The 144,179-nt window shown below is 42.7% G+C and overlaps 1 protein-coding gene across 2 annotated transcripts; it reads right to left on the bottom strand.

The window, feature by feature from the left end:
- Window positions 1–66,655: 66,655 nt before the first annotated feature.
- LOC143785844 (melanin-concentrating hormone receptor 1-like) lies at window positions 66,656–128,122 on the bottom strand. Of its 2 annotated transcripts, none has more exons than XM_077274983.1 (2): window positions 127,983–128,122; window positions 66,656–73,183 (listed from the first exon to the last, which is right to left on the bottom strand). In XM_077274983.1, exon 2 carries the CDS (start codon window positions 73,146–73,148, stop codon window positions 72,183–72,185), a length of 966 nt encoding a protein of 321 aa, XP_077131098.1. In that variant the 5' UTR covers window positions 73,149–73,183; window positions 127,983–128,122; the 3' UTR covers window positions 66,656–72,182. The 2 variants fall into 2 exon arrangements, with proteins under 2 accessions (XP_077131098.1, XP_077131097.1); XM_077274982.1 differs by lacking the exon at window positions 127,983–128,122 and adding an exon at window positions 83,629–84,271.
- Between the last annotated feature and the right edge of the window lie 16,057 nt (window positions 128,123–144,179).

Raw genomic sequence — 144,179 nt, 5'->3', positions numbered from 1 at the left:
AATTACGAGTTGCTGTGAGCACAACAGACATAAGTGTGATTACTGACATCTTTTAGATCAACCACAAATAGGTAGTGTGGGTGGAGGGGCAAACTGCATAGGTGACAGTGTGTGAGAGGAGGAGAGCTGATAGAATGATATGCCATGTGACTCAACTGAACTCAACTATCCGGTCCCTCGCCCAGACTGACTGATGGGTTCTTATCTCAATGGTGTTAGTTATCTCTGCTATACGTCCAGCATTTTCTAATCATGCAGGAGGTAAAACCAGGAGATGAGGCCTGCCCATGATACACCTCACACACTGACAAACCTGCTCTAAAAGATGGTGGAGGCGTGTCCTTCTCTCCTCAGTGTGTTGCTGTCTACTTATAATTGGCCAGCCTCATACAGGGAGAAGAAATACACGCCCCCAGCGATAGTTACCTGATAACACTCACTTGGACTTAACAAAAATTAAGGGGGGTTAGAACTTAAATGTCTCAGGAAATGCTGGCAATTATGGTGTAAGAAAATGGGTCTGTTTGATTTTTTTGCTGCCCTTTCTGCTAAAAATCTCCTGTCTGTGTCAAATTCATATTTGACCCTTTCTTATGCCAGATGATGTTTCTAGGGTCTGAAGAGCATGGAAGGGAGGAATATTTAATCCAACTTTTTATCATCAGTAAAATTCTTTTACTGTCACTGCCCTGTTAGTGTAAGTACTCATTAAGCTATAGTTTTACTGCCTTAGCTGGCTTCAAACATCAATTACTCATTGCTGAGTATGTACAATGATGTGCAGACTGGCCTTGGGTCTCCTTGCCCAAACCCAACAGACTCATAGGAATATACAGTATAAGGTTGTTGAGTTCCAGTCACAAGACCGGCATCCAGTCAGCACATCACAGTCCATACTCGCACCAAAAATATCACATGTGGGAAGTCGGCTTTAGGGCAATCACATAAACACAAGCACTGAAAACATGATCATGTCTACGTAGCAAAGGGGTCAAGTAAAGGTACAATACGCTTTTCTAAATGAGTTCCAAAAGGTTTTTACTTTGTCATCGGGGTTCCGTTTCTGTCTTTCTTTGTAGACAGAATAGCCAGACTCTACTTCTTCTCATTAATTGACAGATTCGGATCTCTTATAAGTGATTTCTTTCATGAGCATTTTAAATCACATGAAAAATATATGAATGAAGGTTTTGTAGCTTGGACACTGAGACGTACATGAAACCATTTAACAAGAGTGTCACTTTAAGGTAATCACACAATCAGTATTTGGTCAGTATTTTACCTCAGCATTTGTAAGTTAAAACCAGGAGTGGAACAAATAGAGGAAAAGTATAATCGGAACATATGCACCACTTCTGCATTTATCACCCACTCCTGATTTTGGCTTGCTGATATAAAATACGGACCAAATACTGCTAGTGTGACGCCGGCCTAAGACTTCAAAAGTGTTGCACAAAGGTTATTAATTAGGTCTTCATTTACTTTAGTGGTGATATAGTACTACTTCCCTGGTTCACAGATGGAAATAAGGCTCTTTTATATGTTTATGGAAGAGAAATTCATCTACAAGTAACAATAAATTAGGGCTAGAATGGCGCTATAGGATTGGCCCTATTGATCTGAATAATTGTACATTATAGACTGGTCAGTAAGGTTATCTCAATAATGGAAATGCATGCAAATTGACACTGATGAAGGTGTTTCCCATCCATTTCTTTTGATTATTGCATGCTATAAAATAAAATAACACTTGCTTACCCATGGATCTCTCACGTGTCCTCTAGCCTTTTTTTTCAAGCTGAATGCTGAAGCCAATCAGTAATTGCAATGGTGACACTTTGGTTTCTGCTGTCAAGAATGATTGTCAGCCAATCGGGCTGGAAGACAAATAGAGGGGACAGGCAGGGGACCACACTAGCGGGATAGATAATTGGTAAGGGGTCCATGGGTGAGCAACCTGCCATACATTACACTCTTACCTTTGCTGACATTCACAAATGAGCAACACGCAAAGGGTTGTGCCCCCTTGGCCACCACAATGAAGGACCCCACACACATTAAGCTAATGTCTTCTGAACCTGTATATGGAGATGATGGACAACTGATTGCTGAGGAAAATGTTGATCGCATTATTCTCCTCCAACAGCAAAGATGTCTATCACTGGCCTTCTCATAGAAAACACAGGAGCGAACACTCAAGTGTATGGTTGAGATGGTTAAGATGGTTGTCGGCCGAATGACTGGCCAAAACATTGTTTGGTCTGAAGTCATCTAATGTCTTTAGCTGGCTTAACAGTGTGTGACTTTTACTTGTGGGGTTTCCTGAATGGTAACACTGAACCATCGTGCTGCCCAATGAAACATCTGGTCTTTAGAAGGTCTTAAAATTAGGTAACCTCAGATGAACAACAGATGACAAATTACACTTTGACATTATTTATTCATTTATCAGACACTAGGCCAAAATACAGAAGCAATCTCTGAAAAATTAAGTACACCCCAGTAACTTGAAGTAATTGTTTTCTCTATGTCTTTACCAGTCTCTCACATTGTTCTGGAAGAATTTTAGCCTAGTTTTCTTGGGGCAATGCAGATCTGCGGTCTTTTTCTCATCCGATTCGACATGAGAAAATAATTGCAGCATGCTGCGAGTGACTCCGATATTCATATCACAAGCACCCATACAAGTCTATGGGTGTATGGGTGTATGGGTGTGTGTGTGTGTGTGTGTGTGTGTGTGTGTGTGTGTGTGTGTGTGTGTGTGTGTGTGTGTGTGTGTGTGTGTGTGTGTGTGTGAAACATCGGACTGCACTCGGATGTCATGTAGAGAATGGAGAAGATGGTAAAATTAAGATCTTCATCTTCAACACACCTGTCAGAGTTTGAGCCGAGTGACATTTACAGAATAGGCCCAATTCTCTCACATGAGAGAACCGACTGCTGTGTGACCACAGCCTTAAGATGTAAAACTGAGACCTTTAGGGTCTGAGCTGTAGATCTTGTTTTTTTTTTATTTTCTCTGAGCACTCCATAGTCTGACTTTTGGACTTTTGAGAAAATTTTCAGCTGTCTTGAATTGACCGCAAATTGTTTAAAAGTGACCATATAACCCTACCCAGATTGATGGTCAGTAAAAAATCCTTTTCTAAAATTATTGCTGAGGTCTTTCCTCCATTATGCATTTTGTTACATACCCGATTACTCCAGGTCAGCAAACATACCGAACTTCTGCTTTAATAGTGGGAGGGGTCACACTTACTGAAAAACAATCAATGGTATCATTTGATTACCAACACCTAGATTTTGCTTACATTCTTAATTCATATAGAAATAGGAAGGGTATAGTTTTTTGTTAAAATTAGGTAAATACAACTTCACACAAATAATATACATGACATTGCAAATTGCACCGTGTCATTATTTAAGACTTTCTAAGGAGTAGATTTTTTTGTTTGTTTATTTTATGTCCTGATATGCAAAATGGTATAATTCAATGAGGGTGTACTTAGTTTTTCTCACGACTGTATATGGTATGTACATTCTTAATTAGGACATAGCAAAATTAAAGAAATAAAGTCAGGCTGCTACGCAGTGTCTGTTGCTGCAGTAAATGGTTTGACTCACAGAATAGTTTAGAGACAATGAAACAGCTGTAAGTTAATGTAAACTCTCCCACTGCTTTAATCTACTGGGAAATTTAGTTTTGGAAATGCAGCAAACGCAGCGGTTTCCACAGAATAATACATTAAGCTTCCTCTCTATTTTTACTGAGGTAGACACTGTTGTTCGCTCTTATAGTTTGTTGTTAAAAATACGCCCTTCTATAGAAATGGAGAATAGAATGTACTGACCCATCCTAAAGACTGACAGTTCCCCAAAATAAGGAGCCTACAGTATGCCAAAGTATGGCTACTAAAACAATGGTAAAATCCATAAAACCATCTCTTAAGAATGGATGTGTCAATCTTATATTGATAATTGAAGACTGGCTTAATTACAATTTGGCAAAGGAACAAGAGCAAGTGTGGCGCCCCAGGGTCCTGGTCGTCGCAGTGGTATTGCTTTCCTCTCGGGGAGAGTGATATTACGTTTGGAGGCAAAGAAGGATAACGGCATCCAGATATCACAAACATGCAACACATTTCACACTCCAGGTCACCAGGGGGAGCTCTTGCTCCTATTTATTAGGTCACTCCCCACATAGGTAAAACTGGTCGCCTGTAGGGAAAGTTAGTTAGTTGCTGGCTGAGCTTTGCTCAGTTCGTTGGTCCCTGACAGGGGTGGGATCCTGTCAGAGAACAAAGGAGAAGGACACGGAGCTGTGCATGCCCTCAGAGCTGTAGCTCCCAGAAAGAGACATTCAGAAGGAGAACTGTATTGCAGCGAGCGTGAAGGAAGTCGTAGCAAAGGAGAGGATACCAGAAGGGGACCAGCCCTGCACAGGCTGCCTCCTTCTGAGGCGCAGAATCTCGGTAGCCGGAACACCGAGGGCGTAACGACCTTTATGCCTTGCTCCAGCAATTTCACGTTACTTGTCCACCCTACACCAAGGAGGCATGGTGGCACCCATTAGAGGCTGGGGCATGATAGAGTCCCTATAAACCGCCTCAAGCCACCAGTCAGACGAGTTTGTCATATCCTATATGGAGGACAGAGAGAGAGACATTACATCTGTGAGGACCTTATGTGAAGCCTTAGGCTGTAAGGAACTACAACACTGCAGCGCAAGGGAAAGCTACTGATTTCCACCTGGATAAGGGAGCTCTGGACTTGCCTCCAAACTGGCCGGACTCTGCCTGCACTGTGATCTGGTGCCCTGGACTGTGGATGCTGAAGTCTTCAGTAAAGGTAAAGAGACTGCAAACCTGTGTCCTCGTTCTTCACTGCGCCATTCATCATTCACCATCTACACACCGGGAAGCTCCGGGGATACACTTCACCTGTGGGAAGGTATACCATCTAGCTGCCATAACATCACCCCAGCGGACCCCTTAAAGCAGCGTCGGCCACCCTGACCGAATACCACAGGTGACGTCACGAACATTTGCCCTTTAAAGACCTTTCCCTTTTCATATGGACGTCCCAGGGCCACGGACCGGGTCAGCCACCGTGACATCCCCCTGTGAACCGAAGGACCCGGCACCGAGTACCCCACGGCCCCATGGGGGCGCTCCACAAGCACTTCATCTGCTTTATGACCTCTTGCTGTGAACAGTTAAGTAAAGTGGGTGCAACTTTTTGCTTGCTTGGGGAAATACCATTTCCTCTATTCAAAGAGATATTTGGCCAAGAATATCTGACATTTAAGGCACTGATGTCCAGTTGTAAATATTTTTTTTGTGAATAGCGTAGGTCCTCTAGTTATGGGAGACATATTTTCAGCATCATGATAATGTGGTGAACATAACACGTTTATTTACATCACTGGACAATCACCGATTCGGCTCCAAATTAGATGGATAAAGAAAAATATGCCTTGTTTCCTATCTATGGAAAGCAGAAATCTTGATAGGAAATATGGCATTAATATCTCCCACCTGGGACCTCCAGGTGGGGAGAAATCCTGAAAATCAGGGATCCCATAGTTTTTTTAGACTTAGCCGCATCACATTGACCAGTCCCAATCTGAGGTCATCCAGGGGAGGTATGTGGCCATGACTTTTATCTGATAAATACAGATTTTGACTTATCATTGTTAGCCCTGGAAGGTACAGTCTGCTGTAGATCTGTACCATCTCCCTAAAAGAAGAGTTTCCCACTATTTGCACCACTTCCATGACACAGGTTTAATAGTTGGCTTTTGTTATCCCTTTTTATTTTGTGTAGTTGTATATACTGTTTCGTCACATTTTGTAATATATTTTGTATATTTTTATAAACAATGAATAATTTTCAAATTAAATATATCAAATGAAATAGCTTAATTCCTCTTGCTCTTTAAACCGCACCCCTGAAGCCACATGCTACATGTAATGGGTGTCCAAAAGACCTGTATAAATGATTGGTGTTAGCAGCTAGTTTTCTTGGTTTATTGCGGAGTTTGGCAGTGACCATACTGGAGTGTATGTGTATATATATATATATATATATATATATATATATATATATACATATATATATATACATACAGTATATACTGTATATATATATATATATATATATATATATATATATATATATATATAATGTGTTCCAGGTGTTGGAATCGGAGGTGTATATACTATGTGTTCACTGTTAGCTGCCCAATATCTGGCCTAATTGCAAAAGCAGCCATGGCTTCGTCCATCAATTGACAGTCAAATGTGTAATTGTCCAGACGATTGGAGGCAACGGACTGCTGTTCATGACAACTTGGTAAGAGCATGGGAGGATATATGCCGGATCTCCCGGCTGGTTTCCTCACAATTGGTGGCAGCATTGGGACCATCGCTGTTGTCCTGACATACACCATTTAACATCATGTTTATGATCAACATTTTTACTGATACATTATTTTATATATCTTTACAAGCAGGGCCGTATTTAGAGTTTCTGCTGCCCTAGGCACTTTTAGTGCTGCCTCCCTCTTTGGTGAGTATGACACTATCGGCAGTGACTTTGGCAAGAATCGCTGATGTGAAAGTCGCCTTTTGCAGCAGATCTGGCAGTTTTTCTGCATCTGCCGCATAACGGATCACTTACGGCAACACTGCGTTTGGCCTCATTCATTCCCTATGGGATTTGCGGCACTTGCCATGATCTGGCAAATGCGGTACCATACCTCCCAACTTTTGAAGAAGGGAAGGAGGTATAAAGTTTGCGGCGCGCGTAGTGCGCCGTGGAAAATTTTAGGCCACGCCTCTGACCACACCCATTTCACAACTAGTCACACCCATATCCACGTCCCAACCACAGCCATTTAGCACTGCTGATCACACTGTTTTAAATACAATAATTATAAACAAACAAAAATATGGCCACAGTGCTCCATACTGTATAATGGCCACACATGATGCTCAATACTGTATAATGGCCACACATGATGCTCCATACTGTATAATGGCCCCACATGATGCTCAATACTGTATAATGGCCACCACACATGATGCTCCATACTGTATAATGGCCACACACAGTTCTCCATACTGTATAATGGCCACACATGATGCTCAATACTGTATAATGGCCACACATGATGCTCCATAATGTATATTTGGCCACACAGTGCTCCATACTGTATAATGGCCCCACATAGTGCTCCATACTGTATAATGGCAACACATAGTGCTCCATACTGTATAACGGCCACACACAGTTCTCCATACTGTATAATGATCCCACATGATGCTCAATACTGTATAATGGCCACACATGATGCTCGGGGGGGCGGGGGGATGGGCGGAGTCAGTCGGGAGGTGACCCAGCTTTTATAAAAAAAACAAAATAAAACAACAAACCTTGCTCAGGTGCCGCCCCCTGCATTGTCCCTGCCCTAGGCATGTGCCCTCACGTGCCTAGTGGCAATTACGGCCCTGTTTACAAGCTTACCTTTTTAGATACATAGATCCAAATCCCCTTCAAAAACATAGTTAAATGATCTAATTTTCACTTTCTGGCATAACCACTAAGGGAACCTTAGAAAGTTACTGTCTGTGTATTTAACTTTATAATAAAGTCGTCAATACCCTGTAAACACACAGATCTCACATCCCAGCCTATATTACTGGGAGAGACAATCCCACAAGAGAAAAACCTGACTCTCAGATCAGGCTGCAAACTGCATATCAGTGGGTATGAAAATGAATGAAGGAATGAAGCCTGAAACTTGGTGCAAATTTGTTGACTAAGGCTACGTTCTCACGATAAGTATTTGGTGAGTTTTTGATGTTACAGATTTTCTGCAGTATTTCAGCACGCATTAGATAAATTGATTGTGACACTGTATTTTTTGTCTCTTATTGTTATGTCATGTTTTAGATAAAATTATTTTGTGTTTGATACATTATGATATTAGGCTTTGATAAAGCTTAATTGATGTAGTTTTGTATTAATTGCATGTGTTTTTAGTGCATTTCTGCAGTGGAAATGTTCGAAAACGCAAGTGCAATTTTTACATGCAGTTTTTTCAAATCTAATGCAAATCTTTTGGGATAATCTGCACAAAAAACTCAACGTAACCACAAGAGAATTTGGCATGTTGTGGATTTGAAACATGGACAACAGACCAGTTTACGCAATATAAAGAAAAGGGGCATGAGCTTTCTATAAATCCCATCCACTTTGCTGGAACATTTGACGCAGTGTTTTTTTTGCTCAGCAAAAATATTCAGCATCAAAAACTCACCAAAAATTCATTTTGGGAACTTAACCTACAAGTAATCACTCACATATATAAAAATGATTTTTTCCATATTGAAACATATTGAAGGTATCCATAGGTCTGTGTAAACACCCATGGAGCATGGGATTATATGCTAATGCTAACCTCATTTTTTCATGACTCACAGTTTAAAACATCAAGGTTAGAATAATAATTCATTGTGCACTTTAGACTTCACAACTGCTAATCAGTGTCAGCCTGTCTAGTCATATTTAATTCAAGAGTGTTTTTCCAATATAATACAATGGATCACATATCAGTGTTGGACATTCATCACAGCATACAGATACAGAACATGATATGACTAGAGATTGGCGAACCCGAACAGTAAAGTTTGGCTTTGGTACCAAACACCTACCATTCGGACATGGACACCGAACACGGACTTCACCAGGAAGTCCGTGTTACTGTTCAGGTTTGGCCCCCCAAACACCGGGTGTTTGTCGCGCTGTCATGTGCATGATATCACGGCAACATTGCTTCTGATCACCAGTAAAATCCTTACTGCAGGTGAGACAGCTGCGGTTCCCACGCTGTCAAATGACAGTATGAGCCCACAGGTGTGACCAGAGGTAAAAAATTTACCTCCCGTCACTGGCTTTGGCTCATGGGACTACTGCTCCCATGAGCCAATGCCTGCTGCCACTAATAACAGCAAGAACAGGTGGCGGCTGATGGGAGTATTCATCAGCCTGCGCATGTGTTGTAAATAAATAATAAAAATCCCTGCGTGGGTTCCCATGTATTTTTAATAACCGGCCAGGCAAAACTCACAGCTGGGGCTCCAACCCTCAGCAAGGCTGTTCTCAAGAATGGAGGGGGTCCCCACTCTGATTTTTTTTAATATTTAAACAAATAATTTAAAAAAGAAATGGCATGGGGTCCCCCCATTTTTGACAACCATCCAAGTTAAAGCAGACAGCTGGGGTCTGGAATTCTCGGGCTGGCAAGGGGCCATGGATATTTGTCCACTAGCCTAAAAATAGCAGCCCGCAACCACCCAGAAAAGGAGCGTCTATAACAATTATTTTGTTAACAAATTCCACCATGTCATTATTTAAGACTTGACTCCTTGAGAAAGTCAAGGGGAAAACTATACAAAACAATTTAATTTTCTTTTTCACAATTTTACCACACTTAGAATTTTTTTTCCCATTTTCCAATATATTATGTGGTGAAATGAATTGTGTCATTCAAAAGTACAACTCATCCTGTGAAAACGAAGCCAGCCCTCATATGTCTATGTGGACAGAAAGTGAAAAAAAAAGTTATGGCTCTTGGAGAAAGGGAGGAAAAAACAAAAACTCAAAATGGAAATTGTCCGTGGCGGGAAGCGTTTAAGGACTACTGCTTTCCCAAGAGGTATGGGGTCCAATTAAATAGTGACTGTCAAGAATATAATTATAAAAATGCTGGGAGATGGTAGAAAGATCTTATAGGTCAAGAAATAAGCTGTATGTCTCTTGCATCCTCATCATAATATGATTTTGCATATATGGTGTACTTTACATTTATTATATGTCTTTGACACTAGTGTCAAGAAATCTAGGCACAAAACAAAATTACATTCTTTGCACCATGACACCGTGGTGTTGCCCTTCAGAAAGTGTGGATTTGGTTTGATAGGAAAGCGGTGTTATAGCAAATTGTGCCAAAATTGCTAAGTAATTTTCGCTTGTTTAGTGTGTAATTAGTGTAATTTCTTACCACCAATTCTCTTTTGTTTAGTTCAAAACCGCAGCACCAAATGGGGATTCTGTATTCCAGAATTGTTAGGACAGGTGATAACAATTCATCAGATGAATTGTCAGCCTATATAGACCAACTACTGAGCAGCCTTGTTGTGTACTCATAACAACTAAGCAGAAAATATCACTCAAGGTCTGCTGAAAACAGACAATATAGTTTTCAGACGGGAAAACTGTGCTGCTGCTTTGGACTAAATCAAAGAAAATTTACAGTAAGAAATTACACCTTCCTTGTCGTCCTTCTGCAGCAACACAAATGGGGATTTAGCAACTACACATTTAGGGTGAGGTATACTAAATCTAGAACATTGTCACCAACCAGGCTGATTCTGCAGAGATTCCGATATCCAGCCTGTAAAGTTTCACAAATATCCAAGATGACCTTCAAGAGTATGTTCTACAGATCTACTCTATTGGTATTCCATTCCACTCTGCTCATGAAACAGTCATGGCTTTGGTCGTATAAGCTCTAATGACCTGTGGTACCTGGAGACCCACTTGCTCCCAGCATATGGGTATAGTATCTGTTACCCATTTGGATAAAAAACCTTTGACACTTTCTGACCCTCATTTCTCCCGAATGAAGAAGATGACACTCTGACTTCCTTGACTCAATGGTTCGAACTACATCGATATTTAAGGCTCTGCCCATATAAAAGGAGTGTGGTCTCCTCTCTTCTTTTGAAGAAGGATCTGGAAAAAAAGACTGGTATTTCAATTTGCTGGTTTAAGTTGAAGAACAAGAAGCGATGGTAATGTTCACAGTAGAACACAATCCTGTAGGAAAATCAGATATGTCTACATTTACAAATTAGCGCAACTTCTACCATCCACAAGAAATGGACAATTTTGTTTTCTATGATGTTCAATAAAGCCTCAAATAAGCCTTTTTCCATGAGGGTATAACAATTTTGGATTATAAGATAAACCTGCATTTGTCCATAAGGGCCAAAGACAAATCTAACTATATCTTAGATAAATATAATAATGAGTGATTCTGATGATCACCCATTTAATAGGCTCCCGAAAGGTAGACGATGTTTCAATACCAGAGAACGAGCCGTACACTCATCACCATATACAAGATGCGGTACGATCATAGGTTATTCCGTATACCGGATGTGACGCAAGTGGTCCAGTGTACACCGAGTGCGTTCCAACAACCGGAAGTCATGTACCGTTCCACAACATAGTCTGTGCGTTCCAATAGCTGGAAGTGTCGCTCCCGGCATTCGGAAACATGCAGTATTGAATACCCACGATCAGCTTATATAAGGCAAGTAAAATGAAGGAGAATTATAGCAATTATATCTTATCCAGAGAAAATAGTAGACAGCACCGCCAGTTAGTCTGAGTTACATCTCGAATACACCTGTTTACGAATACTGGCTTGCCATCGGATCCCGGGTGTTAAAGCCGAACATCACAACAATGCAGTCCATATTCCAAGAAAAAAGTTTCAGCACTCACCGATCCTTTAAAACGAGTTGATTCTTTATTCAGACATTGTTAAAATCTTCACAGCTCGGGGGTGTGCAAGGAAAAGAGTGTGTAGGTTCCGACGACAGCCATTTCGCGCCTGGTATGACCCGTAGAAGCGCCGTACCAGGCGCGAAACGGCCGTTGTTTGAATAAAGAATCAACTCATTTTACATAGTTACATAGAGACTATGGAACTCTCTGCCGTATGATGTTGTAATGAGTGATTCATTACTTAAATTTAAGAGGGGACTGGATGCCTTTCTTGAAAAGTATAATGTTACAGGGTATATACACTAGATTCCTTGATAAGGCGTTGATCCAGGGAACTAGTCTGACTGCTGTATGTGGAGTCGGGAAGGAATTTTTTTCCCCAATGTGGAGCTTACTCTTTGCCACATGGTTTTGGGCATGTTGGGTTAGGCTATGGGTTGAACTAGATGGACTTAAAGTCTTCCTTCAACCTTAATAACTATGTAACAACTCATTTTAAAGGATCCGTGAGTGCTGAAACTTTTTTTCTTGGAATATAGAATTATAGCAATGCTCACGTTTTACAGGACAGATGTCACGATTCCCCTGATGATTCTATACATGATGAAACGCATTGGGAGACATTATGCATGAAAAGGACCACATGGCAAGAATACAGGAATTATCTATTGACGCAGATGGGTCTCTGTGAACTCAGCTGATATAACCGGCGGTACATCCCGAGTTACAGATGAGTATAAATTGGAAAAATGACTAATTAAACCCATTATGATGGCAAACAGAACGTGTGCCCTTAAATGAGTCTCTTTGGAAGAGTGGCATAGATGTATTCAGGTAGTCATTTGGGTTAAATGGTATCATATAGGAATTGAACTTCGTTTTATTTCCTTGCATACTTTTGGGCTTGCCGCTAATTTTGTGCACCGCCACTTTCTTGTATGCAATGACAGCGCATCATGATGGCTATTCAATGACAAGGGAGGTTTGAAAAAGCATCTCCCTGAGCCTATCTAGGTTTTGCTGTTTTCCAGTCGAATGCCATAATATGATAAAATAATAAGAGATATGATGGCTACATAAATACTGGGGGAGAGTGTTACAATTACCTCCATATGACATCATACATATTTTCTTAATAATAGGACATGACAAAATGCTATGAGTCCAACAGTGAAATAAGTGCGGTGACCCACCAGATGGATGGGGGCCACTTGTTACATGTAATAAATTTGAGAATATTTAAGTTTGAAGGCTAAATAACCACAGATGAGAATATATATTGTGGTAATGCTCACACTTTAATACTATTGTGGCGGTACTAAGTTATTTTATTTGCACTTTTTTGTTTTCGCACCAGCACTTTTATGCACAGTTTTTTGAACCTTAGTAAGTGATTTTAAAGGGATAATAAAGGCTAAGTTTTACATTATTCCCTAACCTGCTAATACAAATAGAAATTTGGTTTTGGTTGACATACAGCCCCCGATAATATCAGTTAAAACATGACAGCAAATGACAGTCCACCTGTTAGAGAGGCAACCTCCATCAGTATAGACGTGAGGGAGGTACGTAGGGAAGTATGGTATTACCAGACGTGTTTCAAATGCAACTGCGCTCTTAAACTTGGCTTGAGTGGTCATCCTTGTTGCATTGCATTTTTTTTTTTTAATCTGTTGTTTTCACTTAAGGAGTGTCTTTGTTTCCAAGCCAATAAAAAAAACGCTGGAGGGTCACCTTTTTAATCAAATTTATCGCTAAGCATCAAATCTCAGATGAAAAATGGAAGCAAATCAAAAACCTTCTGCACCCATGTTTCTCAGATTTCCATAAACTTAAGTAGCCAATTCTGAAATGCAAACTGGGATCAGATTAGGACTTGCTCTAAGCATCACACTTAGATTCTTGTTTTATGATGTATATATCTGTAGATACTGTACATGAAACTCTATGGGTCTGCGTGCTGTCCGAGGATAAAAGTAAGGGCTCATTCAGACATCATATTTTTTTTTTCTCATAAGCCAAAAAAGAGGCCCATTTTCATCAGTGTTTTCAATCAGATTGTCATTAGACTTTGGTCAGTTTTATCAGTAAAGTTTCATCAGTTTTTCATTGACCTATAGACTCGCATTGGTGAGTCCATAGCTTGAATCAAAATCGGACATGTCTCTGTATTTTGGTGTGGACCTCTTGGTGTGCAAAAATAAATGGATATTTGAACAGCCCAAAGGATTATGGATATGAGTTCTGTCCATCAAAAACTTAGATGCAATTTGTACTCAAGAAACTGGCTTCTAAATGAGCCTTTAGACAGAAAATATAACTCTTTACAGTACACCTGGTCCACTGGAAGTACAGAAAAGAAAACATTGTGATTCTGTTTTTCATGCCGATCCTGATGAGGAGTCAGCCACTCCTGATTCATTAACAGGTTCACCCCTTGTAATGAATCGGGAGCATCTGAGAAGTAGTGCAAGTTTTCGCCTAAAATCTAACTTCAGTCAGGGGCTGGTGTTAACCTTCTGACATAAGGAATGCCACCACGCATCATTAATTTGTCCAAGCTGGGCAAAAATGACATGAGAATGATATAACGAGCAAAATTGTAGGACGGCATCAACATTTTGCCACTTATCAATGCCTTTTTGGCAAAAAAGCTTTGAATGTTGAGTAAAAGCTTTCATGAATCAAGCCCAATGAAGCTGCCCAGCAGTAGGGCTATATTTCATTTGATTAATGACCTTTCTCTTTCATTTTACGAGGATAGTATCCCCATTGGTGGTACTGCTGAAGGACAACAAAGAACTTGTCCATCATGAACACTTCCCATACTCAGGTAGGTGGAATTAGTACCAACTGGGAAATTGGGATTTGTAAAGCAGTTGCGTTAGCTATGGTACAATTTAAGAATATGCTAATAACTCCCTGGTCGTAGCCTGCTAACATTTGTGAACTCTGTAAAAAATAAATGATGTACCTGGGTTAAATTTTCAGATTTTGCACAAGTGGATTTGAATGACAGAATCCCATATATCGTCAGAGGCAGGAGTTGGGAATTATTCCATCGCAACATAATGAGCAATGCAGCAGGCACTAAACTTGCATACTAAATAGTACCAAACATATATTTAAGATAAGCAAATACAAATGGATTTCTGTACAGCCTCATAAATATTTCCACCCACACCATCTGGGGAAATAAAAATACGTTATCTTCCCAACTGGAAGCCTTCGAGTTTGTAAGTAGTCTGAATCTTAAAAAGTGCTTACAGATAACACATTGATAGGATATAGGGCTCCTCAAAAGAGGAGCGCGTGAGACAAAGGATATCTCTCTATGGAATCAACATCTGAGGCAGGATATGATATTACAAACTAAGGCTACCGTCTCACAAAACGATTTACCAACGATCACGACCAGCGATACGACCTGGCCGTGATCGTTGGTAAGTCGTTGTGTCGTCGCTGGGGAGCTGTCACACAGACAGCTCTCCAGCGACCAACGATGCCGAAGTCCCCGGGTAACCAGGGTAAACATCGGGTTACTAAGCGCAGGGCCGCGCTTAGTAACCCGATGTTTACCCTGGTTACCAAAAAAACAAACAGTACATACTCACATTCCGGTGTCCGTCAGGTCCCTTGCCGTCTGCTTCCCGCACTGACTGACTGCCGGCCATAAAGTGAAAGCAGAGCACAGCGGTGATGTCACCGCTGTGCTGTGCTTTCACTTTACGGCCGGCAGTCAGTCAGTGCGGGAAGCAGACGGCAAGGGACCTGACGGACACCGGAATGTGAGTATGTACTGTTTTTTGTTTTTTTTTTACATTTACGATGGTAACCAGGGTAAACATTGGGTTACTAAGCGCGGCCCTGCGCTTAGTAACCCGATATTTACCCTGGTTACAAGCGAACACATCATTGGATCGGTGTCACACACACCGATCCAACGATGACAGCGGGAGATCCAGCGACGAAAGAAAGTTCCAAACAATCTGCTACGACGTACGATTCACAGCGGGGTCCCTGATCGCTGCTGCGTGTCAGACACAGCGATATCGTATGGATATCGCTGGAACGTCACGAATCGTACCGTCGTAGCGACAAAAGTGCCACTGTGAGACGGTACCCTTACAGTTCAGCTGAAAATATAGAAAGTTGACAAAAGCTTTTGTTAACTTTGACAGATAGCTCACAATCTAAGACTTTTGCGAAACGAGGTAGAAAGATTTTGCTACTCTGAAATTAGTAGTAGCTTTAGATAGGTGTCAGTTAAGTATAAGAGACTTTATTTTCATTCCTTAAGCTACAGTTGAGGCACTTGGACATATTGCTGAAGATTTTCCGGTAAACAAGTCATCCATCCAACGAATCCGAACAGAAAAATTAAAAGGAAAGTTCTGTCAGGCCAACTAAAAGAAAATCTAGCAAGAGATGACTGTTGAGAGTTAATGAACTCTCCATCATAGGTGGAAATGTTGAGTGGCGTGACCTGAAAATCAGACCTCCAGGTGCCATGCTGGATGGTGAGAGCACCTTACTTTCTGAAGATATCGCTACTCATCTCTCAGGAAGACGAGGCAGTACTGCTAGACGTGAGCTTGTTTATTGTCACGTGCTATGTTAAGCCATGGCTTCAATGCGTTTCAGCAGTAAAAGAACCATACCAAGATTTATGCTTCCTAAAGTTGATGAAGTTTTATGAAAATGTGGACAAAAACATCTCAAAAGCAGATTTACAGAAGTTTTTCCAGCATTTATAGTATTTAACTGATGAAGACTTGTCACTGTTTGACGATGAAGTTGACCAAGTTACAAAAGCAAGAATGTTGACAAAGCTAAACAATGAAAATATATCGGCCCCTGGAAAATGATACAAGTCATAGAGTGAAGAATTTTGCTGTTCATGGCATAGTAAGCTTATTGATACATTTCTTTATTCTCTTCCCACTTTCGTGCTAACCATGTTCTTTTATTTCAGAGAAACATATTGATGAGCAAGGATTTGTTCTCTCGTCTCAAGATTGATGATAGTTTTCTCCAAGAGGCTCCTTCTTCATGGGAGACTAATACCTAATTTTTGGAAGCTACAAATAGTGTACTGTCCCTTGAAGCTGTGAACAATACAACTGAAAGAGCTCTAATTACTGCAGAAGAGGAACAAAACTAATTTTTGTCACGTTATGTACAAGAACGCAGAAGGTTGTTTCCTGACTGTAAGAAAGAAACGTTAAAAATCAAATATCCCAATTAGTTACTACGAGTATATTAAAATATTATCTTTTTAAAATATTTATTACTTTATTTAATTTAAAATAAAAAATAATGGATGATTTCAAGAAACTATTGCTTTCTTTAGCCTAACTACATGAAATGTGAAATCATAGACTATTTTCCATATGGTAACTTTGATGTCAAGCCGGCACAAGTTAACGTTTTCCTAGGGGGATAATATTTTTTTTTTTCCAAACTGTTTTTATTAAACATTTTCAATTAAACATTTTCAACATTAGTATATTAACATGCAAACATAGGTACACGGAATTACCTCCCTCTTTCCGGTATTACAGAAGCCCATTATTAAAGACGGTAACTATTTTAGCGTTCCAATTTGCAAATTAAGGCAAAGTACCTCTCAATCAAGATAAACATAAGGCTAAAAACATAGAATTCAACATGGAAATACAATACGAGTGGACTACCACTCTGTAACTAGATAACCCCAAATGATGAGAGAGGGGAAATTATAGCTAAAGAAAAAATGAAGAACAAAGAAGAGGGGGGAGGGGTCAACAAACAGACTAGGGAAAGTCGAAGGGAGGGAAGGGGGGGGGGACACACACGGCTCCGCACTTCGCCCAATGTGTTATTTAGGAGACAACTCCGCTCACAAGGGTGTTCGGCCCGCTACCGCCTGTTCCAGAAACCATGTAGTTGTACAGAAGCATTGTTTGAGCCTCTGTTGTATATGCGTTGGAAGGATGGGTATAAGTGGCTGCCATAGTTCAAAAAAATTTTGGGTTTTTAGTTCCTTCTGAAGGGATGCTTCCACCCAATCCATCCTAAATAGGAAGGAGAGTTTGTCCAGGAAGATCCTCAGGGTGGGCACATTAGGTGCCAGCCAGGTTTGTAAAATCGTTTTCCGGGCTGAGGCCGAAATCATGTACAGGAATTTTCTACCATGAGTGGGGATCACAGCCCCTTCATTAGTAATGTACCCGAAAAGAGCCCAGGCTGGGGTGAGAGCCACTCTATATGGTGTATGCGTATGAGTAAATACAAGTATGCGTTGCCAAAATTGTTGGATTTGTGAGCAAGCCCACAAACAGTGGAACATGTCTGCCTCAGCCTCTCCACACCTGGAACAGATCGGACTCGGTATATTACCCATAAGAAAGTTGCGCCTTGGCGAGATATAGGATTTATGCATAATCTTCAACGCCATTTCCCAATAAGATGTAAACGGTGTAAATTTAAGCGTGTTCCTCAACATTTGTAAAATCAGAGTAGGTGTCAATGACGGGTCACAGAGCTGCCACTTCATTATTCCTGTGGAATGTTCTTCCCTCTCGGTCTCAGTTCTTAGGAATGTATAGTAGTCTGACACAAGCCGTTTCGTCAGCTTGCATGTGGTAAGTTTGGTTATCAGCTTATCCTGCCAGTCATTATCACTGAAGCCACAAGTAGCACTCGTCACATAGCTCTGTAGTTGCATGAAGTGGAAAGGGTGTGTATTGATGAAATCAAATAAAAGTGTCGCCTGGTTGAAGGTAAGGACCTTTTTGGAATGTACATCCACTATGTCTCCCACCCTGCCCAGGCCTAGTGTTTGCCAACCATGAAAAATGTGGTGTGCCTTCCCTGCCTGAAACCTAGAGTTAGTACAAAACGTCTGTGCCAGTGACACCCGTGGCGATAGCCCCAACCGACGGCGTATGACAGCCCAAGACCGCCAAATTGTTGTAAACAGAGGATTGGCTCTCAGCTCCTGGGGCAACAATGTATAAGGCTCATGTAGTACGTTTACCAATGACCTACCTCCCATTAGTGATGTTTCAACCGCTAGAGCTGAGTATATAGAGGTACCCTTCAACCAGTCTCGGAGAATTCGCATATTTGCTGCCAGGTTATACAGCTTAATGTCTGGGAAATTCACTCCGCCACTGGTTCGGGTTTGTGTGAGGGTGTGGAATCCTATTCTGGGCCTCTTCCCTTGCCAAATAAATCTGCGAAACAGACGGTTAATATTATGTTCATCCACTGGTCTCAGATAAAATGGCAGGACATTAAATAGGTATAATAATCGGGGAAATGAGATCATTTTTATCAAATTTGCCCGGCCTATGAAGGACAAGGTAAACTTTTCCCATGCTGTCAACTCGTCCTGTAATGAGGTGATGTATGTTTGCAGGTTAGTTTTGTAAAGTTTTGCCGGGTCTCTCGTGATCTGAACCCCCAGGTAAGTCAAGGAGTGAGTCTTCCAGCGTAAAGAGTGTTCCTGTGTCCAACGTGGTTCAGAAGGCCCAGAGAGCATCATTGCCTCAGATTTATCAACATTTATGGTGAAACCCACCAACGCCCCCTTCTGTTCTATTGTTCTAAGGAGCGGGCCCAGAGACTCCCGCGGATTTGACAGGAAGATCAATAAGTCATCAGCAAAGGCCACAATCTTAATTTCTGTCGCCCCATATCGTATGCCCTCAAGACCTGTCCAGCCATGGAGATACTGTAAGAAAGGGTCCAAAGCCAGGTTGAACGATAAGGGCGATATCGGGCATCCCTGTCTCGCCCCTCTTTCCAAATTAATCCGGGGAGACATCAAGTTGTTCATCCAAAGTCTAGTAGTCGCGCCACGTTGAATATTCTGCAGAAATCCCAGAAAAGTCTCTCCAAAACCCCTGTAGCGCAATACTGTATTTAAAAATTTCCATGAGATCGAATCAAACGCTTTCTCCGCGTCAAGGCTGAGAAGCATTGTCCGGGGGTAGTTTTGTTGTTTGGCCATAACCGTAGCCGCCACCGCCAATCGGACCCCTAAGGTCGAGTGTCGCCCCCTCGTAAACCCCAACTGTGAGGGTGTCAATACCTGTGGCAGAAATACCTGCACTCTATTCGCCAATATTTTAGCTAAAAGTTTGTAGTCAACATTCATTAGTGAAATAGGGCGAAAGGAGCTCACATCAAGGGGATCTTTATTTGGTTTGGGTATAAGAATTGTGTGGGCCTCATGAAAGCCCTCCACCACCTCCCCTTTAAGATAAATATCATTGAGTATATCCACTAGAATAGGGGTATTATACGGTTGCAAAAGCTTATAATATTCTATGGTCAGTCCATCAGGTCCCGGAGATTTATTATTATGGAAAGATTTAATCGTCGATTGCACCTCCTCAATGGTTATCGGGGCAGACAAGAAATCTCTCTGCTCTGCTGTTAGCTTTGTGGGCTCCACCGAGGAAATTAAGTCCCATGCACCCTGGGCGTCATACGGTCTCTCTTTATAAAGTGTGGTATAATATGTTATAAACGCCTGTTGTATCTCAAGTGGCGAGGTGACTAGTCGGTTACTTTTGGGTTGTTGAATCTGCAGGATTGTGCGCTTGGAGGTATGCGGTTTAGTCAGGCGGGCCAGTAAACTACCCGTCTTCCCCCCCCATCTATGGTAATGATTTTTCGTAAACTCTATATTCCTGGTTGCTTGGGCGATAGTAAAAGCATCTAGCAGTTGTTTGGCGGAGAAGTAATTTTGTTTATTAATGTCTGTAGGGTCTCTCAAGTACGCCTGGTGCGTGGCTAGCAGGTCAGTGTGAAGAAGATTATACCTAGATCTCCTTTCCTTTTTTTGGTGTATCATGTATGAAATGACATGGCCTCTCATGATGGCCTTAGATGTGCGCCACATCAGTGAGGTATCCGAAGATGAGGACATGTTATCGTCCAAGAAGTTGTTCCAATGGACCTGGAGGAACTGTTTGAAATCCTCTGAGTTAACCAAATAGGATGGAAACCTCCAGGGCGCCGAAGAGCCCCTCGAAGGCTCCATCCCCAGTTGCAGTTTAATTGGTGCGTGATCAGATATCATGATAGTCTCTATTGTGGTTTCTGATATCCTTTCGAATAGAGCCTCTGCTACTAAGAAGTAATCTATCCTAGAATGGGTATCATGGACCCTCGAGTAGAATGTGTAATCCCTTTCCGTGGTATGAAGCACCCGCCACGGATCGCACAATCCAGCGCGCTGCATAATCTTTAAAATGATTAAAGTAGCTCGTTTGTCATGGGAAGCCGCGGAAGACCTGTCCAGGTGTGGAGCAAGGACAGCATTAAAGTCGCCGCCCACAATTAAATTATCTGTGCGCTTTGTCAGAATAAATTGATATAACTCTGAAAAGAAAGTAGTATTGGGATAATTTGGGGCGTAGATATTCAATAGTGTGTATACTGTGTTTCCAATTTGGATCGCAAGATACAAAAACCGTCCCTCCGTGTCTGAGTATTCATCAAGCAAGGTATAAGGCAGAGAATTCCCCAGCAAGATCGCCACTCCGCGCGACTTGGAAACAAACGGCGCTGAATAGCAATGCTGAATCCAAGGTGCTCTCAAAGTGTTATCATCCCCTTGCCTCCAGTGAGTCTCCTGCAAGAAGACCACATCAGGCTTCAGCCTCTTTAGGTGCGTAAGGACCCGTTTACGTTTAATCGGGGAATTCAGGCCCGCCACATTCCAGGATACAAAAGCGTATGGTTGTGTGTTAAGCGGTGTGTTACTCATCCTACCCCAGTCCTGGGCGTCTCAAAATGCTGAAAATCCTGCATCTGGATCCTGTGGTCCCTGTCCCAGCGAGCAGGAGCCTCCAGGAAGTCGGTAAGGCGTACGGAGTCGTGTGCTGGTGGGGAGGGGAAGGGGAGTCCACACAAGGGTAAAAACAGCATAAGAACAAACCTATGATAGAAAAACATCAATTATAACATATAAAAACATTAATTTGAAGTCGTGAGCATACAGGGTAGAACATTGCAATAATCTCAAGCTAGGTGTTGAACACCCAAAAACTTCTCCTAGCCAGTGTCCTCTTGGCGAATGAGCCTAGCCCCAGCCTCATCAGGATCTGTGTACACCGTAAAACGCCCATTTTCCAGCACTCTGAGTTTAGCAGGATATTGCAACTGGAATCTAATGTTGTGTTCCGCCAGATAGGAGCACACAGGCGTAAATAATTTTCTCTTGTCTGAGACCTGTTTTGAAAAGTCCTGAAAAATTAAGATCTTGAGACCTCGGACTGAGACATTGCGCTTTTGTCGATATGCTCTAAGGATTGCTTCCTTAGACACGTAGTGCAGGAATTTGGCTATTGCAGGTCTCGGTCTCTTGTTGTCTGCTGGCATGGTGTCCCCTATACGGTGAGCCCTTTCAAGCAGTGGGGGGTATTGTGGGAAGGAGAGTTCCAGAGCTGCGGGCAAGTCCTTGGTCAGGAAAAGAGTAAGGTCCTCTCCTCTGATGGTTTCTGGGATACCCACAAATCGTAGATTATTTCTTCGGCTGCGATTTTCCAGATCATCATTGTGCTCCCTCAGTTGCTTAATTTCCTCCTGTTGCTGTGCAAGCATCCGATGGAGCTCTGCGGTTGATGTTTCACATGTCTATGTGCGAGCCTCCAGGTTCCCCACTGTGTGCGATAGAGTCGTGACCTGCACCAGCACTGCTGTGATTGAGTCCCGTAATTCATCGAATTTCTTGTCAAACATGGGCATTAGGATACGTGAAACATCCAGAGCCAGAGTGTCGGCTTTGGTTTGCCCTGAGTTGTTCTGGGGGTGTACTTTAGCAGATTGCCCACTTGAGGGCGAGCCTGTACCTGAATGTTTAGGAGGTGATGGAGCAGGCTCAGTCATTGCTTTTGTCTTGTCCTTACTGATAAGGTCTGTGGTCTTTTTTAGTGATTTGGGTGCCATGTTATACACAGGTACTGTAAGAAACCTTTCCATTAGATTAGCAATATCAAAAAGATGAGGCTTATGTGGCGGCTTCGGAGAACTGTACGACCTTCTACCCCATGTCTCTACTCACGGAACTTCAAATCATTTAACAAAGGGTTACAAAATCTTCCATTGCGTGGATTATTACTGAGCTCGCAAGCACTTTCAGCTCCTTCTGGTGAGTCACATGCAGCCCTGTAACAGTCTCTGATCAGTGCAAGAAAGGTTGTGCAGCAACCAGTACCACAGGAGTTAACAGTTAGGGTACTGTCACACAGTACCATTTTGATCGCTACGACGGTACGATTCGTGACGTTCTAGCGATATCGTTACGATATCGCAGTGTCTGACACGCAGCAGCGATCAGGGATCCTGCTGAGAATCGTACGTCGTAGCAGATCGTATGGAACTTTCTTTCGTCGCTTGATCACCCGCTGACATCGCTGGATCGTTGTGTGTGACAGCGATCCAGCGATGTGTTCGCTTGTAACCAGGGTAAACATCGGGTAACTAAGCGCAGGGCCGCGCTTAGTAACCCGATGTTTACCGTGGTTACCAGCGTAAACGTAAAAAAAACAAACAGTACATACTTACATTCCGGTGTCTGTCCTCCGGCGTCTCAGCTTCTCTGCAGTGTGAGCGCCGGCCAGCCAGAAAGCGAGCACAGCGGTGACGTCTGACGTCACCGCTGTGCTTTCCGGCTATGGCGCTTACACAGTGGAGAGAAGCAGAACGCCGGGGACAGACACCGGAATGTAAGTATGTACTGTTTGTTTTTTTTACGTTTACGCTGGTAACCAGGGTAAACATCGGGTTACTAAGCGCGGCCCTGCGCTTAGTTACCCGATGTTTACCCTGGTTACCGGGGACTTCGGCATCGCTCCAGCGCCGTGATTGCAACGTGTGACCGCAGTCTACAACGCTGGAGCGATAATCATACGATCGCTGCGACGTCACGGATCGTGCCGTCGTAGCGATTAAAATGGTACTGTGTGACAGTACCCTAACTCTGTCAGACAGTGATCAAACAGCAGCCATGTAAACAGCACCAGTAACTCCTGCAGGGATGAAGCTTATAATCACTCCTCTACACACAGCCCCCACCCCAGAGAATCTGCTCCATAGTGAGTCCTGTGCGTGTGATAATCTTCTCACCCCAGCCACAGACTGATAGCTGATGCGTTAAGTGACTTTCAGGCAGAGGGGGTTAACACAGTCTTCACTGCTCTGCACCGAGTAGCTCTCCTGTGAGAGGAGGGGGGGAAGGGCCCCGTCTGTCCGTACACACTGCCCCTGCACAAACCTCCAAGTGATTCTCTCCTTTGTGCCTCCTTTAAGATTAAGTCCTTGCTGGGGGGAGGAGGTGTTGCTGTCTCTCCGCGTGAGTCTGGGATCCCCGTAGAACAGACTCTCCCTCACTACAGTGATGGACGATGTAGGAGGGGGAGAGGGACAATGTGCTCACAGTTGCTGCAGCCCGTACAGTCCTCGGCAGGCACACAGCTCCAGGGAGAGGGCACTATCAGGCTCCACTCCTACCTGCTTCCAGCTGCCAGGTAGTGCAGCAGTTCATTCCGATGGTCGGGTCTTCCAGGCCCCTAAGATGGCGGCCGTCTGCACCCACGATGTCTGCTATCTGCTTTCAGGCTCTTCCAGCCCTGTCTTCCGGGACAAGCACACTGCTCCTGCTGCCTGATGGTGACCACAGCTCCTCAGCGTCTTCTCTCCCCTTTCTGTGGAGATGTGAAGCCAGATGGACATGGATTCTGGCACTGCATGCAGGAGCTCTGTTAAGATGCGGCCATTCAGATGCCCCGCCTCCCGGAAGTCCCCCGGGGGATAATATTTAATAAATGAGTGTTTAGGACTAAAAAGAAATTTAGAGGATATGCGTACTGGATTTGTTTAAAAAAAAATTTCTTAATATAAGGGATACCATAAATTATACATATTTATAATGCATTAAATAGTGATGAGCGAGTATACTCGTTGCTCAAGTTTTCCCGAGCATGTTTTGGTGATCTCCAAGTATTTTTGACTGCTCGGAGAATTAGTTTTTGTTGACGCAGCTGCATGATTTACGGCTCCTGGCCAGCCTGAGTACATGTGGGGGTTTGCCTGGTTGCTAGGGAATCCCCACATGTAATCAAGCTGTCTAACAGTCGCAAATCATGCAGCTGTGGCAAGGAAAGCGAAATCTCCAAGCAGTCACAAATACTCGGAGATCACCAAAGCATGCTCGGGAAAACCCAAGCAACGAGTATACTCGCTCATGACTAGCATTAAATTAAAAAGTATAAACAGACCACCCTTTTATGATTAGTACATATAAAATTGATCTGGAGGAAAGACAGAAATAGATATACCCCTATATAGAGGAGGTGAAATGATAATATATACCCCTATTAAGGTCCTAATGTAAATCTGCTTCCTGTCTGACAGCAGAGGTTGGCTCCCTAATTAGCAATATGGCGACCCCGTTCACCAGAGGCTAGCCCTAATCACTTTCCCTATAAATACCCCTTGCTAGACATTTGCCAATAAATAGATAATAAAAGGATCATAATCATAATATATTTAAAGCTACGAAGTTATATTAACTTAGCTTAGATTCCTGCTGCTTTTCCGCCCATGTAGTGATATGGGGGGCGAATAACCCCTTATCCAACTGGAACTGATTCCTGCAGGTACGAGGTCACGGTCCCGTTCCAATGCATTACCCCTCCTAAAGGTGTGAGAGTTCCTCAGGATGGCAAAAAAATAAGCGGTGGCACATTCGCTCATCAGGCTGGCTTAGAAATGAAGACAGCCAGTGTATAGTCATATTTGATATAGCATGTGTTTATTCCAGCAGTATACACTGATATAGCCTTTAGACCTATTCAGTGATTGTAATAGATATCATCATTATTATTATTATTTATTTATATAGCACCATTGATTCCATGGTGCTGTACACGAGAAGGGGTTACATACAAATTACAGCTATCACTTACAGTAAGCAAACTAACAATTACAGACTGATACAGAGGGGCGAGGACCCTGCCCTTGCGGGCTTACATTCTACAGGATGGTGGGGAAGGAGACAATAGGTTGAGGGTTGCAGGAGCTCCGGTGTTGGTGAGGCGGTAGCTTCAGTAGTTGTGAGGAGGCAGCGGGCTCAGTGTAGGCTGTAGGCTTTCCTGAAGAGGTGAGTTTTCAGGTTCCGTCTTAAGGATCTGAATGTGGTTAATAGTCAGACATGTTGTGGCAAAGAGTTCCAGAGGATGGGGGATATTCGGGAGAAGTCTTGGAGGTGGTTGGGTGAGGATTGAATAAGTATGGAGTAGAGAAGGAGGTCTTGGGAGGACCGGAGATTACGTGAGGGAAGATATCGGGAGTTTAGTTCAGAGATATATGAAGGAGACAGGTTATTGATGGCTTTGTAGGTTAGTGTTAGTAATTTGAACTGGATATGCTGAGGGAATGAAAGCCAGTGAAGAGATTTGCAGAGGGGGGAAGCGGAGGAGTAGTGAGGAGAGAGGTGAATTAGTCAGGCAGCAGAGTTAAGGAAGGACTGGAGAGGTGCAAGGGTGTTAGCAGGGAGGCCACAGAAAATGTTATTGCAGTAGTCAAGGTGGGAGATGATGAGGGCATGCACAAGCATTTTAGTAGATTGACGGTTGAGGAAAGGATGGATTCTGGAGATATTTTTGAGCTGGAGGTGACAGGAGGTGGAAAGAGTTTGGATGTGCTGTTTGAAGGACAGGGCAGAGTCAAGGGTTACTCCGAGGCAGTGGACTTCCGGTACAGGGGAAAGCGTGATGTCGTTAATTGTGATAGATAGGTAAGGCAAGGAAGATCTATGAGATGGAGGAAAGATGATGAGTTCAGATTTGTCCACATTGAGTTTGAGGAAGAGAGAGGAGAAGAAGGAGGATATGGCTGATAGATACTCCGGGATTCTGGACAGCAGAGAGGTGATGTCTGGGCCAGAAAGGTAGATCTGAGTGTCATCAGCATAAAGGTGGTGCTGGAATCCATGGGACTTTATGAGTTGTCCCAGGCCAAGTGTATAGAATGAGAAGTGTAAGGGTTCTAGAACAGAGCTTTGAGGGACTCCAACAGAGAGAGGGTGGGATGAGGAGGTAGTGTGGGAGTGGGAGAGGCTGAATGTGCGGTTGGAAAGGTATGAGTAGATCAAGGATAGGGTGTGCTCTTTGATGCCAAAGGAGGAGAGTATCTGTAGTAGGAGGCAGTGGTCAACTGTGTCGAAAGCAGAGGACAGGTCTAGAAGGAGGAATACAGAGTATTGTCCGTTAGCTTTGACTGTAAGTAGGTTGTTAGTAATCTTTGTCACGGCTGTCTCAGTTGAGTGATGGTGGTGGAAACCAGATTGTAGATTGTCAAAGATCAAGTTAGATGAGAGGTGGAAGGAAAGTTCAGCGTGGACGTGCTGCTCCGGGAGTTTGGAAGCGAATGGGAGCAGCGATATTGGGCAATAGCTGGACATAGCAGTTGGATCGAGGGTTGGCTTTTTAAGGATAGGTTGGATTGTGGCATGTTTGAAAGCAGAAGGGAAGGTGCCAGAAGTTAGTGATAGGTTTTAGAGGTGGGTTAGCGATGGGATAAGAGTGGTGGTGAGGTTGGGGAGGATGTAGGATGGGATGGGGCCGAGCGCACAGGTGGTGAGGTGCAATTTGGGGAGGAAACAGTTAAGCCCCCCTTCATTGATGTTGGATAGGGAGGTTATGGGGTTTGGGCATTGGTCTGGTATACAAAGGGGTTGTGGTGGTTGAACAATGAATGCTTGCCTTGTTTGGTCGATCTTATTTTTAAAGTGTGTGGCAAAGTCTTCAGCAGAGATGAGGGAGGTTGGAGGGGGCAGTGTGGGGCGGAGGAGGGAGTTAAAGGTTTTGAATAGCTGTTTGGGGTTGTAGGATTATGGCCACAGTATACTTGCGTGGATAGTATAGAGTAAAGGTTTGTGTTCAATGTCCCTCCACTCTGACGTGCGTTATGTCCTTCTTCTTCAGGGATAAAGCATATTGATGCTATAAACACATGCTATATCAAATATGACTATTCACTTATATTATGATTAATATGCCCTAGTCATGGCAGATACTTTTCTGAATTGGGTCCAGTGTCTGTGTCCGTCTTTTCTGAGGCACCTATGTTTTTAGATTTTTAGACTATTTAACTTTTACAAATAAAATTTGTTTTTAAGGATCTATGATTCACTTATGTTACCCTATACATTATTATATATATTTCTAAATATATGTAACAAGTACTGATATATCATAGTTGTAGTGATGTGTAGATTACCGCCAGTCTTGCCAACAGTATATTGTTGTATGAACTGTTTCAATGTGTATTTTGTTTTGCTTTTTTTGCTAAATTGGGAATTTCTCCTTTTGTTGCAGGTGTTAGGTGACAAGACGCCAATAATAATAGGCCCTGACTTCTTGGTATTGGAGGCTTTGTTTACTGAGTCTTCTCTTAAGGTACCTTCACACTAAACGATTTACCAACGATCATGACCAGCGATACGACCTGGCCGTGATCGTTGGTAAGTCGTTGTGTGGTCGCTGGGGAGCTGTCACACAGACAGCTCTCCAGCGACCAACAATGCCGAGGTCCCCGGGTAACCAGGGTAAACATAGGGTTACTAAGCGCAGGGCCACGCTTAGTAACCCAATGTTTACCCTGGTTACCATTGTAAATGTAAAAAAAAAAACAACAGTACATACTCACATTCCGGTGTCTGTCACACGTCCCTCGCCGTCCACTTCCCGCACTGACTGTGAGTGACAGGGTTATGGCTTGTTCACTATCATAGTTAGGAAAGACCAGGTGATGAAAATTTCCCAGCTTTATAAAAACCCAGCATCGTCTCACCTTGTGTCAAAAACTGCAGCCATAGGTTCTTCTAAGCAGCTGCCTAGCATGCTGAAAATGAAAATGGTGGATGCCCACAAAGCTGGACAAGGCTATAAGAAGATAAAAAAGCATTTCCAAGTTGCTCTTTCCTCAGTTTGAAATGTAATTAGGAAAAGGTAGTGAACAGGAACAGTGGAGGTCAAGATAAGGTCAGAAAGACCAAGCTAAAGGCCCCGTCACACTTAGCGACGCTAAAGCGATCCCGACAACGATACGACCTGTCAGGGATCGTTGCTGCGTCGTTATGTGGTCGCTGGTGAGATGTCAAACAGTGAGATCTTCCCAACGACGCAGCAGCGATGCGGCGACGTGTAGCGACCTGTACAACGATGTCGTTGGTCGTTGTGACCCTGTCACATGGCAGCTATTATGATGATTCATCCCTCGATGAGGGACGTCCTGTGTGACGTTGTAGTCACACAGGCGTGCATTTGCGTTGCCTTTTCCGCGCCCATTCAGTTCCGATTGGTGGTCGCTACTGCGTTCTGATTGGTGGCGGCCTTGCCTTATGAGGCGACACAATAGCCCTTCCGTCCTTTGTTCCTGACTACGCGGTCAGGAACAAAGGATGGAAGCGCTACTATGTCACCTTCTGTTGAAGGCATGACCGCCAATCAGAACGCAGTAGCGACCACCAATCGGAGCGGAGGGGTGCGGAAAAGGCAACGCAAATGCACGCCTATGTGTCGGTGTCTGAGTCGTCAACGAGGTCGTTGGTAAGGTGTCAAACACAGCGATGTGTGCTACCCAGCGGGACCTCAACGATCAAAAAAAGGTCCAGGCCATTCCGACACGACCAGCGATCTCACAGCAGGGGCCTGGTTGCTGCTACATGTCAAACATAGCGAGATCGCTACTGAGGTCGCTGTTGCGTCACAAAACTTGTGACTCAGCAGCGATCTCGCTAGCGACCTCGCTTAGTGTGAAAGGGGCTTTAATTTCAATGAGATCTGCTCATAGGATTTCTAGAGAGGCAAATCAGAACCCCCACTTGTCTGCAAAAGACCTTCAGAAAGATTTGGCAGACCTGGAGTTGTGTACATTGTTCTATTGTCCATAGACACCTGCACAAATATGGCCTTCATGGAAGAGTCATCACAAGAAAACCTATCCCTCATTGTCACCATAAAATTCAGAGTCAGAAGTATGCAAAAGAACATATAAACAAGACTGATGCATTTTGGAAACAAGTCCTCTGGACTGATGAAATAGAACTCTTTGGTGACAATGATCCAAGGTATGTGTGGAAAAAAAGGGCACAGAATTTCAGGAAAACAACATCTTGCCAATCATTAAGCATGAGGGTGGATCAATCATGCTTCAGGGTTGTGTTTCAGCTAATGGTATCGGGAACATTTCACGGGTAGAGGGGAAAATAGATTAAATGAAATTTCAACAGATTCGTAAAAAAGCTGAAGTTGAAAAGAGGATGGCTTCTACAAATGGATGATGATCATACCACAAAATCCATAAAAGACTGCCAGAAAAGGCGCACACTGAAGGTTTTACAATGACCCTCACGGTCCCCGATCTGAACATCATTGAAAATCTGTGGCAAGACCTCAAACTAGCAGTAAATGCAAGACGACCCAGGAATCTACACAACTGGGAAAATTTTCCCAAAATTTTGCATAGACGCATTTTCCTTTTTTTTTTGTAATTTTTAAAATATAAAAGATTAAAATTATATTTACTTTTTCTATTTTTTGCCTAAAATACAAAGGAAATGTGTCATCTTTAACTTTAGGCCTTTTAAAGATCATTCCATCTTCAACTTGCTTAACTAATCACAATAACAGTAATTTTGACCAGGGGTGCCCAAACATTTATATGCCACTGTGTGCCATAATTACTGTTTGGGGCACTTTGGATAGAGATGGCACTCTAGTTTTTGTTCAGGTGCTGTTAAACCGATGAGTTGAAGATATATATGTGCTGCAAATTCTGTAGCGATGAGATGTGGATGACAGAAGTTATTATATCAGTTTACGTTGGATACAGAAGAAAAGGGAAATTGAATAACTACAGAGAGAACGCTAGTACGCTACCTGTGAGCCACTGGGCTTATCTGTACAGTGTGCACATATACGGTCTCGAGAGCTCTTCATACCTATCACTATGTGATCATTGTATGATGGAAATATTAATGTTACATAGGGTTGTAGGTAGCTACTACTACATTATCTCTATTCAGTGACCTCTCAGAATTTTATCTGTGCTATTTCCTAGAATGCAAGTAACATCTACTGTATTACCTTTATTCAGATAGTTATCATTATGTAATTTGTAGTATTACATAGGATTGCAAGTGAACATACATAAAATATAAAGGGGTATTCTCAAGTTATTAAATTGATCTACTTAGACAGCCTAAAAATAAGCAAGTTTACAATTGACTTGCTATTTCTATCTGCTGTCATTTTCCTGCATTGAGAGCCCTTAATTTTCATACTGTATAGCTAAATTCCATCTAACTCGGTCCCTAGTGCCTGCCCAAACCCTGACAGAGTGTGCACAGTAGTTACATTCTAGGAGAGGGGTTAACTCTTAACATACCAGCGAGCTCTTTCCACTCTATTGATTTACATACAGTAGTTAGCTACTCACCTCCCTTCCCTTCCTTCTCAGTTCCTGACAAGCTGCTGTTATAAATCTTGCAAAACCACCATCTCCACCATTAACTGTTCTCCTCCTCACAACACTCGCTGTCTGGAGGTATGTGCTTGTTCAAATGCTGTGTTATCTCTATATGCAAACAAACCATTGATAGCTGAATGTGTCACAGTAGAACTTGTGCTGAGTTTTATAATTCTACTAATATTACTGCCATACTATTCACCAGAACTGTCACTCAAGGAGGAGAGCCCTGCCTTTCAGAAACCAGGAAGTAAGGAGACTGCATAGCTCTGAGTTACTCAAGAGACAACTCGTGATTAGCCCTTTAATGGTTCCAGAGGTCCAAAGAAAAGATCATATTATGGCATTGGGTTTTTGCCACCAATTACAGAAGGGTTCAGTGTTTTTTGTCCTTGTCCACCATTTTAAGACCCTTGGGCTAATACCAAGCTAGTAATGGAGTTCTTCTTTAGAGGAGAGTTCTGCACAGGCCATTGCAATCTAGTAGCAAAGGGAATATAACCAGCCAAAGTTCTGATAGAAGTTGCATGTTTTGCCGCATTGCTTCCCCTACTCGTCATCAGAAGACGTCAATTGGTAGAGTATGAATAACATGGTGTAAATTTGGATTTGGAATCTCATTTCTCAGACTGATACTTATGAACAGCAGAAGACTGGGTCAGTGTGCTAATTACCATTATAGCAGGCGGTGCTTGCTTTCCCTTTGTCTTTTTTCTCTGTCGCCCATGACGGCACCACGGAGAGAGGGGATCCGCCCACCAAGGACAGGAAACCTACAGATAAAAAGGCGGTACCACTCTCCCGCATCAGTTGGTTTCCTGTCCTTGATGGGAGACCTACAGACTTACCAGAAAGAAGATCGACTCGGTGGTGCCTCGGCTGGTGTGGTTACCCGAGGCACCACCGCTGGGGCTAGTAGGCCTTTAGGGTGTGTGGGGGAGGTGACATGGAGTTCGCGGTCACCTCCCCAGGTAAGATGCAGCAGCTGCAACATCCAGGGGGGTCCCTCTGTGGTTGCGGGAGGTGTAGCGTGGCCCTCCCTGTAAAAGCGTCAGCCTGCACACTGCACCGCCACCCGGCGTGCAGAGCCGTGCGTTAAGGCCGCATGGAGCCGGGGCCTCTCCATATGTGCTTCTAGGGCGACATCTTGGTCCGACGGCGCATGGCCGAGACTTACCAGTCTCTCGATAGCGCAGGAGCACGGGAGCTGCGCAGGCCCCAGTGGGGCGCTTCTGCGCAGGCGCCGACGGCGGGAGCTTCTGCGCAGACGCCGGCGGGGGCGCATCTTTCTTCACTGTACAGTGTAATCAAATTGGTCAGAAGCAGACATCTTACCCAACTACTAATCAGGATCAGTTTGCAAGCACAGGCTTCTTTTCTAGGAAACCAGCCACTTTTGATAAACTCTAGCAATGGCCAGTAATCTAGACATTGAGCAATAAACTATAAAACTAAAAATCCATGCAGAGAGGAGTTTTAATAAGAGGGAAATTGCTAAATTGCTTGTTTTTACAATCACTTTGTAATTGTTTCATCCATTTATGAAGTTGAGACAACCCGTTTAAGATCACGCTGAATGAATTCTGTCACTTCCTTTAAGGACGTTATCACTTTAGGTATCTTCTTCTCATGAATTGTGTATGCAAAGAACAGCAATTGTGGGGGAAAAAATTCAGAAATTGCATTCATAATAATCCTTGCCGGCCTGTTAAATAGCTGAATGCGGCTCACAATATAATGAAGACTCTGTGCGACAGACTAGTGATAATTTGGAGAAACTTTGAAAATAATGAGAACATGCAGAGTATTAAGGAAGGATTGCTGCGCTGCCGATGTCATTAATTGCTGCCAAGTACATGGCATATAGGAGGGACCCCCGCTTTTGTTTGTACCTTCTGATAGCATGTATGCTCAAACTGGTGGAAGTAATTCCATATCACCTGACAAATTGTACTTGCTTTCTGCTAAAAGAAAGAACAAAACAGCAGTTATCAACCTCGAGACAAGCAAGACACATGAAGGATCGCAATGAATACACAACAAATACCAGTTATGTGAGGAGACCTTGATGGCCATTCAACTGGCCCACAATGACCAGTCCACTTTCCAGGCCACTAAGGTCTCCCGATCTGACCCCCTTAGACTTTTATCTTTGGGGTCATCTGAAGGCAATTGTCTATGCTGTGAAGATACGAGATGTGCAGCATCTGAAACAACGGATACCGGAAGCCTGTGCTAGGATTTATTCTGCAGTGTTGCTATCAGTGTGTCAAGAGTGGGAGAAGAGGGCTGCATGGACAATCCAACACAATGGGCAGCAGTTTGAGCACATTTTATAAGTGGTCATAAACTTGTACATAACTCATGTAAGAATAAAGTTACATTAAAACCAAGCACATAATTGTTTTTCTTGTGAAATTCTCAATAAGTTTGATGTGTTACATGAACTTCTTCCCATTGAAAAAAATAAAGTTGGATCCAAAGTGGCCTCCACGGTCACCACCCACCTTGAAAAGCTTTCCCCCTCCCATATACTAATGTGCCACAAACAGGAAGTTGATATCACCAACCATTCCCATTTTGTTTAGGTGCATCCATATAAATGGCCCACCCTATACTAAACTGCATGGAGAAGCCACATGGCCCTAAGGCCCCATACACACGTTCAGGAATTGATGCAGAAAATTCCTGTGAAAATCCGGACATTTCTGCCGGATTTCCGCATGAAAACCGCATGCGTTTTTTAGCGCGTTTTTTGCGCGGTTTTGACGCGTTTTTGACGCGGTTTTTCCCAAACGTTTCCCAATGCATTAGACAGTGGGAAAACCGCGAAAAAACCGCAAAATTAATGAGCATGTCCGGTTTTTTACCGCAATGCGTTTTTCATGCGGAAAAACGCACATCATATGCACAGAAATTGCGGATTTCATTAAAAATGATAGGATGCTTAATGTATGCAGATTATTTGCATAAAACCGCAAATAATCTGCACTGTGTGAACATAGCCTAACAGTATTAATAATTACTATTTTCGGCAACTTATTTCCACTCCATCCTATAATCTGCAGCAATTTTAAACAGCATAACATAAACTAAGGTATGTAATTTATGTACAGACAGAAACAGACTCAATCAGTCCATTTAAAATAAGAGGAAAACATTTAAAGGATACATCATCCATGTGTAGTGAATGGAGGATGCACAGCCCTCGGAATAACAATGCTCATTAATGATGAGACGTTACTAGTATGCGTGTTTTGGAGGAAACAGCGTAAGATAAGTGGCCTATATACATTCACTGCATACCAAATTATGTCCTTGAAGAATATGAAATAGTAGATAATTAAAATGTGCTTATTCCAGACCATTAAGATTTAGAGATTTAGGCCAACAATGAACATTAATTAAGCAGTTCTGTAGTATGAAGTCAGCTTCAAATGTAAATGTGCGAGGATATTCTGAAGCCGTGTTTTCTACGATTGTAATTGGCTGCTTGAAATTCAGAACGTGCTTTACTGTACAAGACGACAGAAAATCTTGTCAATTAAGTCTTGTATCTAATGATATTGTATGGTGCAGAAATATTACTGATGACTGTATATTTGGATGGATTGTTCCTTAAAGGGAATCTGTCAGCAGGTTTTTGCTACCCCATCTGAGAACAGCATAATATAGAGGCAGAGAGCCTGATTCCAGTTATGTGTCACTTAATTTACTGGGTGCAGCAGTTGTGATAAAATCACAGTTTTCTCTGCTGTAGATTTAGCAGTGCTCTGAATGCTGAAGTGTGTATAACCCCGCCCACACAACTGATTCTCAGCTTTCTGTGTATACCGTTCAATGGCAGAAAGCTGCCAATCAGTGGTGGAGGCGGAGCTACACAAAGGAGGTTGACTAGGAGGCAGGAGGCACCTAGTCTTGTAGTGATAATATCCTGCTGATAAAATGCTGATTTTTTTTTTTTAAACACCACACAGACCAATAAATGACACATCCCTGGAATCTGTGCCTCAGCGCCTTCATCGTGCTGCTCTCAGATTACATAACAAACCTGCTGACAGTTTCCTTCCGGCTGCTGGAGTTTGGATTGAAAACATAGCCGGACTCCTGATGAAACTGTGGGGATCGGTGAGATCACCAATTCCGCAGTGTCTGCCTATTTCCCAGATTGTAGGGGGCGGATTTGATGTAATCTTACGCACCTCGTTAGACCCAGCCAGCAGCCAGGGGTTGCGTCAAACAGGGTGTTGAGGTGACAGGTAAAATACAGTTTGATACAAAAGTATGAGCAAAAAATAGCTAAAAAAGGGTAAAAAATGTCATGATGCCCAAATCTGTCCTCTGTTCTGGTCTCCTGCTGCAGCCAATATCCTCAGCCCAGTATTGTCCTGGGCACCTCTGCTGCTTCGTGACATCATGACTGCAATGGAGGACTCTAATTTCAGTGTTTATATGAACTAAACTCTGTAAAGTTTAAGTTCCCAAATGTGTCTACAATAAAAAGTAAATTAAAAAAGTAAAAAGTGAATTAAAAAAGTTCAAAAACATATTATTTAACCCATATAGTTAATGCCTTTAAAATGGAAAAAAAAAAACAATAGCGGATTTGCTGTTTTTGTTGAAAATGGAATAAAAAGTAGTTTAAAAAAAAATCACGTGTACCATAAATGGTAAAAAGGAAAACGAAAAACAAAAATCCAGTCCTTATAAAGTTGCGTTGATGAAAAAATAACTAACGGCAACACAAAATCAAATGATCTTTGCTTTTAATGGATTTCATCTCACAATTATGCAGAATTGCTGTTTTTGGTTCATTCGTCTCCTGAAAAATGGAATAAAAAAATCGCATGTTCCCTAAATGGCAACAAGGAAAATGCCTACTCACGAAGCAAAAATAAATCCACCCCTCATAAGGCTCCATTGATGGAAAGATAACAAACTAACTGCACAAAATCAAATGATTTTTTAATGGATTCTATTTTGCAAAGCTAGAGAGAAAATAATGCAAAATTGCTGTTATTTTTTCATACAAACCCCCCCACACATTTTTCATAACATTATATATACCTCATTAAAAATACAACTCATCTGGTAAAAATCAAAAACGCTTAGCTATAGTGACTGAAAATGTAAACAGCTTTGACTCTTACACTGTAATAATAATAATAATAATAAAAAAATAAATAAATTTGCTGTGACCTCATGGTACAGGACAGTTGCAAGGTTACGGAATTCTGAATTAAAGTATTTTTTTCACTTTGAAATGTTTTTAGCCAAACTACCACAACCTTAATGGGGTTGTCTGTTTCCTGGACAACCCCCTTTTAAACAAAGTACTCTTCCTTGTAAATTAAAAATAACATATACTTACTTACCTCCCAAGCGACGTCAGCGCCCAGGGCTTACATGACATTATGCCATGTGAGATCCGCAGCCACAGTGGCCAATACTGGGCTGCAGCGCACTTAATTCCCCCCAGGATTAACCTCAAGTAAGTGGAAATAGTGAGAGCACAACATCTCAATAGCTGCCACTGAGTGGCTGCAGGGCTCCCGTAGCATAAGAATGTCATGCGAGCCCTGGGACTTGGGAGACCGAGCAACAGTGCAGGAGTTGAGAATTTGCAATGTTTATTTTACAAAGGGATGTAAAAGAAGTGGATAACCCCTTTAATACAGAGTTGGAATAATGTATTCATATTTGGTCATTGTTTTCTACCACTGACTCCTATGATTCTGCATTGCGCGCCATGAGACCCCTATTGCCATTTGAAGAACTATATATTACCCATGGTCTTTCTGTGCTCTGTTGTGTGGTTCATATCTCTCCTAGTTACTCTTGGTATGACCTCGGATTACCATGCCACGACTTTCCCGATCATATATTTCTATGAGGCTGTCACGTTGTTGCACTCACAGAGCCGCAGTCAGTCCATGCATTAGTGATCTGTGCTCGGACGTCTCCATGAGCCCTTACTGCCAGGGTTTTTCCGCATATGGCAGATAATCACAGGGAGTTGACTCAAGGTCAAGGGACACTTGACAAGTTTCTCAAGCAAGCAGTTGAAGAAAAACTCCAATGTGGCTCTTTTTTACATTTTTATGGTCAATTTTCTACATTTTTTTTAAACCATTAATTAATAAGATGCTAGGGGAATAAAACCACATTTATGGCGTTTTTCTTGTCTTTCCATTGACTTCCATTGCAAAGCTTGTGGAGCGTCTTCATAGCAGAAAACTTCTGAAGAATGGTCAGGTCAGTTCTTTTAAACGCTTGGCGTTTTTGGAAAGCGGAAGCTAATAAAAAAAACTATCAAAAGCTCGAACATATGAACATCAAGTTGCTTTTCAATAGAGATGATTAGGAGGAGTCTTTCAAGCATTTTCTGAGTGGATCACTTTTTCAGGCGTCTTTTGGAGCGGTCACCCTCTGTGTGCACATACCTTTACAAGTAGGCATTGTTCAAAGCGGACTTATTGGTGGCAATAAACACACTATGTATGTCCCTATTTCAGACCCATATGCACCACACATGCCATTATATGGTATACTATTCTTGCTTATCTTTAGTCCTTTTTTAAAATTTTCACTTTACAGTTTTTTTGGTGTTTTTTTTTAGAAAAATAAAACAATGAAAGGTGTTTTGCCCTGAGCATGGAACATCTCAGACAGTGCTGTCATATAAAAATTGCTGGGAACAGTTGCAATCTAGTAGTTCCCGCTACTAATGACAAATATTAAATATTTTACTATTATTCAAATTAGGGCAGATTCTCTGTTGGAAACAGCTGCCTCATTTTGCATAATTACCGGCAGCCCCTTGAGGCCTGGTATATCTGGCCTAATCCCCTGTTAGAATAAATATAAATGCGAGCCTCACACAGACAACATCATATCATATCAAAAATTGCAAATTGGACCATTGAGATCCCACTCTGGCAATTTTGGAAAGTCTGTAATAGGCAAACCATTCTGTTACTTTATGACCATGTAGAAGACTGTACATCATTCCATAATATTTATAGAGATCTCCGTGATCTTCAGAAGATTCCGCCATCACAATTCTTCCATATAGCGAGTATCAGGAAGCCATTATCACTGTGAGATTTCTTCAGATGAATTATGGATGACATGACAGCTTCATCTTCCAGGAATTTCAGCACTGTCTTTCAGTACTTTATGTAATAAAACTTCAGCATTCAAGAAAACACTGCGGTATAATCTCTCCCTATATACACAATCATGACCGAAAGTATTGTCACCCTTGAAATTGTCCCAGAAAATGAAGTATTTCTTTCAGAAAATTATTGGAATTACACATTTTGTTATACACACATGTATTTCCTTTGTGTGTATCGGAACAAAACAAAAAAAAAACAGAAAAAAAGCAAATTGAACAGAATTTAAAACAAAACCCCAAAAATAGTTAGGACAAAAGTGGTCACCTTTGTTTCAAGCATGTGATGCTTTTTCAAACTCAACATACCTACAGTCCGATATGGTGGAGGTTCAAAGATGTTTTGGGATTGCTTTGCTTCCTCTGGAACTGGGTGCTTTGACTGTGTGCAAGGCATCATGAAATCTGAAGATTCCCGAATGATTTTGGGTCGCAATGTAGTGCCCAGTGTCAGAAAGCTGGGTTTGCGTCCTAGGTCATGGGTCTTCTAGCAGGACAATGTCCCCAAACATACTTTAAGAAGCACCCAGAAATGGACAAAGCTCTGGAGCATTCTGAAGTGGCCAGCAATGAGTCCGGATCTAAATCCCACTGAACATCTGTGGAGAGATCTTAAAATTGATGTTGGGAGAAGGCGCCCTCACATATGAGAGACCTGGAGCACTTTGCAAACAAGAGTGGTCCAAAACTCCAGTTGAGAGGTGTAAGAAACTTGTTGATGGTTATTGGAAGCGATTGATTGCAGTTATTCATTCCAAAGGGTGTGCGACCAAATATCAAGTTGAGGGTGCCAACAATTTTGTCCGTCACATTTTTGGAATTTTGTGTGAAATGATGTCCAATTTGTCTTTTTTTTCTCTGTTTTTTTTTGGGGGGGTTGTTCCAATACACACAAAGGAAATAAACATGTGTATAACAAAACTTGTGTAGTAATAATTTTCTGGGAGAAATAACTCCTTTTCTGGAACAATTTAAAGGATGCCAACACTTGCTGCCATGACTGAATGATAGAATCTAGTTGTCCAAGAGTTTACAGCTGGCTTTATTGACTTCCATGAAATTTCCCTAGTGAGTTCCTCTAAAAAAAAACTATACGGCCCCGATTCATTAAGACCGGTGTTTTTCACAGCAGTCTTGATGAGGTGGCTGGGTGATCTGGAGTAAGATTTGTGGAATAAGGAACGGTACCACTTATCATGAATTTGGCAAACGAGGGTCGCACACCTCCATTCCAACCCATCTTCACCCATTTTGTCAGAGATGCGCAAAATTAGCATGAAAATGCTAAAAGTTAGAAAATTTTTGAGACTTTTCAAAACTTTTTACGGGTTTTTTCTAGCATAACAACTTTGATGAATCGGTGCCCATTGTCTATACTTTTAATTGATAGTATTGAGGGTCAACACTCCATCAAAACTGACTAGCGATTGTGACATTGTGGGATTGGTGCTTATTTGTTTAGACCCTAAAAGCTGTTGTATCTATCTTATCCTAGACAATATCTTTAGAGTGTGTTACGCATGCTTTATATTACATGCTACAAAAGCACAACGCTCGATGTAATTACTTTTATGTCTTTTTATACTTTTGGGCATAAGAGAATTGACATCGATTTTTCTGGCTAATATGGTGCCACAATAAAAAATTTTATTCTACAGCATAAAAGCATAATGCAAGATAAAATATATAGGATGATGAATTTTTGATGTTAGCAAATGTCCATAGGGGTATGATGTACATTTATTTCATAATTTTTCATTCTAGCATTGTTATTTTTTATTCTGGTATAAACGTGTAATCTAAAAAAAATGTTATTACCAACTAATTTTATATGTTTTATATGTTTTTTTATATATTTTTTTAAGTTTCCTTTTTTTTAAGTTTCAGTGACATTTATAAGGTCGGAATCAACTCTCCTTAAGTCATTTGTGCTAGGGGATACCATTAGTATACCGTAGTTTACTATGACCCAAATGTAAACTGGCAGCGCGGCACAAAACACCGGTGTCTATTAATAAGCAACTTTTCTTGGAGAAATCGCATTAGCAGTTTTGTGCACGGTGGAGATTGGTCTCCGGCGTGTGCTTCCCTCCAATGTTTTAACCATCGCAGTCATCAAAACTAATTGCTGCAGGCTGTAAGTGAGAACAATGCGTCGACGGTCTCGGTCCTCGGAGCGATGTGTCAATTTGTCAGCATAATTTGAAGGTTGGACGCTTTTTGCTTTGGCAGAAGTAAAATGAGGTTACCAGTGACATCAAGGTCTGACTCATAGTAAACACGTTTGCGACAGACGCTAACATAGATGTTGCTTGTATAAATAACCGTCATCTGATCCATCATCTTTTCTGTAGGACATGGGCAAGGTTTGTCCCGCAGGAGCATGCTAACATTTCAGTTTAGGAGAGCGCCAATGCAATCTGTGACAACGCAGGTGGTGACCAAATGATTTGGAAAGTGACTTTATACCAAGTGGAAGCCAGTTATTCATTGCATCTTCATGGTATCACCTTGCTGCCTGCCAAATTGAGTGCAATAAAATCTGTGTACTGCAACGCGGCTGACAAATAACAACAAGCGTCACCATATAAATGTATTTTCAGAGGGATCTATACACAAACAGTGATGGCAATGGGGGAATGTCCTGATTTGACTGTTGCCGCTCTATTTTTTGACTTATCTGATCTCAGTTAGCATAATTCCAGTCTCAAGACCCTCCTTACACATGACATGACTAGCTTATGGTAGAGTTTTCACTTCTTAATCAGCCGATATATCCATCATCCACTTTAGGACACATTCAGTGGCGTAACTAGAGTCCGATGAGCCCTGGTGCAATACAACCTATAGTGAAAATGTCTAACAATCCCATCAAATCCTCCTATAGCATAATGCCGGCAGATCAGATACTATTTTCAACGTGACAGTTAACCTTTATAGCGGTTCTCCACTACTCATACCACCCTATTTCAATTATTATGCTTCTCCCTTGTAAAATAATAATACCTATACTCACCTCTGGTGCTGGCATTGTTCTAGTGATGTCTACACTGGCTCGCCCAGGGATTGCTTGACATTCTTATGTCATGCAATCCCAGAGGTCAATCAGTGCTGGTTTCATTCTACCTGCCTTCATACATATCACATACATCTGGAGGTAATGAGAGAGCTGAATTACAAACAATGAAAGAACTATAAAAATATACTCCACTTATTTTTATACTAAAGTCACTCCATTATTTGATATTCTAAAGTATCTGAACTGGAAACATCATTATGTAACCTGTAAAGCCAACTTATGTTATTCCCTCCTAGATTCAACTCTTTGAATTTCATATCCCGTCTTGTGTCACTTTGATCTTTTTTATCTGCAGCAAAGAAAATGTGAACAATATATTAAATTAACAGAAAGCATGCTGGGAAATCGAGTGATCACTGATGAACTCCGAGACATACACAAGCTGGAAGAATTTTTTCCTTGATAAATGCCATCCTCCAGTTAATTGCTAAGAACAAAACTGCATTTTTTTATCATCCACTTATAATGACTCCATCAATGCTGTTCATTCATGCTGCTTTAGTAATTGCATTAAAAAAAAAAAAATTTTGGTAGTGTATGCTCTCGATGGAAATTCTCATACTGATATAATTGTTCTCTTTGTAAAATTCTCATCATAAAAAGGTAATATAATCATCTTCTAATAACACATTTGTGTTAGCCCACCTGTTGCTAAGCATTTTAGTTAAAAAAAAATAAAATAAAATAAAATTTTAATTAAAAAAAAGTAGTAAATGACCGCAGCACTCCATTTTCCTTCCAGTTAAAATAAAAAAATGTATTTTATTCAACCACATAGAGATACGTTTTGGTTCTCTCTCTTAAATATATTTGATAATGATCTTTCAATTCAATTTCTTCAAGCCTGCAGCAACCACAAGGTGGAGCAAACTGCATAAAGATTTACCAGCTCCCATTAAAAGGAACCTGTTGTGGGGGGGTTTCTGCAGGCCAGGTGGACTGGCCATCTGGCAATTCTGGCAAATGCCAGAAGGGCCTGTCTGGTCATGGTCCGCCTTGTCTGCTACATTGTTAACAGAATCAGTGTTCTCAAGACACCCATATCGTTAAGAATTTTGATGGAGCACAAAGTCGCTGACTCTCTCACTTACCCCAGCGGGCCACGGGTATCATTAGAAATATTGGTCTTGTAGTAAATCTTCCTTTCCTCCATCCAAGGTAATGTTAGTAATATATCCCCATCTGGTTCTTAAGGATGGGGACAACATGGGCCTGTGTGATTTCAAATGCCAGGGCTGAATTTCAACCCCAATCCATACCTGTCTGCAGGGTAATAGAGCTGAAGCTGCCTGGCCGCCATACTGAGAGCCCAGCTGCCAGGAGGAAATTAACTTTATTCCTTCCGGAAGCCTCTGCCTTTCAGTTAATGGAGGTGCGGCTTCAGTCACTGTTCAGTACATAGTAAGTGGCAACTGTAACCGTGCCCCGGCACTGACAGCCAGCCGGCTCAGCATTAGAGCTATGACTGAAAACCCAAGGCTGTCGATAGGAATAAAGTTCATTTTCTCCCGACAGCGGTGCTCTCAGTGTGGCAGCCATTCAGATTCAGAACACTATTAACCTGCAGGTTAACCCCATATCTGCAAGTTAATAGCGTTTTTTTTTTTTTGCATGACAGGTTCCCTGTAAGGGGAACCTGTCAGCACATTTTTACTTATGGATGTAGTGGCTGTTCAGGCATTTTACCTCCAATATAATATTTTTTTGTAAGGATTCAATGCTTCAGTCACAAAAAATCTAGTTTAGTAATCATATGCAAATCAGGTGATAGGAGGTTCATTGGGGACATGTGCATGCACTTGAACTACTTTTAAAAGGGGCATTGACACCCCCAATACATGTCAAGTCTGATTTTTACTATGGTTTCTACACTAGATTTTTCATGACTGAACCTATGGATCTCTACAGAACAAAAAATTATTGGGGGGCAAGCATCTGCATAGCCATACCACTACTTCCATATGTAAAAACATGCTGACAGGTTCCTTTTAAGTTCCATATTAGCTATAGATAAGAAATTAATGAGCACAACATTTGTTCAGATATAAAAGGTCATTTTAATGTTATGCAAATAATAATTGAAGTTACTCATATCAAACAAGCTGTAATTATAAAATTGGCACCAAAGGATTTTTTCGATACCCCTTCTCGCTGTTGCCTTCATATTTGCTCTAATACAGTCCACAATTAGGACATTCATAATTAATAAGTTAATTGATAAGTTTAATTAATTTCTATCGGCAAAAGATTCAAATCATGTTTTATTTCCACTGGACAACCCCTTTAACAAAGGCATAGTACAGATTATGGAGTGATGCCATTGTTAAAGAGGATTTTTCAATCGTCAAATATATATCATATCATTTTTCTACCTTGTGAAAATAACATTTTTTTCCCTAAATCCGGCATTATTTTTCTTTTATTCCTGCATAGCTCTATTCCTGAGATATGGAACCCTCTTCCCTGCACATAAATCCAATATTTTAACCAATTGTGGATGGTCCTCAAGAAGTCTACCGTAAATAAGAGTTGAGGACTACGCCTACTTGGCTAAAAATACTAGTCGGTCTTCCTATGTGTTCATTTGAGTTACCCGCTGCCAAAGGACTGACCACCTCCGATTTTTAGTAGTGGTCAAACATGTACATTCCAGTTTAGACTGACACTGACGAGAATCACGGAAGCGTACATGCGCACTAGCTTCTAATTCTGCCACCTCTCTACTGTCTTCTACAATTCTATTAAATGACTCCTGGTCGTGCTTAGTAGCCTAGGTGACAATCTTCAGTATTGTTCACCTCCCTCAATCAGCAGAAAGAGAGCATGTTCATGCCAACAGCACTACCTTATTGCTTTCCCGAACTATCAGTCAACCGAGAGCACCCACTCTCCGTAACCTAGAGGTTGAGAGGTTGGAAAGCAGTGTTCTCCTGAAGATAGCTGTTGGAAAAAAAAGCCTTGGAGAATCATGTGGCCAAACCTATCCTTTAGCTTCCTCCAATCGATAAGCAGCTTTCCCAGGAGTAGTGTTATTTGATTGGTAGAAGCTGATAGACAATCCTGGTCACATACTCCTCCATTGACTACCATTGACAATAGAAAAGCTATAGAGTCAGTGAGGGAGGCAGCACTACCAAGTGTAGGAGAACCTGTAATACTTGTTTATTAGTGCCACAAAATTATGTCCTCACCCCATTTGTTAAAATAAAGATAAAGTGGACATCCCCTTTAAGGTCACTTAACATTTTTAAGGACCACTTTATGTGATGTGACTAAAGGTAAGATCAGTGTCATATATCCATGTTTTATGGTCCAAGTACAGAACACAGTCAATAGACTGACCACAGGTCTCCAAATTTCATCATAAAGCACCACTCAGTTATTTTCTATTGCAATGCTGGAGTGGTGCTACTAATCTATGTTCCTTGTCCCTAGTCGTCTACATAGCAGCCACCATCTTCAGCCAAATCCGGCACCATTCCAGTCCCATGTTGCCATCTTACAACTGCAACTCCTGACTGACCGAAAGTCAGACGTAATGGTTGCAAGCTCGCATTGCAAGTCTATAAGATCCTCATTCTTGTCTTGCTCAGGCTCACATAGATTTACACTGAAAAGTTACCCTCGATTTGCTCCAGCAAACACTGGAGCAATCTGGCAGGTCGCAAACTGCTGGAGACCAACAGTAGTGGTGCCGGGAACAGCTGAAGACGGCGACTGTTAAGTATAAGGCTAGAGCCAAGGAACGTAGATTACTAGCACCACTCCATCAATGAAATAAAACGAATCACTGGTGTGGTGCCGGGAACAGCTGAAGACGGCGACTGTTAAGTATAAGGCTAGAGCCAAGGAACGTAGATTACTAGCACCACTCCATCAATGAAATAAAACGAATCACTGGCGTGATGTTGGGAACAGCTGAAGACGGTGGCTGATAAGTGTAATACTAGAAGCAAGGAACTCAGAATACTAGCACCACTCCAGCAATTAGATTAAAAAAAATCACTGTAGTGGTGCTTTGACAGCTTCATATGCTTATGTAGTTGCTGAGATCAGCAAGGAGGTCTGGCGGCTCGGCCGAATATTTCGTTTCGACCCATGATTATACGGTTGTGTGAAACCAGCCTAACTCTAAAATAAAAGCCTAAATACAATTGGATGGAGCTGCATTTTAGATTTTATCTTTTCGATCCCATCACTGAGTGATCATCATCTGGATCTGTCTATAAATATCTATAAATATCTATGTATTTATTTGATCATTAATCGAATAGTAAAATAGAGTCAGGCTACACATTTATTAGAAAAATACTCATTTTATATGTTCGAATTAGAAACATTATTGACGTTCACTGTACTCTCTAGCTTCTTGAATATACATGACAAAATTACTAAAGAGTGTCTTTTCTCCTTATGCCATATTATATATTTTATATTCATTTTATAATTCTCTAGCTGAAATTGTTGATGAAGGCAAATGAACAGAATCAGTGAAAATTAGGAGCTTTTACAAGCTGCAAATCAGACCACATGGGGCCTCGGATTCAGCAGAACTGTCGGAGCCCCGGCGGTAAGACTTTGAATTAAACATACCAAATAAATAATGTTTCCTTCCTACAATAACCTATGACTTTATGTTGTATAGTAATTAAACAAGCGAATGAGAAAAATCCCACATTATATTGTATAAAATATTGGATTATGAAGGCAGAAATATGACAACACTGTAAATGTGCAACCAACAAGGTAAAACGTGTGCTGTAAGAAGGGGTTGAGATTAAAAATGAAAAAAAAAAGACCCTCTAGATGTAGGAGTGGAAAAGGTTAGAACTTAACTCAGCTCCATCCAAAGAGTAATCGTCGCTAGCAGAATAGGAGGTGATCTGCAGTACACGGCAGCGGCCTCTACACAACGATGCAGTTCAGTGACGGAGCAAATAACAGCTACTTGGTGTAAGTGCCAGGTATCGGACCCCCACCAATCTGATACCTGCCAATATCAGATGCCTGGACGACCTCTGCTTAATCAAGGCACCTTTGAAAATAAAACAATGTACACTCATCTTCTCCATCAGCGCTATTCCAGCGGTGTTGGTGTTCCCAATGAGTGACATTTTTGTGTCAAGTGGCTGGTCCATCAACTTTCAGCCACTGATCGGATGCAGCCATTAAAATTTTGTCAGAGGGAACATCAGTTCTGATGGAATATTGATGAGCTGCAGGCGATCAACGAATGTTGATTGTTGTCGCGATATTGGTGAAGCCAATAAGGCGTCTCCTGCCGGGCACAGTAGGGCCAACATCACTGGAACGGTGGCGCTGTAGAAGGTGAGTTTACATTGTTTATATTTTAAATGGGGCCTTGAACTGATTACTAGTAGCAGACAACCACTCTATGGGCTGATTTTCTCATATGAGTGCTATTCGTGGATTCACGGGCACCCCTCGTACCTAGGACAATCTATGGGGCTGTGCACATGATCCATTTTTTCCTCTGACCTAGTGGTTCGTGGAAAAAAATCGGAGACATTTCCAATTTTGATCCAAGTGTCGGTTCAAAAACGGCAATGCAAGTCTATGGGTCCTTGAAAAAAAATCTGATGTCATCCGAGTGCGTTCCGAATGTGGTCCGATTTTCAAGAACCGACAGCATGGAGATGGTGGAGAAGCTTATTTTTTCTCTACATGTCCGAGAAAAACTGATGCCACTGTGATCAAACTCTGATCAGGATATTTCTCGGATGTGTAGTAAACGATTGCGTGAACCTACCCTAAGGGCTATATGAGAAGATTCTGGTTGCCTACAACCCCCAATAGGTGGAGTTTGCTTTAAGGCTCATGCAGATGTCCGTGCAACATGGTCTAAGCACAGACTGCAGTGCATGGATTGGTCATGGGTCTCCTGACCTGAGCGTGACAGCCTCATAATAAAATTATATGAAGATGTCACGCTCAGGATGGGAGTCCTGCGGCCAATCCGTGCATTGCGATACGTGCTCGGACTGTGTTGGATGACAGAACGTTAGGAAAATAACCCAATAGCATTTGGGCAATCCATCCATATGGTAGGTATGGCAGAGACTATATGAATGTGCGTATATAAGCACAGCACTATCATATCCATATACAGTTAGGTCCATATATATTTGGACAGAGACAACATTTTTCTAATTTTGGTTATAGACATTACCACAATGAATTCTAAACAAAACAATTTAGATGCAGTTGAAGTTCAGACTTTCAGCTTTCATTTGAGGGTATCCACATTAAAATTGGATGAAGGGTTTAGGAGTTTCAGCTCCTTAACATGCGCCACCCTGTTTTTAAAGGGACCAAAAGTAATTGGACAATTGACTCCAAGGCTATTTCATGGACAGGTGTGGGCAGGCCCTTCGTTATGTCATTCTCAATTAAGCAGATAAAAGGCCTGGAGTTGATTTGAGGTGTGGTGCTTGCATTTGGAAGGTTTTGCTGTGAAGTAAACATGCGGTCCAAGGAGCTCTCCATTCAGGTGAAACAAGCCATCCTTAAGCTGTGAAAACAGAAAAAACCCATCCGAGAAATTGCTACAATATTAGGAGTGGCAAAATCTACAGTTTGGTACATCCTGAGAAAGAAAGAAAGCACTGGTGAACTCATCAATGCAAAAGACAACAGTAGTGGATGATCGCAGAATAATCTCCATGGTGAAGAGAAACCCCTTCACAACAGCCAACCAAGTGACCAACACTCTCCAGGAGGTCGGCGTATCAATATCCAAATCTACCATAGAGAGAAGACTGCATGAAAGTAAATACAGAGGGTTCACTGCACGGTGCAAGCCACTCATAAGCATCAAGAATAAAAAGGCTAGACTGAACTTTGCTAAAAAACGTCTAAAAAAGCCAGCACAGTTCTGGAAGAACATTCTTTGGACAGATGAAACCAAGATCAACCTCTACCAGAATGATGGAAAGAGAAAAGTATGGCGAAGGCGTGGTACAGCTCATGACCCAAAGCATACCACATCATCTGTAAAACACGGCGGAGGCAGTGTGATGGCTTGGGCATGCATGGCTGCCAGAGGCACTGGGTCACTAGTGTTTATTGATGATGTGACACAGGACAGAAGCAGCCGAATGAATTCTGAGGTATTCAGAGCCATACTGTGTGCTCAGATCCAGCCAAATGCAGCCAAACTGATTGGTCGTCGTTTCATACTACAGATGGACAATGACCCAAAACATAAAGCCAAAGCAACCCAGGAGTTTATTAAAGCAAAGAAGTGGAATATTCTTGAATGGCCAAGTCAGTCACCTGATCTCAACCCAATTGAGCATGCATTTCACTTGTTAAAGACTAAACTTCAGACAGAAAGGCCCACAAACAAACAGCAACTGAAAACCACCGCAGTGAAGGCCTGGCAGAGCATCAAAAAGGGGGAAACACAGCGTCTGGTGATGTCAACGAGTTCAAGACTTCAGGCAGTCCTTGCCAACAAAGGGTTTTCAACCAAGTACTAGAAATGAACATTTTATTCAAAATTATTGAATCTGTCCAATTACTTTTGGTCCCTTTAAAAACAGGGTGGCACATGTTAAGGAGCTGAAACTCCTAAACCCTTCATCCAATTTTAATGTGGAAACCCTCAAATGAAAGCTGAAAGTCTGAACTTCAACTGCATCTGAATTGTTTTGTTTAAAATTCATTGTGGTAATGTCTATAACCAAAATTAGAAAAATATTGTCTCTGTCCAAATATATATGGGCCTAACTGTATATACTACATCTAGCATATACTTGACATGTCTATTTTTTTAACACACCTTTACAGGATATATTACATGTATAATGGTAATGTAAAAAAAAAAAAAAACCTTTTTTTTTTATTTAGGTCAATGAACACTTGCATTCTTCTTACAGATATTTGCATCTTGTACATGCATGCTTTACATTTAGTACTTAAGCAATGTATCCAGATGTCAAACAATATGCATTACATACAGTATATTACATACAATAACAAATTTGAATTGATCTCGATGCATCATTGCTGATCTCTTGTATGGTCAATAGTCTTTAATAATGTTTAAATCATTTACAAAATCAAATATTGTTACAGGCATTGAAATAGAAAAAAAAAAAATTCATAGCCGCTATGCATCAACTTTTTTTACAATGGAAACATTTAGAGATTGTGAAAGAGCTCGTGGAACCACCTAGAGGCAAACACCAGGTAATGCACTTCTGTAAATTTGTAGAAAAAAATAATATTATATATATATATATATATATATATATATATATATATATATACATACAGTGGGGCAAAAAAGTATTTAGTCAGTCAGCAATAGTGCAAGTTCCACCACTTAAAAAGATGAGAGGCGTCTGTAATTTACATCATAGGTAGACCTCAACTATGGGAGTCAAACTGAGAAAAAAAAATACAGAAAATCACATTGTCTGTTTTTTTATCATTTTATTTGCATATTATGGTGGAAAATAAGTATTTGGTCAGAAACAAACAATCAAGATTTCTGGCTCTCACAGACCTGTAACTTCTTCTTTAAGAGTCTCCTCTTTCCTCCACTCATTACCTGTAGTAATGGCACCTGTTTAAACTTGTTATCAGTATAAAAAGACACCTGTGCACACCCTCAAACAGTCTGACTCCAAACTCCACTATGGTGAAGACCAAAGAGCTGTCAAAGGACACCAGAAACAAAATTGTATCCCTGCACCAGGCTGGGAAGACTGAATCTGCAATAGCCAACCAGCTTGGAGTGAAGAAATCAACAGTGGGAGCAATAATTAGAAAATGGAAGACATTCAAGACCACTGATAATCTCCCTCGATCTGGGGCTCCACGCAAAATCCCACCCCGTGGGGTCAGAATGATCACAAGAACGGTGAGCAAAAATCCCAGAACCACGCGGGGGGACCTAGTGAATGAACTGCAGAGAGCTGGGACCAATGTAACAAGGCCTACGATAAGTAACACACTACGCCACCATGGACTCAGATCCTGCAGTGCCAGACGTGTCCCACTGCTTAAGCCAGTACATGTCCGGGCCCGTCTGAAGTTTGCTAGAGAGCATTTGGATGATCCAGAGGAGTTTTGGGAGAATGTCCTATGGTCTGATGAAACCAAACTGGAACTGTTTGGTAGAAACACAACTTGTCGTGTTTGGAGGAAAAAGAATACTGAGTTGCATCCATCAAACACCATACCTACTGTAAAGCATGGTGGTGGAAACATAATGCTTTGGGGCTGTTTCTCTGCAAAGGGGCCAGGACGACTGATCTGGGTACATGAAAGAATGAATGGGGCCATGTATCGTGAGATTTTGCGTGCAAACCTCCTTCCATCAGCAAGGGCATTGAAGATGAAACGTGGCTGGGTCTTTCAACATGACAATGATCCAAAGCACACCACCAGGGCAACGAAGGAGTGGCTTCGTAAGAAGCATTTCAAGGTCCTGGAGTGGCCTAGCCAGTCTCCAGATCTCAACCCTATAGAAAACCTTTGGAGGGAGTTGAAAGTCCGTGTTGCCAAGAGAAAAGCCAAAAACATCACTGCTCTAGAGGAGATCTGCATGGAGGAATGGGCCAACATACCAACAACAGTGTGTGGCAACCTTGTGAAGACTTACATAAAACGTTTGACCTCTGTCATTGCCAACAAAGGATATATTACAAAGTATTGAGATGAAATTTTGTTTCTGACCAAATACTTATTTTCCACCATAATATGCAAATAAAATGATAAAAAAACAGACAATGTGATTTTCTGTATTTTTTTTCTCAGTTTGTCTCCCATAGTTGAGGTCTACCTATGATGTAAATTACAGACGCCTCTCATCTTTCTAAGTGGTGGAACTTGCACTATTGCTGACTGACTAAATACTTTTTTGCCCCACTGTATATATAATACTTGATTGGATTTACTTAATTACAAAAACATATTGATAAGAGCCAATTCTATTCCCTCCACAGTTCCCACATCACTAGTGAAGGAAGAAATGCTTTAAAAAAATCACTTTTTTATTTGATTTACAAATGCTTTCCAATACCTATACAACTTTGGACAGCACCATTACATGAGAGACCAACCTGTCCTATTCTCTTCACGTATAAAGGGCAGATGTCATCAGAAAATAACCTATAGTTTAAATAATTTATTTTTGTGTGTTATATGTTTTTTTTAAAATGTGTATTAAAAATAAAGAAATAATATGCATTTTTAATATGTCTTAAAAATAAGAAATCTTGCAATTTCCACACTGGCCAATGGGGTTATTTTAAACTCTAACTTCACGCTCTTTTAGGAAAAATCTACATGCACATTAGCAGCAATAGACCAACTCCAACTCGTGTTGAGCATCTAATGAGCGTGTGCAAAGGACATTGTGTAAGAAAGGGGAGCTGTGAAATAACCTATTGAGATTAGTGTTATCAGCTGTGTATAGAAGGATGGTCTGTCATTGAAATCCACCCAGTAATTATTTTCCAAAACCCAACCTTTCCATAGGAAGACCTATTCTACTCTATCAAACACTTTTTGTTGGAGTCCAATGCTAAGCTTTCTCCCTTATTTGCACTGTACCCCCATGTTTGCATAGAATCTCTGTCGTTTTATTGGCTATCAATCCACATTAGTCCTCATTTACTAAAACCTGGAATACCAAAGTTTCCCTGACAAAATCTTCATTAATATTTTAATATCAATATTGGGCAAGGAGATTGGTCTATGTGAATCTGGTTCCAACAGATATTTGTCTGCTTTACCTATTAAAATCATATCTGCTCTTACTGATAAAACATTGATTGTATTGAAACTCCAGCAAGCTGCTGAGCAAGTGACACATCCCCGGAATCAGGTTCTCTGCCCCTGCACTATGCTGCTTTGAGATTAAATAGCAAAATCTGCTGACGGATTCCCTTTAGCATAAATTCCTCTTCAATACACCTGGAAGGCATCCAAGTCCACCCGCTAAATGCTAATCCTCTATTGTTGAGGAAATAAAGGATGTCTATATCCCTTTCTACTTCTTTTTCTGCTTAGATTATATTAACCCAGAAAAAAAATTGATTTTTCCATCTACCTGAAGTGAATATTTTCTTGTTTTCTAATTCTTCTAAGGCAGGGGCGTGATCACTGAGGAGTCTTGTACCATGAGAGGCCTTAGTTGTTTGATCTAACATCTGTCTATTCCCAAAATCTATGCTAGAAAAAAATACCATGTATTTTGGAGTTACTGATTCGCTTTATCAATCCAAGCCTATTCTGTACAACTCTTGGAAAGATTAGAAACATTTATTTAATTTCTTGGTCTGGTTAGACACAATCTTTCTCTTTTTTCATTTAGTGCCCAATTAAAATGATGTAAAACCATTAAATTAAGTTTTAAGAGTTGGTTCTTATAGATAAAATTTACAATAACATTCCATACGTCTGTTTTGAAGGGTATATATTGTGAGACAGTGACCGGCGTGGTTGTGAATGGTCGACTCGGTATGTGTCACAGAGGAGGAGGTCCTCTGCACTGTAAGCCTGAAATGTTGCTCTGGGACCTGCAATTCCAAGAGCTTTGTTTCTAAGGGGCTGGGCAGGGCTGGTTAACCACCTACCTCCCATCAAGGTGTGTGTCTGAGACAATATAGTGAGACTGTGGTGTGATCACAAGGTCTCTGTGTTGGAAGATCCAGCGAGTGGACCGGATTCCTGAAGAGCACATGGTGAGGCCATGTACCTGCAAAGCCTGTGACGGCTAACTGTGTTGGGGAAGCTACTGTCCTTCTAAGGGTCTGGAACTGTCGGGTGAGATTTTGCTGAGCAATTCATCGGACGGGACAGTGATCCTAGTAAGGCAGCTTCCCTGGAAGCCAGGACTGACAAGGAGTCAGTGCGTGGAGTGGAGCCCCTGGAAGGTAACCACAGACAAGGGGGTTGTAAAAAATGGCAGAGAGGTTTATCTGCAACATGAACAGACTGGTGGTCATGATATGTTCATGAATGTAATGAAATGGACTTTACGTTATGCGGTTATGCGGTATGCTGAGTAAATAAACCAAATAGACTGTTTTTGTGAGAAACCATTCCTGTGTGCCTTAATCTCGTTGCCAAGCGAGTGTCCCCCAACACACTCAGGGAGCGCTATCTCACAATATATATATATATATATATATATATATATATATATATATATACGATCATGCAGTCCCAATTTTAAATGGTGCAATATAGTACCACAAATCTTCCATTCTTAGCTAGATAGTTGTGTACAACACGCAAATTTACTGTCGCTTTTCATTAAAATGCTTACCCCTTAGTGTATGAGGAATAGCAAGAGTTATGTTGTTATAAAGCCTCTCTTTCTAACCCAATTAGATTGACCCTAGTCAAGTACATCTCTTGAAGACAGATTACATCCGGACTGTGTAATTGTAGAAGGTTAAACTTCGCCAACCTCTTCAATTTATCCCTAAAGCCTGTAACATTTCATAAAATAAGTTCAACCATTTAAAGGTGTTGAACTGTCGATGTGACGTCAAGGCAAGGCCATGAATCACCGGCAGGAACGGTCCGTGACTGCTCTGTGTTGGCAGAGATCTACGACAGGCACAACAGATTGTATTCCCACAGTAAAAAAGAATAAAATAGTCCGAGACAATCTCTTAATCCCCTCAAAATAGAAACAAAAAAACCTCTCCTCAACCTTCCTCCTTCCCATTAGTTGACCCAATACTTACCAAGGCCTACTCTTTACCCAACATGGTGCCCGCCAGCCCCCATGTTATTGAAAAGGCCCACTAATTTTCTATCTAATGTACAAATTGCTCTTTACTTAGACCATTGCTTTGGAAAATAAATTAAATTTATCCTTATAGACCCCCTGTAGTTTTGCAGGAAATTGATTCGAGAATTAGATATTTTGTCCCCACAGGTGACTTTTACATTCCCTGTCCTAGCTTTCTGTGTTTGGGATGCATATCTGTAACGAGTCTTATAGCATTTCCAACCCAACTCGACTCCTGAACTTTAGTATTTGGTCTTCAAACTTTATCTCTGCTTTCTTACATCAACATCTTTACCGAAACAGGTATAGGCAGAGAACGCTGTGTAGGGGGATTCAAAGAGATACTAAGTGTTCTCTCCATAAAGTTTGAAAATGCGAAAAAGCCTCTCCATAGTTCTGTTTAAACTATTCTTGCTGAAACTGTACCTTATTATTTTCCGCTGATTCCTCCAGGAACTACAGCTATTTCACAGTCAATCTGTAAAACCAATTTTCATGACCTGTTAGTTTTTCATTCAGTTGCTTGCTAGCTTGTTTTAGATCTCTGCGCTCTTGAGATACTTTTTCGATTGAAATTTCAAGACTTCCTAATTTTTCCTCTGTTGCCTCTACTCTCTCTTATTTTTGTATGTCTACATGTATACATGAAACCTCCTTTTTTAGATCTCCTATGGTTAAAAATGTCTTTAATTTTTGGCGCCTGGTTATTTGCATTAATTCTTCACAGTTTTCTCCACTTGTTATCCTTGATTTTCTAATTGTTAACTTTGCAAAATAAATAAAGAAGTATATTAAAGGGGTTTTCCAACAATCTTAGAAGCCCTCAGTATGAGCAACATATCATTAAAAATAAGAGATTTTTCACATAGTGAAACCTTAAACTGCTAGTGCACTGATGGTCCTGTAGTCTCAGTCTTTGTTTATTCAGTGTAGTGCAGCGGGGTTGGTACAGTGAGACAGACAGGCAGTGACCCAGGAAAGTTCAAAAACAAAGTCTCTTTTAATGGTCAGCGTACTCACAAACAGAAAGCAAATAGGATCCTCTGGATTACAGCCGGGAAGAAAGATAGTCTGTAACTGGGACTGTTTCCGTGGGCGACTGCGCCATCGTGTACGCTGTGCTGAGGGGTGCCAGGCCTTTTGGCTCTGCTTGGCTCCATGTTGCTTCACACAGGCTGAAGCTTTGGCAGAGCCTTCTGCTCTGCACACTTGCAAAAACCAAACTGACACACCCAACCCTCTGCTGCAGGGTTCTTACCAGCAACCTGTGGCCGTAGACCATATGGAAGACCCGGCCGGGAGGAATCGGACTGCCCCACTACCGTCCTGTAGTCTGCTTCAACAATACAGTAAAAGCCCATGGCAGGTTTTCCTTAAATCTGCCTTGAGCAAATAGCTTGCCCAAGTCCAATTCTTACTTTTATTTTGCACTGCAATCACAGCTATGCCTGTGACTGCATTACACTTCCATGGCCTCAATACGCTTCTGTGAGCATGATGTGGAATACATAGCGACCCTCGCATATGACACCGGTCACTGCCTCACATTAGTAAACTAAGGTACAGGTCACTTTAAAGGTGCATTTACATCTGTGACAGGTAGTTGTTAAACAACTGCCGATCGACTACATACAAGCCAATGAGCGTTCGATAAATGGCCTGTTTAGACAGTCTAACCAGAATTCTACATTCACAAATCACTGTCAGGGCTGTCCCACACGTCCAGATAATTCCGGTACCGGAAAAAATCGGTACCGGAGTTATCCGTGTCCGTGTGCCCGTGAGCTCACGTAGGCCATACGTGCGGCACACGTGTGCCACCCGTGTGGCGAGTGGGTACCACACGGAGCGTGCAGGAGACAGCGCTAAAGTTTAGCGCTGTCCCCTGCATCGTGCTGAAGCCGCGATTCATATCTTCTGTGCAGCAACGTTTGCTGCATAGAAGATAGGAATAATAGTGTTTAAAAGAAAGATCTATCTGTCTGCCGCCCCCCCACCCCCTGTGCACCCCCCGCTGTTCTGAAAATACTCACCCGCTTCCCTTGTTGGCTGTCGCTGCTTCCTGGTCTGGCCCCATCTTCTCCTGTATGCGGTCACGTGGGGCCGCTCATTTACAGTCATGAATAGGCGGCTCCACCCCTATGGGAGGTGGAGCCACATATTCATGACTCTAATCTGCGGCCCCACGTGACCGCATACAGCAGAAGGGGCGGCCAGACCAGGAAGCAGCGACAGCCAACGAGGGAAGTGGGTGAGTATTTTCAGAACAGCGGGGGGGCGCACAGGGGGTGGGAGGGCGGCGGACAGATAGATCTTTCTTTTAAACACTATTATTCATATCTTCTATGCAGCAAATGCTGCTGCAGGGAAGATATGAATTCCGGCTTCAGCACCATGTGGGGGGGACAGCGCTTACTGTAGCGCTGTCTCCTGCACGCCACACGGACTGCACACGGAGAAGGTCCGTGTGTGGTCCATGTTTTACACGGACCCATTGACTTTAATGGGTCCGTGTAATACGTGCGCTCCCACGAACACTGACATGTCTCCGTGTTTGGCACACGGAGACACGGTCTGCAAAAAATCAATGACATCTGCACAGATGCATTGATTTTTATGGGTCTACGTGTGTCAGTGTCTCCGGTACGTGAGGAAACTGTCACCTCACGTACCGGAGCCACTGACGTGTGAAACCGGCCTCAGTATGATACTACTATGAGCATAGAATATCATCGCTCTCGGCAGCACATCTGCTGTTCACACAGAATGTGAGGTGCTGCCCACAATGATTTTAATGCCAGAGTGAACAATCCAATAGCTTGATGCACCAGTGTTTTGTTTGTTTGTCGGATGATTGCCAGCATATTTAGGGCTCGTGCAGGCGTCCATACAAATTGGTCTGAGCAAGGACTGCAGTATACTGTATGTCTAGGAGACTGTGATGCTCGGGTCGGGATAGAAGCGGCCAGTTCATGCATTGCGGTCTGTGCTTTGATCGATTTGCACAGACAACTAACGAGCCCTTCCACAATCCTATAATTGGACAACGAGTGTTCTAATGAATGCTCATTCCCAATTATTGGCTTGTTGAACTGAGTCATTACATGCCCAGGGAAGCATTTGTAGAGTTTACTTCTAAATTGGTGATTGCACATTAGTCCATGATTTGTTGCAGTAGCGTAATTTTTCGAGTGCAGAGCTAGCTGATGCACTTGGGCCCTGAGTTTGAGTTCAACCATAGTGCCCTTTGCTACAATAAAAGGTACCAGAATTAAAGGGAACCTGTCTTACAAAACCAGTATTTACCTGCAAATATAGTGGTAATCTTCAAGTATCACATAATCATCTTTGGCAGTATATCTGAAAGTGCGGCTACAGGGGGAAAATAAAGTTATATTCTTCCATCAGCTGCTCACTTTTAGTCATCGGGGAAGTGCAGTATGCTGTAATAATCACTGCTCACTACACAGCCAGTACGCTGATCTACCTGCCCCTGCACATTGTCCGCCAGCCTGCCCTGCAGCATGTGCAGAGGGAGAATATATCTTCCCATTCTTCCTGAAGCTACTCTTTAGGCTCTATTCACATGTCCAGTTACTATCTATTTGTAAACTATTTACTATTATTAAAAACGCTGAATCCATTACAGAGCACTATTTTCTGTAAGGCTATGTCTCCACGATCAGGATGGCCGGCGGGATCGCCGCAGCGGCGAAGCCGCTCGGCGCTAAGCCCCGCCCCCTTTCTGGGACGCGATCATGCCGGATGTGTTAACTCTTCACATCCGGGATGATCGCTCTCTCCCATAGGGCCCTGTGATATGCCTTGCGGGGACGCTGCGTCCCCGCAAGGTGTACGGACATGCTGCGATCTGAAAAGACGCGCAGCATGTCCGGAGTCGCAGGGCCGCCGCGTGCGGGTTTCCACGCATAGTGGAGACAGGATTTCATCAAATCCCCTCCACTATGCTGGAACATCTGGACGCTGCTTGTTTGACGCTGCAGCGCTGCGCAGCGTCAAACAAGCAGCGTTTACTGAACGTGGAAACATAGCCTAATGCATCGGTCTTTTCTCCATTTGTAATGGATCATTTTAAACAAGAAGCATCACAGAATGCCTCTAGCGTTCTGTGCTTAAAAACCTGATCCACTGACGCACGACATAACAGATGACCATTCCTTATTATCCATTTTGCAAAGACTTCAATATTAGCAACCAGATCTGTTTGTTTTTTTCAGCTGCACAAAAAACATCCATAACGTCTTTGTTAGGTAAGAAAACAGTTGAAAGACGTCTTTAATATTAATTAATTAATTCAGTAAATGTCAGAATTTTTTTTCCCTGAAGTGTCTTTTTAGTGGATTTTTATAGCTTCTTGAGCAAATTTTTTACATTTTCTTGCATGTTTCCAACATTTTTGTGGCTTTTTTTACTGGTATTTTCGGAAAAATGTTTAACTTTATTTAAGAATAAAGAAACCGTGGTTTTTCAAGCGAAAACGCTCAAACCCAGGCGTTTTCTGGGAGCCTTGTGAGAATTTCCATTGACTTGTATTGTAAAGTAAAAGTATATATAGAGTAGAAAATGGCTGAAGATTGAGCAGCTCACTTCTTTCAACTGTTTGGCATTTTTGGAAGCGTTAGGGTGAGTTTCCACGGTCAGTAAACGCTGCGTGTTTGACGCTGCAGCGTCAAACACGCAGCGTCCAGATGTTCCAGCATAGTGGAGGGGATTTTTGGAAATCCCGTGTCCACTATGCGTGGAAACCCGCATCCGTCTTCCCTGCGACTCCGGACATGCTGCGCGTCTTTTCAGATCGCAGCATGTCCGTACACCTTGCGGGGACGCAGCGTCCCCGCAAGGCATATCACAGGGCCCTATGGGAGAGAGCGATGATCCCGGATGTGTACAGTTAACACATCCGGCATCATCGCGTCCCAGAAAGGGGGGGGGGCTTAGCGCCGAGCGGCGATACCGCCGGCCATCCTGACCATGGACACATACCCTTAGGGTATGTTTCCACATTCAGGAAACGCTGCGTGTTTGACGCTGCGTTGAGCCGCAGCGTCAAACATGCAGCATCCAGATGTTACAGCATAGTGGAGGGGATTTCATGAAATCCTGTCTCCACTATGCATTAAAAGATGCATGCGGCAGACCCGCGGAAACGGACATGTGGAGCGTCTTTTCAGAACGCAGCATGTCCTTACAATGCTGAAACAACGCAAGAACAACGCAGGTGACCTGCCAGTGACCTCAGGTGCAGATTTGGTCAGGATTTTACGTGCGTAAAATCCTGACCAAATCCTGATGCAATCCTGAACGTGGAAACATACCTTCAGGGTATGTTTCCACGTTCAGGAAACGCTGCGTTTTTGACGCAGCGCTGAGCCGCAGCGTCAAAAACGCAGCGTCCAGATGTTACAGCATAGTGGAGGGGATTTCATGAAATCCCGTCTACACTGTTCATTAAAAAACGCATGCGTTTTTCCCGCAAAAACGCACATGCGATGCGTTTTTCCAGAACGCAGCATGTTGCTACAATGAGCAAAACACGCAGGAACACCGCAGGTGACCTGCCAGTGACCTCAGGTGCATTTTTGGTCAGGATTTTACCTGCATAAAATCCTGACCAAAGCCTGAAGCAAACCTGAACGTAGACACATACCCTATGGGTATGTGTCCACGTTCAGGATTGCATCAGGATTTGGTCAGGATTTTACATCAGTATTTGTAAGCCAAAACCAGGGTTGGAACAATTAGAGGAAAAGTATAACAGAAACATGTGCACCACTTCTGTATTTATCACCCACTCCTGGTTTTGGCTTACAAATACTGATGGAAAATCCTGACCAAATCCTGATGCAATCCTGAACGTGGACACATACCCTATGTGTCCACGGTCAGGTTTGCTTCAGGCTTTGGTCAGGATTTTATGCAGGTAAAATCCTGACCAAAAATGCACCTGAGGTCACTGGCAGGTCACCTGCGGTGTTCCTGCGTGTTTTGCTCATTGTAGCAACATGCTGCGCTCTGAAAAAACGCAACGCATGTGCGCTTTTGCGGGAAAAACGCATGCGTTTTTTAATGCACAGTGGAGACAGGATTTCATTAAATCCCCTCCACTATGCTGTAACATCTGGACGCTGCATTTTTGACGCTGCGGCTCAACACTGCGTCAAAAACGCAGCGTTTCCTGAACGTGGACACATACCCTTAGGTTACGTGCCCATGATCAGGAATTGCTGTAGGTTTGCAGCTTCAAGTCTACGGCAGCCAGATGTTACAGCATAGTTGATGGGATTTCTAGAAATCCCATGTCCATTATGCATGCATGTGTGCCTTCGGATCAACCGCGGACACTGATATGCGGCACGTCTTTCCAGACCGCAGCATGGCAATTTCTCTTTGGAGACGCTAGTCTCCACAACGGTAATGGAGTCAACAGAATGTACGTGGTAAATCAGCAGGGTTCAGTTAACACAAGCGGATTTACCTGCGTTCAATAGCGAACATATGCTGGGTCCAAAGTGCTAAAGCAAAATAGATCAATGGCTGCACTCAAAATATACTGTGCTAAGTCAAGGAAGTGTGCAATATATGAAATGTGAATAGCATAATGGATTGTGAAATTTATGAAAAAACACATGAGATTCTTAGCACAATATTTGGCCAAAAATTGTGAGCCCATCCACCAAACGTCAAGGTAATCTCAAAACGGATGGGTACCTGAGCTGACTGCCTAGTGTGAACACTTACCTATGGCTAGTAACATGATAAAGCCTGCTTATATAGGAAGCTCAGAAACAACTGTGTTTGGATGTAATTAAAATCACAGCATGGTGAAGGGCGGGACGTTCAAGTCAGAACAAATGGTACATAGTAAATATAAGAAACTGACTGAACAATAATATAGTCTGAACTGGTGCATAACCAGAAAAGTCATATAGCAAAATAGATCAATGGCTGCACTCAAAATATTCTGTGCTAAGTCAAGGAAATGTGCAATATATGAAACGTGAATAGCATAATGGCTTGTGCGTTTTGAGATTACCTTGACGTTTGGTGGATGGGCTCACAATTTTTGGCCAAATATTGTGCTAAGAATCTCATGTGTTTTTTCATAAATTTCACAAGCCATTTTGCAGGTGGAAATCTGTGCCTTCCTTCTAGCGCTTATGTGTTGTGGTCCTACCCTGCTGTGCTTACGGGATAGTCCCCACAACTGTTGTGTCTGTTTCTCGTGTTCCCTCACAACAACTCGATTCTGATGTTCTTCTTAATCTCGTCCCCCAGATCTTATGGTAGGACGCACCCGTATGACGGGAAGGCTCGGAGCTCTTCCGGGACCCTAGAGTCGCCCCTCTCCACAAGTTGCCCCCTATGTCTGCGTAGGTGATGTAGGTGAGACAGCCAGCCTATAGCTCTCTGTCCTGCCGTTGGTTTGAAGTAATGCTTAGAGCTCTGTACTTCCTCGGCGTTCCGGCCACCGGTTAGTTACGCCTCAGTAGGATGTTGCCTCGGTCTAACAGCACGACTCCTACTGGTATTTCTCCCTGTTGCGTTGATCTCGTTTCTCACTCAGCACAATAAATCTCGCTTCTTGTCCTTTCTTAGGGCACCGCCGCTATGAAGTGCAGGCGCGGTCCCGTAGCTTTCTCTCTGTTTGCCAGGCCTCTGTCAGGATCCCACCCCTGACAGGGACCCTACCGAATCTTCCCCTACAACACCCTCTGCCACAAGGTGTTGTCTGGTTCCAACCCAGTCAGCGTTCTCCCTCACTTCCTGCCTAACCCCCAGTTTTACCAGACTGTGAGGAGTGGCCTAATGAATAGTACCCTTAGCTCCCCCTGGAGGCCAGACTGTGAAATGTATTGGTGTCTGTGATACCTGGTCAGATGAACTCCTTCAGTGCCATCAGACGTACCATAGCCCCCCTTAGCGGCGGAGCCACAGTACTGCAACGACCAGGACTCTGGGGCGCTGCATAAAGAATGCAGAATATGATAGCGCTATATAAGTAATGCTTAATAAATAAATTAGGAGCAAATATAAAAATGGTAATTCACTGAATTTGCTTTGTGAAGTCCTGACCTACTTCCATTTCCATATATTTTATCACTATTTTTGTGCTGCTTGTTTGTGAATGCTCAGAAAAACTGAAGGAAATCATCCTGAAAACCATTCACAGAGATTCGATGAAAAGCTCCAGCATGCCCTCAGGCATTTCATTCACGCCACTGCTGTCATTCATGCCAAAAAAAAGCAGGTACAGATGACAGCAGAGCAAAAGATAAAAACTGAGCCAAACTGCTTTGTAATGTTTTTTTTTTTTACTTCATTTTACACAGAATAATAAAGAAGCTGAATGAACTGCGGTATTATTTATTATTCCACAATATCAGCCATTGAAAAATAGGCCTCACTCAGGTCTCAAAAAATCTGAGAAAAAAAAACAGGCCTCGTTGTCCATGGCAACCAATCAGAGCTCAGCTTACATTTCTAATACAGGTTTAAAAAAATGAAAGCTCCACTCTAATTGGTTGCTAAGGAAAACGGGGCCAGTTTTCTGGTTGATACATGAATTTTTAAGGCGCCGACATTATTCATACTCATTTTTATCTTAAGTGTGGGGTAATACAATGTCCGTTGATAAAAACATTACCATAACTTCACATTTATTTTTCACATATAACTTTATCAAAAACAGAAACACTGACAACATCGAAACACAGAACAGTAGTTATCTGGGCACATGGAGACCAAGCCACGAATACAGCCAATTCATTTTTTGTGGATTTGCATATTTTTATACAATTAATTTAGATTGAACCTTTAGGCGACGTTTACACCTGGGTACGGGAATTCTTTTTCTTTGTTCAGTTTTAGGGAAAAGACAGACCAAATTAATTTCCAAAACATATCTATTGAATAACAGAAGTAAATGGAAGTAGAGTAGCTCCATTGATTATTATGGGGTCTGTAGATTTCACTAAGCGTCAATTTAATAGAACATAAAATGCAGCAGGTAGAACTTTTTAATGATTTTTCTCCTGCAACTACGGAACGTGTGCATATACACATAAACGAACATATAGCAGACGACATAGTAATTAATGGGGTCCCTCTGTTTACTTGTGCCAGGTATGCAACTGATCTATTTTGCCCATGAATTCCATTTGTCGGTTCCTAAAACAGATAGATAAAAAGAATTGCCAAATGTAAGTGTGAACCCAGTCATTTTGTGTAATAGATTTGGTACAGTAAGGCCACCATCAGCAAACACTATAAAAATAAACAGTCTGAAAAACGACAACACAAGTTACAAAAGAAATTTATATTTTTTGCAGTGTTTATATTAAAATTTAGGTTTACAATGAGAAATCGGCCTTAGGGATCGCTCACAGGAGCAAATAAATCGGACGAGTGCAATCCGATAAAAAAAATTTTGGATTGCACTGGGCCAAGTGTTATTCTATGGGGCAGTGCACATTTGCAATTATTTTCTCATACCTATTCAGCATGCAAAAACAATTGCAGCATGCTGCTAATGGCTGTGAAAATCGGATCGCGCGCACCCATGTAAGTCTATGGGACTTGGGAACTGGGAAAAACTTGAAAAACAAAAAAGTACATAAGAAAAACACAAGAAGGGGGAGATTTAAAAGGACTCAAAGAGATATTAATATGGAGTAAGGGCTCATACCCATCACTGTAACAAAACGGTCCAATATTGTTCCTGAAAAGTGGGACGAGTCATGCAAGTGGCATGCGATTTTCATACGAGCACAATCTGATTTTTATAACCTAGCATCCGAATGACATGCAAATGCAATCTGTATGCAATGCAATTTTAACATGAGATTTTACTTAGAGTAATTCTATAGATAGACAGATATATGAGTGATATATATAATAAGTGCTTTGCATGTGTAGCTTACTGTATATGTCTTTTATTACTAAATAAATTATTTTATGAAAAAAATGACATGGGATCACACAAAATTTTATTAACCAGCAGAGGGAAAGCGGACAGCTGTGGTCTGATGTTTATAGCCAGGGAAGAGGGTAACTAACATGAAGCTTCCCAGGCTGTTAATATCAGCTCATAGGTGTCTACTAAGTCATTACTGGTTATTAAAATGAGGGACCCCCAAAAAAATGATGCAGGGTCCCCCTATAATTATTAACCAGCAAAGGTTAGGCAGACAACTGCAGGCAGATATTAATAGGCTTGGAAGGGGCCATGTATATTGGCCTCCTCACAGACTAAAAATGGTGGACTGAACGTAAAGGAGAGTATAAGTGTTTTTTATTTTTAATTCAATAAAGGAGTCTGTGCCATTATTTCAAATAAAGGACTTTATTTAGGGTGTTGTTATTTACTATATGACTATGGGGTTAGTAATGGGGGTGTCTTATAGATGCCTCTCCATTACTAAACCCTGTGCTTCATGTCACCTGACAATACAAAAGGTGACATCAACCCCAACCATATCACCCCACTTGCCGCTGCCACAGGGCAAGTGGGAAGAGCAAGGCCTAAGTGCCAGATTTGGCACATCTTATGAATGTGCCATTTCTGGGGTGGTTAACAGCTGATGTTTTAGTCAGGGACGGTGCCAATATCCATAGCCCTTTCCTAGCCTATTAAAATCAGCCCGCAGCTGTCTGTCTAGCCTTAGCTGGTTATTAATTATAGAGGGGCCCAAGTCATTTTTTGGCAGTCCCCATTTTAATAACCAGTAAAGGCTAGGTATACAGCCGTGAGCTGATAATAGCCTAGGAAGCTACATGGGTACTACCCCCTTCTCAGGCTATAAGCCCCCAGCTGTTTGCTTTCCCTCTACTGGTTAATAAAATGTCGGGGATCCCTCACTGTTTTCTCAGAAAATTATTCACTTATTAATTAAATCATGTACATTAAGCTACATACGAACTGTTATAATTATATATGTCACTGACAGCTTTATATCTATCTATTCTATGTATACAGTAGGGAAAATAAGTATTTGATACACTGCCGATTTTGCAAGTTTTCCCACCTACAAATAATGGAGAAGTCTCGTAGTTATCGTAGGTAACTTCAACTTTGAGAGACAGAATAAAATTAAAAATATGTATTTCATCACCTACCAACCAGCAAAAATTCTGTCTCTCACAGACCTGTTAGTTTCTCTTTTAGAAACCCTCCTACTCTGCACTCATTACCTGTATTAATTGTACCTGTTTGAGCTCAATACCTGTATGAAAGACACCTGTCCGCACACTCAATCAATCACACACACCACCATGGAAAAGACTAAAGAGCTGTGTAAAGACACCAGGGACAAAATTGTAGACCTGCACAAGGCTGGGATGGGCTACAGGACAATAGGCAAGCAGCTTTGTGAAAAGGTAACAACCGTGGGTGTAATTATTAGAAAATGGAAGAAACAGAAGATGACTGTCAATCTTCCTCTGTCTGGGGCTCAATGCAAGATCTCACCTCATGGGGTAAGGATGATTCTGAGAATGGTCAGGAATCAGCCCAGAACTACAGTGGAGGACTTGGTCAATGAAATGAAGAGAGCGGAGACCACAGTCTCAAACATTACCGTTAGTAACACACTACGCTGACATGGATTAAAATCCTGCAGGGCAAGGCCCGTTTGAAGTTTACCAATGACTATCTGGATGATCCAGAGAATGCGGTTAAAAAGACTGGGACACTGAAGAGTGTATTAGGGGCTTATATGATGATAACAGGATAAAGGAATAAGGAATGCACTCACCAGGTAAGGTTGCACTGAGGCAATATTTATCACGTAATATCATCTGCTGCAATACACCAGTCGCCAAGAGACAAAGAGGGATATGGAACGTGATGGAGGTGTCATTCAATGGGCTGCTGATGAAGACTCAATGTATAATAAAACTATGATGATCCAGAGAAGGCATGGGAGAAGGTCATGTGGTCAGATGAGACCACATAGGACGAAAATAGGACTTTTTTGGTAATAAACTGCACTCACCATGTTTGGAGGAAAAAGAAGGATGAGTACAACCCGAAGAACACCGTCCCAAACGTGAAGCATGGTGGCGGAAACATCATACTTTGGTGATGCTTTTCTGCAAAGAGGACAGGACGACTGCACTATATTGAAGAGAGGATGGATGGTGTCATGTATCGCATGATTTTGGCCAATAACCTCCTTCCATCAATAAGAGCATTGAAGATGGGTCGTGGCTGGGTCTTCCAGCATGACAATAACACGAAACACACAGCCAGGGCAACTAAGGAGTGACTCCGTAATAAGCATTTCAAGGTCTTGGAGTGGCCTAGTCAATCTGCAGGCATGAACCCAATAGAAAATCTTTGGAGGGAGCTGAAACTTAATGTTGCCCAGCGACAGCCCCAAAACCTGAAAGATCTGGAGGAGATCTGTATAGAGGAGTGGGCCAAAATCTCTCCTGCAATGTGTGCAAACTTGGTCAAGAACTACAGGAAACCTCTGACCGTCTGACCTCTGTAATTGCAAACAAAGGTTTCTGTACCAAATATTACGTTCTGTTTTTCTATTTTAGCAAATACTTATTTTATGCAATAAAATGCTAATTAATTATGTAAAAATCATACAATTTGTTTTTCTGGTCTTTATTTTTAGATTCTGTCTCTCACAGTTGAAGTGTACCTACGATAAAAATTACAGACCTCTCCATTCTTTGTAGGTGGGAAAACTTGCAAAATCGGCAGTGTATGAAATACTTATTTTCCCTACTGTATGTGATTTTACTGTACGCAGCAGATGAAATGTCGGGCTTTCAAGGACATGGGTGTCTAATAATCGGATGGCACTCGCATGTTCCGAGCGCCGTGCAATTTTTTTTATCACACCCATTGACTTGCATTGGCGAGTCTTGTCTGAGATACAAGGATAACCGCAGCATGCTGAGATTGTTTTTCTCAGTCCGATCTGTGGACTCATACATTAGCATTGGTATAAGAGTGAAATTTGATTGAGTATGAGCCCTAAGATGCGGGCTTGGACTGTCCTTAAGACAGAAACTGAAATCTATGGCTGCTAGAGTATGTTGATGAATATGGCCTTTCATGACACATCAAAATTGGCGAGAAAAATCACAGATTATTTTTATGGCATACATCATCATTTTCAAAAATTGGCGCAAATTGCTTGATAAATTTTCCTTGCAGTACGTAGAGAAGTAGTTCATTTTTGGATAAGCTCCAAGAAAAAATCTGTGTTAAAAAAACTTTTTTAATTTACCTCAGTAGAAAATTCTGAATTAATAGATGATTACACATTCAGGACTCTCATTAGTAAGATAGAGAGGGGTTCATTTGTTATATGGACATCCCATTGATTTAAATAAGAACTGTGTAATATTTCACTCCTCACAAATTACAGCTGTTCATTGGAAGCAGTCTTTGATCAGTTTACTACTAAGGAGCTGGATTAATCAATCCAGACAACTCCTTTGGTCATGTTTCAGTCCTTAAATTAGTATTATCTAGTAATAAATGAACGTATTTGAATATCACTTGAGTATCTAGGTGCTCGGATGTGCTCGGCACTCGACAAGCATTGTCTGGTGCTTGGATTTAATGCTCGAATCCCCACCCGCATGTCCGGCACCTGTAAAACAGCCAATAAACAAGCGGAGATTGCCTGCCAGACACTGTAATGTTATAGCCATCTTGGTAGTGGCATTTTGTGATTGGTTGGCTGCATTACCTCTTCAGAGGTTATAAAAGGACCAGCGCCGCAACGCTCGGCATACTGACGCCATTACACTGCTTAGGGACAGTTCTGATTAGATGGAGAGAGTCTAGGCCTGAGTGCACAGTTTCAGGAATCAGAGTCCTCTAGTGGTGATACCACCATACTAAAAGTTCTTTCAAGGGCTAACTTTGTGCTCTACCATTTCTATGCAATACATCCTGCATTTAGCCTAGGGCCAGCTGCTGGTGCAGGGAGAGTGGTTGAATGCAGCCTCTAGGCAGGGCTTAGGGCTTTGCAGTTCATTTTTAAATATATAGCTGCTGCAGGTGAACATACTTTTTTTTTGGTGTGACAAAATTGACTGTATTGTCATCCATACAGCTTAACCTTCTTTGTGATAAATTACAGTGGTTTTAAACTAAAAAAAAAATGCTTTGTCTGCTGCAGGTGACCAAATATTTATTTTTTTGTGAAAAAATTTACTGTATCGTCATCCATACAGTTAACCTACTTTGTTTTAAATTCCAGTGCTGCTGGAGCACAAGAAACATAGCCATCCATGACATATAGCTTCCTGTCCCACTTTGCAGGGAGGCATGGGACACCACTTCTGAAGCCAGACCAGTGCGAACAGATAATGCTTCCAGCATGTTTGCCAGCACCACCCAGTCTTCCACACGGTCCAGTCTCACCAGCTAAGAGTCTGTATAACTTAATCCACACCCTGATCCTCCTTCCTCCCACCATGTCGAGTCCCAGGAGACCAGTAATCCCATACTAAGATACTCCGAGAAGCTCTTTACATCATGATTTCTTGATTGTGGCCTCTCTCCCTTCATTTTACAAGATCAACAGGAGAACTTGCTGTTTAGTGATGCACAAAACTTAGAGCAGCCACGGTCACAAGAAGATGATGGTGGGGAATAGAAAATGTTGTCTAAGGAAGTAGATAATGATGAGACAGTTGCCGATAAGTCATGTTGTTGTAAAGTCAACAAGTCAGGAGGACCAGGGTGCGGCAGTACAAAAAGAGGTGGTGGATGAGGAAGTCACTGACACGTGGACAAGTGCTTGTGGCCAGGGATGCTAAATTTCCCTGATGACACACTGGGTTAACTTTGTGGAGGCTGAGGCTACTTTTTTCAGGGTTTCCTCCACCACCTACACCAGTTCCTGCATGCTTTCCTGCTTCTCCTTTTCCTCCATCTCCGATTTGTCATCTCAGAGCACATCATCCACATCAGTCGGAAGCTGGAAGGTCTATAGCACTGCCTCAGCGAAGCAGTAGCAACAGGCTCTGCTGAAGCTAATTTGTCTAGGAGACACACATCACACCACCGCAGAGTTGTTGAAAGGAATAACACACCAGACAGATCTGTGTCTCTCACCGCTGAACCTACAACCAGACATGGTCATGTGTGATAATGGCCGGTGGTGGCTAAAAAGTTGGCAAGCTCAAACACGTACTATGCTTGGCCCACGTGTTCAACTCAGTAGTTCAGCTCACCGACTGGTGTGCAACATGCGCTGGAACTCCACATTGCACGTGCTGGCAAGGCTTTTTGAGCAGCAGAGGCCTGTTGTTGAACACCAGCTCTAACACACCCGTCGGTATTCTTGTCAGACACTGCACATAACAACTGAAGAGTGGGCATGGATGTCTGACCTTTGTGCAGCTCCTCAAGACTTTGAGGACTCAATAAAGATGGTGAGCGGCGATGATGCTATAATCAAAGCAACAATACCACTTTTACTTTAACAGTCACTACTCACAATTAAAGATGAAGCTTTGTATGCGGCCCAGGTGGAGATGGAGGAAGACATGAGACAGGGAGACACTACCCTGCCCAGCCTCATCTCATCTGCTCAGCGCGGATTGGGTAGCAATGAGTAGGAGGAGGCTGAGAAGGAATAGGAGCTGGCCGCTAGCGCAACAGAGACTAGTACCCAAATATGCTTCACCCTGTCTCTCCTACCTGCATGGGCTGAGGAAGCAGAGAGGGAGGAGGAGGACGAGATGGAGAGTCATCATCATAGTGGAGACAGGGAAGTGTTTTATGTGACTTTATGTACCGCTGCATTTCCCATGACCCTTGTGTTATATTCATCTTGGCCAAAAAAGAGCACTGGTTGTTCACCCTGCTAGAACCACGCTACAAGGAGAACCTTACATCTCTTCATCCTGAGTCGGAGAAGCATACAAAATGGTGCTATACCAAAAGTCCATTGTGGAAAATATGTTGCAAAAATACCTGCCAGACAATGCTAGCGGCAGGGGGCAACAAAGGAAGAGAGGTGAAAGAGGCTCACACCAGGTACAGCAGAGGCAAGGGTACACTGTCAAAAGCCTGGTCCAATTTCATGACATCCTCCCAGCTTCCAAGCCCTGGTGACTGGGAATTTTTGACAAGGAGGGAAAAAAATTTAAAGATGGTCAAGCAATACATGACCGACCAAACCAGTGCACTCCCTAATTCCTCTGCGACCTTCAACTTTTGGGTTTCAAAGCAGGACAACTGCCATGAGCTGTCCTTCTATGCCTTGGAGGTATTGTGCTGCCCTGCCGCTAATGTCTTATCTGAGAGGGTTTTTGGTGCTGCAGGGGGAGTCATAACAGACAGGTGCTTTCATCTGTCAACAGACAATGCTGACAGGCTCACTCCTGAGCCTAAATATAAGCATAAAAATGAACTAAGCCTGGATTAGCCTTGACTTTCCCACACCACCAGATGACAGCAGCACATAAAGTGTTTTTAATCTTCAATATTTCAATGAGGCCCCCCACTAATTGTCTTCAAGGGTCTATGTATGACACTGCTTGTAATTTTTATCTGACTTTGCACTGTGTGCAGAGCCTTCATGAGTATAAGAGTAACACAACTACACTTTGTTCACAATATTTGAATGAGACACTACATTTGGTGCCTTCAATGGTGTATGGATGACCCTGTTTGTAATTTTTGGTAGGCTTTGCACTGTGTGCAGAGCTTTTATGTGTGTACGAGTGACATAACTACACTTTGTTTATAATATTTGAATGAGGCACTACAGTTGGTGCCTTCAAGGGTATATGGATGACCCTACTTGTAATTTTTGGCAGGTTTTTGGCATAGCCTTTATAAGTCTAGGAGTACCACATGACAATTTGAACAGAATGTGTATGTGGCCCTCCTTTATCTCTAATACATGGTATATCTGAGTCGCTCTTGCATTTAATTTTTGGCCGTTCATGCTTCCTTCTTAAATCAATTCCACTGAAATTTCCAATGTTTTAATAAAAATTAAAATTTTGGTTTACTTAAATAATTTTTTTAAAATCCTTTTTAAATGTCGCCTTTTATACAAGTTTTATACAGTAAGGAATGTTTAACATTTTTTTCATGTAGACTCCAATTTCTCTTCGATTTTGAGTGTTTCATTGTCAGTCCTTAAAGTGGAGCAACAGTGTGACACTATTGTTCTCAGCAGCGATTTGAGAGTCAGAGATGCTTCCAGGGGTCTTCCCTATGCTGTTTGTTTGCCTTCTATTCAGCACTTTTTTATCCATTTCAACACTATCACTGCCCCTCAGACCTCCTTGTAGGGTCTGCCAAAAAAATGCTTGGGTTTCCCATTGACTCCCATTATAGTCATTACTCAAAACATGCATCAGAGCATTAGGCATAGCTCGGTTCGAGTAACGAGCATCCAAGCATTTTAGTGCACACTCATCACTAGAATTGTCTTTCAGTGAAATAGGGAGCTTTAATACCTTTGCACACGCCTAATGCCTTCAGATAACCATCCATACATGTTTAATAGCTTCCAGTACATTACATACACTTGCTTTTTCTCCTATTTCAAATATGACAGATTGCTGTAGCTCAGCTACCGTGAAATAAACAGAATAAACAACTTCAAAAGTACATTTTGACCAACTGTGAAAAAAAAATCAATAGTCATTTTCATTTGTTATGCTGTAGCCATGTCAAGTGCACAGATAAGAAGCCTCAGGGTGAGAGTTGCAAAATCCAAATGGACTCTTCATGAGTAAAGACATTTTACATTCATAGTGTGCAGAAAGTGCAAGCTGCAAAATCTTGCCAAGATATGCTAATAAACACAATAAACGTCGCTTGCCTATAAATTAACTTTACATGAAATGTAAAGCAATCTAAACAGAGGATGAGCCAAAGGATATTACCCAATTACTTGGCAAGGGGATTTACAGTAGAGTTTATCACAACTGCATAATCGTCATATTCACCACGATGCATCTGGATGTTCCTGTAGTAATGTTCATTGGAGTCACTTTATAAATCCTTTTTCTTAGCTACCAGAAGAAACTGGGACAAGGTGAAGCAATGGTTGACCACTACCTGATGGAGGATCTGTGCCAAACTTCATCCTGATCCTGCCTGGTGGAAGATCTTCTGCTGGTCGGACAGAAACAATAAACCTACGTCTAAAGGTTTCACACAAGATAATATAGATGAAAGGGTTAATACAACTATTAGCATAGCCCATACTAATGGCCACACAATATGCATAATGAAACGCTAGTGTAGGCTGGTCCATGACTAGTTGAATTATTTGTAGAACATAAAATGGAGCCCAACAAATGAAAAACACCAAGCAGATGGCTATAGCTGTCCTTGTCACTTTTTTGGTCCTTATCCTGGAGCTTCTCTGAGCCGTGAGCGCTTCCGAGGAAGCCATTTTGAGCAGAATTCTCCTATAAGCTAATGAAATGACAGCAAATGGGATGGCAAAGGCCAAAAAGAACTGATACAAGGTGTACCAATAAATATCACTTTCTGGATTGGGTAGGGTGATGCCACAGCCCAGGACTCCACCAGGAAGGGAAATAAGTCTAGCATACATCCAAACCGGAGTGATACTTAGAAGAGACAGCACCCACAGGATGCAAATGACCATGATGGCTACAGGTGGCTTCCTGTACTTTGCCGAGGTAAATGGGTAAACCGTTGCAAGGTATCGGTCAATAGACATGGCTGTGAGTATATATGTGCTGGTAAACTGACTATTGGTATCCAATGCTGTGATAAGTGTACACATGGTTTCTCCAAAATGCCAAACACCATTACCAAGAAGTTGATGAATCAAGAAAGGCATCCCAAGAAGAAAGAGTAAGTCTACCACTGAAAGGTTAATAATAAATATGTCAGGAACACTGCTGGTACACCGGAATTTGGATTTCTTGAAGACGGTATAGATGACGACACTGTTACCAATAATTCCCAGCAAGCAAATAATTCCAAAAACAGTTGGCATTATTACGTTGGCATAGGCGACATTGCCACTAGGATCTGTAATGAGAAAAATAATGGGTTAGAAAAATATACTTTGCCTACAATGCACTGCACTATGGCTCTTTTTTATATATTATCTTGACCAAGCATACATATGTCAAGATATTTAGTGAATAAAGGCAAGAACTGATGTACTGTAGCTTCTTAAGATAGTAACACAAGTAGGACATCAGAAGAAGTGTATGTAGGGTCATAGAGCTGCTTGGCTGGTCAGCGATCTACATGTTTTGGAATATATCATATATGGTGATACATGGCCTCAGGATTCAGAATTATCAAAATTGTTCCTTCACAGGTAAAATCTGTATTCAGTGAAGACAAATTTTTACATTACTGAGATAAGAGATAACAGTTGCTACTGATGAGATTCCTAGTAGACTGGAGGGCGAGGAGGAGTGAAGATGCCCTACCTCTAGCTCCTCTCTACGCCTCCCTCGTTCCCTCCACATAGAATCTTATTAGTCCCAACTGTCATCTCCTATCTCAGTAATGTAAAAATCTGTCTTCACTGAATACACATTTTACCCGTGAAAGTACAATTTTCAAAATGAATTATCAGTCTTGGTCGACAGAGAAGCAGATTTTTCTCATAAGATATATTACATAAGTTTATTATTTTCATGTATGCCATTGATTTATAAAATTTATAATTAATAATACTTAACAATTAGTGATGAGTGAGTGTGCTCGTTACTCAAGATTTCCGAGCATGCTCGGGTGTTCTCCGAGTATCTTGGGCGTGCTCGGAGATTATGTTTGTGTCCCCGCAGCTGCATGATTTGTGGCTGTTAGACAGCCTGAACACATGCAGGGGTTGCCTGTTTGTTAGGGAATCCCCACATGTATTCAGGCGGTCTAGCAGCCGCAAATCATGCAGCTACGGCTACTCAAACATAATCTCCGAGCACGCCCAAGATACTCGGAGAACACCCGAGCATGCTCGGAAATCTCGAGTAACGAGCACACTCGCTCATCACTATTAATAATTTATCATTAAAATGATGGTTACTCTTTAAGGTTTTGCTTTGTTTTTTTTATATAATCAGAAACAAAGAACGTCAGTACTAATCTAAATAATTGCACATAATGTTCTGTTTATTAATAGGATAGATATTAACTGGGCTCTGCGGTTTAATTCTCCAGGGCCGGGAGTCCCTATTCACAACAGCTTTTCATACGCCTTTAATACAGTGAGTACATAAATGGCTCACAGATTGCAGAAGATGCCCTTTGTCAAAATCATAAAGGCACTTGAAGTTTAAAAAAAGTTGAATATACACTTGTGTGCCTTTTATGAAAGGCGTAATACAAGGATGAGAGCTCACTCTATGGGTTCTGCTCCTTCCTACCTCCATGGCACTTTTACTTTCCAAGGTGAGTAAATGCTTTTTCAGTCTCTAATGTCTACATTATCAAATATTTAACTGCTTATATATCTATATATATATATTCAAAAAAGAAGGGGGCAGCACTCCATTTTCTTAATAAATGTGCAAGGTTTAATTCAGACCCACCTGTCTGGGGAACGTTTCGGCTCCAAATGAGCCTTTCTCAAGGCGAGAAAGGCTTATTTGGAGCCGAAACGTTGCCCAGACAGGTGGGTCTGAATTAAACCTTGCACATTTATTAAGAAAATGGAGTGCTGCCCCCTTCTTTTTTTAATTTGTGGACTTTGGATAACCAGTGGACAGGTTGCCTGGAGACTTTGCACCCAAGGATAAGTAGAGACTTGTGCTGTTCATCTTCTTTGAATATATATATATATATATATATATATATATATATATATATATATATATATATATATATATATATATATATAATTGTTTAATGTAGATATACATTTTTTCTTGGTCTGTCCCTGAAGTTTCATATTATTCCAACAGAATATCTACTCTCCTTTCTCTGTCAGATTAGTATGCCAATTTAGAAAAGATTTGGTACACTGAAGATTCTTACGACGTCACTGGGCTCCGGTGGGTGGGGTGGATGCAGATACAATTGAATGTGCTGGATCTAACATTGATAAAGTGATTATTAAAATGTTTTCACATATAGAAAAAAAATCAGTTTATTGTCCTAATCTTATATCTAGTTACATGGGTAATTCAGTTGAAGAAAAGCATGTCCATCAAATTCAACAAAATTTGCCTGATATCTTTCCAGATTACGCCCCTGAGCAACCCAACTTACATCGGCCACATAAACAAGCATACAACTAAATGAAGTGAGTACTGACAGAAAATCTTGTATGCATATTTTTTTTTCTCTCTGTTTTTGGTTTCTGATTTAAAGTGTTCAAAGCTATCTTTTTTTTTTCCTTTTTCCCACTGTTTTATGGCCTTGCTCAGCATTGGTTGCTTACCCTGCATAGTAATGCCTGCTCTGGCCTTATGCTAATTGGTTAATTGCTGATTGTGGCCATTTGGTTCCTGATGCTAGCAGTCATTTCATTTCATATATATTTAGTCTGGCTGGGATAGCACGCGCGCGGGGTCGCGTGCGCAACAGATATTAAGTGTAACAGTATAAAGTGCTTGTCAGTTAGACAATGGCAGTTGGACAGGGCAGGAGACAGGTAAGGTGCTTAAGTTTTTCAAACAATCATGCTTCTTGGTCAGTCATACTACATTATGCATTGATCATACCAATCTGCTTCTTATTTGTTTTTACTTCTGCTTTCTCACAACTCGCCCGCCCTTTAACACATTCTGGGCACTCTCTCTATATCCACCCCTCCCTTCTCCCCTCTCCCATGTATAACTCTGAGGCTCTACTGACATTTCTTACCCACTCCAAACCAGCCACTACCTCCAAGCAGCACTCAAAACGTTCATACAAATCATCCCACCTGCTCTTTCTGTTTTTTTCTCCTTTTACTAGTTGCAGGCGACATCTCCCCCAACCCTGGGCCTCCCTCCACCAGCATACATTACTCTCCTCCAGCTGCATATAGAAACCCTGCTAATCTTATTAACATTCAGTGCATGCCTTCTCCTATCGCTTTCCACTGTGCTCTCTGGAATGCATGGTCTGTGTGTAACAAACTAACTTACATTCACGATCTTTTCCTCTCTAATTCCCTTAACCTTCTGGCTATTACAGAAACCTGGATCCAGCACTCAGACACCACCGCCGCTGCCGCTCTCTCGTTTGGTGGGCTGAAATTTTCACATACCACCAGACCTGAAAACAGACAGGGTGGGGGTGTTGGTTTGCTCCTTTCATCACAATGTGCTTTCCAGGTCAAATCCCCCCGGTTCCCTCACTTACATTTCCTTCCTTTGAAATCCACGCCATCAGACTCTTTAAGCCCTTCTCCTTGCGGGTGGCAGTTGTTTATCGCCCTCCAGGCTCCTCCCACCTGTTTCTAGACCACTTTGCCACCTGGCTTACTCAATTTCTATCCTGTGACATCCCCACCCTCATCATAGGAGACTTTAACATCCCCATCAATGATCCCCTCTCCCAATCTGCCTCTCATCTTCTTTCTCTAACTTCTTCATTCGGCCTCTCACAGTTTACTAATTCTCCTACGCATGAGGACGGGAATCATGAGGACGGGAATACTCTGGACCTGGTTTTCTCCCGTCCCGGATCGCTGCACGACTTTACTAACTCCCCTCTCCCGCTTTCGGACCACAACCTTCTTTCCTTCTCAGTCAAGAATTGTCTCCTCACTTGGGACACCCCCACTTACCACACTTATCGGAATACACGTTCCATTAATACCCAGCAGCTTATGGACAATCTCCAAACATCTTTAGCCCCCATCTCCTCCCTCTCCTGTCCAAACTTAGCATTGTCACACTTCAATAATACACTGAAGAATGCCCTAGATGAAGCAGCACCTTCTACACGCAGAAAGACCCGACACAGACAACGGCAGCCCTGGCACACTATGCAAACACGCTTTCTTCAACGTTGCTCAAGGTGTGCAGAGCGGCAGTGGAGAAAATCTCTCTTAGCAGAAGACTTCATCCACTATAAGTTCATGCTCAAAACCTATAACCCTGCCCTTTATCTGGCCAAACAATCCTACTTCACCACCCTCATCACCTCACTATCCAACAACCCAAAATGACTTTTTGAAACCTTAAACTCCCTCCTAAAACCTAAAGTACAGGCCCCCATCACCAATCTCAGTGGTGAGGATCTGGCCACTTATTTCCTAGAAAAAATCAACCACATCCATCAGCATATCTCAGCTCAATCTCCTCAGTGCCTGGATCCCCTTCCCTGCCGCACCTCAAGCTCACTAGACATCTTTGAGCCTGTTTCAGAAGAAGAAGTTTCCAACCTCCTCGCTTCTGCTTGGCCTACAACCTGCAACAGTGACCCCATTCCTTCACATGTCCTGCAGTCTCTCTCACCAGTGGTCACCACTCACCTGAGTAAAATATTTAACCTCTCTCTTTCTTTGGGTATCTTTCCCTCCTCATTTAAACATGCCATCATAACCCCTTTACTTAAAAAGCCATCCCTGGACCAGAACTGAACTGCTAACTACAGATCTGTCTCTAACCATTCCTTCATCTCTAAACTCCTGGAACGCTTGGTCCACTCCCATCTAATCCGCTATCTCTCGGATAACTCTCTTCTCAACCCCTTACAATCTGGTTTCCGCTCTTTACACTCCACTGAAACTGCCCTCACTAAAGTCTCTAATGATCTAATAACAGCTAAATCCAAAGGCCATTGCTCTCTGCTGATTCTCCTGGATCTCTCTGCCACATTTGACACTGTGGATCACCAGCTTCTTCTCACTATGCTCCACTCCATAGGCCTCAAGGACACAGCCCTCTCCTGGTTCTCCTTCTACCTCTCTGACCGCTCCTTCACTGTATCCTTTGCCGGCTCCTCTTCCTCTCCTCGTCCCCTTACTATCGGGGTTCCGCAGGGCTCAGTCCTAGGCCGCCTCCTCTTCTCTCTATACACGGCCCCTATTGGACAAACAATCAGCAGATTTGGGTTCCAGTAGCATCTCTATGCTGATGACACCCAATTATACACTTCTTCCCCTGACATTACCCCTACCCTCATTAAAAATGCCAAGGATTGTCTGTCTGCTGTCTCTAACATCATGTCCTCCCTCTATCTGAAACTAAATCTCTCCAAAACTGAACTTCTTGTGTTTCTCCCTTCTACTAACCTCACTCTACCCAACATCGAAATTACCCTGGAGGGTTCAACCATAATTCCCAAGCAGCATGCCCGCTGTCTTGGGGTCATATTCGACACCGAACTTTACTTTACTCCCTGTATCCGATCACTCACTCACTCTTGTCACCTGCATCTTAAAAACATCTCCAGAATCCGACCTTTTCTCACCTTTGAAACTGCTGACTCTTACTGTCGCTCTTATTCATTCTCGTCTGGACTACTGCAACTCTCTTCTGATCGGTCTCCCTCTTACCAAACTTTCTCCTCTCCAATCCATCTTGAATGCGGCAGCCAGGGTCATATTTCTGACCAGCCGCTTCACCGATGCCTCCATCTTGTGCCAGTCATTACACTGGCTACCCATTCGCTACAGAGTCCAGTATAAACTCACCTCGCTCGCCCACAAAGCCCTCCACAGTTCAGCACCGCCTTATATCTCCTCTCTCATCTCTGTCTATCGCCCTACACATGCCCTCCGTTCTACAAATGACCTAAGACTAGCATCCCCCGTAATCCAAACCTCACACCTCCGTCACCAAGACTTCTCTCGTGCTGCACCAGCTCTCTGGAATGCACTTCCCCAGACGACCAGACTGATACCTAGCCCTGACCTATTCAAGCGCACTCTAAAAACCCATCTCTTCAAACAAGCCTACCACATCAACTACTCAGTAAACTAACTTTGCCCTGTTCCCTCCCAAATATTATTCTGAATCCGCACCCTACTATTCATCTGTCTCCACACCCTCCATGCACACGGTAACTGCACTTGATACTTGACTATTGCACTTAAACACACGGGCTGATGACCGGATCATGCAGCTTTATATGAAAATCCTTATTTATTAAAATTGCCAGACCTGAAATAACAAGCACTTTTCACCTATTGTGTCCCCCTATTTCCTTGTAGATTGTAAGCTTGCGAGCAGGGACCTCACTCCTAATGTCACTGTTTAAATTGTCTTAACTTGTATTGAATTTGTCTGTACATGTCCCCGCTTAATTGTAAAGTGCTGCGGAATATGTTGGCGCTATATAAATAAAAATTATTATTATTATTATATTTCACTGAGATTTTTACCCTCCACTTCCAGTCCACTACATTGTTCTTTCCCTTTATCATTCTCATCATAGGTGAGAAAGTAATTATTGTCCAATGCGGTGGAGAAAATGGCAGAATTTTAAATGTCATAACAGAAATCTACCACTTTAGCATGTAAATTTGGCCAGAAAAAGTGGTAAGGTGACGCCTGCAACAAGGATTTTGGGTCCAATTTTTGTTTTAAAAGAATAGTAATTACAAAACTTATTGCAAACTTCTTGTGTTTTGGGGTTTTTTTTTGCCGTGAATCAGAACAATAATCTTTATAAAACTATGGTGTACAGTGATCTCTAAAAGCTCAAATGTGTGCAGGACCTGTTAAGGTCTCAGATTTCTCCAGTGGATGTACCGTGGATCCAAGCAGGTTTAGGGTTAGCATCATTTAGCGGGACTAAGCCAATGTGTGTGTGCAGCACCCCAGAGACCTGGTCGTTGCAGTAATGTCGCTCTGCCACTAAGGGGAGTGATGTTACATCTGATTGCATGGAAAGAGTTCACCTGACCAGGTATCACAGTCACACACTACATTTCACACTCCAGCCACCAGGGGGAGCAAAGGGTTCTATGTATTAGGCCACTCCTCACACTTGGGTAAAACTGGGGGCTGGATAGGAAGTTAGTCAGAAGCTGACTGGGTTGGATCCAGGCAACACCTTGTGGCAGAGGGTGTTGTGGGGGAAGATTCAGAGGGGTCTCTGTCAGGGGTGGGATCCTGACGGTGACCTAGTGAACAGAACAGATTGTTACGGAGCCGCGCCTGCACTCGAATGCGGTGGCATCTTAAGGAAGGATACGAAGAGAAGTTTATTGTGGAGAAGTGAGAAACGAGATCGTAGCAAAAAGGAGATAAACCAGTAGGAGTCGTGCCTTTAAGACCGTGGCAACATCCTATTGAGGCGCGTAGCCGGTGGCCGGAACGCCGAGGAAATATTGAGCTCCAAGCATTACTTCAAACAGCGGCAGGACAGTTGATTTTATGTTGGCTGTCTCACCTAAAACACCTAAGCAGACATAGGAGACAATTGTGGGAGAGGGGCGACTCTAGGGTCCCGGAAGAACTCCAGGCCTACCCGTCATACGGGTGCGTCCTAGCCATATCATCTGGGGGACGGAGAAGAACATCAGAAACAGATACGACAGTTGTGAGGACTATCCCGTGGTGCTCAGCAGGGAGGTACTACAACACACAGGCGCTAGTTGGTAGGCACTGATTTCCACCTGCAAAGGGAACTCTGGATGTGCCTTCGGACCAGCCGGTCTCAGCCAGCCCTGTTAGCAGTGCTCTGGATTGCGGATCCCGAAGCCTTCAGTAAAGAGGTAAAGAGACTGCAACCCTGCGTCCTCGTTATTCATCGCGACTTGCACCACCATCACACCTTTAATTGGACGCCCCTTAGCAGGGTCACGGACCGGGTCTAGCCACCGTGACAACCCCAGGGCCGAGTACCCCGCGGCCCTGCGTCTGGGGGCGCTCCAACTGGAATACATGAGAGTAAAGGGGTTGTCTAGTACTTTTATATTAATGGTCTATCCTTCAGGTAGGTAATCAATATCAGATCAATGGAGGTGCGACACCTTACGCCCCCGCCGATCAACTGTTCCTGGTGCACAGTAAAACTTCTTCAACTGTATAACGGCCACAGCCGGGTTCTGCACATCTGCCCCTATTTGAATGAATGGGAGTGGATTTGCAGTATTCCACTGCAACCGGTATACAATTGACAAAGATGTGCTGCTCCTCTCCAGAACCGATCACATCGGTCCGGCATCAGGAACAGCTGACTGGAGGGGTGACCCACCAATCTGATATGGACATCCCATCCTAAGGAAAGGACATCAATATAAAAGTTCTGAACAACCCCTTTAAGTAACATGCTCGCAGTTTTAACTAGAGTGCAGTTTTTCCCAGTATTTGTGAATGGGGACATACTGTAGAGAGATATTCAGAGATAAAGTCACACAACCATATGTGTACTGGTCCTAAAGCCAGAGGGAAGAGAAAACGAGGCGCCACAGAGTTGGAGACAGTAGTGTGAGTTGCTGCCTAAGAGTATGGGATCTAGCGTGAGGACTATGTCAGTTGAAGTCTGTCTTGGGTTCTCTATTTAGGGGCTTTGTCTAGATTTGGGTGGCCTGGAGTCTACATTAGTTTAGGCGGTCTAGTCTGGGGTATGTACGGTATTTGTTTAGGGTATTTGGTCGGGGATCTGTATTAGTTTGATGGGTCAGGTATGGGGTCTGTGGTTGTTTAGGAGGTTTGTTTGGGGGTCTGTAGTGTTGTCAGCAGTCAAAATTAAGTAAGTATGATGAGTGTGACTCTATAAGTGTATATATTCTGTATTGCTGTGAGTGTGAGGCTGACCCTGACTTTCTATATAAGCAGGTGTGTTAGTGGCCACCCTCCTGCTGTTCCGGATAGTCCTCGTGGCAGGAGCCATACATTCAGCTGAGGTTAGCCTAGTTGTTGACCAGTGATTGGGGCAGAGACAATGTTGGAATGTGAAGATGTGAGTAAACCAATGGACACCAAGGTGTAGCACCAAAATGTTCCTACTAAACCCTTGACCCAATCATAAGTAGTGTTCAGAATTGATTTTCCAGTGGTTGGGAGGGAATGGGGGGACATTTGACTTATTTGCCCAAGACACCAGAATGCCTTGTTCTAGCCCTGCATATAAACCTACATACTTCACTTTCTGGTTCACATGTAGTAAAATGAGGAAGGTTCTTGACGATGAACCGTTAATCTGTGTTATTTAAATTCTCAATAGAGAATATGATTGTACATTCCCGAGCAGAACAGTCAATGATCACAGAGAAATTCTCATTTACAACTGAGGGAATTACAAGAGGCAATCCCACATGATAACCTAGAGAAGCTCCTCAGCATAACACAGCTCTCGGTACCATTCACATGTAAATATTTGTGAAATTTCGAGTACTATCAGCAAAGATAGTAATGGCATCTATCTACCAATACTAAACATAACATCTAGTCTTGGAGAGAGAGGGGATAGCAGATGTGCCAATTACTCCATTATATAGAGCCTTAGGACTCACCTCCCTAATCAAAGTAACTAGTTATTCACGTGAGCATTTTCCTCCTACGTCAATGGAGCTTTCCGCACCTCTGCACGTTCTATGGGTTTGTGCTCCCAATCCAAGAAAAACTCAAACATGTCCTATAGTGATCCATTTTTGCAAATCATACTCAGCCATTAAATTCTAAAGGAGTGAGAAAAAACGGAGCAACCACGTGCTATTCATTTTTTTTAAAAGATCTTTTTTTGAAGGCAAAATTAGACCGGTCTTCTGAATGCAGCCTTATATATAGGACTTCTCTCTAAATAGCTCATAGTAACCTGTGCTAGCTTATAGCATGGGAATTAGATTGTTAGCTCTGCCGACACATGGTTCAATTAACGTTCCTTCAACGGTCTAAGGGTATGATCACATGTTCCACTTCACGATCCAACCACTTTGGATACTCTTTGAATACTCTAGATAGATCCCCAATGGGGACAGTGCCGAAAGTGTCTGTAAAGTGCTGTGGAATTAATGGTGCTATATAAGTGAGTAAAATAAATAAATAAAAAATAAAATACTCTCCAATGTGAATTTTTAAGCAAATCTATTCAGAATCCACATACTAAAACACCGTATGAACAGATCCTGCGGTCACGGTGCGTTTTCTGCCACGATCGTGATCAAACCCCGTTTTTTTGCTATGATTTAAAAAAAATATAACATGACTTTGCAGAGAAAACAATGTAAGATCAGACTTTGCTGTCATTTATCTGTTTATTTCCAAATACATTAACGTTTCTCCTTGCAGAGAATGACATGCCAAGGTGAGGAGACTTTTAAGTCTTGCAATGCTCCTCTGGGAAATATTAAAATTTGTCTTTTCAGAGAAGAAGATGACTCGTTATAGGGTTTTTTTTTCCTGCAGTCCTATGTAACAAAATAAACACAAAACATTATGAGTTGTAACAAACCACCACACTGGAAACACTCATCTCCCTTGCAAAGTCTCATAAGTCACACAATGTAAAATGAGTAATTTTGTGTTCTGCAGAACTAGATTTGGACCAAAACTGCAGAGGTATGTAACCTGTCTAGGAATATAGGACAATGAACCAAGACTGCAATACAATCCATTCATGCAACTACCTACCAAAAGAAGAAAAGTTGTGAAAAATCTGGGAATTGTTATCCTGCAGGTTGATCTCCTCTTCCAGATCTGCTGACATCTCCATCTTTTCTGGTCTGGCAACCTTTCAATACAGTTTATTGGCCTCCTCAGCTGGCATCTGTCAAAGTCCCTGCTAGCTGCAGTAGCCCATTGCAGAAGCAGGCAGAGCATGTGGAAGCCAGCATCTCTGGATACAACCTGCTTTCCCTAGAAGCTGCTCTGCAGAATGTAGCACAATCTGAGCTCTGATTCCTCCTGCTCCTTGCACCACCCTCTGGCTAAAGTGACAACATTCCTTAATAAAGCAAGCTGTCATCTGAATGGAGCAAGGGTGTCTTCTTTGTATCACAGCTGAAGAAAGAGGAGATCAATACAGATTCCCAATTGTTCTGCCATCCAAACACGTACAACCTTAAAAAAAACCAGGGAAATTCACTGCGAACATGCCCACTGCCCAGACTCCAAATCTCGAAGCTGCGTGAAAATGTGTTTCCTTTTAGCAGTCGGAATCTTTCAAGAAGCTGAAGAGGTTCCTTGACACTCAATCTAAAATACGCGAAATTACCTTTATGCTTTTTTTTCCCTCTGATTTTAAAGATGCAAAATTTTTCTCATTTTCTTGTGCTTGTCGATGGACCCTTTCTAATTAACCATGGCAGTTCCCAGAGGTGGTGTTGTGTCAGTTCAAAGGCTCCTGTGCTGTTGCTTACAGGTAATTAGGAGCACGTAGAAAATGGTGGATTTTCCGTAGGGGGTCCAAGAACATAGCAGGAAGGGGGGCCCACAGAGAAAATTGCTCTGGTCTGTGATGGATTGGTTGCTAGAAATCGTGAGGGTATGCGATGTTCTAATTAGCATTCCATTTAATTTCAAAGATTACCGTAATCAATTGCTTCCCTGGGACTGAAGCCGAATAATAACCTACATGGGCCTTCTAGGAGCAGTCTTGGATTATCCACTTTGTCTTTATGATATTTTTTTTTTTTTACTATGTTAATCCTGAAATTTCGAGTCTGGGGAATGGTGAAAGTGCCGATACTGACGTAAAAAAAAAATCTTTCCTTTTCTAAAATTAATTAACCCAGTTTAGTAGCCGATGTGAAAAACATAAGCTAATTAAAGAGCGACTCTCCACCCAAAGGCGAAATTAGTCACTCTGCTTCAGAAAGCGCAAGATGGTTCAGATCATGAAATGTGGCTGAGACATACTCAGCAGATTCTTACAGAAGTTCTGTCACCATTTTTTTTTACTAATAAGTATTTAAAAATAAAAACATGCATTAAAAAAGTAAAAAAAAAAAAGTGTTATATGGTGACGACCCAATTCACCGATTAAGGAGATTTCTGGCATGCCCCTTGCACCTATCCATTATTTCCGGTGGCATAGAGAGCCAGCACTTCGAGTGGCATATAGGAAGTCAAGTCATTTACATACATTATATTTATTTTATTGACTTTTTTATTATATTTATTTAGATTTCAATATTTTTTTTGCAACTACCATTTTTAACGAAACGGTAATTGGTCTTCTACCTATTTAGGATTGGATGAGATCTGCAAAACGGCAACTACTGATCTCAGCACAAAGTATGCCAAGATAAGTCATCACTTCACTTTCAGAAACCAATCAGATTAGGACTCTTGCCGATCTGTACAATTAGGGATCTTCAGCTCTTTTACATTGGCACAGTATGCGCTGTTTCTGGAACTGCAGGTTATCGAATTTGCCAGAAGCCACTTCACTGAGCTGAGCGTCCGGATCGTCTCAGAGATCAAACAGTGAGGATAGATTATAAAAAGGAACCACAGCACTCTGATGGCTAAAATCGATCAAAGCAAGACTTATTTTTCATCGATTATACAGATGATGAGCAATGTTTTGACTCCGCTAGGGTAGGTGCGAATTACCGTTTTCTCTCTTTTCGAGAAAAAAGTCTAATTATCATTATATGATCAGACTTTGTTTAGAGTTTGATCAGAGTGGCACCAATTTTTCTCGGAGGTGGAGAGAAAAAAAAGGTTCTCCATTTTCCCCATTCTGTCAATCTAAAATTCAACCGATTGCGGTCTGATGTTCTTCACTGACCCATAGATTTGCAGTGCCGATTTTGATATAACAGTTGGATCAAAATCGGACAAGTCTCCAGTATTTTCCTCAGACCACTCAGACTGAGGTAAAAATCGAACATGCACACACTTCCATAGTATATCATGGATACAAGTGCTATCCATGAGAACAACAGATAACACTCGTCCAATATAATCAATCGTGTGCATGAGCCCTAAGAGTCTTGAAAAGTCGAAAAGTCTTATTTTGGCCAAAATATTGACCAATATTTTTCATCTTTTTGTTGAACATTTTTCAATTTTTCTGCAGCATGTAGCCAGACCCTTTAGTGTTGGCTGGGTGAATTGGGCTGTCTGTCCTTGTGGGATGCACTTAAAGGGAACCTGTCACCAGGTTTTCCCCATATAAAGTAGGGCCGGCACTTGTATATATGGTCCCAATCCGCTCTGCAAGACCCAAAAAATAGCTTTTATTATACTTACAGATGGTGTGGTCCAGTCAGATGGGCATCTCTGGTCTTGATCCAGCACCTCCTGTCTTCTTATGATCACAGTACTCCTTTCCTGATTCTTGTGGATGACTTTGTGTGGATATCCTACTGACAAATTCTCTTTGAACAGTAAAATAAGAACAGCACACATATTATATCCATGTGCTATCCTTTGTAATCACAGAATCAATGAAAGAGCCCTAAAAGTGTGATTCTTTTTATTGGTGCTGTCTCCCTTTCAAAGCTACATGCTCAGTTTATACACTGTGTTCCAAATTATTATGTAAATTAGATTTAAGTGTCATCAAGATGTAAATTTGTTTTTTCAAATAAACTCCTGGATGGTATTCTGTGTCAGGGCTCTTTGAATCACTGAAATAAATATCAAACACTTGTGATAATTAGTTTGCCAGGTGAGCCCAATTAAAGGAAAACTACTTAAGAAGAACATTCCACATTATTAAGCAAGTCACAGTTTTCAAGCAATATTTGAAAGATAAAGGATCTCTCTGCTGCCGAACAGCAGCAAATAATGCAAGGTATGAAAACATTAGATATTTCACAAAAATATAACCGTGATTATTGTACTATGAAGAGATTTGTGGCTGATACACAGCACAGACGGGTTCATGCAGATAAAGGCATAATGAGGAAGTTTTCTGCCAGACAAATTCATCAGATTTAGAGAGCCGCTGTTAAATACAGTTATAAAGCAGCAAACAGGTATATGAAGCTGCTGGTACCCATGGAGACATTCAAGATGTAAGATCCTCTAGAGGCTTGCAGTTGTGCATAAACCTACTATTCAGCCACCTCTAGACAGTGCTTATAAGCAGAAATGGTTGCAATGGGCCCAGACATACATGAAGTCTAATTTTAAAAAAGTCTTGTTTACTGATGAGTTCATTACAGCTCAGGATGGTCCAGTTAGATGGAGTAGTCGAGTGGATTATTGGTGGATGGCCACCATGTCCCAACAAGCCTTCGACATCAGCAAGGAGGTGGTGGAGTCATATTTTGGGCCGTAATCATGGGGAAACAGCTGGTATGCCCCTTCAGGGTCTCTGAAGGTGTGGAAATTACCTCGGCATGGTATGTAGAGTTTCTGACTGACCACTTTATTCCATGGTACAAAATGTAGAATAGTGCCACCAGTAGCAAAATGATCTTCGTACTAACAATTCACCATCTCATGCTGCAAGGAATACCTCCGAGTCATTGGCTGCTATGACATAAAAGGAGATAAACTCATGGTGTGGCCACCATTCTCCCCTGACCTCAACCCTTTTGAGAACCTTTGGGTTACCCTCAAGAAAAAGATCTACGAGGGTGGGAGGCAGATCAGAACAGCAGCTCTGGGATGATATTCTGACATCCTGCAAAGAAACTCAAACAGAAACTAAACAAAAACTCATAAATTATAGCATCCAAACTTCATTGGATGAAAGACTTGTGTAGGCGATTTCAAAGAGGGGGTTGTATATTAACAAGTAACATGGCCTGTTTAGATATGTTTGATTGAAAAAGCTTATGATTTCAATAAATGGGACCTCTTAATTCTGCAAATTCAATAAATGACCATTTTCAGTTCTTTAAAAACTATAAAATGTTAGCTAACTCTGAAGTGCATAATAATTTGGAACTGTGCATTTTGAGGGGTTTTTTTGTTTTAAAAATATACTGTTATCATTTTGAGGTTGTCCAATAAAATATGATTTATATTCAAATGGTTGATCATTTGAACATTATACTGATTATGCTGATTTGCATTGACCATTTAGGAAAATCAGAGAAAAATAGCGTAAGGGGTGTGGACTGGAATGTTGCAGTCCTGCCCTTGAGAACACCAGTCGCATTGTATTGCAATGTGAATAGTGTATGGCGTCTTGTGTACATATTGCGCTGTGATGTAATGTGTTATGTGTATAGCATACGATAGCATACGGTAAAACATAGGCTAGGATTTAGGACATAAGATAGGTAGGATAAAATAGTGACTGTAGTTAGATAGGGACATTAGGCTAAGATAGAGTTTGTGTTTGGAACTAGCCCAATGTGGGAGAGGCTTAGTGCTAGGGTAAGTGACTGTTTCCTGTAGATAGAGAAGTTCAAGTTGAAGTAGGAAGTGTCTGTGAGCAGTGCTGCAGTTTGGGTGAACTAGTTAGAAAAGGAGACTAAGAGACAAGAGTAGCACAACCTTGAACTTACCTAAGAAGAGACAGAGTGGTCTTCCACACTTCCACAGAAAAGGGGTCCTTGGATATGGTGATATGTCAAGAGAAACCCTGACCTTACTAAACGCTGAAGGCAACAGACCTAAACAGTACTGAGTTTGTGCGATTAGTGGGGGTCCCGAGCGGTTGATTCAGGATTCCAGTTGTGGAAGAAATAGGGCGTGAAACCGCTGAGTAGGTAAAGAGACTTGCCAATCAGGACTGTAGTGACAAGCTAGTCTGTGACGAAGTGAGGCGAAACGGTGTGCGTCACCGGCCCTGGAGTAGCCTACAGTGGAAGGAAACCATGTGTGTGAAAATACTTGTTTTAGAACGGGAGTCTCCTTTATTTAACATTGAAACCTATGATCCTGGCAGGCCACCACTGTCTCTACAGGCGGCCTACACAGGCGCAAGGCCCTCATAGCACCAAGACCCAACCAGGACTCACTCTTTCTTGTAGCACGCCGAAGACTAATGCCTCGCCCGTGGCTACCGCCCTGTGCAGCGCTACAATAGCATTTGCATAATAATTTGGAAAGCAGGGTACTCTCATTTTTGGCTGACATACTCCCTTTCAAAACTGCCTGAATAAACACTTTCATGTGATGCTGACTTTTGCATTGATTTGGACACTATTCTAAGGATGGGCCGTAAATGATAATTTCCTGGGAAGCCACATAAACTCCTTTGCCTATTTGTGTTCTACTGACACAGTAAAAGAAAATCCTCAGTTAATATAGTCACTGGTTGTTCTGAGTAGCGTGCAATGTCCTAATTTGTCAACACAAGAGGCTCGTTAATTACTACGTATGAACTTCTTGCCACCATTATATTCTAGATTGGATTTAAAGGGGAGCTGCTGGACATTTTATTCCAACTGAAACTAATGGTGTGAGCTATATAGGTCCCAGTACAACAATAAAAATTATACTATTTGTAGTAATGGGATGTGCCAGCATTGAGAATTCAAGATTTGAAGTCACAAGCAAATTAGTCTGGTGGTGCTTTGGGGACATGACGCTGAGCATTGTAGACATGCCTACGCTGTGATTTCAAAGCTTCATTTCTCAGCACTGGCACATTGGATTACTACAAGACAGGTATCATTGTTATTGCTGTACAAGGACCTGTAGAGTCTTACCGCTAGTTTCAGTAGCAAGTAAAATGGTCCTAAGGCCGGTGTCACACTTGCGAGTGCAATGCGAGAAACTCGTGCCTCAATACCCGGCACTGCCGCCGGCGGTTAGGACCGCAGAATTCAGCTGCATAGAAATACATGCAGCTGCATGCTCTGATCCCGGGTATTGAGGCGCGAGTTTCTCGCATTGCACTCGCAAGTGTGGCACCGGCCTGAGTTACTATTTTAGGGAAGCAAATCGCTGTTCATATTGTGTATGCAAAATGATAAAAGTATGGTGCCATCACTACAACCTGCTCTACCCGATGCAGCTTTTGGAGTAATAAGTGGATCTTACATAAATACGGGTCCCCATTGATGTTTACAACCTACTTTTCCTATTTTAATAAGGCACGGGGGGCGCTCATCAAGGAGATCCCCCCCTTGGGATCAACTGAAATTTATAGCTTGTTGCTTTGAAAAAAAAACTGTGATAACCCTCATGGCTGTTAGGACACGTAGAAATAGTTATTCTGTGTTACACATTCTAAAGAGAGAAAACATACAATACTAGATTTGGGTTGATGCAATTTTATGTCTACCTACCATGACTAGGGTATCGTAAAGTGTCTACAGCTTTAACAAATAAGAAATGAGGGAGGAAACTGGGAAATTTGGAGGAACCCACACAACCATAGGGAGAACATACAGACTCCTTGCAGATGTCGTCCTTGGTGGGATTTGAACCCAGGACCTCAGAGCTGCAATGCTAACCACTGAGCCAATTTTCACCTGTTCAACGGGAACCATCCCAGCAGGAACTAAACCATAACTCTATAATGAAGGGTCAACTTTCCTCTGATGTGACCCTACCCCACTGACCAAGGCTATCCTTGGACTCCTCACCTTCAGCTACTATGGAGAAATGTGAAGTTTTCTCCATCTCCTAAAATAATAATTCACTCAGAAATATAGCTCACCTTGCGTTTTTTCATACATCAGTATTTTTGATCAGTATTTATTTGCCCAAACCAGGAGTGTCTCCAAAACACCAAATGGGTGTCAATCTTTCAATTACAGTTTTTATCTCTAAGTTCCACTCCTGGATTTTGGCTTACAAACACTGATGCAAATGTAACTCTGTGAGGAAGACACTCAAAGGGGTGTTATTCAAATTACTGATGAAATACTGACGTGAATTGCCAACTCATGGAGTGATTTGATTACAACTGCATATTGGAGTCTATAAATGGGGTAGAAGGAAGGAGCAGAATAAGAGAGAAAGGCATCTAAGCATCCGTATGTCATCCGTATGGTGAGATTTTCTCACCGGCTTGCAAAATGGACATATACAGTGCCTACAAGTAGTATTCAACCCCCTGCAGATTTAGCAGGTTTACACATTTGAAATTAACTTGGCATTGTGACATTTGGACTGTAGATCAGCCTGGAAGTGTGAAATCCACTGCAGCAAAAAAGAATGTTATTTCTTTGTTTATTTTTTTTTAAATTGTGAAAAGTATTTTCAGAGGGTCATTTATTATTCAACCCCTCATCCCACCAGAATTCTGTTTGGTTCCCCTAAAGTATTAAGAAGTAGTTCAGGCACAAAGAACAATGAGCTTCACATGTTTGGATTAATTATCTCTTTTTCCAGCCTTTTCCGACTATTTAAGACCCTCCCCAAACTTGTGAACAGCACTCATACATGGTCAACATGGGAAAGACAAAGGAGCATTCCAAGGCCATCAGAGACAAGATCGTGGAGGGTCACAAGGCTGGCAAGGGGTACAAAACCCTTTCCAAGGAGTTGGGCCTACCTGTCTCCACTGTTGGGAGCATCATCCGGAAGTGGAAGACTTATGGAACTACTGTTAGCCTTCCACGGCCTGGACAGCCTTTGAAAGTTTCCTCCCGTGCCGAGGCCAGGCTTGTCCGAAGAGTCAAGGCCAACCCAAGGACAACAAGGAAGGAGCTCCGGGAAGATCTAATGGCAGTGGGGACATTGGTTTCAGTCAATACCATAAGTAACGTACTCCACCGCAATGGTCTCCGTTCCAGACGAGCCTGTAAGGTACCTTTACTTTCAAAGCGTCATGTCAAGGCTCGTCTACAGTTTGCTCATGATCACTTGGAGGACTCTGAGACTGACTGGTTCAAGGTTTTCTGGTCTGATGAGACCAAGATCGAGATCTTTGGTGCCAACCACACACGTGACGTTTGGAGACTGGATGGCACTGCATACGACCCCAAGAATACCATCCCTACAGTCAAGCATGGTAGTGGCAGCATCATGCTGTGGGGCTGTTTCTCAGCCAAAGGGCCTGGCCATCTGGTCCGCATCCATGGGAAGATGGATAGCACGGCCTACCTGGAGATTTTGGCCAAGAACCTCTGCTCCTACATCAAGGATCTTAAGATGGGTCATCATTTCATCTTCCAACAAGACAACAACCCAAAGCACACAGCCAAGAAAACCAAGGCCTGGTTCAAGAGGCAAAAAATCAAGGTGTTGCAGTGGCCTAGTCAGTCTCCTGACCTTAACCCAATTGAAAACTTGTGGAAGGAGCTCAAGATTAAAGTCCACATGAGACACCCAAAGAACCTAGATAACTTGGAGAAGATCTGCATGGAGGAGTGGGCCAAGATAACTCCAGAGACCTGTGCCGGCCTGATCAGGTCTTATAAAAGACGATTATTAGCTGTAATTGCAAACAAAGGTTATTCCACAAAATATTAAACATAGGGGTTGAATAATAATTGACCCACACTTTTATGTTTAAAATTTATAAAAATTTAACTGAGCAACAAAACTTTTTGGTTTGTAAGATTTATGCATCTGTTAATAAATCCTGCTCTTGTTTGAAGGCTCTAACTTATTTGCATCTTATTAAACCTGCTAAATCTGCAGGGGGTTGAATACTACTTGTAGGCATTGTAATGGATCCATGGCCTCAAATATTGGTGAAAACATATATACAGTCTATATATACTATATATATTTATATATATATATATATATCTTTATAATTCATACAGAATTAGATAGCAGAATAGCCGATAATTAAATTGTCAGGTTCTGTAAAACCCCCTGGCGAAGCCGACGCGAAATGCGCGTTGGGGCTGCGGCGGTGATCCCCTCTGCACCTGACTCATGGGTAAGAGCTATTTGGAACCACGCTTCATATATATATACATGCCGACTGGGCAAAGGGCACCCTGGTGTGGGCCAGTTGTATTGATTCTAGTGTTCAAACGCTCTTGCACTGTGTAAAACTTTGCACTATCAGCACTTTAGGTAATTTTACTGTCAGGATGTCATTGGAATGTTCACCGCTATAACTATTCAGTGTTCTCCTTAGGTCTCCTCTCTGTCTCTACAAATTGTTATTATTAAATTGTCCTGATTTTTCTATAAATAAAATGTATTTTTATCTTGGTAATGGGACATCTACTCCATGTGTTTTTCTCTGGTTTTCATTCAGCTCCAAAATTTTACAGACACACACTACTAACATTATTGGTAAGGAACATATAAAAATCTAACTGGCTATTCTGCTACCTAACTCTCTATGAAATATAAATTTACTGTACATATATACAGTACAGACCAAAAGTTTGGACACACCTTCTAATTTAAAGATTTTTCTGTATTTTCATGACTGAAAATTGCAAACTCACAACTGAAGATTAGAGATACACAGGAGGAAATTAGTATACAATGGAGACACCTGTAACGGCAAGAAATAGCGTTATTTCTCATGTACACACACAATACCTAAAATGACAGGTGCACTTTAAATATAATATTGTGTATATAATGTCTTTTCCCATGAGGCCATAAACAGTGGGGAAGTGCCTTAGAATCTCATCCAATTCTATAAATATATATTATACATCTGGAATCCTTGGAGAAATTGAAGTCAACCTGTCTTAGCATTGTCATATTCTGCAATTTCCTCTCCTCGGTGCTCCTTATTCTGTATTTGTACAGATAATGGTTGGATGACTAGTTCATATAGCATTGACAAAGGGATAAAAATCATCTTTATGATTGCTTGGGGGCGGTCATCTAAAAAAAAAGCCAAGAACTACTACCATAGTTTTCATTTCCGACATCTAGTTTGGGTTTGTGAACTTTAACAGGACGATCTGTTTCCTATTCTGTTTGATGGTCTCTTATTTTAAAAGTGTTTTTTTGATATTCTTACGTTTCACACATGTGAAGCAGATATGAGTTTACTAAAGTCTACCTATTGGTCAAATAATAAAATGCCTTAGGGTACTGTCACACCGTGCAATTTTCGTCGCTACGACGGCACGATCCGTGACGTTGCAGCGTCGTATGAGTATCGCTCCAGCGTCGTAGACTGCGGTCACACTTTGCAATCACGGCGCTGGAGCGATGCCGAGGTTCGCTCGTAACCAGGGTAAACATCGGGTTACTAAGCGCAGGGCCGCGCTTAGTAACCCGATGTTTACCTTGGTCACCAGCGTAAAAGTAAAAAAAACCAAACCGTACATACTCACCATGTGATGTCCGTCAGGTCCCTTGCAGTCTGCTTCCTGCTCTGACTGAGTGCAGCCGTACAGTGAGAGCAGAGCGCAGCGGTGATCACCGCTGTGATCTGCTCTCACTTTCCGGCCGGCGCTCAGTCAGAGCAGGAAGCAGACTGCAAGGGACCTGACAAACATCAGATGGTGAGTATGTACGGTTTTTTTTTTTTTACTTTTACGCTGGTAACCACGGTAAACATCGGGTTACTAAGCGCGGCCCTGCGCTTAGTAACCCGATGTTTACCCTGGTTACCAGCGAACGCATCGCTGGATCGCTGTCACACACAACGATCCAGCGATGACAGCAAGAGATCCAGCGACGAAAGAAAGTTTCAAACGATCTGCTACGACGTACGATTCTCAGCAGGGTCCCTGATCGCTGCTGCGTGTCAGACACTGCGATATCGTAACGATATCGCTAGAACGTCACGAATCGTACCGTCGTAGCGATCGTAATTGCACTGTGTGACAGTACCCTTAGGCCGCTGTAGATCAATACTTAATGTAGCACAGCTAAAAAATCTATAATCTGCAACTTTACTCTTCTTCCTTTTGGTTTCTGTAGATGGACTCTTTCCCATGCTTGGCTCAGTGGGCATGCACTTTCTGGTGTGAAGCGCTGAGCTTTGAGCCAGTTTTTGTGTCTACTTCCATGTTGCCCCTGTTTCTCTTCCTCATGTTGTTTAGCCGGCCATACACATTGGATTGCTGTTGGCCGAACAATGCTTTGACCGTCAGCCACCTCAGACGTCTCTCCCATACACAGGGGCACTAATTCGGCCAAGTGCTCACATGTTCTCTTTGACTGACACATCGGTCGGCAGCTTGCCTCTGAGAGAACAATGTGATCGGCAGACTGACTGAAAGCGGACATGTCCAATCGACATCTCTCCTGAAGATCAGTTGTCCAACTCCCCCATGCACATTAGTCAGTTCGCTGAACCAGTCAATATCAACAGGTTCAACCAACATTAGTCTAATGTGCAGGAAGGGCCCTTTTTCTGTAACACACAATGAAAAACTGCAGCTTCGTATCCCCCCTCCTTGTCTACTATTTACTGCATTTGGGATTTTTTTTGGTTTGCAAACACTGACCAAATAAAACAGGCTACTAGAGAGAAGTATTCCACAGTCTGTGGCTCTCCAGCTGTTGTAAAACCACAACTCCTCATTCACTGACAGCCACAAGCGAATACAACACAGTGATTGTCCGCTGTCTCTAACATCATGTCCTCACTCTATCTAAAACTGGATCTGTCAGAAACAGAACTCCTTGAATTTCTTCCCTCTACTAAGCTTTCAAAACCTAATATTGTAATTTCTGTGTGTGGTTCTACTATTACTTACCATCAACATGCCCTCTCTTTTGGGATTATATTTGACTCAGATCTTTCCTTCACTACCCACATCCGATCACTCGCACCTCAAAAACATCTCTAAAATTATACCTTTTCTGACTTTTCACGCCACAAAAACTTTTACTGTTGCTCTTATTCATTCTCGTTTGGCCTATTGCAATGCTCTACTAATCCGTCTCCCTCTTACTAAACTCTCCCCTCGCCAGTCTGTCCTGAATGCAGCAGTCAGGATCATATTCCAGTACAACTGAATGCCTCCATCCTGAGCCAGTCATTGCACTGGTTGCCCACCTGCTACAGAGTCCAATATCACTCTCACCCACAAAGTGCTCCATGTTTCTGCACCACCCTACATCTCCATCATCTCTATCCATAAACCTACCCATACCCTCCAGTGCACTAATGACCTAAGACTAACACCCTGAATAACCCCAACCTCCCACTCCAGTCTGCAAGAATTCTCTTGTGCTGCACTAATTCTCTGGAATACACTACCCTGGACAATTCGATTAATTTCCAATATCCACAGTTTCAAGTGTGCCCTAATAACGCACATCTTTAGACTGGCCTATCTCCTCACCTCACTTATCTAACTATTGCCATTTTGCCCTTACAACATTTTCCTCCAAATCTGGTCCCTTGTATCATCTGTTCGTACCCTTCATGAACTTAATAACACTTTGTATCTGTACTAGCGCACATACTGGCTGGTGACCGGTTCACGCAGCGCTATTGGAATATCCTATTTATTATATTGATGGCTGGACCATATAATACAAGCACTTTTTACCATTTACCTTCTATGTGTCCCCTATTTTTACATAGATTGTAAGCGTGCTATAGAAATAATAATAATATAATTATTATTATTATTATTATTATTAACAGACTGATGTGCATGTAGTTATCGTATATGTGAACATATGCAAATATGGTAATAATCTATCATAATAAACGGAGACCACAAATCTGGTAGAAGTCCTTGGTGGGTAGTAAAACTGACAGATGGTATTATTAGAAATATTACTTTAGGGGGCCAGATGACAATTAAGTACATAAGTAGCACAATAAACAAAAGAGAAAAAATAATCAACTCTGAGGAACAGTAAATAAAATATACAAAGGTTACCTAAGCACAGCTTTCTGCATAATTGTCAATTCCTTTTATTAATTCCTCATGGGACAATAAATTATCAAGTTTAAGCACTGACGTAGCAACTGGAGGCGCACATATTGCAGTCATAGCTGGATCTTGGTACTTGGGCGGCCAAATAGTCTCGGCATCCTTCCAGGGCACATCTTGTACACACGTCATGGAAAGCATCATAGTGAAAGAGTCCCATAACTCAAGCCTTTCTATCACAAGCATGATGAGCTTCTCCGCACCTTTATATCCCAGCATGGTGCTTTGGCTCTGCTTGTTGCTCGAGAAGTGGCCCCAACAATGTCTGGGGTTCTGTACCACAATGCAGTTTGCAGGTGCTTCCTGTTATGACCTGGTGGTTAAGAGGCCACACTGATATGACCTGGTGGCTAAAACGCAACATGGGACGAGCTCTGAGAAGGTGGTATCTCTACTGACCGCAGTCCCTAATCCTAACAACAACACTAGTAATAGCCGTGAGATGTTCCTAACTCTCCCTAGACACCTCTTCACAGCCTAAGAACTAACTACCCCTAAAGAAGGAAATAGAAAGCTATCTTGCCTCAGAGAAAACCCCAAAAGGAAAGATAGCCCCCCACAAATATTGGCTGTGAGTGAAGAGGGAAATGACGTACACAGAAATAAAATCATATTTCAGCAAAGGAGGCCAATACTAAACTTGATAGACAGAGAGAAAAGGATACTGTGCGGTCAGTATTAAAAACTACAAAATCCACGCAGAGTTTACAAAAATCAACTCCACACCGACTCACGGTGTGGAGGGGCAAATCTGCTTTCCCAGAGCTTCCAGCTAGCCTGAATATGACATAGTGACAAGCTGGACAAAAAGAGACAAATTTGCAGAGCAATAGAGTTCAAGCAAATGGACAAACAAGGACTAGCAAAAACTTATCTTTTGCTGACAAGGACAGGCCATATGAGAAATCCAAGGAAAGAACCAAATCCAAGCCAAGGACATTGACAGCTGGCATGAACTAAAGCCCAGAGCAGGTTTAAATAACAAACCCAGGCAAGGCGATTAGTGAAGGCAGCTGCCACAGCTACCCAAAGAAGCAGCAGTTCCACTCGAAACCACCAGAGGGAGCCCAAGGGCAGAACTCACAAAAATACCATTAGCAACCACAGGAGGAAGCTCCAGAACGGAATTCACAACAGTACCCCCCCCTGAGGAGGGGTCACCGAACCCTCACCAGAGCTCCCAGGCCGATCAGGATGAGCCAAATGGAAAGCACGAACCAAATCGGTAGCATGAACATCGGAGGCCACAACCCAAGAATTATCCTCCTGGCCATAACCCTTCCACTTGACCAGATACTGAAGCTTCCGCCTCGAAAAACGAGAATCCAAAATCTTCTCCACCACATATTCCAATTCCCCCTCAACCAACACCGGAGCAGGAGGATCAACGGAGGGAACCATAGGTACCACATATCTCCGCAACAAGGATCTATGGAACACATTATGAATGGAAAAGGAAGCTGGAAGGACCAAACGAAAAGACACCGGATTAATAATTTCAGAAATCTTATAAGGCCCAATAAAGCGAGGCTTGAACTTAGGGGAAGAAACCTTCATAGGAACATGACGAGAAGACAACCAGACCAAATCCCCAACACGAAGTCTGGGACCAACACACCGACGACGGTTAGCAAAACATTGAGCCTATTCCTGAGACAACGTCAAATTGTCCACCACATGAGTCCAAATTTGCTGTAACCTGTCCACCACAGAATCCACACCAGGACAGTCAGAAGGCTCAAGCTGCCCTGAAGAAAAACGAGGATGAAAACCAAAATTACAAAAGAAAGGCGAAACCAAGGTAGCCGAACTAGCCCGATTATTAAGGGCAAACTCGGCCAACGGCAAAAAGGTCACCCAATCATCCTGATCAGCAGACACGAAGCATCTCAAATAGGTTTCCAAGGTCTGATTGGTCCGCTCCGTTTGGCCATTTGTCTGAGGATGGAACGCTGAAGAAAAAGACAAATCAATGCCCATTCTAGCACAAAAGGACCGCCAAAACCTGGAAACGAACTGGGAACCTCTGTCAGACACAATATTCTCCGGAATGCCATGCAAACGAACCACATGCTGAAAAAATAATGGAACTAAATCAGAGGAGGAAGGCAACTTAGGCAACGGTACCAAATGGACCATCTTAGAAAACCGGTCACAAACCACCCAGATGACAGACATCTTCTGAGAAACAGGAAGATCAGAAATAAAATCCATGGAAATATGCGTCCAGGGCCTCTCAGGAATAGGCAAAGGCAAAAGCAACCCACTGGCACGGGAACAGCAAGGCTTAGCCCGAGCACAGGTCCCACAGGACTGCACAAATGAACGCACATCCCGCGACAAGGAAGGCCACCAAAAGGACCTAGCCACCAAATCTCTGGTACCGAAAATCCCAGGGTGACCAGCCAACACCGAACAATGAACCTCAGAAATTACCCTGCTAGTCCATCTATCAGGAACAAACAGTTTCCCCACAGGACAGCGGTCAGGTTTATCAGCCTGAAACTCCTGAAGTACCCGCCGCAAATCAGGGGAGATGGCAGAAAGAATCACCCCCTCCTTGAGGATCCCAGCCGGCTCAAGAACTCCCGGAGAATCAGGCAAAAAACTCCTAGAAAGGGCATCAGCCTTCACATTCTTAGATCCCGGAATATACGAGACCACAAAATCAAAACGTGAGAAAAACAGAGACCACCGAGCCTGTCTAGGATTCAACCGCTTAGCAGACTCGAGGTAAATCAGATTCTTATGATCAGTCAACACCACCACGCGATGCTTGGCTCCCTCAAGCCAATGTCGCCACTCCTCAAATGCCCACTTCATAGCCAACAACTCCCGATTGCCCACATCATAATTACGCTCAGCAGGCGAAAACTTTCTGGAGAAGAAAGCACACGGTTTCATCAAAGAGCCATCAGAATTTCTCTGAGACAAAACGGCCCCTGCCCCAATCTCAGAAGCATCAACCTCAACCTGAAAAGGGAGAGAAACATCTGGCTGACGCAACACAGGGGCAGAAGTAAAACGACGTTTAAGCTCCTGAAAGGCCTCAACAGCCGCAGAGGACCAATTCATCACATCAGCGCCCTTCCTCGTCAAATCGGTCAAAGGCTAATCACCACACTAGAAAAATTAGCAATAAAGCGGCGATAAAAATTGGCAAAGCCCAAAAATTTCTGAAGGCTCTTTACAGATGTAGGTTGAGTCCAATCATGAATGGCCTGGACTTTAACAGGGTCCATTTCAATAGCCGAGGGAGAAAAAATGAAACCCAAAAAAGAAACCTTCTGAACTCCAAAGAGGCACTTAGACCCCTTCACAAACAACGCATTAGCACGAAGGACCTGAAATACCATCCTAACCTGCCTCACATGAGACTCCCAATCATCGGAGAAAACCAAAATATCATCCAAATACGCAATCATGAATTTATCCAGATAATTCCGGAAGATATCATGCATAAAGGACTGAAATACCGATGGAGCATTAGAAAGCCCGAATGGCATCACAAGATATTCAAAATGGCCTTCGGGCGTATTAACCCCTTCCCGACATTTGACGTACTATCCCGTCGAGGTGGGGTGGGCCCCCATGACCGCCGACGGGATAGTACGTCATACGCGATCGGCCGCGCTCACGGGGGGAGCGCGGCCGATCGCGGCCGGGTGTCGGCTGCATATCGCAGCTGACATCCGGCACTATGTGCCAGGAGCGGTCACGGACCGCCCCCGGCACATTAACCCCCGGCACACCGCGATCAAACATGATCGCGGTGTACCGGCGGTACAGGGAAGCATCGCGCAGGGAGGGGGCTCCCTGCGTGCTTCCCTGAGACGATCGGTACAAGGTGATGTACTCACCTCGTACCGAACGTCTTCTCCCTGCAGGCCCCGGATCCAAAATGGCCGAGGGGCTGTATCCGGGTCCTGCAGGGAGCACTTCCGGGTCGGAGCAGGCTGCAGATGAAAGCTGCAGCCTGCTCCGATGAAAGTATGATCGCAGATCTGATAGAGTGCTGTGCACACTATCAGATCTGCGATCTGTGATGTCCCCCCCTGGGACAAAGTAAAAAAGTAAAAAAAAAAATTTCCACATGTGTAAAAAAAAATAAAAAAAAATCCTAAATAAATAATAATAATAAAAAAAATATTATTCACATAAATACATTTCTTTATCTAAAAAAAACAAACAAAAACAATAAAAGTACACATATTTAGTATCGCCGCGTCCGTAACGACCCAACCTATAAAACTGGCCCACTAGTTAACCCCTTCAGTAAACACCGTAAGAAAAAAAAAAAAAAAACGAGGCAAAAAACAACGCTTTATTACCATACCGCCGAACAAAAAGTGTAATAACACGCGATCAAAAAGACGGATATAAATAACCATGTTACCGCTGAAAACGTCATCTTGTCCCGCAAAAAACGAGCCGCCATACAGCATCATCAGCAAAAAAATAAAAAAGTTATAGTCCTCAGAATAAAGCGATGCCAAAATAATTATTTTTTCTATAAAATAGTTTTTATCGTATAAAAGCGTCAAAACATAAAAAAATGATATAAATGAGATATCGCTGTAATCGAACTGACCCGACGAATAAAACTGCTTTATCAATTTTACCAAGCGCAGAACGGTATAAACGCCTCTCCCAAAAGAAATTCATGAATAGCTGGTTTTTGGTTATTCTGCCTCACAAAAATCGGAATAAAAAGTGATCAAAAAATGTCACGTGTCCGAAAATGTTACCAATAAAAACGTCAACTCGTCCCGCAAAAAAAAAAAACCTCACATGACTCTGTGGACCAAAATGTGGAAAAATTATAGGTCTCAAAATGTGGAGACGCAAAAACTTTTTTGCTATAAAAAGCGTCTTTTAGTCTGGTTTCACACTTGCGTTTTTATCTGCATGCGTTTTTTAAAAAAACCACATGTGTGAAAAAATGCATGTAAACGCGGTAAAACGCATGCGTTTTTATAGAAAAACACAAGAAAACAAGAAAAAAACAAAAAACCCTAACCCTACCCCTAACCCTACCCCTAACCTGAAATACGTGGCACTGAAATACGTGGCACTGAAATATACGTTTATATACGTATATACGTATATAAGTGCCACGATATTTCAGTGGCCACGTATTTAAGTGCCACGTATTTAAGTGCCACGTATTTAAGTGCCACGTATTTCAGTGCCACGTATTTACGTGCCACGTATTTACGTGCCACGTATTTACGTGCCACGTATTTTTCAGTGCCTGAAATACGTGGCACTGAAATACGTGGCACTGAAATATCGTGGCACTGAAATATCGTGGCACTTAAATACGTGGCACTTAAATACGTGGCACTTAAATACGTGGCACTTAAATACGTGGCTCTTAAATACGTGGCTCTTAAATACGTGGCACTTATATACGTGGCACTTATATACGTGGCACTTATGACTGTCAGAAAATGTTCAGTAAACGGTTAGGGGTGAGGTTAGGGGTAGGGTTTCAGGTAGAATTGGGGAGATTCCACTGTTCAGGCACATCAGGGGCTCTCCAAACGCGACATGGCGTCCAATCTCAATTCCAGCCAATTCTGCGTTGAAAAAGTAAACAGTGCTCCTTCCCTTCCGAGCTCTCCCGTGCGTCCAAAAAGGGGTTTACCCCAACATATGGGGTATCAGCGTACTAGGGACAAATTGAACAACAACTTCTGGGGTCCAAGTTCTCTTGTTATCCTTGGGAAAATAAAAATTTGGGGGGCTAAAAATCATTTTTGTGGGAAAAAAAATATGTTTTATTTTCACGGCTCTGCGTTGTAAACTGTAGTGAAACACTTGGGGGTTCAAAGTTCTCACAACACATCTAGATAAGTTCCTTGGGAGGTCTAGTTTCCAATATGGGGTCACTTGTGGGGGGTTTGTACTATTTGGGTACATCAGGGGCTCTGCAAATGCAACGTGACGCCTGCAGACCAATCCATTTAAGTCTGCATTCCAAATGGCGCTCCTTCCCTTCCGAGCTCTGTCATGCGCCCAAACAGTGGTTCCCCCCCACATAGGGGGTATCAGCGTACTCAGGACAAATTGGACAACAACGTTTAGGGTCCAATTTATCCTGATACCCTTGTGAAAATACAAAACTGGGGGCTAAAAAATAATTTTTGTGAAAAAAAAAAATAATTTTTATTTTCACGGCTCTGCGTTATAAACTGTAGTGAAACACTTGGGGGTTCAAAGTACTCACAACACATCTAGATAAGTTCCTTGGGGGGTCTAGTTTCCAATATGGGGTCACTTGTGGGGGGTTTGTACTGTTTGGGTACATCAGGGGCTCTGCAAATGCAACGTGACGCCTGCAGACCAATCCATTTAAGTCTGCATTCCAAATGGCGCTCCTTCCCTTCCGAGCTCTGTCATGCGCCCAAACAGTGGTTCCCCCCCACATAGGGGGTATCAGCGTACTCAGGACAAATTGGACAACAACTTTTAGGGTCCAATTTATCCTGATACCCTTGTGAAAATACAAAACTGGGGGCTAAATTTCATTTTTGTGAAAAAAAAAAAAATTATTTTCACGGCTCTGCGTTATAAACTGTAGTGAAACACTTGGGGGTTCAAAGTTCTCACAACACATCTAGATAAGTTCCTTGGGGGGTCTAGTTTCCAATATGGGGTCACTTGTGGGGGGTTTGTACTGTTTGGGTACATCAGGGGCTCTGCAAATGCAACGTGACGCCTGCAGACCAATCCATTTAAGTCTGCATTCCAAATGGCGCTCCTTCCCTTCCGAGCTCTGTCATGCGCCCAAACAGTGGTCCCCCCCCACAAATGGGGTATCAGCGTACTCCAGACAAATTGGACAACAACTTTTGAGGTCCAATTTATCCTGATACCCTTGTGAAAATACAAAACTGGGGGCTAAAAAATCATTTTTGTGAAAAAAAAAAATAATTTTTATTTTCACGGCTCTGCGTTATAAACTGTAGTGAAACACTTGGGGGTTCAAAGCTCTCAAAACACATCTAGATAAGTTCCTTAGGGGGTCTACTTTCCAAAATGGTGTCACTTGTGGGGGGGTTTAATGTTTAGGCACATCAGGGGCTCTCCAAACGGAACATGGCATCCCATCTTAATTCCAGTCAATTTTGCATTGAAAAGTAAAATAGCGCTTCTTCCCTTCTGAGCTCTGCTATGCGCCCAAACAATGGTTTACACCCACATATGGGGTATCGTCGTACTCAGGACAAATTGCACAACAACTTTTGTGGTCTAATTTCTTCTCTTACCCTTGGGGAAATAAAAAAATGGGGGTTAAAAGATCATTTTTGTGAAAAAATATGATTTTTTATTTTTACGGCTCTGCATTATAAACTTCTGTGAAGCACTTGTTGGGTCAAAGTGCTCAACACACATCTAGATAAGTTCCTTAAGGGGTCTACTTTCCAAAATGGTGTCACTCGTGGGGGGTTTCAATGTTTAGGCACATTAGGGGCTCTCCAAACGCAACATGGCGTCCCATCTCAATTCCAGTCAATTTTGCATTGAAAAGTCAAATGGCGCTCCTTCCCTTCTGAGCTCTGCCCTGCGCCCAAACAATGGTTTACACCCACATATGGGGTATCAGTGTACTCAGGACAAATTACACAACAATTTTTGGGGTCCAATTTCTTCTCTTACCCTTGGGAAAATAAAAAATTGGGGGTGAAAAGATCATTTTTGTGAAAAAATATGATTTTTTATTTTTACGGCTCTGCATTATAAACTTCTGTAAAGCACTTGTTGGGTCAAAGTGCTCACCACACATCTAGATAAGTTCCTTAGGGGGTCTACTTTCCAAAATGGTGTCACTTGTTAGGGGTTTCAATGTTTAGGCACATCAGGGGCTCTCCAAATGCAACATGGCGTCCCATCTCAATTCCAGTCAATTTTGCATTGAAAAGTCAAATGGCGCTCCTTCCCTTCCAAGCTCTGCCATGCGCCCAAACTGTGGTTTACCCCCACATATGGGGTATCAGCGTACTCAGGACAAATTGTACAACAACTTTTGGGGTCTATTTTCTCCTGTTACCCTTGGTAAAATAAAACAAATTGGAGCTGAAATAAATTTTGTGTGAAAAAAAGTTAAATGTTCATTTTTATTTAAACATTCCAAAAATTCCTGTGAAACACCTGAAGGGTTAATAAACTTCTTGAAAGTGGTTTTGAGTACCTTGAGGGGTGCAGTTTTTAGAATGGTGTCACACTTGGGTATTTTCTATCATATAGACCCGTCAAAATGACTTCAAATGAGATGTGGTCCCTAAAAAAAAATGGTGTTGTAAAAATGAGAAATTGCTGGTCAACTTTTAACCCTTATAACTCCGTCACAAAAAAAAATTTTGGTTCCAAAATTGTGCTGATGTAAAGTAGACATGTGGGAAATGTTATTTATTAAGTATTTTGTGTGACATATGTCTGTGATTTAAGGGCATAAAAATTCAAAGTTGGAAAATTGCGAAATTTTCAAAATTTTCGCCAAATATTCGTTTTTTTCACAAATAAACGCAAGTTATATCGAAGAAATTTTACCACTAGCATGAAGTACAATATGTCACGAGAAAAAAAAGTCAGAATCGCCAAGATCCGTTGAAGCGTTCCAGAGTTATAACCTCATAAAGGGACAGTGGTCAGAATTGTAAAAATTGGCCCGGTCATTAACGTGCAAACCACCCTTGGGGGTGAAGGGGTTAAATGCTGTTTTCCATTCATCACCTTGTTTAATACGCACGAGATTATACGCCCCTCGAAGGTCGATTTTAGTAAACCAACTGGCACCCTTAATCCGAGCAAACAAATCAGAAAGTAAAGGTAAAGGGTACTGGAACTTGACAGTGATCTTATTGAGAAGGCGATAATCTATACAGGGTCTTAAGGAGCCATCCTTCTTGGCAACAAAAAAAAATCCCGCTCCCAATGGTGACAAAGACGGGCGAATATGTCCCTTCTCCAAGGACTCCTTTACATAACTCCGCATAACGGCATGCTCTGGCACAGACAGATTGAAAAGTCGGCCCTTAGGGAACTTACAGCCAGGAATCAAATTAATGGCACAATCGCAGTCCCTATGAGGAGGCAGGGAACTGGACTTGGGCTCATCAAATATATCCTGGAAATCCGACAAAAACTCAGGAACTTCAGAAGAAGGGGACGAGGAAATGGACATCAAAGGAATATCACTATGTATCCCCTGACAACCCCAACCAGTTACAGACATAGATCTCCAATCCAGCACTGGATTATGTACCTGTAACCATGGAAAATCCAGCACAACAACATCATGCAAATTATGCAACACCAAAAAGCGAATATTTTCCTGATGTGCTGGAGCCATGTACATGGTTAACTGTGTCCAGTACTGAGGTTTATTCTTGGCCAATGGCGTAGCATCAATCCCCCTTAAGGGAATAGGACTCTGCAAAGGCTCCAAGGAAAAACCACAGCGCTTGGCAAATTCTAAGTCCATTAAGTTCAGGGCAGCGCCAGAGTCCACAAATGCCATAACAGAAAAGGACGACAATGAGCAAATCAGGGTAACAGACAAGAGAAATTTAGGCTGTACAGTACTAATGGTAACAGACCTAGGGACCCTCTTAGTACACTTAGGGCAATCAGAAATAGCATGAGTAGAATCACCACAGTAAAAACACAGGCCATTCTGACGTCTGAATTTCTGCCTTTCTGCTCTAGTCAAAATCCTATCACATTGCATAGGCTCAGGACTCTGCTCAGAGGACACTGCCATATGGTGCACCACCTTGCGCTCGCGCAAGCGCCGATCAATCTGAATGGCCAAAGACATTGACTCATTCAGACCAGCAGGCGTAGGAAACCCCACCATAACATCTTTAAGGGCTTCAGAAAGACCCTTTCTAAAAATCGCTGCCAGGGCATACTCATTCCATTTTGTGAGCACAGACCACTTTCTAAATTTCTGGCAGTATACTTCTGCTGCTTCCTGACCCTGACACAGAGCCAGCAAAGTTTTTTCTGCCTGATCCACAGAATTAGGCTCGTCATACAGCAATCCGAGCGCTTGAAAAAATGCGTCAATATTGAGCAATGCAGGATTTCCTGGCTCAAGGGAGAATGCCCAGTCCTGCGGGTCGCCACGCAGCAAAGAAATAACAATCTTCACCTGCTGAATGGGGTCACCAGAGGAACGGGGTCTCAGAGCAAAAAACAATCTGCAATTATTTTTAAAATTCAAAAATTTAGATCTATCCCCAGAAAACAAATCAGGAATAGGAATTCTAGGCTCTAATACCAGAGTCTGGACAACATAATCTTGGATACTCTGTACCCTTGCAGCGAGTTGATCCACGCGCAAGGACAGACCCTGAACCTCCATATCAGCACCAAAATCCTGAACCACCCAGAGATTAAGGGTAAAAAAAAGACAAAACAAGCTGCAAAGGAAAAAAAATGGCTCAGAACTTTCTTTTCCCTCTTTTGAGATGCATTTAACACATTGTGGACCAGCTGTACTGTTATGACCTGGTGGTTAAGAGGTCACACTGATATGACCTGGTGGCTAAAACGCAACATGGGACGAGCTCTGAGAAGGTGGTATCTCTACTGACCGCAGTCCCTAATCCTAACAACAACACTAGTAATAGCCGTGGGATGTTCCTAACTCTCCCTAGACACCTCTTCACAGCCTAAGAGCTAACTACCCCTAAAGAAGGAAATAGAAAGCTATCTTGCCTCAGAGAAAACCCCAAAAGGAAAGATAGCCCCCCACAAATATTGGCTGTGAGTGAAGAGGGAAATGACGTACACAAGAAACTTATCTTTTGCTGACAAGGACAGGCCATATGAGAAATCCAAGGAAAGAACCAAATCCAAGCCAAGGACATTGACAGCTGGCATGAACTAAAGCCCAGAGCAGGTTTAAATAACAAACCCAGGCAAGGCGATTAGTGATGGCAGCTGCCACAGCTACCCAAAGAAGCAGCAGTTCCTCTCGAAACCACCAGAGGGAGCCCAAGGGCAGAACTCACAAAAATACCATTAGCAACCACAGGAGGGAGCTCCAGAACGGAATTCACAACAGCTTCCTGACTTTAGAGGTTTCAGATGCTTCCAAGATGTAATTGACAGTGTCAAGGATGGAAGGGTAAAAGCACACTAAGACAGGGAAGACTCTGAAGAAACATTTTAGTTGAACTACAAGTAGAGATTTCACATAGTGCACTCCGGAAGAAACAAATGTGAATATCTCTGCAATGGAACAATGCAGAGCAAAACTGAGAACAGAGGCAGAATTAGGGGAGTGCAGGGATTTTTGCAAGGTATTTAACTTATTTTTTAAAGTGACCTATCTTCTTCAAGGCTTACTTAGAGACATTCAGATATCTTGCTTTGTAAGTTCAAGTGTGTGAGTCACAGAGAGGACTGTGAGCTAGCAATTGACCGGCACTAGTCTGGAGCTGAGTTGTACTGTGATGGAGGTGAACCAACAAGAGTTATGTGTGGGTCGCCAGCTAACCAGTGGTACCTGAGGAGTGTTGTCATCCCATGTGGTTAGCAGCTTGTGGAACAATCAGCCTGGATGGAAATGAGTGTGGATGAGGGGCTCAAACCCATGGATGATGTGGAGGGAGCGAGAAAAAACCCGTGGGCTGGTAGAGACTATAGAAGAGGCTGGGTTGCATGTAGACCGAGGCCAGCGAGGGGAGTCGCCTTGTTTAGAGCCCTTAAGTAAGTGAGAAACAAGATGTGAGGACCAAAATGGTGATCTATTTGAGAGATTAGAAGAAGATTATGGTTTTGGATAAAATATTGGCTTTGGGTGCTGCTGGAAAACCCAATTCAGAATTACAGAACATTCTCTGCAGATACATCTCCATAATGAATCTTCTGCAATCATGATAATCCACAGATCTAGCTGAATCCAAAACCTAATTCTTTTCTACTGGTGCATTGCAATACTATTAATCCCTAACTAAGGACCCTACACTTGGACATGGGACAGCAGCAACAAAACCCACCAAAGCTTCCTCATAAGTGGTATATATGTGATATAACATGGTCATACATACAACATACATGGTCTCCTGGTACTTACCCACAAGCAACCTTCGAGCCTCTCAAGATCTCCTTCTCTACTCCCCTCTTATCTCTTCTTCCCACAACCGCATACAAGACTTCTCCTGTGCTTCCCCCAGACTCTTGAACTCTTTACCCCAACACCCCAGACTCTCACCTACCACGGAAACTTTCAAAAAGAACCTGAAGACCCACCTCTTATGACAAGCCTACAATCTGCAGTGATCCTTAGGCTGCTGAACCGCCGCATGACCAGCTCTACCCTCTCCTAGTGTATCCACAACCTGCAGTAACCACCGATCCACCAAACCACTGTGCTACCAGCTCTACCCTCCTCTACTGTATCCTCACCCATCTCCTGTAGATTGTGACCCTCGCGGGCAGGGTAATCTGTCCTTTTGTACCTGTTAGTGCCTTGTATTGCTCATGTTTATTGTGCTTGTCTATATTTGCCCCTTTTCACATGTAAAGCGCCATGGAATAAATGGCGCTATATAAATGTATAATAATATAACTAGCTAAAAAGGTGAGTAGCCAATTTTTGACCCTCGTAGAATAAAGGGTCCTAACATTAAACATGCTTAATTAGGTACCTGCCTCTTTATAGGTTGAAACCCAGAGTGATCGAAGTAGAAACCTCAGAAACCACAAAAAAGAAAATGGGACTGTAGGTTTTGCCGCAGTGTTATTTACTTTGATCCGGCAATGAGTCAAAACAGGTATGGTCCATGGTTCTACTTTGATTAGTCTGGACTAATTCCTCGAGAACACTATATTTAAAAGGACAGCGCTGCTGGTCTTTCTCCTTCATCTGAAACCCAGAGTGAGGTGCGAGACTGTGTAATGTAACAGTGCGAGTATGGCCTGAATGAGAGGATTTTACATATTTAATGGAAATGTCATCAGAAAATGACCTATTGTTTCAATGAGGTTTTATTATTATATATATCTTTTACAAAATTATGCAAAAACATTTTTTATATTGTCTTATTTATAATCTTGCAATTTTCACACTGGCCACTGGGATTATTTTAGACTTCTAGTTCCGGTCCTTTTTTGGCAGTCTCCCTATCATCAGAGACAGGATTACAAAAAAAGATGACACCTCACTAAACAGCTGATAAAACAGGATCCACCAATCACGATAAGTGATGTCATAGCTCATCCTGCTCCCCCTCCCTTAACAATGAACACAGCACACGCTCATTAGATGCATCCATATAAAAGAACAGCTCAGCGTCTGTTTATTATTGCTGCTAATGTTAATGTGATTGGAGTGGACAATGTGAAAATTTCAAAATGTCTGATTTATATTTTCCAAAAATTGTTACAAAAATATATATTTAACACAAAAACCTGATTTAAACAATAGGTCATTTTCTGATGAAATATTCCCGTTAATTCTATTTATTCAGTTTAGTTTTGTTTTTGCAACATTTGGGAATAATTGCTAATTTAACTGAAACTGTCACGAATTTTGTGCCTGTTGAAGTGACAGTAACCATAACACATTATGTGCCACTGTATTTGTGTTTAGTAAAATTGAACTTCATGCGCTTTACAATCATTTCTCTGATAAGAATTGAAATTATCCAGCAGATTGTAGTAATTGTGACAAGAATGAAGGATGACAGGAAGACAATTTTTCTGGTTTTCTATTCTGTGCCTGCCTTGACATCGAAACCCCGCAGTCATGTCAATCTCATGGTGAAGTGAAAAGGTGTCTACGGTGAAATGCTCGACCTCCTCTGCATTAGTTGCCTATGGGACTGCCTAAGAAAGCCGAAAACAGTGCTTGCTAGTTTCAAAAGTCCCATAGATAATGAATGGAGTGCAATTTGAGCATGCGCACCCCCAACCCAATGAAAACAGAGCCCGGATCCTGTGTTCTACCGATCATCCTCCGAGTATTTGTTATTGCTCGGTGATATAGTTTTCATCGCCTCAGTTGCATGATTTACGGCTTCCAGATACGCTGAATACATGTGGGAATTCCCTAACAGGCATTCCTCACATGTATTCAGCGTATCTGGAAGCCGTAAATCATGCAAATGGGGCGATGAAAACTTTATCTCCGAGCAATAACAAATTCTCAGAGATCACCCGAGCGTATATAAGTAACCGAATTATATTACCTTCCCATAGTGGGATCCTAAATATATGATTATGCTACTGCAGATGGCAGAATAAACACGTAAGCTGTTCTGTCACAATTGCTGTGGTGCTGTCCGTTTCTTCTTTTGCATTTGGACTTTATACTGGGATGGATCCCCTGGTGTGGACGGGCACCCTGTTGTCCATAGAGACGTTATTAATTTAGGGTGCGGCCTGACTTCCAATTTTTTATTTTTTATGCTACTGAAGTGTCCGAGGGCAAGGCCGCCCAGGCATATCCATGATCTGGCCCAGCAAAACCTCCACACTCAGATTCCATCTTAACAAACGTATCTTTACTGTTATACATTTTTCTTAACACAGCAGAACACAATAATAGACAGTACAAAGTATGCTTATTCACAGAAATAACATGTAATAACAAACTATCCCTCACTGTCACTATCCACACGTTACCAGTTCCTTTGCTCCAAGAGGTTATCTTCCCACGTCGCAGGCCTGTCGGTCACAGCAGGGAGACGCTCCAGCCGAAGAGAAAAAATAAATGAAACAAAACTTTGTCTCTCAGGTCCAGACTGTAGTCCTTGGGGTTCAGCAGGTAGGGGTGGAATGTTCGGCCTCTCAATAGAGGACCCGCTTACAGTTCATGGGCTCCAGGATCTGTGAAGATGTCACCGCTGAGTGCTCCGCAGTGTGGGAGCTGGGAACAATCTGGATGTCAGCTTCCAAGAGAGAGGGGTAATCCAGGCAATCTTCTATATCGCATCTACAGGAGGACGCCAGCACACACCAACCTCTCTCTGCACCGACTGGTTTCCCGGGCTCTTTCTCTTCTCCCTCCCCTTCCTGTTCACATGACATAACAGGGGGGAGTTTAGCCAATACAGTTTGTTTCTCTGTAATCACATTCGGCATAGGTATAACTTCTGGCCACACGGGGGCAGTGTCTGTCACAGATTCTATGTCAATGATAATGGAACAGCCACAGCCGGCCAGCTCACTACACTACAGTAACCAGTAAATGAATAAGCTGCTGATTAGAATAAGTAAATTGAACTGTGGAACAGGAGCTTGTTTCTATTCCTCTGGGCACATGGTCGGTAAGCAGGTACAGGCGGATCAGTTGTGCCCGTGGGGAAGGAAGCCCCAGGCACACTGCATCGATCTCAGATGATGCTGTAATCATTCACAGATTTTTTTTCAAGCATGTGATGCTCGTTCAAACTCACCTGTGGCAAGTAACAGGTGTGGCTGTAGGAAATATGAAAAACTGAAACTAGATAAAATAGGTAGAAGTTGATTCAATCTTGCATTTTGTGTTTCTGTGTGTGCCACACTAAGCAAGAACAACAGAAAGAGGAGAAGAGAATAGTCTGAGGACTTGAGAGCCAAAATTGTTTTGAAAGCATTTTGATAAAGCACATCATTCTACTGTTTACCAAAAATATAATGAGGCCTTCAAAGAAAAGAACACAGTACCTACAGTCAAATATGGTGGATGTTCAAAGATGTTTTGATGTTGCTTTGCTGCATTGGGTGCCCTGACTGTGTGCAAGGCATCATGAAATCTGTAGATTACCAAAACATTTTGAGTGTAGTGCCCAGTGTCAGAAAGCTAGATTTGCATCCTAGGTCAGGGGTCTTCAAGCAGGACAATGACCACAAACCATATTTCAAACAAGCACCCATAATGGATGGAACCAAACACTGGAGAGTGTTGAAGTGGCCAGCAAAGAGTCCAGATCTAAATCCTACACTTGATGGTTATAAGAACCAATGTAGTTAATTATTCCAACCAAATATTATGTTGAGGGTGCCAATTTTGTCTAGTCCATTTTGGGGGTTCTGTTGTGAATTCTGTTCTCGAACTCCCTCCTGTGGTTATGAATGGTACTTCGGCGAGTTCTGTCCATGGACTCCCTCTGGTGGCTGTGAGTGGAGCTGCTGGTTCTGAGGTTCTTTCCTCAGCTGACCTCGTTTAGTCCTAGGCTGGCTGCTCTATTTAACTCCACTCAGATCGTTACTTGATGCCAGCTGTCAATGTCCTAGTACTGGTTCAGTTCTCTTGGATCTTTCAGATGACCTGTCTACTTCAGCAAAAGCTAAGTCCCTGCTAGCTTATTTGTTTACCACTGTTTTCTTGTCCAGCTTGCTATCATGATTTTGCCTTGCTAGCTGGAAGCTCTGGGATGCAGAGTGGCACCACCGCACCGTGAGTCGGTGCGGGGGTCTCTTTTGCACACGCTGCGTGGTTTTTTGTTAGTTTTTTATGCTGACCGCAAAGATACCTTTTCTATCCTCAGTCTGTTTAGTTAAGTCTGGCCTCCTTTGCTGAAACCTATTTCATTCCTGTGTTTGTGACTTCCATCTTAACTCACAGTCAATATGTGTGGGGGGCTGCCTTTTTCTTTGGGGAATTTCTCTGAGGCAAGGTAGGCTGTATTTTCTATCTTTAGGGGTAGTTAGCTCTTAGGCTGTGAAGAGGCGTCTAGGCAGAGTCAGGTACGCTCCACGGCTATTTCTAGTTGTTGTGATAGGATTAGGGGTTGTGGTCAGCAGAGCTCCCACTTCCCAGAGCTTGTCCTGTATTACTAGTTTGCTCATCTGGTCATTTCGAGTGCTCCTAACCACCAGGTCATCATAACAGTACAGCTGGCCCGTAAAGTGTTAATGCATCTCAATAGAGGGATAAGAGAAGTTCTGAGACCATTTTTTTTTCCTCTGCAGCGTGTTTTGTTTTTCTTTTCCCCTAAATCTCTGGGTGGTTCAGGACACAGGTGTAGATATGGACATTCAAGGTCTGTCCTCTTGTGTGGATCAACTCACTGCAAGGGTACAAGGCATTCAAGATTATGTAGTTCAGAACCCGATGTTAGAACCCAGAATTCCAATTCCTGATTTGTTTTCTGGGGATAGATCTAAGTTCCTGAATTTCAAAAATAATTGTAGACTGTTTTTTGCTTTGAAACCCCGCTCCTCTGGTGACCCCATTCAGCAAGTAAAAATCATTATTTCTTTGCTACGTGGCGACCCTCAAGACTGGGCATTTTCCCTTGCGCCAGGAGATCCTGCATTGCGTAATGTAGATGCATTTTTTCTGGCGCTTGGATTGCTTTATGATGAACCAGATTCAGTGGATCAGGCAGAGAAAATTTTGCTGGCTTTGTGTCAGGGTCAGGATGAAGCGGAGGTATATTGTCAGAAGTTTAGAAAGTGGTCTGTGCTTACTCAGTGGAATGAGTGTGCCCTGGTGGCAATTTTCAGAAAGGGTCTTTCTGAAGCCCTTAAGGATGTTATGGTGGGATTCCCCACGCCTGCTGGTCTGAATGAGTCTATGTCCTTGGCCATTCAGATCAATCGACGCTTACGTGAGCGCAAAAATGTGCACCATTTGGCGGTGTTTTCTGAGCAGAGGCCTGAGCCTATACAATGTGATAGGACCTTGACCAGAGCTGAACGGCAAGAATACAGACGTCAGAATGGGCTGTGTTTTTACTGTGGTGACTCCACTCATGCTATCTCTGATTGTCCTAAGCGCACTAAGCGGTTCGCTAGGTCTGCCACCATTGGTACGGTACAGCCAAAATGTATTTTGTCCATTACTCTGATTTGCTCTTTGTCGTCCTATTCTGTTATGGCATTTGTGGATTCAGGCGCTGCCCTGAATTTGATGGACTTGGAGTTTGCCAGGCGCTGTGGTTTTTTCTTGGAGCCCTTACAGTATCCTATTCCATTGAGAGGAATTGATGCTACGCCTTTGGCCAAGAATAAGCCTCAGTACTGGACTCAATTAACCATGTGCATGGCTCCTGCACATCAGGAGGATATTCGCTTTTTGGTGTTGCATAATCTGCATGATGTGGTCGTTTTGGGTTTGCCATGGCTACAGGTCCATAATCCAGTATTGGATTGGAAATCAATGTCTGTATCCAGTTGGGGTTGTCAAGGGGTACATGGGGATGTCCCATTGTTGTCTATTTCGTCTTCCCATCCTTCTGAAGTCCCTGAGTTCTTGTCAGATTACCGGGATGTATTTGAGGAGCCCAAATCCAGTGCCCTACCTCCTCATAGGGATTGTGATTGTGCTATTAATTTGATTCCTGGTAGTAAGTTTCCGAAGGGCCGACTGTTCAATTTATCTGTGCCAGAACACGCCGCAATGCGGAGTTATATAAAGGAGTCCTTGGAGAAAGGGCATATTCGCCCGTCGTCGTCACCGTTGGGAGCAGGGTTCTTTTTTGTGGCCAAGAAGGATGGTTGTCTGAGACCTTGTATAGATTACCGTCTTCTCAATAAAATCACCGTCAAATTTCAGTACCCTTTGCCGCTACTGTCTGATTTGTTTGCTCGGATTAAGGGGGCTAGCTGGTTCACCAAGATAGATCTTCAAGGGGCGTATAATCTTGTGCGTATTAAACGGGGCGACGAATGGAAAACAGCATTTAATACGCCCGAGGGCCATTTTGAGTACATGGTGATGCCATTCGGGCTTTCTAATGCTCCATCTGTGTTTCAGTCCTTTATCTTCCGAAAGTACCTGGATAGATTCATGATTGTATATTTGGATGATATTTTGGTCTTTTCGGACGATTGGGAGTCTCATGTGAAGCAGGTCAGAATGGTGTTCCAGGTCCTTCGTGCTAATTCCTTGTTTGTGAAGGGGTCTAAATGTCTCTTTGGAGTTCAGAAGGTTTCATTTTTGGGCTTCATTTTTTCCCCTTCTACTATCGAGATGGACCCTGTTAAAGTTCAGGCCATTTATGATTGGACTCAGCCTACTTCTGTGAAGAGCCTTCAGAAATTCCTGGGCTTTGCTAATTTTTACCGTCGCTTCATCGCTAATTTTTCTAGTGTTGTTAAACCATTGACTGATTTAACCAAGAAAGGTGCTGATGTGGTCAATTGGTCCTCTGCGGCCGTTGAGGCTTTTCAGGAGCTGAAGCGTCGTTTTTCTTCTGCCCCTGTGTTGTGTCAGCCAGATGTTTCGCTCCCGTTTCAGGTCGAAGTGGATGCTTCTGAGATTGGAGCAGGGGCTGTTTTGTCTCAAAGAGGTTCTGATGGCTCTGTAATGAAACCATGTGCTTTCTTTTCTAGAAAGTTTTCGCCTGCTGAGCGCAATTATGATGTGGGCAATCGAGAGTTGTTGGCTATGAAGTGGGCATTTGAGGAGTGGCGACATTGGCTTGAAGGAGCCAAGCATCGCGTGGTGGTCTTGACGGATCACAAGAATCTGACCTATCTCGAGTCTGCCAAGCGGCTGAATCCTAGACAGGCTCGATGGTCGCTGTTTTTCTCCCGCTTCGATTTTGTGGTTTCGTACCTTCCGGGTTCTAAGAATGTGAAGGCTGATGCCCTTTCAAGGAGTTTTGTGCCTGATTCTCCGGGAGTTCCTGAGCCGGCTGGTATTCTCAAAAAGGGGGTAATTTTGTCTGCCATCTCCCCTGATTTGCGGCAGGTGCTGCAGGAGTTTCAGGCTGATAGACCTGACCGTTGCCCAGCGGAGAAGCTGTTTGTCCCTGATAGATGGACTAGTAGAGTTATCTCTGAGGTTCATTGTTCGGTGTTGGCTGGTCATCCTGGAATCTTTGGTACCAGAGATTTGGTGGCTAGATCCTTTTGGTGGCCTTCCTTGTCACGGGATGTGCGTTCTTTTGTGCAGTCCTGTGGGAATTGTGCTCGGGCTAAGCCCTGCTGTTCTTGTGCCAGTGGGTTGCTTTTGCCCTTGCCGGTCCCGAAAAGGCCCTGGACGCATATTTCCATGGATTTTATTTCAGATCTCCCTGTCTCTCAAAGGATTTCAGTTATCTGGGTGGTTTGTGATCACTTCTCTAAGATGGTCCATTTGGTACCTTTGCCTAAATTGCCTTCCTCCTCTGATTTGGTTCCATTGTTTTTCCAGCATGTGGTTAGTTTACATGGCATTCCGGAGAACATCGTGTCGGACAGAGGTTCCCAGTTTGTTTCAAGGTTTTGGCGGTCCTTTTGTGCTAAGATGGGCATTGATTTGTCTTTTTCTTCAGCTTTCCATCCTCAGACAAATGGCCAAACCGAACGAACCAATCAGACTTTGAGATGCTTTGTTTCTCCTGATCAGGATGATTGGGTGTCCTTCTTGCCTTTGGCTGAGTTCGCCCTTAATAATCGGGCCAGCTCGGCCACTTTGGTTTCGCCTTTTTTCTGTAATTCTGGTTTCCACCCTCGTTTTTCTTCAGGGCAGGTTGAGCCTTCGGACTGTCCTGGTGTGGATTCTGTGGTGGACAGGTTGCAGCAAATTTGGACTCACGTAGTGGACAATTTGACATTGTCCCAGGAGAAGGCTCAACGTTTCGCTAACCGCCGTCGCTGTGTTGGTCCCCGACTTCGTGTTGGGGATTTGGTTTGGTTGTCGTCTCGTTATGTTCCTATGAAGGTTTCGTCTCCTAAGTTTAAGCCTCGTTTCATTGGTCCTTATAAGATTTCTGAAATTCTTAATCCTGCGTCATTTCGTTTGGACCTTCCAGCTTCTTTTGCCATCCATAATGTGTTCCATAGGTCGTTATTGCGGAGATATGTGGCTCCTATGGTTCCCTCCGTTGATCCTCCTGCCCCGGTGTTGGTTGAGGGGGAGTTGGAGTATGTGGTGGAGAAGATTTTGGATTCTCGTATTTCGAGATGGAAACTTCAGTACCTAGTCAAGTGGAAAGGTTATGGTCAGGAGGATAATTCCTGGGTGGTTGCCTCTGATGTTCATGCTGCCGATCTTGTTCGTGCCTTTCATTTGGCTCATCCGGATCGGCCTGGGGGCTCTGGTGAGGGTTCGGTGACCCCTCCTCAAGGGGGGGTACTGTTGTGAATTCTGTTCTCGAACTCCCTCCTGTGGTTATGAATGGTACTTCGGCGAGTTCTGTCCATGGACTCCCTCTGGTGGCTGTGAGTGGAGCTGCTGGTTCTGAGGTTCTTTCCTCAGCTGACCTCGTTTAGTCCTAGGCTGGCTGCTCTATTTAACTCCACTCAGATCGTTACTTGATGCCAGCTGTCAATGTCCTAGTACTGGTTCAGTTCTCTTGGATCTTTCAGATGACCTGTCTACTTCAGCAAAAGCTAAGTCCCTGCTAGCTTATTTGTTTACCACTGTTTTCTTGTCCAGCTTGCTATCATGATTTTGCCTTGCTAGCTGGAAGCTCTGGGATGCAGAGTGGCACCACCGCACCGTGAGTCGGTGCGGGGGTCTCTTTTGCACACGCTGCGTGGTTTTTTGTTAGTTTTTTATGCTGACCGCAAAGATACCTTTTCTATCCTCAGTCTGTTTAGTTAAGTCTGGCCTCCTTTGCTGAAACCTATTTCATTCCTGTGTTTGTGACTTCCATCTTAACTCACAGTCAATATGTGTGGGGGGCTGCCTTTTTCTTTGGGGAATTTCTCTGAGGCAAGGTAGGCTGTATTTTCTATCTTTAGGGGTAGTTAGCTCTTAGGCTGTGAAGAGGCGTCTAGGCAGAGTCAGGTACGCTCCACGGCTATTTCTAGTTGTTGTGATAGGATTAGGGGTTGTGGTCAGCAGAGCTCCCACTTCCCAGAGTTTGTCCTGTATTACTAGTTTGCTCATCTGGTCATTTCGAGTGTGCCTAACCACCAGGTCATCATAACAGGGTTCTGTGTGAAATTATGTCCAATTTGTATTTTTTTCTCTGTTTTTTTTGTGTTGTTAAAATACACACAAAGCAAATAAACATGTGTATAACAAAAAGTGTGTCATTGCAATACTTTTCTGGGATAATTCATTTTCTGGAACAATTTCAAGCGTGCCAACACTTTACAATACAATACAATACAGTACATCTTTAGACCCCTGTATATTACTGGTAAAATTAAAGTCTAAGATTTTTTCCTACAATATTACGGTGAATGTGTTTCATTAGGTGGATCCTAACGAGGGAAGGTGGGGGAAACAAACAACTGCTTCACAGGGGCCCTTCACTTGCAGTGTCTGCCCCTGTCTGGGCACCAAGCCTATTGTAGGTGATGACCATGCTCATATATGTCGGTATGTGGAGTTGGGATTCTCAAATATTAGTTTTTAAGAGGTTATTGACTGTATTTGTTAATACTATGATGTCGGATGAGATGCCTGCCATATTGTATGCAGAATGCCAGCCTTTACTATGGAGTATAATGTAATGCTTTTGTCAGCAAATGCTTCAGGCAATATTTTCATTAATTCACATAACATAATAAAGAACAGAAGCTAATAAAATTATATACTGAATGGTGTGAAATGTGCTGGTAATGAAGGTCATATTTTAGGCTGCAAACCTATTAGCTATTCATTGTCTCAATTACAAGCAGCTACAGAGCATTTCACTCTTCTTTCATCTTATCCTTTGGAGCTCAAGAAAAAAAAAATATTGCTGACCCAACCTAAAAAAAACCTCACCATCTGCTGTTACTTATCTTGCCTTCTCTTAGTTATGCCGTTCCTCTATTCTGTACTCTATGTGATCCCTTACTGTCCTTAACCCCTCACCCAGCCATGGCTATAAGTCAAGACTATGGTGAATTATTTTCTTGTAGACAGCCTAATTCAGGCAATGAGCCTGGGGAGAATCACATTGCTCCCAAATCCTGATGATTCAAGCCAAAGACTATGTGAAAGGGGATTGTATAAAAGGGTAGACATACCATTGGTGCAACCTGGAGAGCCAAACAGGTGCCCAAGAGAAAAGGCATCCCATTTCCACCTCAAAAGCGGAAAGCACCTTCTGCCAATTGTTGGGCTGCAAAGGGTCCATGTATTGTTCTTGCACAGAGTCCTTTCTGTCTGTGTCTACTCTTGGACAATTGGTCTTATAGAAGTTTTTTGAGGATTGTTTCCTTAATATGTGTTTGTCTAGAGTACCGTAGCTTCAAGTATTTGTAAATGTATATTGAAAAATGGTATACTATCTAAAGGTACCTTCACATTAAGCGACGCTGCAGCGATATCGACAACGATGCCGATCGCTGCAGCGTCGCTGTGTGGTCGCTGGGGAGCTGTCACACACACAGCTCTCCAGCGACCAACGATGCCGAAGTCCCCGGGTAACCAGGGTAAACATCGGGTTGCTAAGCGCAGGGCCGCGCTTAGTAACCCGATGTTTACCTTGGTTACCAGTGTAAATGTAAAAAAACAAACAGTACATACTTACATTCGCGTCCCCCGGTGTCCGCTTCCCTGCACTGTGTGAGCGCCGGCAGTACACAGCACAGCGGTGACATCACCGCTGTGCACTGCTTTTACTTTACGGCCAGCACTCACAGTCAGTGCGGGAAGCAGACGGCGAGGGACGTGTGACAGACATCAGAGGGTGAGTATGTACTGTTTGTTTTTTTTACTTTTACAATGGTAACCAGGGTAAATATCGGTTTACTAAGCGCGGCCCTGCGCTTAGTAACCCGATATTTACCCTGGTTACCATTGTAAAACATCGCTGGCATCGTTGCTTTTGCTGTCAAACACAACGATACACGCCGATCTGACGACCAAATAAAGTTCTGAACTTTCAGCAACGACCAGCGATATTACAGCAGGATCCGATCGCTGCTGCATGTCAAACTCAACGAGATCGTTATCCAGGACGCTGCAACGTCACGGATCGCTATTGTTATCGCTGCAAAATCGTTTAATGTGAAGGTACCTTTAGACTAGGGTCACACGAGTGTATATTCTGTCATCCGAAAGAATTGGGTCGATTATGCAAATTACACCGTAATCAGAGTGTGATCATACTGTGATGCATTTCTCTCAGAGGTGGAGATGACGGAGAAAAAAAAAGTTGTACATCTTTTCCATTCTGTCAGTGTGTGGAAATCGGACTGGACTCAGATGTCATCCCAGTGCACTCCGATGTTTTCCACAAACACATTGACTTCCATGACCGAGCATCAGAGGCGTAGCTAGGGTTTCAACTTAGGGGGGGTGAAACATCTGGAGTGGGCCCCTAACCAGCTATCCCTGATTACACCTAAGGTTGCGCACTCTAGTTGTGAATATAGGGGAACCTCAGAATATGACCGCACTGTTATTGAAAATAAATCTATGTACAAAAATGAACATTGACTTTACCGCCATATTGTGACCATATGCAACTTTGATGGTCACAATACTCCGAGTGCCCCTATAATAATAATAATGCTTAAGTGTCCACTTTACATTTAATAATGTTCCCTAAGTTCCCCCATGTACTGCTCCATTATACACAGTATGGTGAGCTCAAAGCTTCCCTATACACAGTATAAGGCCCCCACAGCTCCCCTATACACAGTATGATGATTCTATAACTCCCCGATACACCGTATGATGTTCCCACTGCTGCCCTTTACACAGTATGATCCCACTGCTCCCCTATAGATAGTATGAGCCCAATGCTCCCCTATACACAGTATAATGGTGACAGAGCTCCACTATAGAAAGTATAATGCCCCCCAGAGCTCCCCTATACACAGTGTAATGGGCCAACAGCTCCCATATGCACAATATGCCTTCACAGTTCCCTATACACAGTATGATGGGCCTGCAGCTCCCTTATACACAGTATGATGGGCCCACAGCTCCCTTATACACAGTATGATGGACCCGCAGCTCCCTTATACACAGTATGATGGGCCCACAGCTCCCTTATACACAGTATGATGGGCCCGCAGCTCCCTTATACACAGTATGATGGGCCCGCAGCTCCCTTATACACAGTATGATGGACCCGCAGCTCCCTTATACACAGTATGATGGGCCCGCATCTCCCTTATACACAGTATGATGGGCCCGCAGCTCCCTTATACACAGTATGATGGACCCGCAGCTCCCTTATACACAGTATGATGGGCCCGCAGCTCCCTTATACACAGTATGATGGACCCGCAGCTCCCTTATACACAGTATGATGGGCCCGCAACTCCCTTATACACAGTATGATGGGCCCGCAGCTCCCTTATACACAGTATGATGGGCCCGCAGCTCCCTTATACACAGTATGATGGGCCCGCAGCTCCCTTATACACAGTATGATGGACCCGCAGCTCCCTTATACACAGTATGATGGGCCCGCAACTCCCTTATACACAGTATGATGGGCCCGCAGCTCCCTTATACACAGTATGATGGGCCCGCAGCTCCCTTATACACAGTATGATGGGCCCGCAGCTCCCTTATACACAGTATGATGGACCCGCAGCTCCCTTATACACAGTATGATGGACCCGCAGCTCCCTTATACACAGTATGATGGACCCGCAGCTCCCTTATACACAGTATGATGGACCCGCAGCTCCCTTATACACAGTATGGTGGGCCCGCAGCTCCCTTATACACAGTATGATGAGCCCGCAGCTCCCTTATACACAGTATGGTGGGCCCGCAGCTCCCTTATACACAGTATGATGGACCCGCAGCTCCCTTATACACAGTATGATGGACCCGCAGCTCCCTTATACACAGTATGGTGGGCCCGCAGCTCCCTTATACACAGTATGATGGACCCACAGCTCCCTTATACACAGTATGATGGACCCGCAGCTCCCTTATACACAGTATGATGGACCCGCAGCTCCCTTATACACAGTATGGTGGGCCCGCAGCTCCCTTATACACAGTATGATGGACCCGCAGCTCTCTTATACACAGTATGATGGACCCGCAGCTCCCTTATACACAGTATGGTGGGCCCGCAGCTCCCTTATACACAGTATGATGAGCCCGCAGCTCCCTTATACACAGTATGATGGACCCGCAGCTCCCGTATACACAGTATGATTGGCCCGCAGCTCCCATATACACAGTATGATGGGCCCGCAGCTCCCTTATACACAGTATGATGGGCCCGCAGCTCCCGTATACACAGTATGATTGGCCCGCAGCTCCCATATACACAGTATGATGGGCCCACAGCTTCCTTATACACAGTATGATGAGCCCGCAGCTCCCTTATACACAGTATGATGAGCCCGCAGCTCCCTTATACAGTATGATGGACCCGCAGCTCCCGTATACACAGTATGATTGGCCCACAGCTCCCATATACACAGTATGATGGACTCACAGTTCCCTGTCATGATTTGGATGCCCCGGTCATTTACTCATCCTCTGGCTTATTCACTATTTTGTGGCACTGCTGCAGTGCCGCTGCTCAAACTTGTGAGCGCAGCTTCTGACAGGCCAGAAGTTAGAAGCTATGTCACAGGCACTCAATGTAAGAATATGAGGCTATGTGCACTTGTTGCGGATTTGTGCGGATTTACCGTGGATTTCCTGTGTTATTTGTGCAGATTTCACCTGCGTTTTACCACCTGCGGAATCCTATACAGGAGCAGGTGTAAAACGCTGTGGAATCCGCACAAAGAATTGACATGCTGCGGAAAATAAAATGCAGCATTTCCGCTCCATGGGCACTGCGGATTTGGTTTTCCATAGGTTTACATGGTACTGTAAACCAGATGGAAAACTGCTGCAATTCCGCAGCGGCTAATCCGCAACGTGTGCACATAGCCTGAGAGTGAGGAAGAGGCCAGAACGAGGCTCCCACAGACTCACACTAATTAGTGACCTCTGCGCTGCTCCATGAAACACTGGAGCCGCGGACAGATCACAAACTGCAGGAGACAGAGCCGAGCGGAGACTAAAACAGATGAAAACGCCAGAAGGTGAGTATCAGACAGGGGGCAGGGGACGCGGATTTTCAGCACCACTCCAGCAGTGAAATAAAAAATAATGCTGGAGTGGTGCTGTAAATGTGATGCAGCTCTTGGTTACTGCATGGGGGCTCCTTATACTAATACTCATAAAAGGCCCAGGTGGTACGTATCAAAAGTCCCCCTACCCCCTCATCTCCAGCCTGCCCAGACAGCAAATATTACATGATGGAGCACATATAATATCATAACTAAACATTATAATATTCAGCCCCCAGTGACCTGTCCCCCCTCCCCCACTTCAGCCCCAATACCCCCATCATCTCACATCCACCCCTCAGTGCACTGTCCCACCTCAGCCACCTTCTGCCCTCACAACCCCCAAATGGATTTACATTCACCCCCAGTGCCCTGTCTCCCCTCCCCCACAATACCCCCACAATACCCCCATAGTCTCACACTCACCCCCCAGTACCCTGTCCCCCCTCACTCACTTTCAGCCCCCACAGTACCCCAACGGTCTCACAGTGACAAACCTGAATTCAAGAAACCTAATAAGTTCCATCCCCAGCACTTACTGATAGGCCATGTTCACACGATCCTTTTTTTGATCCTTTTTTTTATCCTTTTTTTTTCAGGTCCTGATTTGGAAAACCCGCAGTGCAAAACTGCAGTGCTGATTTTCCTGCAGTTTCTTCTGCAGATTCCTCTGCGGGTTTTCAACAGCACTTTCCTATTGGTGCCTGTTGAAAACAGGAGCTGAATCCGCAGAAAGAAGTGACATGGTACTTCTTTTTTTCTGCAGGCAAATCCTCGCGGATTTGCCTGAGAAAAAAAGGATAGTGGGCACAGCGGTTTTTGTTTTCCATAGAGTAACATTGGACTGTACCCTGCATGGAAAAAGGACCTGAAAAAAAAAGGATAAAAAAAAAGGATAAAAAAAAAGGATAAAAAAAAGGATAAAAAAAAAGGATCGTGTGAACATAGCCATAACGTTTGCACTGCAGGCAGGACCAGGAAGTGTGAGTGAAATGCAAGGTGGGCACTAGGACCCAGCGTGCCTGAGCCAATCCCAGCGTGCACAGAGTGAAGAAAACTGCAGCCAGGAAAAGCTTCATGATCAGGTCAGAGGGGCGAAACCATTCACTGCAGGGGGGAGACTGCAGCCGCCACTGTGCTAGCAGCGTGCAGAGTGTCCGTCAGACCACAGCAGACATTATACTGTTCTGCTCCTATGCGGTGTTCTGCCTCCTCACAGAAGTGGCCCTGGCTCCCAGTGGGCCCCTTCATGTGACAGGGCCCGGGGCGACGGCCCCCTCTGCCCCCCAGTAGCTACGCTACTGCCGAGCATGATCCAAATATCAGATCAAATTCGAGCACGCTGCAATTTTTTTTCTCTGGATCGGCTCCGTCTTAGGAAAAAAAATTGGGCATATGCATGGCCCCACAGAATAACATTGGTCCAAGTGTGTTCCGATGTTTTGTCTTATCACCCTCGGACCGATAATACGAGTCTGAGTGAGCCCTAATGCAGATGACCCAATCAATTCGGGGCAAATCAAATTTGCATCGAATTTCAGAAAAATTGGACTCACTACTAGAACTCGAATTTTTTGCCATTTGATTCACTGAAAATAATTAGTGATTGACATTTTGCTTGATTCTTTTTAGGGCCTGACAGGGATTAAAAGGAAATCCATTATACTCACCTCACCCTACACCTGTCCTGGCACCTCAGATCCAGTGTGGTCCTCCACTGACTCACTTCATAATATGACTTGTGAGCTCCTGACAAGCTTCATGGTCTAAGAAGCCGTAGGGAACCTGTTAGCTAATCACTATAATGAACATGGACATCACATACCTATGGTGAGCCACAGTGTCACTGTTCATCAATCATCGATAGAATGATGGCAATGTTCTTCTAGGACTTCTAGGTCCTACTACAATATAGTAAAGTGCTACAAGGGGTGCCCTGCTCTGAAAACCTTGGATATGTAGATCAATCATGATTATTCATCATATGTCAGCATATTTCACACAATTTATACGAGACGTGGAAACCGTGGAATGACCGATTTTACTCCTGAGTATTAACGGTGCAAAATAGTTCTAAGATTCATTCAATCTACATTGAGTATAATGAGGAAAGGCGGCGGAGCGTAGCTGGGGGAAATACGCTGTTTTCACGGGTGATTCATCTTCCTGATGTCTTCGGAAACTTCCAAGTTGTAGTCTCAGATTAGTACATGAAGTAAACATAAATATACAGATAATGTCAGCCATAAAAATATCAAATAAATTGCCGAAAGGATTCTAAATTGAAGCAAACAGTGTTCTGGACTATAGGGAAATTAGGGAGGTTGTTATAGATGCCAAGAATTGTATATGGATGTCTAAAACATTAACGTTGTGCCCCCTTATTCTACGCCAATGTCACAGGGGACGCCTGGGCTGGATCAGTTCATCCTGACTTTAAACTTGTGCTTTTCATGCCCTGCTATGTCTACATTGGGAAAACAATGCTTCTCAGTCCATAAATGCAGACACCTCCGTTATTTGCTATTTAGGCCTCCTTCAGATGTCCATTTCTATTTATTGTACTAGAAAAAAATTAACCCAATTTTTATCAATTTTTGGCCCATGTGTCCATGGAGCACCCCCACTGCCGCAGGGCCGAGGGGTACCCAGTACCGGGCCTCTCTGTCTCAGTTCTGGGGTTGTCACGGTGGCTAGACCCGGCCCGTGACCCTGCTGAGGGGCGTCCAATGAAGGTGGAGAGTGATGTGAGGTTGTGGCGCGGTGCAGGTCACAGTAAATAACGAGGACACCAGGTTGCAGTCTCTTTACCTCTTTACTGAAGGCTTCAGGATCCTCAGTCCGGAATACGGTTAACCGGGCTGCGTGAGTCCGGCCGGTCCGATGGCACCTCCAGAGTTCCCTTTGCAGGTGGAAATCTGTGCCTACCTTCTAGCGCTTGTGTGTTGTGGTCCTCCCCTGCTGTGCTTACGGGATAGTCCCCACAACTGTTGTGTCTGTTTCTGAAGTTCCCTCACAACTCGATTTTGATGTTCTTCTTCGTCCCCCCAGATGATATGGCTAGGACGCACCCATATGACGGGTAGGCTCGGAGCTCTTCCGGGACCCTAGTGTCGCCCCTCTCCAAATGTTGCCCCCTATGTCTTCTTAGGTGATTTGAGTGAGACAGCCCGCCTATAACTGACTGTCCTGCCGTAGGTTTGAAGTAAGGCCTGGAGCTCAATACTTCCTCGGCGTTCCGGCCACCGGCTACGCGCCTCAGTAGGATGTTGCCTCGTCTTACAGCACGACTCCTACTGGTGTTTTCTCCTTGTTGCGTTGATCTCGTTTCTCACTCAGCACAATAAACCTCGCTTCTTGTCCTTTCTTGGGGTACCGCCGCGATGAAGTGCAGGCGCGGTCCCGTAACGTTCTTTCTGTTCGCTAGGCCTCTGTCAGGATCCCACCCCTGACAGGGACCCCCCTGAATCTTCCCCTGCAACACCCTCTGCCACAGGATGTTGCCTGGTTCCAACCCAGTCAGCTTCTGACTAACTTCCTATCTAACCCCCAGTTTTACCAGATTGTGAGGAGTGGCCTAATACATAGCACCCTTAGCTCCCCCTGGAGGCCCGACTATGAAGTGTATTGGTGCCTGTGATACCTGGTCAGGTGAACTCCTTCAGTGCCATCAGACGTACCATAGCCCCCCTTAGCGGCGGAGCATCAGTACTGCAACGACCAGGACTCTGGGGCGCTGCATCCATTTTATACCATTACTGTGTCATCCATTTTTTTCATATAGGTAAAAATAAACATACACATTTTCCAAACTTCTTAGTAGATTCACACAACTGTACAAAAGTTTGGGTCAGTCCCATTCACAAATTGTGGTCGAGTACAGGAGCGACCTGCACTAGAATGGTCCATAAAATGGACCAGACTAAAGCATGGTGCAATATTTCTTCACACCAACCATCGGTCTAAAATATCGCTCATGTCTGTGTACTGGCACACAGGTTATTATTGGGCCAGAGTGATGCCGATTCAGCACACAGACAGCACGCAGACTATACGCTTGCGTGAACGCGCCATTAAAAAGTTTAAAAAAAAGACTTTGGGTAAACGAGCTTGAGCTTCACTTCGGATAAAAAATTAACAAATCTCCATTTTTTATTTTTTTTTATCATTTTTTTATAATAATAATAAAAAAAGACATACATGTGACTATGCCCATAGACTATAATGGTTGTGTGTTCTATGAAAAACATAGATCACCAATTTCTGAATGAAGCCTTACAAATAGGATAAACTAATAGAGAGTATGAAATAGTCAGGTCTTTGTGGACATACCCGACTGGAAGACACCACATCTTGATAGAAAAAAATGTAAATTTACATCTAACTTTATACACTTTTTTTTATATAAAAGATGAGAAAATAACTTTTACTAATATACAGTATACTACTAAGGGTTGGTGCTCATTGTTAAATTTGGCTTACCAGAGACAATAATTGTGCGGGTCCACCTTTCCGTTTTCCATGTAGATATCCTCTTAATTGCATCATAACCTGGGTTGTTCCCATTAGACACACAGGACCATAGCAGGGTAAGAGTCAGATACCTCTGGCTCCTCCTGGGAGTGGAGATATTAAAATCCAACATGTCGAGTCTTGCTTTCTCCTAATAAAACATAAGGGTTAAGTATTCTCATTTAGTTTCGATGTCATTGCAACCTCTGTTCTTCTTTTTTTTATGTAAATATTTCAGATTTTGAAAAGACAGCATGGGAACAAGACATTGCATGATGATGCGTCTGATTTCTCCTACTCCTACACTGTTTAGAAGCACTTAACTGTCATGTTCCCAATGGCAGGGAATTAAACACATAACACGGGCAAAAACAGGACGAGCTCTAGGGTGATGGAACCTGAGCTGACCGCGATCCTGAACCTCAACACTCAACTAACAGCAGCCGGGGAACGTTCCTGGGGGGACTCTAGACGTCTCGCGCCAGCCGGAGATCTAGCTACCCCTATCAGAAGAATCACAGACCTATCTTGCCTCCAGAGAAATATTCCCACAGAAATAGCAGCCCCCCACATATAATGACGGTGAACTGAGAGGAAGGCACAAACGTAGTTATGAAAACAGATTCAGCAAAATGAGGCCCGCTTAAGCTAGATAGCAGAGGATACAAAAGGTGAACTGCGCGGTCAGCTTAAAACCCTTCAAAATACCATCCTGAAATTACTTGAACTCGTGCCAACTCATGGTACATGAGTGGTAATTTCAGCCCACTAGAGCAACCAGCAGCAGAGAATTACCTATCTGCAAGCTGGACTAAAAACATGAAAGCAAACATGAAACAGGGAAATCCAGACTTAGCTTGTCTTGAAGGCCTAGGAGCAGGTAGCAAAGGTAACAGAGACACACTGATACATTGATAGCCGGCAAGGGAATGACAGGAAAGCCAGGTTAAATAGGAAACACCCAGCCTCTGATGGACAGGTGGAAACCAGAGACCGCAACCCACCAAAGTCACCCAGTACCAGCTGTAACCACCAGAGGGAGCCCAAAAACAGAATCCACAACAGTACCCCCCCCTTGAGGAGGGGTCACCGAACCCTCACGAGAACCCCCAGGGCGATCAGGATGAGCTCTATGGAAGGCGCGGACCAAATCAGTCGCATGAACATCAGAGGCGACAACCCAGGAATTATCCTCCTGACCATAACCCTTCCACTTAACCAAATACTGGAGTTTACGTCTGGAAACACGAGAATCCAAGATCTTCTCAACAACATACTCCAATTCTCCCTCCACCAGCACCGGAGCAGGAGGCTCAACCGAAGGAACAACGGGCACCTCATACCTCCGCAATAACGACCGATGGAACACATTATGAATAGCAAACGATGCTGGGAGATCCAAACGAAAAGATACAGGGTTAAGAATCTCCAAGATCTTATAAGGACCGATGAACCGAGGCTTGAACTTAGGAGAAGAGACCTTCATAGGGACAAAACGAGAAGACAACCACACCAAGTCCCCAACAAGAAGTCGGGGACCCACGCGGCGACGGCGATTAGCAAACTGCTGAGTCTTCTCCTGAGACAACTTCAAATTGTCCACCACCTGATTCCAAATCTGATGTAGCCTGTCCACCACCATGTCCACTCCAGGACAATCCGAAGGCTCCACCTGACCAGAGGAAAAACGAGGATGAAACCCCGAATTACAAAAGAAAGGAGAAACCAAAGTAGCAGAACTAGCCCGATTATTAAGGGCAAATTCGGCCAGTGGCAAAAAGGCAACCCAGTCATCTTGATCAGCAGAAACAAAACACCTTAAATAAGTTTCCAAGGTCTGATTAGTTCGCTCCGTCTGGCCATTCGTCTGAGGATGGAATGCAGACGAGAAAGACAAATCAATGCCCATCTTAGCACAAAACGTCCGCCAAAATCTAGACACAAACTGGGATCCCCTGTCAGAAACGATATTCTCCGGAATCCCATGCAAACGAACCACGTTCTGAAAAAATAAAGGGACCAACTCAGAGGAGGAAGGCAACTTAGGCAAGGGTACCAAATGAACCATCTTAGAAAAGCGGTCACACACAACCCAGATAACGGACATTTTCTGTGAGACAGGGAGATCTGAAATAAAATCCATGGAAATGTGCGTCCAAGGCCTCTTCGGGATAGGCAAGGATAACAACAACCCACTGGCCCGAGAACAGCAAGGCTTAGCCCGAGCACACACTTCACAAGACTGCACAAAGGTGCGCACATCCCTTGACAAGGAAGGCCACCAAAAAGACCTGGCCACCAAGTCTCTAGTACCAAATATTCCAGGATGACCAGCCAACACAGAAGAATGGACCTCGGAGATGACTCTACTGGTCCAATCATCCGGAACAAACAGTCTTTCTGGTGGACAACGATCAGGTTTATCCGCCTGAAACTCCTGCAATGCACGTCGCAAGTCTGGGGAGACGGCGGACAATATTACCCCATCCCTAAGGATACCAGTAGGCCCAGAGTCTCCAGGAGAGTCAGGCACAAAACTCCTGGAAAGAGCATCTGCCTTCACATTCTTTGAACCTGGCAGGTATGAAATCACAAAATTGAAACGAGAAAAAAACAACGACCAACGAGCCTGTCTAGGATTCAGACGCCTGGCAGACTCAAGGTAAATCAGATTTTTGTGATCAGTCAAGACCACCACACGATGTCTAGCACCCTCAAGCCAATGACGCCACTCCTCAAATGCCCACTTCATGGCCAAAAGCTCCCGATTACCCACATCATAATTGCGCTCGGCGGGCGAGAATTTTCTAGAAAAGAACGCACATGGCTTCATCACCGAGCCATCGGAACTTCTCTGTGACAAAACCGCCCCCGCTCCAATCTCGGAAGCATCAACCTCAACCTGAAAAGGAAGTGAAACATCTGGTTGACATAACACAGGAGCAGAAGAAAACCGGCGCTTAAGTTCCTGAAAGGCCTCCACAGCCGTAGGAGACCAATTAGCAACATCAGCACCCTTTTTAGTCAAATCAGTCAAAGGTTTAACAACACTGGAAAAATTAGTAATGAACCGACGATAAAAATTAGCAAAACCCAAGAACTTCTGAAGACTCTTAACAGATGTAGGTTGTGTCCAGTCACAAATCGCCTGAACCTTGACGGGATCCATCTCAATAGTAGAAGGAGAAAAAATGTACCCCAAAAAAGAAATCTTCTGGACTCCGAAGAGACATTTTGAGCCCTTCACAAACAGAGAATTGGCCCGCAGGACTTGAAACACCTTCCTGACCTGTAGAACATGAGACTCCCAGTCATCAGAAAACACCAAAATATCATCCAAATACACAATCATAAACTTATCCAGATATTCACGGAAAATATTGTGCATAAAGGACTGAAAGACTGAAGGAGCATTAGAAAGTCCAAAAGGCATTACCAAATACTCAAAATGGCCCTCAGGCGTATTAAATGCGGTGTTCCACTCATCACCCTGCTTTATCCGCACAAGATTATACGCACCGCGAAGATCTATCTTAGTGAACCACCTAGCCCCCTTAATGCGAGCAAACAAATCAGTCAATAATGGCAATGGATACTGATATTTGACTGTAATCTTATTCAGAAGGCGATAATCTATACAAGGCCTCAGGGAACCATCTTTTTTTGCCACGAAAAAAAAACCTGCTCCCAGAGGGGACGAAGATGGATGAATATGTCCCTTTTCCAAGGACTCCTTAATATAATTCCGCATAGCAGTATGCTCTGGCACTGACAGATTAAATAAACGACCCTTAGGGAACTTACTGCCAGGAATTAATTCTATAGCACAGTCACAATCCCTATGAGGAGGGAGCGAATTGAGCTTAGGCTCCTCAAAAACATCCCGATAGTCAGACAAAAACGCAGGGACCTCAGAAGAAGTAGATGAAGCGATTGAAATCAGAGGTGCATCATCATGAACCCCCTGACATCCCCAGCTTAACACAGACATTGTTTTCCAATCCAGGACTGGATTATGAGTTTGTAACCATGGCAGACCAAGCACTAGTACATCATGTAAATTATACAGTACAAGGAAGCGAATCACCTCCTGATGAACGGGAGTCATGTGCATGGTCACTTGTGTCCAGTACTGCGGTTTATTCATAGCCAATGGTGTAGAGTCAATTCCCTTCAAAGGAATAGGAACTTCCAGAGGCTCCAGACTAAAACCGCAGCGTTTGGCAAATGACCAATCCATAAGACTCAGGGCAGCGCCCGAATCCACATAGGCATCGACGGAAATGGATGACAGTGAACAAATCAGAGTTACAGACAAAATGAACTTAGACTGCAGAGTACTAATGGCAAAAGATCTATCAACCTTTTTTGTGCGTTTAGAGCATGCTGATATAACATGAGCTGAATCACCACAATAAAAACACAATCCATTTTTCCGCCTATAATTTTGCCGTTCACTTCTGGACTGAATTCTATCACATTGCATAGTCTCAGGTGCCTGTTCAGAAGACACCGCCAACTGGTGCACAGGTTTGTGCTCTCGTAAACGCCGATCAATCTGAATGGCCATAGCCATAGACTCATTCAGACCTGTAGGCGCAGGGAACCCCACCATAATATCCTTAATGGCCTCAGAAAGACCATCTCTGAAGTTTGCAGCCAGGGCGCACTCATTCCACTGAGTAAGGACCGACCATTTCTGAAATTTTTGACAATATACTTCCGCTTCATCATGCCCCTGAGAGAGGGCTAATAAAGCCTTTTCAGCCTGAATCTCCAGGTTAGGTTCCTCATAGAGCAATCCCAGTGCCAGAAAAAACGCATCCACACTGAGCAATGCAGGATCCCCTGGTGCCAATGCAAATGCCCAATTCTGAGGGTCGCCCCGCAGGAAAGATATTACAATCTTGACCTGCTGAGCAGGGTCTCCAGAGGAGCGAGATTTCAAAGAAAGAAACAATTTGCAATTGTTCCTGAAATTCAGGAAGGTAGATCTATCTCCAGAAAAAAACTCTGGAATAGGAATTCTAGGTTCAGACATAGGAGTGTGAACAACAAAATCCTGTATGTTTTGAACTTTTGCAGCAAGATTATTCAGGCTGGAAGCCAAACTCTGGACATCCATGTTAAACAGCTAAGGTCAGAGCCATTCAAGGGTTAAGAGGAGGTAAGAAGCAGCTAGACAGCAATTAAGGGCTAGGCAGCAAAACTCTGAGGAAAAAAAAAAAAAATTTCCCTTCAACACTTCTTTTTCTCCTGCTTCAGCCCAAACAATTAACACTTTGTGGGCCGGCTATACTGTCATGTTCCCAATGGCAGGGAATTAAACACATAACACGGGCAAAAACAGGACGAGCTCTAGGGTGATGGAACCTGAGCTGACCGCGATCCTGAACCTCAACACTCAACTAACAGCAGCCGGGGAACGTTCCTGGGGGGACTCTAGACGTCTCGCGCCAGCCGGAGATCTAGCTACCCCTATCAGAAGAATCACAGACCTATCTTGCCTCCAGAGAAATATTCCCACAGAAATAGCAGCCCCCCACATATAATGACGGTGAACTGAGAGGAAGGCACAAACATAGTTATGAAAACAGATTCAGCAAAATGAGGCCCGCTTAAGCTAGATAGCAGAGGATACAAAAGGTGAACTGCGCGGTCAGCTTAAAACCCTTCAAAATACCATCCTGAAATTACTTGAACTCATGTGCCAACTCATGGTACATGAGTGGTAATTTCAGCCCACTAGAGCAACCAGCAGCAGAGAATTACCTATCTGCAAGCTGGACTAAAAACATGAAAGCAAACATGAAACAGGGAAATCCAGACTTAGCTTGTCTTGAAGGCCTAGGAGCAGGTAGCAAAGGTAACAGAGACACACTGATACATTGATAGCCGGCAAGGGAATGACAGGAAAGCCAGGTTAAATAGGAAACACCCAGCCTCTGATGGACAGGTGGAAACCAGAGACCGCAACCCACCAAAGTCACCCAGTACCAGCTGTAACCACCAGAGGGAGCCCAAAAACAGAATCCACAACACTTAACCTTCATATTAAAACAGTGCAGGTTTCTTTTAGCAGTTCAGGGGTTAATCTGCTCTATTGAGAGCTCCTGGAAGCTTTCCTGCCTTAAGGCTCCCAGCTGTTCACTGCTAGCCACTCCCATCTCCTATATAATCTGGCCCCTGGCTAACACTCATTGCCAGAGATAGCTTATGCTGCATGGTTGGAGATTGTTGTTGTTTGAGATGGTGTTTGGTGGATTTATCTGAGACTGTTGCTAGGTTTTGGGTGTGTGATAATTTCCCTCTTTCTCCTACTTTGGTATTATCCCGTCCTCCACTCTACGGTGTTTACCTCTGTTGTTTGTGTGAGTATATTTGTATGATTGGTATTTATCTTTATCCCTGTTTGTATTAACTTGTTAGTGTGGTTGATGTATTACAGTACACTACTACTCCCCTCTTCCCTGGGTGGGGAAGGGTACAGACTGAGGGTGGATTCAGGAGCTAAGGCAAGGTATGTGGCCCCAGCGTCTTCACCATCAGAAGTAATCTGGGGAACAGAGCGAGCTAGGGCGCCCCTAGCATTAAGGACAGGGAAGGAGCCCCTGGTCCCGGGACACCCTACAGCAGAGTAGTGACACTTCCCCTGAATAATTATGCATAGCCAAGTAAAGGCTGCTTTATCTGCAATGTAGACATCTAAAGAAAAACTGTATGTAAATATGCCTAGAAAACTCCAGATGTATCATTAGCTACAATCAATTTAATATTCTGGATCACATTTCTTCCGTCCTCCTCACTTTAATATCGGTTGTTCAGATTCTTTTATAGCCGCTCCAGTTTTGATGGCCCACGTCATCCGTGGACTACTTTCTGTCCTATAAATGTGTTACCTCACGGGGGATTAAAGATCACACCACTGAAAGGCTCAGATTAATTTTGAATATTAATGTTAGAAAGACTTTGTTTCCGCTTCTTAAAATTTTGCTAAGTCCTTTGACATAGTTGCCAACATTTCAATAGAAATTCCAAGGTCTCTTTTGGAGCATGAAAACACATTACATGATTTGCATTCTAAGACTATAAAACAAGATGGCAACGTGTAGAATAGAATTCCACAATAGGCAATAGTGAAGATTTTGTCATTTAACAAAATAAAATGAACCCATCCGAGGACATGAGATTTCATTTATATCTAGAGGCATACAACATGCAAAATTACCTACAACATACGTTTCTTCCCTCCAATGCCAAAGTATGCAAAGAAATGCATGGAAGTTGGACTTGTTTATTCCTAGGGTGCGGAAAGAACAGTGAAATCCACTAGCACCATTATCCAATTGTAAATCCAAATGTACAGTGACTTGTGAAAGTATTCACCCCCTTGGCATTTTTCATGTTTTTCTACCTCACAATCTGGAATTTCACTGTTTTTTTAGGGTTCGCATCAGTTCATGTAAAGGAACATGCCTACAACTGTGAACACTTGGTTTTCTTTTATTGTGAAGCAAACAACCAACAAATAGGACAAAATAACTGAAATGCGCACTGAAGTTTTCAGTTATTTTGTTGCTTGCTTCACAATAAAAATAAAACAACAAATGTTCACGCGCCCCCTGAAGAAGTGTGGCCGAAACGCGCGTCGGGGTAGAGGGACTGGGCACTCTTCTCATATATTGTAAGTATAGTGGCTATTTATTTATTTCTCCTTCTGGCTACATAAGACAGATTGCCTCCGATTGTTAGGAGGCCAATATGGGAGTTCTTGGCAATAACATGTTGCGGTAGTAGGAATCAATTTTGTATAGGCTAGAGCATTATGTATATCTATATATATATATTATGACTGTGGTATGACACAACGCTACTAGAGGGATGTGGAAACATTCTACTATTTAGCCAAGATATTAGTAATATATATTGAACACACTATGTATACTTTGCGTTAAATGAGATTAGTAGCTAGTCAGTCCCTCACATCTGAGGTATTTGGCTTAATATTGATTTTTGTATTGAAGTTTATATTTTAAAATTATTTAATAAAAAATGATTTTATTGGATAAAGAGAATTTTTGTGCTTTTTCTGTTCACTGCTCATGGGAGCAATAAGTTGTACAGACGGATTTTCATGTTGTTGGCAGCACATATTATTGATGGATCATTAGGTTGATTAAATAAATGTTCACAGTTGTAGGCATGTTCTTTATGTGAACGGATGCAAACCCTCAAAAAAAAACTGTGAAATTCCAGGTTGTGAGGTAGCAAAATATGAAAAATGCCAAGGGGGTGAATACTTTTGAAAGCCACTGTATATATGTATGTGGTATCCCAGTACTCGGTCTACTGCTGCTGAGTTGCTAAGTCAAACAGTTGTCATGTGGAGTAGATTTGTTCCAGTGTGCCAGAACTACTTTGGGCTCTGTGAGTTAGGAGATGTATAATACATTGCATGTGCGTACACTGAGGATTCATAAATGTGCAGTGCAATTTGTACTTTGCGGCCATCTACTGGTCAATAAAATACAAAATCTTTAGGACAGAACACATTCTATAGCCAGTCAAACCACCAAAAGCAATAGCCATAGATATTACTCCCACCAATTTGTATACAAACAAAAATGGAGTAAAAACAATCTACCAAGATGAGTAAAAAATAAGTATTTTTATTAAGCAAAATATATGAAAGGCACCAAAAAACATTAAAAGAACCATATCAATGACAGAGCTATAGAGGATAAGGAATCAGGTGCAACAAAAATCACAAATGAAAATGCACAGATACAGCATAGTTAGAGCCTGAACATTTATATTAACTAAAGTGACAGTGCATCAAATCTATCCCAGAAAAATAGTTAGTGAGACCCATGTGGCCATGTCAGCAGAAGTACAATAGATAAGATATCTGTTATGACCTGGTGGTTAAGAGGCCACACTGATATGACCTGGTGGCTAAAACGCAACATGGGACGAGCTCAGAGAAGGTGGTATCTCTACTGACCGCAGTCCCTAATCCTAACAACAACACTAGTAATAGCCGTGGGATGTTCCTGACTCTCCCTAGACACCTCTTCACAGCCTAAGAACTAACTACCCCTAAAGAAGGAAATAGAAAGCTATCTTGCCTCAGAGAAAACCCCAAAAGGGAAGACAGCCCCCCACAAATATTGACTGTGAGTGAAGAGGGAAATGACATACACAGAAATGAAATCAGATTTCAGCAAAGGAGGCCAATACTAACTTGATAGACAGAGAGAAAAGGATACTGTGCGGTCAGTATTAAAAACTACAAAATCCACGCAGAGTTTACAAAAATGAACTCCACACCGACTCACGGTGTGGAGGGGCAAATCTGCTTTCCCAGAGCTTCCAGCTAGCCTGAATATGACATAGTGACAAGCTGGACAAAAAGAGACATATTTGCAAAGCAATAGAGTCCAAGCAAATGGACAAACAAAACTAGCAAAAACTTATCTTTTGCTGACAAGGACAGGCCATATGAGAAATCCAAGGAGAGAACCAAATCCAACCAAGAACATTGACAGCTGGCATGAACTAAAGCCCAGAGCAGGTTTAAATAACAAACCCAGGCAAGGCGATTAGTGAAGGCAGCTGCCACAGCTACCTAAAGGAGCAGCAGTTCCACTCGAAACCACCAGAGGGAGCCCAAGGGCAGAACTCACAAAAAATACCATTAGCAACCACAGGAGGGAGCTCCAGAACGGAATTCACAACAGCTATCCCGTATACTATCATTATTATTACACATGCTAGAATGTGAATTGGAATCACAGCCCCTGACGAAGCCCATGCGAAACGCGCGTTGGGGGCCGCACGTGCGATCCGCAGGACAGTCATGAGTAAGATCATTAGCCTTATGTGATTCTAATTTTATAATGCTGTAGATAAGCCCCCGATCCAACCTGAAAGATAATAAAAATAAGTTTTATTATACTTTCCCGGGGGGGGGGCGGTCCAATCCGATGGGTGTCGTAGGTCCTCCCATCTTCTTATGATCGCCGTCTTCCTACTTGCTTCATGGCTCCCAGGCATCGCGCTCCTGCTCAGGCGTACTGATCTGTCCTATTGAGGGCAGAGCAAAGTACTGCAGTACGCAGGCGCTGGGCCTCTCTGACCTTTCCCGGCGCCTGCGCACTGCAGTACTGCTTTTTTATTGATTGGTTTGACGGAATCGCAAATTGAGAGATAAAGTCTAACACATGATCAGGACTAATTTTTTTTGTAGAATTTCACTTTACTAATGCAAAGCATATCAGCTCAGTTTATAGGTGGTTAATATGGGAATCTAATGTAAAGGAGATTACACCAAGATTACCAATTATATTTTATATGTCTGAATGAGTAAATTTGAAATTGTACTCTTGCATCTCGTTGCCCTATGTTTATATACATCTGAGTTGATTAGCTAAGCTATTTGTCCTATAGACCATTATATCCTTTAGCTAGACACTTTATCATCTGGAATTTATAACATTAAGCTCTAGGGAAATAACCAAACTGATGAAAATCCACATTTTAATCACATACAGGGGAGTGATAGTCAGGATTTATAAAGACAAATCTCCCAGGTGGATAAATCTCTACAGATACAATCTTATCCTGAATTTTATTTCATTTCTATCTGTCTTATTGGGGATTCTGCTGCATGTGTTCATGCTTAATGCACAGGAAGTACTGGAAAAGAAATACCACAATTGCTGTTTGTTTGTCACCTCCCTACCCCAAAAATGAAAAGACAGTAATAAAAAAAAAAATTAAAAAATAATGTGCATGCCAAAATCCTTTCAAGAAAAAATACAACTCATCACGCAAAACTATTTGTAGATCTTGGAGGAGGCGGCTCTGAATAGAGCTGGAGTGACCAAGGCTTCTGATCTGCAGCCTAATTTGCATATAAATTCAAACACTGATTTCTCATTTATGGAAGAACAGACTGGTCATGTAAAAGTATTGCTGGACCTGTCTTTGAAAGAGCTACATGCGCATCCTGTGATGCTGAATCACTTCTCACAGACAAGCCGTGATTAGGGATAGTCAAGGAAGGAGTCCGAGGTCAATAGCCAGGAGGGTACGTCATAAAAAGAGGAAAGAGGCAAAGGTGTAGTCAGGTAATGGTCCGTGGTCAAAATACCAGAGGATAGTGGATCAGAGAAAAAGGGGTAATACAAATGGATGGTGAATGGTCAGAACAAAGTTCGATGTCAGGCTGTGATAGATCAATAAGCTAGGCATAAGGAAATCAATCCACACAGAGCTGAAGCTACGGCTGACAACTTGAGCAAAGTTGAGCAATGAAGGAACAGGGAGCATCTGGCAAGAGCTCAGCACCTCTCAGACTCAGATTGCACTGACGATCTGTCAATAAAAACACAGATAGCTTAGAACACCCCTGCACCAGACTTGACAGCTGAGCTGTCAATCACGGCACAGACACACTGTGGGGTGAAATTGTTAGACATATAAATAGTTTTGGAGGTTAAACCCTGCTGTGCTGAGAGATTCCCTTTAAATACAGTATATACTGTAGATCGTATGCACTTTGCTTCGAAGCTCCTCCTAGTGGTATCGAAAAGCAGACATAATTTTTTTTTTACTTTTGTATATGTCTATATATCTGTGCAAGGTATCTGAACTCTGTACCCTGTAAATGTACGTTAATGTTTGGATATACTGAATATATACTGTGTATATATATATATATTTATTAACAGCCAGAAGTTTAGACCTGACTAGTTAGTACTAAGGGTAGACATTCACTTTAAGTGTCAAATGATGGTAGGTCTGACAACTATTAAGTAAGTAGATTGCATTTGATGTTTTCTTAGTGGCGACATTCACCTTGAGCAATAACAGTCAAGGATGTGTTTTCATCAAAGTCATCAAAATTCTAGTCTGTTATTAAAACGTGTTTTCTCTAATTCCTCTCCCTGCTACAACATCACACATTCTAAAAATGTAAAAAAAAAGATGGCATAAAATTGACTAACAATATATTTTACTCAGCCTCATCTTCCTGCTAAGACATTAATTAATCCTTTTAATTGGAGACTGTAATTGATTTTTCCATCAGTAAGTGAAAAAAATAATGATATGACCAAAGTCAGTGTTGACAATACAGAGTTTCCTCTTTATGCAAAGGTATCATAACTTTGATAATTAACAAAAAAAAGAAAAAAACCTTAGTAGTAATTAAATGATGGCAATTATGTACAACTAATGGCCTTCTCGCCACAGCAATGTAATGGGTCTAACCTCTTAAACATCTACTGCTAAAAGCTTTTATACCTTATAATTAGTAAAGTCCTAAGACTTGACAGTCATTATAAGCCTACAGAAACTTTAAAAGATAACCATGTACATTTAAGTAACTTTTCAGAACAAGCTGTCTTGTGTAAATGAGAAACATCACAATTTCCGGCCATTATATGACTTGTATCCTACATTTTCATCCGTTTTTCCTTCTACATGAACTATCTCTTTATGAGTTGCTGCAAAATCCCTGGCGGACGGAGCAGGGAGCAGCTGGGTTAGGAGTTGAAGAGGAGAATGATGACTGCAGGGAAAAGAGAATTCCTGTTTCTAAGCAGAGCAGAGAAAAGAGAAAACTTTACTTGGTAGAAAGGCAAAATGAGCAATTGTAAGTGCAAAGTACTATATGATATCATCATTGCAATATATTAAGAGGATTGAAACTTTTATTGGAAGAGTGCTTCTTTAGCTTGAGAGCTGTATGGAGGGACTAGTTGCTGCAATCTCTGACAAACAGTACGGTACACAGAGAGGGATTCTTGCTCTTCATACATTTTTTTAGCACACACAGACAAGCTGCGCTAACATTGAGTATATTATATAGCAAGGCTGGACTATCTTGATTTAAATCAGCTCTGAGAAGAGGTAAAAGACTAGTCAGAAAGCTCAGCACAATCTCTTTGTGTCTCCCTCTGCTTGTTTTCTCTTCCTGCTCATTACACCTCCTTCCCCTTCCTATCTCCTTTCTTCTCAACTTTTTTTTATTGCCAAAGACCATACAAATCCAGAGAGAGGTGAACTTTTATGTTACCATAAATCAGCTAAGAAGAGCTCAGTAAAGACAGAGTTACAAACTCTTTGTTAGAACAAGCAGATTGGCTGATTCTCAGTTAAAAGGTTTATTCCCAAAATATAAGTTGTCCCCTACTCAGTGGGTAGGGGGATAACTGATGAGTGCTTGTGTTCAGACTGCTGGGACAATAAGGGTTCTGGACTCTTCAGCTCCACCTTGAATAGACTGGAGGTGCACATGCTCAATCTTTGTTCATTCATTGTCTAAGGTACTGACGGAAAAAGACCAGCAATTTTTGGCAGTCCTAATGACAATGAATGGAGCAGATGCTGAACATTATCACCTTCTTCATTCCAGAAGGGGCATCATTGTCAGGATCACTTTGAGTCCAAGTGGTTAAACCTTCAGTGATCAGCAAGTTATCCAGTATCTAGCACATAGGGGATGAATAGTCTTTTTGGTGGAATAAACCTTTAACTCATTCTGCATCTAGCCAAAGATGGTGCATCAAAGAGGATATGCAAGGCAAAACATTAACAAAATGATAAAATAATAAACAAGCATTTAAGTATAATAAAAATGGACCATGAAGGTGGTGATATCCTTTACGTTCACTTAGTCTCTGCATGGCTGTCCATAATCAGGAAGGTTTTCACAAAATTTTATTTCTTTTTTTTGGGGGGAGGGGATATGCTGGTGCTATACAGGATGTACATTGGTATTTCAGGACACTGCATTTCCATCTGCGGTAAGTTCTTTATCCCACATGATCTCTTTCTCCGTACATCTCATTTTCATACTCTGCTATTCAAGATCTCAAAGTGACCGGGTGCACACAGCTGACTTCATTATTTACTTATCTGTAACATGCAATGAGTTGTCCTCCATTCTACAGGGATCAACCTTCAGATGCCCGAAGAACCTGGGAATGTGTAGTGTATTTGTGCAGCTTAAATAGAGGTAGGGTCATCGAGAGGGTCGATAACCATCTGCCGGGGACCTGAGATGCAAATGGAAAGGCATTGTAATCTTTTTTTGCACGAGATATTATTTTTATATAGCGTTGGTAATAAACAATGATTTACTGCAAATTAAAGTGCCAACATCTTTGCTGTGTCCGATTTGAAGGCAAATCTTTACCCATCTCTATGTAATCATTGCTCTCAAATTATTGCAATTCTGCATGCAACATGATCCAATCATTCAAACAACAACAAAAAACGAAACCCAGAATTTCCCCAATGGCTCATTCATTCTTTTATTGTCACAACACACCTAGTCCCAACCAAAATGCCGCTATTATAATGCCAGGTATGTTATATTTCTAGCCACAGTGATACTATCACCACTGTAAATTACAACAGTGACAATGCCCCTGGTATCATCCACAGTGCATCTATATGAATGAGAGACACATCACCCTCATCCCGCAATGCCCTGGTGTCAGCCGCTACAGACTCTCATCTTATATATAATCATCGATTGTTAGAGTTGGAAGGGACCTCCAGGGTCATCGTGTCCAACTCCCTGCACAACGCAGGATTCACTAAATCATCCCAGACAGATGTCTGTCCAGCCTCTGTTTGAAGACTTCCATTGACGGGAACTCACCACTTCTCATGGCAGCCTGCTCCACTCATTGATCACCCTTATCTTCTAATATCTAATCTGTATTTTCTCCCTTTCAGTTTCATCCATTGCTTCCCATGTTTCCATGTGCAAATGCGAATAATGATGAACCCTCTACATCGTGACATCCCTTCAGAAGATATTTGTAGACAGCTTAGCTCCTCTTAACCTTCTTTTTTGCAGGCTAAATATTCCCAGATCCTTTAATCGTTCCTCATAGGACATAGTTTGCAGTTCGCTCGCCATCCTGGTAGCTCTTCTCTGAACTTGCTTCTGTTTTTCGATGTGTTTTTTAAAATGTGCAAAAAAAAGAAAAAAATAGTGGTAGATCAGCTCATCAATTGGTTGGGCATACTGGAAGTGGAGTTGTCAGAAGCCACGCATGGACCCAGTCAGAGCAGCTGCACATGTACAAAAATGAAGGGAGAAACGATCCAGCGGAAATAGAGGCTTTCTTTTAAAAGTAAACTTAGCATTTATTCACTTATAAAAAAAATCTCAAAAAATGCAGACAATGTAGTACGAAATATTGTTAACAGGACCTGCTAGTTTCAACAGTCTGTCTTAGGACGGGGTCGCATTTGTGAGTGCAATGCGAGAAACTCGCGCGAGTCTCAATGTTGGACAGAAGGTTGATGGTAGGAAGTGTGACATCTTGGGATGTGGTCTGTAATTCGGCAATGGTTACTTAGATGTTTTTGGGTATAGCTGGGTACGTAAATAGCCAAAACCTATACTTATTTGGCCTAATAATATTACCGTTGCATGGCTTGTTTAATTCCAGTGTAAACATGATATATACAATATTTTAATAAACTCATCACTTCGGCATTGCTAGTAAAATCTGCGACGCAGAACAGATGTCAATCATCAATAATACCTTCATCTGTTTTGGGACAGAAATGATAACACAGGCATTTAAAAAAGAAAGAAGCTAAATATAATAATCACTTTGTGAAAAATCCGACTTTTTCTGCTCAGCTGGTTCAGTTTTGGGATGCATGTCATGAATTAATTGGCTGATCATATTCATAATCTCTGTTTGGAATCCCTCAGCGATAGACGGTAGCGGAAACAACAAGTCAGCAATACTCATCCTGTCATTTGCAAATGTATTACGCAAAACCATATACTGTAGAATAAGAAAAAGCAACTTTATTTCAAAGACTATGGCAGTCAACTGCTTGTGTCCACCATTAGGCAGGGTTCTGTTTGTCTTTTCCGTTTTAGGAACATACATACGGAATTAATTCCCAGATCTGATAACATAAGTGAAGATACTGAAGGCAGCAAGGTTGTTATTATTATGGGTCCAGTCTGAGTTCTGTTATGGGCCCTAGTGGAAAATTTGGACCTTGGTCTCCACATCCATGTTGGTCAGAGGTATGGGCTCTTAAAGCATTCTAGATCCCATAAAGATATATGTGTTTTCCCCCCATATAATGATGTCCTCCATCTTGGACCCCTTCCTG

The sequence above is a fragment of the Ranitomeya variabilis genome, chromosome 7, assembly GCF_051348905.1.
Source record: "Ranitomeya variabilis isolate aRanVar5 chromosome 7, aRanVar5.hap1, whole genome shotgun sequence".
In the NCBI taxonomy this organism is placed as follows: domain Eukaryota; kingdom Metazoa; phylum Chordata; class Amphibia; order Anura; family Dendrobatidae; genus Ranitomeya; species Ranitomeya variabilis.
This window is presented reverse-complemented; position numbering and strand designations above follow the sequence as displayed.

Bases quoted from the DNA above. Each gene is read 5' to 3' on its own strand.
- LOC143785844 (XM_077274982.1), bottom strand. From the start codon at position 83,710: ATGGAGATGTCAGCAGATCTGGAAGAGGAGATCAACCTGCAGGATAAC. The intron at 73,184-83,628 runs GTAGGTAGTTGC...TTCTCATTACAG, and splicing joins TCACAACTTTTCTTCTTTTG to ATCCTAGTGGCAATGTCGCC.